This window comes from Lithobates pipiens, unplaced genomic scaffold, assembly GCF_037356315.1.
Source record: "Lithobates pipiens isolate NorthernLeopardFrog02 unplaced genomic scaffold, aLitPip1_a1.2 Scaffold_10, whole genome shotgun sequence".
Lineage (NCBI taxonomy): Eukaryota > Metazoa > Chordata > Amphibia > Anura > Ranidae > Lithobates > Lithobates pipiens.
In genome coordinates, this window is record NW_027507686.1 from 54,736,763 (window position 1) to 54,842,519 (window position 105,757).

Sequence of the window (105,757 nt, forward strand, 5' to 3'; positions counted from 1 at the left end):
CTGTGGATTATAACTGCTATATTATAATGATTTTTATGATTGAGGACAATACTATTGTATATTGTATATTCTATTCATGTTTTTAACATGTAAATGTTTTTGGATACATGATTGGTTACACTATGTGCCATTATTGCATGTATTGTCTGCCATGTACCTACTCAATCATGGTAAACAAATAAATACTTGTTTATGCTTTACTTTGACTCCTTCGACTAGCTACAATATAGACACCTAATTTAAAGTCCCGACCCCTTTTTTTCTATGTACTTGAACAGGGATGGAGATGCATATTACTGTGCATCTCATTTAAAGACCCAAAAACCCCCTCTATAGTCACTGGTAGTGATGGACGAACTTCCAACGGGACGTTTCGCGAACGCGGCTAAAAGTTTGCGAACCACAAAGTTCGCAGCGGACCCCATTGACTTTAATGGCAGGCGAACCTTAAAAACCTACAGGTCATATTTTCAGCCACAAAATACTTACTAGCTATGCACACATAGTCCCACCACATGGACACTGACATAACAAAAGTATTAAGTGAATCTGGGATCGACAACAACAAGCATTCTTTTTTTATCTGTGAAATTTTGGCAATTCAGGAGTGCATGAAGGCCATGGAGGAGAGGCAAGGTCAGGGCAGGCTATGAAGGGGATGCAGGAGATGATCAGTGCCACAGTAAGGGCAGCGCAGTCCTGTGCCAGTGTCCCAGTGTGCCAACCTGTGCTTGAGCCCCTCCCTCTGCCCGGCCCTTACCCCCACCTATGCAGGCAGGGCTCCACTGCAGTGGTCCGGAGGTGCCAGTCCAGTGCTGATCCTCAGCCATGGTGCTGGCACTGCCTGCTGATTGGCTTCTCCGCTGCTATCTCCCTCACTGTCTGAAACCAGCACCGCGATAGAGACTGAGCACTGACACCAGAACCGTGATAGAGAGCACTGACACCGGCACCGAGATAGAGAGCACTGACACCAGCACCAAGATAGAGAGCACTGACACCAGCACCGAGATAGAGAGTACTGACACCAGCACCGAGATAGAGAGCACTGACACCAGCACTGTGATAGAGAGCACTGACACCAGAACCGAGATAGAGAGCACTGACACCACACCAGCACCGTGATAGAGAGCACTGACACCACACCAGCACCGAGATAGAGAGCACTGACACCACACCAGCACCGTGATAGAGAGCACTGACACCAGCACCGTGATAGAGAGCACTGACACCAACACCAAGATAGAGAGCACTGACACCACACCAACACCGTGATAGAGAGCACTGACACCAGCACCGTTATAGAGAGCACGGACACCAGCACCAAGATAGAGAGCACTGACACCAGCACCGAGATAGAGAGCACTGACACCACACCAGCACCGTGATAGAGAGCACTGACACCAGCACCGTTATAGAGAGCACGGACACCAGCACCGAGATAGAGAGCACTGACACCAGCACCGTGATAGAGAGCACTGACACCAGCACCGTTATAGAGAGCACTGACACCACCACCGAGATAGAGAGCACTGACATCACACCAGCACCGTGATAGAGAGCACTGACACCAGCACCGTGATAGAGAGCACTGACACCAGCACCAAGATAGAGAGCACTGACACCACACCAGCATCGTGATAGAGAATACTGACACCAGCACCGTGATAGAGAGCACTGACACCAGCACCGAGATAGAGAGCACTGACACCAGCACCAAGATAGAGAGCACTGACACCACACCAGAAAAGAAAGTATATTATACGTGTAGAACCCTATATACTGTACACCTATACCAGTCCTTAAAAGCACCTTTGTGGACCTAGTAGCTAGTGATTTGCAGACTGTCCCTCAGTCCCTACACTGATAAAAGACAGCTGCAGAATCAGTCAGCAGTCAAGTATAATGAGCTTTCTATATTTGAAAGAAAGTATATTATACGTGTACAACCCTATATACTGTACACCTATACCAGTCCTTAAAAGGACCTTTGTGGACCTAATAGTAATAGCTAGTGATTAAACTGACTGTCCTTGCTCCACACAGCGTCCTGTCCCTACAAGGTCAGCAGTGCACTCAGAGATCAGCAGCACAGCAGTCAGCAGCAGTGCACCAGAACCCTATATACTATACACCTATACCAGTCCTTAAAAGGACTTTTGTGGTCCTAATAGCTAGTGATTTGTGTCACTACAGTCTGTCCCTGCTCCACACAGCAACCTCTCCCTACACTGACCAAAGACAGAATGTTAAATGGCCACCAGATCAGGTCTATTTATAAGGTAGGGATAATGTCCAATTGTCCATGTGCTGAAATGTCTCAATTGGCTGTCCTGTACCCCATGATGGATGTGTCATCATGGGTCAAAGTTCTTTCACAATGTAAACACATACGTCCGCCGCGCGAACAGCGCCAGTAGTCCACCGGTTTGGCGGATTTCGAACGCGCAAAATTTGCCGCAAACCAACCACCGGGTGAACCGCAAGGCCATCCCTAGTCACTGGTACCCAGCACTAGAGGGATATGACATGTGAAGAATGACAGGGAATTGCACCCTATTGCACCTTATGACTGTAGTCTACATCGCTACACTAGAACAATGACACTACCAGGAGTCAAGAAGTGCGACAGCAAAGTGGAACGAATCCCCATTCAAGAAGAAAAGATGTGGTGGTCAACTGTTCTGTTGTGCATGGATGTTTCAATGATAAAGAGATCAAGTGCTTCTTCATTACTGGCTTGCAGGTCACTACCCTGCCAGAACCGTTTTTCCAACAATACTTTCCTAGAAGAAGGTGAGCGAAGACATGCCATTGCTTTTTTTTTTTTTTGATTGTTTATTGTATGATTTGCACTACATCTAAAGTGTGTGGTTATATTTACGCCATGGGTCTTATTGACAGCTGCCAGTGAGCTCCTCATGGAATTGGTCAGGATTACGTGGATGAAAGTGCTACGTGGATGAAAGTGCTATGGGGACAGGACTTCAACTAAAAGGGCATAGTGATTACACAGGCCTCCAGGAGCATGATAATTATCTGGGGACTGAAATGCTAATGGGCCACCCTGCACACATAAGCCTCATCCCCACCCAAAAAAATTGTGCAATTGCTTCATGCTCTGGAAGCACTAGAGGGTCCTGATGTATGCTCTGCAAACATCTGGTTACCTTTAACTTTCTTTGTTAAATCTATGTCCAAATGAATAGATATAATGCGTTGTATGATATATATTATGATACCTATTCAATTGTGCATGGCTGCACTTGGTTGTTTGGTGAGACCCCAATCATTTCCATATATCTAATAAATGATATAACTTTTTTTGGATGTTATTCGGCAATAGCTGTGACAGTACCATTTTCCGCTATTTTGCCTTTGGGTCCCCGTACGGATGCCCGACGGTGTTCATGGGGTTGTCCTACATTTATTGCGGGTTTCCTGTATGCGCTCGCTGTGTGTGGGTGGCTCCTGCGACGCAGCCTTCCAGTTTCTGTTGTCTCTGTAGGTCGGGACATTGCCCCTGTTATGCATAGAGGAGTGGGTTGTGGTCTCCGCCCTGCAGGCTTGTGTATCGTGATGCCCTCTGTGAGGGGGCGTGTGCCCGGGCGTGTTAGATGGTGCTAGTTGTCCGAGAGCTTCGGCGTCGCATGGCCACTTCCCCTTTTTGCGTCCATGGTGCATAATCGCAACGCCTCGCGCCATGCTCTGACACAACAGGGAGTTGTATATAAGGACCCATGTAGTGGCGCCATTTTGTTGGGATCACTGGGATCCTCATAGCTTACCGCACAGGATAACAGGTATTTGCATACTTTGAAACACTGATGCCATTTTTTCTCCTTTTGAATGGATAAACATCAGTAACAGACAATTTTTATTTTTGAATCTTTTAATTGGATATAGGCATCATGTGGCGATTCTTTTTTTGGGGGCCTTTTCCGTCTCCTTATGTCCCGCTACTTGAAAACACACGTCCTATTCTATGGAAAGATTCTATCAACCCACAGTTGAGGCAAGTATCTCAATTCATTCTCTCAGGAAAACTCATCAGGCTATTAATATTACCTGCTAAGGTCTTTTCATTCTTTTTTACAACTTTAGAACTTGAAATTACTTTTGAAATTACTTTTTCTCTTGTGACACTATTCCTGTTGCTTGTTGGTATTTGAGGCTCCTAGTTTATAATTCATCTATTCAAGACATACTTGATTTCAAGTGAGTAAAGTATAGGTTTACATTCCTGCCATGAATTTTCATATATATATCTATCTATAGATCTATTGAATTTAGAATAAATTTATCTTGACTGCAAGGTTACCTATTAACCATATGACACTATATAATCTTTTCACCCCTCCCTATGGGTGACCTGGCAATACTTGGTGATTTATGGTTACATGAATGCAGTACGTTGCCGGATTCAATTCATCATTTATTTTTAGGTCTGTCCAGGCTCCCACACTCAAATCATGAGGTAGGGTCTTGTTTTTTTCTATTAGGTTTTTTGCCTTTCATATGAAGTGTAGCCATAAATATATAATAAGATATGATGTGTTTATATTTTGGATGCTTTAATCTGTATTTTTCGCTGTCTTTACTGCACAACTAAAGTTGTCGCTTTATAGGTTCTCATACTTAAGCGAACCACCACATTCTTTCCTGAAGAAGCCATACAGCGAAACATGTAGAAAAATATGACCGTGACCACAGTAAATCATTGTCATTAATAGGATGTTTTGCACACATCTTTGGCTATGATTATATTGTATGTATTGTTTTATGACATTGTTCATTTAATAAAAAATGTATATATTCTTTTATATATTGTTGATTCAATATTTTGTCGTTATGCACCCTTAATGTCCCACATCTCCTAAATATTTCCACTGATCTGGTGAAAAGCTGACATATTCCCTTTGAGACAGAATTTGTGGTACCACATAACAAAGAGCTCATACTCTCTGTGAATGTTTGCTATATGTGACCTTGCAAGCTACAGCTCCTTCAAGCTGGATCTGTTGGCCTTCGTGTGGACAGTTACTGAACATTTTGCTGTGTACTTGGCAAGAGCCAAGTTCGAGGTCTGGATAGATAACAACTCATTGGTGCATCTCCAAACAGCTTAATTTGGCATTCTGGAGAAACCTTGGGCAGCCTGTCTGAGGAAGATGAATTTTCCTTGCATTATCATCCTATAAAAAACAAGGTGATAGATGCCAAAGTAGCCAGGCCCCTCTGAGATATGGAAGAAGAAGCTGAAGTAATACAGGAGGAAGGCTATATGGTCGAAATCATTTAGTGGAGGGGGGATTATAGTGTGGGGTTGTTTTTCAGGGGTTGAGCTTTGGCCCCTTAGTTCCAGTAAAGGGAGCTCTTAAGGTGTCATCATACCAAGACATTTTTCGACAATTTCGTGCTCCCAACTTTGTGGGAACAGTTTTGGGATGGCTCCTTCCTGTTCCAACATGACTGCGCATTAGTGCACAAAGTAAGGTCCATAAATACATGGATGAGCAAGTTTGGGGTGGAGGAACTTGACTGGCCCACACAGAGTCCTGATCTCAACCCGACATAACACCATTGGGATAAATTCGAGCTGAGACTGCAAGTAAGGCCTTTTAGTCCAACATCAGTGCCTGACCTCTCAAATGGGCTTCTGGAAGAATGGTCAAACATTACCATAGACACTCTCCTAAACCTTGTGGACAGCCTTCCCATAAGAGTTGAATCTGTTATACCGGAAAAGGGTGGGCAAACATTGAACCTTATGGACTAACACTGGGATACCATTAAAGTTCATGTGCGTGAGCACTTTTTACATCCCAGCAACAGAAACTACACTTTCCTGACGCCTCCATGGCAGCACACACTGGGTTGTGACTCCGCCCCCACAACCTGACAGGATTGGATTAGCTATAAATTTGAAGGGGACACCCCCCACTGCATTCTCTTTTTTATCCTCACCTGACAGGTTGGACGGACACGGTTTCTCCTGTTACAAATGAATAAGCCTCTTGCCGCCTTTCGCCCCAGCAGGTTCAAGCCTCTCCTGTTTGGAAGTCTCTCCTGTACAGTCTCTAAAGGAGCTTCTATGGAAGGAGCCTCCGCTCTGGTGGTCTCAAGGGGCATCTAGTCTTTGGCATATAAACAAGCTTTAAAGAAGCTTTTCGTTTGCAGTGGACCTCCTTTTTTTCTTTTTCCCTTCTTTTACCTCTGTATATGCAGTTAAAAAATTATTTTTACAAGCAGCACCTTTTTTCCCCTTCTTGTCACCAGGGATGGCTGGTACCTGTTATCTCTCATGGCCGCAGTTCGTTTTGCCGCTCTGAGCATGTGCAGAGCTGGGATTTTTCTCTTCTGTGTTTCTATGCAGTGTTTCCTCTTCCAAGATGGCGCCAGAACACTCAAGACGCTTCCGCGCATGCGCGGAGAGTCGTTCGGCCGTCGATATGGCGCCATTTTTTAAACACACAGTTTCTCTGTGTAATACTATGACTGCACAGCTGGAAGTGTCTGCTCTGGGACTTACCTTATTTGACGGCAAGGTAAGTCCCTGTGGGACTCTCTTTTATATATATATTTTGCTGCTAATGATATTTTCTTTTAGTTATGTAATAATAATAATAAGAATAATTATAAATGTTTAATAAATATTTAATAATTTAATTTAAAAAATAATAATAATTAAAAAAAAAAAAATATATATATATATATATATATATATATATATATATATATATATATATATATATATATGTGTGTGTGTGTGTATATTATATATAAGTGATAATTAAACTATAGATTTCATGCAAATTAGGAGTAGGAGGTAATAGCAATCGTCTCCTACTTATTTATCTTTCTTACATTTCCTAGACTGTCCTGTATTTTTTCCATTATGGAGTCCACTGCCCACGCAGACCACCATCAGCAAGATAGGTAAGAGGCTATACCGGACATAGGTAGGTATTGAAGGGGAGATGGAAAAAAGAGTGCCAGATGCTTAGTGCTGCCTTTCTCTTTTGGCAGCCCAGCTAAATCAAGAACCGCAAGTTCCAGGCATGGGAGAAGCTCTAGCCATACCTCAAGTAGAAGATCTCGCAGAAGCTGCTCAAGATCTCCTTCACGTCACCGAAGGCATAGCCATTCACGGCATAGCCACTCACGCCATAGCCGGTCCTTCCTCGCACCGTCAAAGCCGCCATACCTGCCCTGCAGCAATATGCGGTGCTCCAGCTTTGCCAGATAAGCTTGTATGTCATTCCTGTTTCAATGAGGCTACCAGAGAGAAGGAAGCAGATGCAAGTATAGCTACAGACCTCATCAGTACGAGAGTCATTACTGGAGACAGCAACACCAGCTTTGGATAGAGCAGTTCCCAGCACATCTTCAGCGGACCCCCATCTCACTCAGGCATCAGAGTCTTCCCCTGAGAGTGAGGGTGAGGAAATGTTCGACTTTTCTCTAGTGGAACCCTTTGCAAAATCCATCAAAGAGGCAATTGGCTGGCAAGAAGACGCAACAAATCCCCCAAAAGGGCGAAAATATTTTCCAAATTTGAAAAGAAATACGGAGTCATTTACTTTCATTGAGGAACTCGAGGATCTCATTAAGGACGAGTGGGAGAGATCGGATAAAAGATCTAGTCTTACCAATAGATTGGCAAAAATGTACCCCATTAAAGGAATCAAAAGTGAGATCCTTAATTAATGCTCCCATCGTTGACTCTTCTTTAATGCGTCTCGCCCGTCACGTTAGATTACCGATCGAGGATGCGGTCTCTTTTCGGGATGTACTTGATCGGAAGATGGATTTGGAATTGAAGAAAGCATATTCTATGGCTGGGGGAGCTTGTAGGCCAGCAATTACCACAGCGGCAGTGGCCAGAGCCATCTCGGGATGGACATCAAGAATAGAGAAAGACCTTCAGGATGGCGTCAAGATGAGGAAAATAATATCTTCTCTGCAGGAAATCAGACTAGCGGGAGATTTCATGGCAGAGGCCTCCGTAGATATTATAAGGTCTTCAGCCAGGTCAATGCTGGCTTCAGTAACGGTGAGAAGGGCTCTATGGCTAAAACCATGGATGGCAAATGCAGCTTCCAAAACGAATTGGTGCAGGATTCCGTATGATGGTTCGAACCTGTTTGGTGCCAAATTAGATTCGGCCATCTCCAAGGTAACAGCAGGGAAATCAGGTCTGAATCCTTCCGATAGAAGACCCAGAACACAAAAAGGACCCGCTTTCAAACGTAATCTTACGGATAAATACAGGGAATCCAGATCCTACCGTCGGGGTAGGGAGTTTAGAAGGGACTAGAAGAACATAAAACCTTCCTTTCTCAGGATACAGAAGTCCAAGGCTACCCCGGCTGGGGAACAGCAGAAATCATTTGGAAAATTCACCCGCCCACCCGGCTAAGGTGGACGTTATCCACAATCAAATTCGATCACAGATGGAAATTCAGAAACAGATTCCCACCAAATCACTTCTGGACAACCAGACTTGAATCCTCACGATCCAAAAGAAATCTGTTAGTGAAGTACATAGCAGAGTTGAAACAGAAGGGAGCAATTCTGGGGATCCCATCATACCAAAAAGGGAGGGGGTTCTATTCCCCCCTGTTTTTGGTGAAAAAGTGGACAGGCGACTTGCGACCTGAGTTAGACCTCAAAAGGCTCAACAGAGGCATCAAAGTGCAATCTTTCAAAATGGAAAGTCTACAGTCCATTCTTCTGGCGATAAATCTAGACGACTGGATGCTTTCTATAGATTTATCGGACGCTTATCTTCATGTGCCAGTTCATCCGGCTTTTCAAGAGTTTCTGCGATTCGCCATAAAACAGCATCATTTCCAATTCCGCTGTCTCCCATTCGGCATCTCCTCGGCCCCCAGGACATTCACCAAATTTCTGTTACCACTAGTGGCTTTTCTCAGGGAAAAGGCATTATGAATCCACCATTTCCTAGACGACATCCTGCTTTTAGCAGAAGATCAGGAAACTCTGATCCATCACCGGGAGATTCTCTTTACAACGCTTCAGAAGTTCGGGTGGATAATCAACTGGAGAAAGAGCAGTTTACAACCTACACAGAAAATGTTTTTTCTGAGGGCAGATCTAGACACCAGGTTGAACAGGATACAGCTTCTGCAGGAGAAGGTCAGGCCTCTAATACGGAAGATGCAGAGACTGTTGTCAACAAATCAATTGCCAGCCAGAGCCTGTCTGAGTGTACTGGGGTCCATGTCCGCAACCATGCCCATGGTGCAATGGTCGCAGTGGCACGTGAGAACTCTACAGAACTCATTTCTCAGGCAGTGGGATGGAGTATCAATGCGTCAGACCATCTTTATCTCCAGATCGGTGAAGCAAGCGATATGGTGCGGTGGTGGACACACCCAAGCAATCTCGAGAGATACAGACCAATAGTCCCTCCGGACCCAGAAGTAGTCACTTTGGATGCCTGCCAGACAGGTTGGGGAGCCCATTTTCAGGATCAACTCTGATGCAAGCCAGGAAGGTTACGATAAATATCATTTATTCTAAAATTTGGGAAAGATTCTGCTCCATGGCTCAACAGAAGGGATGGAATAGCATTTCACAGAACCTGCTCATTTTCTGGAATTCCTCCAATCAGGGGTTAACAAGGGTTTGAGTCTAAGTACCCTCAAAGTTCAAGTATCTGCCCTGTCAGCCAAAACAGATACGAAGTGGGCATTCCATCCTTTAGTAATCCAATTCCTGAGGGCCTATCTAAAGATCAAACCTCCCAGGAAGCCAGTCTTTCCATCATGAGATTTATCAATAATTCTCCATGCTCTATCTACTCCTCCGTTTATTCCGTTTGAAACAATCTCTCTATGGGACTTGACTTTGAAACTAACTTTCCTCATTGCAATTACCTCAGCAAGAAGGGTGTCAGAAATCCAAGCATTGATGATCTCGAAACCTCATTTGGTTCTCTTTCCCGACAGAGTGATTCTAAGACCCTCGGAACGATTTATACCCAAAGTAGCTACTTCCTTCCAATACAACCAGGACATCATTCTTCCATCCTTCTCTAACGATCAGGGAGATCCGCACCCACTAGATGTGAGGACGACTATCATTAACTACTTAACTGCTACCACCTTGGTCAACTGCTACTCTCTTGATCATCCCTCATGGATCCAAACGCGGGCAAGCGGCTTCCTCACGTACCATTGCATCCTGGCTGGTCAGAACCATTAAGAAGGCATTATCCTCCCAGCGCCTGGCAATTCCTGAAGGCATCAGGGCTCATTCAACAAGGGCAGTGGCTACCTTCTGGACAGCACATTGCCGGGTCTCTCCAGAGACAATATCCAGGCATACCTTTATTTCCCACTACAAGGACTCGGCTTGGCAAATTCTTCCGCATTATAAGGAATAAAAGTTTATTTTTACTTGCACCCACCCGACTGGCAAGTTATTTCCCAGTGTGTGCTGCCATGAAGGTGTCAGGAAAATGGAAAACTGTATACTCACCTTCTGTAATTTTCCTTTCCTGATGCATCTTCATGGCAGCACACAGTTCCCACCCTATTTCTTTGTGATGAAATATATATAATCCAATCCTGTCAGATTGTGGGGGCGGAGTCACAACCCAGTGTGTGCTGCCATGAAGATGCGTCAGGAAAGGAAAATTACGGAAGGTGAATATACAATTTTCCGTTTTCTATTCTGCCACAATCCAAGCAAGTATTTCGGTTCAACCAGTTTGCATGCAAAAATTGCTTACGACATCAACAGTTTTTGAAAAATTTTAATGAATCAGGTTCAGCTGAAAAAAAATTAACATGTAAAAACAGACCAAATGAAGATAAGCAAACACATTAAATCTTTTAGTGGATTATATTACGATCTCACATTTCTGTGAATGTACCTTTTCAAATGATATTTCTTAGGCTTCATTCACATTGTCATAAAAAAGCATATACAAGTGTTTTTTTTAATAATGGCTCTGAACACAGCTGCATTGTTTTCAATAGAGCCATTCACACAGGTATGTAAACTTTACCCTTGCATGCCTAAGCCTATTTCTGACATTCAAGCCAAGGCCACATATGTGCGTACGGTCGGCACTAAGAGGATAAGCTCCTTTCAGTACCCTTATACAGAATCCAAAAATCTGCATCTAAGAACATGTGATTTACACGCTCAAGCATATAAATGATGTATATGCATTTGTGCACGCGTAAATTAAGTATAAACAAAGGGGGAAAAATACATTATAAAAACAAAGTATTTACTCAGTATTTTAATATTTATGCAGGAACTTTTCTCCTAAAAAACACGTGTTATAACATCATTAAAATTTTTATGGATGTGAAAAAAGCCTTAAAGGGGTTATAAACCTTCGTGTTTTTTCACCTTAATGTAGCCCTCAAAAATTCCACTCACCTGCTCGCATTTTGCAAGTGGATTTTGAGGGCTGGTGAGCTATGCCTGTGTGATAAGCGAGCATCGCTGGCATGCGGGGTTGTTGGGATTCCTTCTCCCAGCACTCGTGGAGGGAAAGAGAGGAGAGCAGGTGGCCGGAGCTTTTGACAGAACACCTGATCATCAGAGAGCAGCTAACATCACTAGCGGCTTTCATTTCAATTGCTGTGTGTTCCCTGCACTCGCTGTCACACACAGCCCCATCCCATGGTCCCGGGACTTTGATAGACAGATCACCCGTCCAATTACGAGTGACGTGTATCAAAGTTTCCCCCGCCAGGGAGCAGGGCTGTATGTGACGCTGAGTGCCGGTGTCCTATCACATTGTGTCCCCAATCGGATAGTGTCCGCTGTGTACTGCGCATGCGCAGTACACAGGACACACAGATTCCGAAAATAGCCGAAGATGAAGGGTGCCTGCACCCAGAGTCCAGGTTCTAGCCCCACCATCCAAGTGGACATAGAGTTGGAATAAAAAGAGGAGAGTGCAGCGAGGCCGTGCCTGAAGCGTGGCGAGCGACGCAAGCCCGCGAGGGGCCCTCTAATATTTGCAGCCCTATGCCCACTTGGATGGTGGGGCTAGCATGGCCACTCACAGGGCAGGCGCCCTTCATCTTCGGAGATTTGCCGAATCTCCCTCTGCTCCGTACTGCGCAAGCGCTGCGCCTGCGCAGTACGGGACGGACACTATCCGATGGACGGACGCTATATGCCAGAACACCGGAAACACACGGCAATTGAAATGAAAGCTGTGAAGTTCATCGGCGCTCTCATCATCCACCCAGTAATCCACTTCCTCTCTGTTTCCCTGCATGACGGGCACAGATAGGCAGCATGAAGGGCACAGATAGACAGCATGATGGGCCTGGATAGGCAGCATGATGGGCACAGAAAGGGATGGATAGGCAGCATGATGGACACAGGCAGCATGATGGGTACGGATTGGCAGCATGATGGGCACAGATAGGCAGCATGATGGGCACGGATAGGCAGCATGATGGGCACAGGCACGGATAGGCAGCATGATGGGCACAGATAGGAACAGATAGCCAGCATGATGGACACAGACAGGCAGCATGATGGACATGGGCAGGCTGCATTGGTGGACACGGGTAGGCTGCATTGGTGGACACGGGTAGGCTGAATTGGTGGACACGGGTAGGCTGAATTGGTGGACACAGACAGGCTGCATTGGTGGACACAGGTGAGGTTGCATTGATGGGAACAGGTAGGCTGCACTGAACTGATGGGCACAGATAAAGTTGTTAATATTTATTTTTAGAAACATTTCATGAGATAATTTATGAGGGCATGTTTAGGGGCGGGGCATGGTAGGGTTTGGGTGGGGCAACTGGTTGCGAGCTCCGTGAGTCGGGTCGCCTGTCCCGCGGACTCGATCGCCGTGGGGATACCAGTGATCGCCGAACAGGGAGATGATAATGTAAACAAGCATCTCCCCGTTCTGCCTAGTGACAGTGTCAATGATTTCTGCTCTGTATGATCGGAGCAGAGATCAGTGACGTGTCATACACAGCCACGCCCCCCCACAGTTAGAAATACGCCCCTAGGACACACTTAACCCCTACACTGCCACCTACTGGTTACCCCTGCACTGCCAGTGTCATTTACACCGCAATCAGTGCATTTGTATAGCACTGTTTGCTGTGTAAATGACAATGGTCCCAAAAATGTGTCAAAAATGTCCGATGTGTGCGCCATAATGTCGCACTCATGATAAAAATCGATCACCGCCATTTAAAAAAAAAAAATATTAAAAAGATGTCATAAAACTATCCCCTATTTTGTAAACGCTATAACTTTTGCGAAAACCAATCAATAATCGCTTATTGCGATTTTTTTTAACTAAAAATATGTAGAAGAATACGTATCGGCCTAAACTGAGGAAAAAGATTGTTTTTTTATATATTTTTGGGGGATATTTATTATAGCAAAAAGTTAAAAATAATGCATTTTTTCAAAATTGACGCTCTTTTTTGTTTATAGCGCAAAAAATAAAAACCGCAGAGGTGATCAAATACCACCAAAAGAAAGCTCTATTTGTGGGAAAAAAAGGATGTCAATTTTGTTTGGGTGCAAAGTCGCACGGCCACGCAATTGTCAGTTAAAGTGACGCAGTGTCAAATCACAAACAGTGCTTTGGTCAGGAAGGAGGTAAATTCTTCCGGGGCTGAAGTGGTTAAAGCACTGTTACATTTTCCTATTTTAATGTCAGACTGAGAAGGCCACAATGTCTGTAGTTCGCCACTAGAGGTCCCAGTAATACTATGTGTCACAAGGCAGCTTGATTTTGTCCTCTCATGACCCAGCAAGCTCTTACTTCCCATGTTAAGGAATTCAAGTGTCAATATAAAAATGTCCTTGCCTGGCCTTGCTTTTACACAGCCTAGTGAAAATGCCATAGCGGCTTTTTCATGGTCTGAAGATTTTATGAATTTAAGAAATCGCAAAGTTTTTTCAGTTATAATTTAAATGTAATTTAAGTCAGCTTGATGTAAAAATTTTATCAGTAGGTTTCACAAATAAGTGTTCACAAATCTCTGTTTCTGTGATTAGTTCAAAAAATATATTTTACAGGCTCTGTTTCTTGCTTTGCAGCAACTACACAACAGTTGTACTTTACTACTCTTTATTACAATACAAGCCTTTGTGGGGCAATTCGTTGAAAACAATGCACTCCCCATGTAGCTGATATCAGGAGTTGTTTTAGTTGCAGTTACACTTATGTAGTGCTAGCCCCACAGGAGCCGCTTGGTAATTTGGGTTCTCTGTTGTGCGCCTTGACTCTAAGAACACCCTCAGCCCCTCTAACACCCCTGGTGGATTGAAAGCTACTGCAAACACTGATAAGTACACGAATGTAGATACCTTTAACTCGGCTGTGAATTAGCACCAGGAAATAGACACAAGACTGTTTAGTGAATTAACTCAAAGTATTAGTATGGGTTAGAATAAATGGTTGTTTTAACATAAATGAGCACACAGATGGCAAGCTCAGACACGGTCTGAGACAGTCAGACACAGTCACACAGACAGTATAATCATTATGCCTGGGATTAACTCACGAATCAGCAAAATTTGCAATAAACAGTGCATATAAGCATTAACTGCAATGTGAATAATAAGACTATAACTAATCTATAGTGCACCTTAGCAGAATTTCTCTTCGTTCCTCTCAAGACCTCCTGCTCTCTAGCTCCCTCATCACCTCCTCCCATACTCTCCACCAGGACTTTTCCAAAGCCTCTCCAATCCTATGGAATGCCCTACCCCAATCTGTCCGCTTATCTCCTACTTTATTAGCTTTTAGACGATCCCTGAAAACACTTCTCTTCAGAGAAGCCTACCCCACCCACACCTAACTGTATTTTCATTTTCTCCATCAGCTCATCCCCCACAGTTATTACCTTTTGTTTCTATTTGACCCTCCCTTCTAGATTGTAAGCGCTAACGAGCAGGGCCCTCTGATCCCTCCTGTATTGATTTGTATTTTAAGTGTACTGTCTGCCCTCATATTGTAAAGCGCTGCGCAAACTGTTGGCGCTATATAAATCCTGAAGAATAATAATAATAATACTTAAGATATACTGCAATGTCCCCTGAGAGTACCTCTTAGGATAAGAAATAGATGAAGATCTCTGTGTAACAGCTGGAAAGGGACAGTCTGCTTTAGTCCTAATTCTTCAGCCGGCTAGCGCTGGGAACCAGTTTTAATTTTGGTGCACATGAGAAAGTAATAAGGCTACTAGATGGCTGTATGGTCAGTTCATAAATAGCCCATTCTCTCTAGCAGCAGATAAAAAAAATTCCCACAGCAGCAGTTCCCCAGTCCCAGCGACATTGCAGCACACTATCCGGACACACATAGCGATTTGTCCACTCTCTGCACCCATGTGACTCTGGCTGTCGGCACACCTGGACTGAGCTCTCTGGATCGCCTTCAAGATGCCGTTATGCAGCAGTGGTGGTGCAAACTGGACAGCAATGTGCACTCTCCAGGTTCCCTCATGGCAAGAGGGAACAACCTGTCCTGTACAACCTGAGAAAATGCTCTTGCCCTACTCCTGGTAATCTCTCTCTCTCTGGGAAATGTAGTTCAAAAGCTCTTGATTAAAGTATAGTCTCTCTCCTCTAGACTTCAGTTCCCAAAGTGCAGTTCTGCACTGATTCAGGCTATTGAACTCTTCCTGATCAGCAACTCCCTCCTTTTGCTGATATAGCTGGAAACCAGTTTGAAACTGAAGGGCAGCAACTACAGAAAGCAGATGCAGCCAGTGTTTCTATCACTTTCCATTCTAACCAAGCACCTGGCTACATTTGTGTAGTGCCACCCCAGTGAGGGCTGCTGGAATATTACCCCAAACATTGCCCTGACCTTGCAAGCCTCCCAACACCTTTGACACCCTGGGTCTGGACATATTTTGGAATTGGAAATGCAATTACACAAACACAGGACTGCAACAAAGTAACCAAGTATCTTTAGTTTAAAGTTCTTAAAGCAGACAAAACAATAGTGGCTTAGACAAATATTTTTTCAGTATTAAATTCTTACTATTACCACATATAAAACAAGCATGCAACGCATAACGAATTACAGTACATCAAATGAAAATAACCAGTAGAATCTAAAAGAGCCTATGACTGCGGGAATAAAAAGGAAGGAGAATGACCTTATATCAGACTGCTTCCTTTAACCCCTGACGTTACGGACCCAATAAACTCTGTGACATAAGCATGGAACCACAAATTACCAGAAAAGTAACACTAGATCTTTGAGAAGAGTTCCCCTTTCTGTGTGTAGATATTGTGCACAAAGTCCTTTAAGTGGGGGGGGGGGGATGTAGATGCTCAGGGTCTTCCACTAGCTTAACAAGGGCCCAGGGGGATTCTTGTACAATGGCATCCAGTACCGCAAATAGCAAGTGCAATATGTCTCCTTATTGAATGCTTTAATGAAAGAAATAGAATAAAGTGTCTGCATACAGTGTCTCTTGGGGTGTAAAGAAGGTGGTCTTCTGCTCGCTCTCCAATCCAGACAATACCAGGCTCAAGGGAATAAGGGGGATCCCAGAACAGGCTCCTGAAGAATCTGTGACCAGAGAAGGGTGCCTGACCGCACACCTTGCAGCACTGGGATTCAGCGGGATCTGTGCTGATGATGAAAGTGACCTCCAACTATCACTGGACCAACAGGAAGCTGGTGATGATGAATGCATCCCAACACACCTGCTGCAGATTCTTCACACGGCCCAGGCTGCAGCGCTGGCTTGTATCCCTCCGATCATCCGGGTCTCTGCTCGCAGCTAAAGGTCGTCCCAAGAGGCAGACTCCTCCTCAGACCAGGCTATATATCTCCTCACCCAGCATTCTGCTCTTCCTCCGAGCTGGCTGGTGTTCTGCCGAGAAAGGTCCCCCCATCGGATAGTGTCCTCCCCGTACTGTGCAGGCGCAGTGCTTGCACGGTACGGAGGACAAGGAGATCCCGAAAGTTTCCGAGGTTGAACAGCTGACCATGAGCTGTACACAGCGCCTGCAAACTTAATAGTCACCGCTTTGTAACAGGGCCCATGCGCTCGGCATATTTTTATTCTATCTCTATGTCCACCTGGATGGTGGGGCTTGAACCTGGACTCAGTGCGCAGGCACCGTGTAGAGCTGACGATCAGCTGTTCACCTTCGGAGACTTTCGGCGTCTCCTTTGTCCTCCATACTGCGCAAGCATAGTATAGGGTGGACACTATCTGATGGGGGACAGTATTCAACAAGACACCGGAACTTGTAGTCTGCAACTGTCTGGCTCCAATGCAAATCCTGACTCCTCAGACCACATGTCCCAAGATCCTTCGCTCTGCTTTCAGGAGATAATGACATGATATCCGGGCTAAGCACTAGAGGGAAACAGATTCACTGAAGCCGATGGTATAAAATTGCCCACAATGACACAGGCAACTTAGCCAGCACCTAGCTACATTTGCATTGTAGCTTTCTCTGCCCTCAGCCCACCCTGTGCCACTCTCATACTCACCTGTTACAAATCCAGCAAAATATTGCCAACAAATGGTTATTCTTTGCCTTCAGAGGTGTCACCATGCACAGTAAACTTTCTGCTCAACCCTAAGTATATGCAAAGCGCCATCTAGTGGTTCATCTGTAAATCTCTATATTAAAAAAATCTTCAATAACAAACATAGAAGTGCAAGCATGTCAAAATGTGAAAATAAAATGACTGATTACTTAACACTGAAAAAAATATAAGAAGTTGGGCTTTATGTGTTGGTGCTGAAGGGACATGTTAAGAGTTATAGCAGACACTGCAGTCAAATGCAAGGTCCACTTATTAGACCCAGGCCCCCTACCCCGTACATATCTCTGCATAAAAGATGGAAAGTATACAATAATGCAATAAATATAGCATTAAACATTTGATCATATATTTATGTAACTCTGGTCTCCTGCATTACCGGGTATGATCTCACTATCCATCCAATGAAATTCCTGGAAAATAATTAGTACTCTTGCAAGAAGACATGTAAAGTGTTACTAAACCCAAGACCCTGCAATCACTATATTTGGTCTCCCACAGTACACAAAACATGGAAATGAAATTATTTTAGTAAATATAAACTTCTAAATACCTTTTCTCATCAGCAGTACATAGCAGTCTTGTGACTTCTATCAGTGTCTGGTCAAGCACTGGTTAAAGCTTGTAGGAGGAGTTTTCGTTCTCCTCTGACTGGCCTATGAGGCTTCATGACCTCTCACCCTCTGTCTGGACAGTGTTGATTGGCCCTATGCTGATCATATGCACCCTCCCAGAAAGAAATTCTCTAGCAATACACACCAAACTGAGCATGTGCAGAGTGCCTCCTAGGGCTCTGTTCTATTACAAGATGGATTGGGGACAGGGGAAGATCATAGAAGACAGGATCAAACCCCCTTTTTACACAGTGCAGAGGATTGACCACTTAGGTTCAGCAATGAGTATAAACAAGCAAGCTTTACTGCATGTACAGACCGACTTTACGGTTGTAAGTTTAGTAACACTTTAATTCCAGTACGAGAATGTCTTCTTTCTTGCAAGATTTAGGATCCCCATCATTCCTATGATCTCACTAGAAGGAACACAAAGCAACCTAAATGTTGTCCCCTGCACTTCTTGATAGCGGGCACTATCCGATAGAACAACGGCAATACAAGTGTGGGCACCTGGCTGTGACTGGTTGCAGCTTCACAGCCAGGTGCACACTGCGCATGAACGAGTCATGCTGCGACATGTGATGTGTCCCAGAAAATTGTAGGGAGGGAGGAGGAGAGGAGAACTTCTGCTTGAGTTGCCCAGGCAGCCTGAGCGGAAATGGGAGCTGTTACCTGCCAAAAGTAGGTACCCGCTCTCCCCCCAAAAAAACGACATTCCAAATATGGCATAGGAGGGGGGGAGGAATGCTTAAAGCGGATGCCTTTTGGGTGGAGCTGCGCTTTAATGGCATCCCAGTGTTTGTCCGTAAGGTTCAATATTGAGTTGGCCCACCATTTACAGCCACAACAGCTTCAACTCTTCTGGGAAGGCTGTCCACAAGGTTTAGGAGTGTGTCTATGAGAATGTTTGACCATTCTTCCAAAAGCTCATTTGTGAGGTCAAGCACTGATTTTGGACGAGAAGGTCTGGCTTGCAGTCTACGTGCTAATTCCTCCCAAAGGTGTTCTATAGGGTTGAAGTCAGGACTCTGTGTAGGCCAGTCCAGTCCTATAGACCTTGCTTTGTGCACTGATGTGCAGTCAAGTTGGAACAGGAAGGGGCCATCCCCAAACTGTTCCCACAAAGTTGGGAGCATGAAATTATCCAAAATGTCTTGGTTTACACCTTAAAGTGGTTGTAAACCTTTACACACCACTTTTACCTAGAGGTAAGCCTATAATAAGGCCATTTAGGAAATATTTACTACGGCCTGGCCCAATGTATCCACTCTGGACCTTGCTTTGTGCACTGGTTAAAATCATTTGGTGGAGAGGAGATTATGGCGTAGGGTTGTTTTTCAGGGGTTGGGCTTGGCCCCTTAGTTCCAGTGAAGGGAACTCTTAAAGTGGTTGTAAACCCACAAAAAAAAAACTGCAAGACAAAGGCATAATGAGCTAGTATGCATGGCATACTAGCGCTTTATAAAAATACTTACTTTATGTAGCAATACCCCCAAAGAAGCTACTTAAGTCTGTTCAGTCCATTACTCTGCCTCTCAACCTGAAAGAACTGTCTTAGCGCCTCTGACAAATCTAGCAAACAGTGTACTTGCAAACACAGTAAAACAGACACAGATGTAGTGAACATGAAATTTGTTTATTGGGAGACTTTCCACAATCAAACAGTAATCTGGTAACTCAATAGTCAAGAATGGCAATAAGGTCTTTAATAGCGTTAATCAAACCCAAAATGCAGACTTCAAAATAACACATTCAAACAACTTAAAGCGGAGTTCCACCCTAAAGTGGAACTTCCGCTCATCAGAACCCTCCCCCCCTCCGGTGTAACATTTGGCACCTTTCAGGGGGTTAGGGGGGTGCAGATACCTTTCTAAGACTCCCACGGGAGTCTATGACTCTTCCTGTCCCGGCGCGCTGTCTGCTGGAACACACATGGGTCCCAGAGACAGCACGGACCATTCCCATTGCTCTGCGCAACTCGCGCATGCGCAGTAGGGAACCGGGAAGTGAAGCCGCAATGCTTCACTTCCTGATTCCCTCGCCGAGAATGGCGGCGGCAGCAGCCGAGAGTCAATCGATCAATTGGCCTCGGCTGCCGACATCGCTGGACCCCAGGAAAAGTAAGTGTCCATTTATTAAAAGTCAGCAGCTGTAGTATTTATAGCTGCTGACTTTTAATAATTTTTTTCAGGTGGACTCCCTCTTTAAATAGGTCTAGATTGACCTATGCACTCAGGCATGAAGGAAAACTGATCTGACTTAACAAGGTCAGTCTGTTTCCCTCAAATGCTGAAATCGCAGACCCAGGCAATTAAATGTGAGGCAATAGGCCACAAATGCAATTTATCACTTTAACATTTAACTGACTTTATCTTGACTGTTCAGCAGGGTGCAAGTTTTCCTACAAATGTGGGCACTGGTGAGGCAATGTTGCCTGATTACCACGTCTATAAAGATGTTGCTTACCCCTCCTGCGACCCCCCGAAAGGCCCAACTGGCCACCTTCTAACCAGATCGGGCCCACATCCTCGGAAACACCTGGAGATATAGCCGGGATCCCTCTCAGGCTGGATTTCCGTTGCCGTCCGTCTGAAACCATGGCAGGATCAGCACACTGACTTCTGGAGCTGTGACAGGATCAACACACCAACCTCTGGAACTGTGGCTGGATGGATCCCCTTCGTGGGTAACAGCAGCCCCTCTGATCACATCTGTGTCTCTCTCACTCCCTCGTTGATGAACTTTTACCTCAGGACACAAAATTAAGTATTTTTCTTTCCTGTCAGTAAAGCCTGCTGGGATTTGTATTTCTCCCTGTATACCAGTCTATGGGGCCATTTTGTGGGAACTGCATGTCCCAGAATCCATTGCAGCTCTCCCTGCAGTTCGGTACAGTCTCTCCTGTTGTAACTGTGCCATTAATTGTTTTTCTTCTTCCGGCCAATAGGGGCACAAGAGAAGCTGCTGAATGCACAGCTCTGTGTGTGTCAGCTTACATTTCAGTGAAAACAGGAAGAAGGAGGGGGTAAAAAAGCCCATGCAGACATGACAGCCAGCTCTCTCCCCTCTGCACAAAGCTGGAAAGCCTGTGTACATGCAGTCATCTGTGTTAATGTACATGCAGCCCATCTGTGTTAATATAAGTCTTTGGCTGCAATACCGGCTTCACACTCCCCCCACCAAAGAACCTTTGGTCCTTCAAAGGAGGTAAAGAGTCTGTGACTTGTTACATGCTTTGTATATACATGCGGAGGGAAAAGCAAGTTAGTATACACAGGAAAACAAGCAGTTTGTATTTGCATAACAACCTGGCAGAGGAACCTCCCACCAATGAGCATAGGAAGGAAGTTTGTCCTGCCTACAGGCCAACTGAATTGGAGTGGCCAAGCTAGATGTGCCAAGGGGTGAGTTGGGGTTGTCCTCCACTAAATGTGTGGTGGAAAAACCAGACGCCTCAAGAGTCCTTTTTGAAGGGAAAACAGCTTCCTCAGAGATTTCACCCAGAGTATCATAGGTCAGTCTCTTAGGTGGCTGAATAGCTCTTCACTCCGTCTGTTCTTTAGGCTGTGGAGTTACAGCCACACTGGTCTCTGCTTCATCCACAGCTTTTTCTTCCTCCTGCATATCAGCCTCAGCTTCTTCTTCATCAAAGGAAGGAGAACCATCGGAGGCTGCTGCTGGCAGGGAAAATTGAGAGTCTTCCAGATCTTCCAGAGGCTTATTCTGAGGCACAAATTCAGGAGCCTCTGGCCTGAGAATCCCAATGTCTGAGAATCACAATGTTCTTCTCCTTGGAAGGAGAAGAAGGGGTGGTAGACTCTGGCATTTGAGATGGCCACAACCAGTCTATTCCTACCGCTTCATCTTCGCTATCCTCATGGTCTACAGCAAGGGGTACAGACTGAAATCTAGTCACTGGTCGGGATCTCAGGGATGCCATGGGTGTGGACTGTGAATCTGACTATGGTGGCAAACGAATTTCATTCTGACAGAGGCAAAAGATGGTTGTGGTGCCAATTCTTTAGCAGGCCTATGCTCCCCTCTGGCTGGATTTGATACACTGGGAGTCCAGGCAGCTGCTTGCAAATGAAAAAGGGCTGCGACTTCCAGTGGTCAGCCAACTTGTGCTTTCCAGAAACACCAAGATTCCTCAGCAGTACTCTGTCACCTGGTTGTAAGTCCTGCACCCGTACACTGAGGTCAAAGTTTCTTTTGTTCCTCTGTCCTCGGGCATCTGAGGCAGCTTGGGCCTTGTCATAGGCGGTCTTCAGACTTTTCCGTAAGTGGTCCAGAGACTTTTCCGTAAGTGGTCCAGATAGACTCTGTGGGAGGTTAATGAGGTATGGTCTAAGGACGTGCCAAAGACCATGTCTACTGGCACCCCGGGCCCCCCATCCAAACATCAGACGATAGGGAGAGTATCCTGTGGCATAGTTTGTGGTGCTTTTATAAGCATGCACAATAGTGGCTATATGCTTTCTCCAGTGCTCCAGTGCTCCAAGCATATTTAGGAGGGTTCAGTTGAACCTCTCTGGCTGAGAATCCCCTTGAGGATGGTGCGGGGTGGTTCTGGACTTCTTAATGCCTAACAGGTCTATAAGTGTCTTGATGAGGCTTCTCTCGAAGTCTCTCACTTGATCTAAGTGGATACCTTGGGCAGACCATAGTAAATATTTACTAAACGGTGCAAGTTTAGGAGATAGTGACAGTACCTATAGGTAAGCCTTATTATAGGCTTACCTGTAGGTAAAAGTGGTGTGTAAGGGTTTACAACCACTTTAAAGTGTCAACCAAGACATTTTGGATAATTTCATGCTCCCAACTTTGTGGGAACAGTTTGGTTATGGCCCCTTCCTGTTCCAACATGACTGCACATCAGTGCACAAAGCAAGGTCCATAAAGACATGGATGAGAGAGTTTGGGGTGGAGGAACACAGTCCTGACCTCAACCCGATAGAACACCTTTGGGCAGATTATAGCGACTGCGAGCCAGGCCTTCTCATCCAACATCAGTTCCTGACCTCACAAATGCTCTTCTGGAAGAATGGTAAAACATTCCCATAGACACACTCCTAAACCTTGTGGAAAGCCTTCCCAGAAGAGTTGAAGCTGTTATAACTGCAAAGGGTGGGCCAACTCAATATTGAACCCAAGGACTAGGACTGGGATGCCATTAAAGTTCATGTGTGTGTAAAGGCAGGCGTTCCATTACTTTTGGTAATATAGTGTATGTCTGCTGACACCCGCCGACATCCAATCCGATAAAATCCGCTAAAAATAGAAGGATGGGGATACGTTCCTCATCTGTCCGGTGGATTGTAGGACAGTCAGATGGAAACGGACAGATAGTCTGACCCCCCCCCCATAGAGAAGAATGGGTTGTGTCCGTGTCCACTCTGCTCAGCGGACAGATCCCTTGCTAAGAAGGCAGATCTGCTCCGTCTATAAAGGGCCAATCTAAAGCAGTGATGCATCACAAAAATTGCCCTGGTCAAGAAGGGGAACGGGGGTAAAACTATCCAGAGGTTAAATGGACGTCATTCCTCTTCATCATAGACAGGACACATTATATGGATGATCTCTGACAATTAAGGTTGCCACCTGTCTGGGATTCACCTGGATAGACCGGGTTTGGAATCCTGCGTCCGGGTTTCAGGCAGACTGAAACCCAAACATATTATTCAGACCGGGCTGTGGCTCCCCAGTAACCAAGATAGTCACACATAAATCTGTTGCCGCCCAGAAGCTATGGGCGGCTGTCTGGGTTCAGGTTCAGTATCACTGGGAGGCAGGGCGATTATGTCAGCAAGAGCAATTTGGCCACACCCACTGTTCGCTGCCACACCCTATGCGCACCACATTACTACTCTCCTTGGGGGCACCCAAAGGTGTGCCAGGCCGCTAAAGTGTATGGATTTGGCTTGAAGAAAAGGTGGCAACCAGTGGCGGTGTGTCCATAAGGGCGCATGGGTACCGCCCCCTCTCTCCAGCCACCCCTCTCTCACCAATAGATAGATTAATGAATCTATCTATGGCCACCGCTGCCACCCCCTATTGAGGCGCTGGGCCCTTTTTGGGCGCCGGGCACCTGAATTATAGTGGCAGTTTTTTTTTTGAAGCACATGATTAGAGCCATAGGCAGTGGCGTAACTAGAACCTTCAGGGCCCCGATGCAAGAAACCATGAAGGGCCCCCCTGAACCCCAGCCAGGGCCCTTCCCTCCGAGTCCGGCGGTGGAACTCCAGGGCGTGGTCACAGGTATGACCTTTGTGAGCCCTGTAGTTCCACCACTGGCATCAGTAGTTTTTTTTCTTACTTTTATTTTTTATTTTTAGGTGCCCCATTGGGTGACTGTCCCTAGGCAGGATGGGGTCCCCGTCCCCAGAAGAGATGAGGTCCTTTTCTCCAGGGCAGATGAAGTTACTGCACCCAGGTGAGAAGGGGTCCCTGTCCCCAGGGGAGGTGGGGGTCCATGTCCCCACGTGAGAAGGGGTCCCTGTCCCCAGGGGGAGATGGAGGGGGTATGTAATGGTGTGTGGGGGATGGGGTCCTCTCACTCACCATGACCAAGCTGCAGGCCGCGCACTCATCCATGTTGGCCTGGGCTCCATCCAGTGTGCTGGACGGGCAATCAGCATATCTCCCAGAAAGACCTTTCATCATCTGTGTATGACGGGGGAGGAGGGGGGCTGGCAGACAAGCCTGCAGTGTCCTCCGGGGAGCTCTCATAGGACTGCACTGCATCTGTGTGCTTAAAGTTTGTTTACCCGGGAGAAGTATGCAGTGCAGTGTGGGTCGGACTCGGGGGGGGGGGGGCGGGACTCTGGCTGGGGAGAACAGACATCGGACTGAGCGGCAATGCATGGAGCAGGAGGGGTACTCTGAGGAGCCGGCCGAGGACACAGGTAATGCGGGGAATGCACAACTAAAGAGCAGCCAGTGCGATAGTCGAGCATGGAGCTCTGCTAGTCACCCTCCACCTCCAGCCACCCATGTGCATGGTGCACTGGTACCCCTAGCTGCCTATGCTGCTGCCGGCCATATGTAGAGGGGGCTGCATGGGCCCCCTGCAGCACAGGGCCCAGTTGCGATCGCGACTGCTGCACCCCCTATAGTTACGCCCCTGGCCATAGGCTCTAAAAGGCGTCAAAAAAAGGTGACCTGTGAGCGCCATGCTGGGAGCTCGCAGGTCACTCAGCTGTGTCAGAAAAGCAAATTAATATTTGCTTTCCTAACACTAAAGCACTTCTTCTCCAATCAGGTGCACGGATCTGTTGCCAGTCACCTGATTGGCTGAAACGACAGGCGCTGGATTGGATGCCTATCAGGCATATAATTATAGCAGAGGACAGGAGAAGAAATCGAGGAGCTGTCCCACCGCCACTGAGACAGGGTAAGTATAGACAGCGGCACACTGGCATCATTTGATATGGCACAGTGGCTGCAATGATGGGGCACAGTGGGAGCATTTGATTAGGCACAGTGAGGCTGCATTTGATGGCACAGTGGCAGCATTTGATATGGCACAGTGGGAGCATTTGATATGGCATAGTGGCTGCGTTTGATGGCACAGTGGTGGCAATTTATGGGCACAGTGGCTATGTTTGATGGGCACAGTGGCTGCGTTGGATGGTACAGTGGCGGCAATTAATGGCACAGTAGCTGCGTTTGATGGGCACAGTGGCTGTGTTTGATGGTACAGTAGCGGCAATTGATGGGCACAGTAGCTGCATTTGATGGGACAGTAGCTGCGCTTGATGGCACAGTGGCGGCAATTGATGGGCACGGTGGCTGCGTTTGAAGGGCACAGTGGCTACGTTTGATGGTACAGTGGTTGCAATTGAGGGGCCCAGTGGCTATGTTTGATGGCACAGTGGCTGCATTTGATGGGCACAGTGGCTGTGTTTGATGGGCACAGTGGCTGCATTTGATGGGCACAGTGGCAGAAATTGATGGGCACAGTGGCTGCATTTGATGGGCACAGTAGCTGTGCTTGATGGCACAATGGCTGCGTTTGATGGCACAGTGGCAGCAATTGATGGGCACAGTGGCTGCATTTGATGGGCACAGTGGCTGCGTTTGATGGCACAGTGGTTGCAATTGATGGGCACAGTGGCTGCGTTTGATGGGCACAGTGGCTGTGTTTGATGGCACAGTGGCTGCATTTGATTGGCACAGTGGCTGCGTTTGATGGGCACAGTGGCTGCAATTGATGGGCACAGTGGCTGCAATTGATGGGCACAGTGGCTGTGTTTAATGGGCACAGTGGCTGTGTTTGATGGCACAGTGGTTACATTTGATGGGCACAGTGGCTGTGTTTGATGGGCACAGTGGCTGCATTTGATGGCATAGTGGCTGCGTTTGATGGCACAGTGGCTGCATTTGATGGGCACAGTGGCTGTGTTTGATGGGCACAGTGGCTGCGTTTGATGGCACAGTGGCTGTGATTGATGGCACAGTGGCTGTGTTTGATGGGCACAGTGGCTGTGTTTGATGGTACAGTGGCAGTGTTTGATGGGCACAGTTGCTGTGTTTGATGGCACAGTGGTTACAATTGATGGGCACAGTGGCTGTGTTTGATGGGCACATTGGCTGCGTTTGCTGGGCACAGTGGCTGCGTATGATGGCACAGTGGCTGTGTTTGATGGGCACAGTGGCTGTGTTTGATGGGCACAGTGGCAGCGTTTGATGGGCACAGTTACTGCGTTTGATGGCACAGTGGTTACAATTGATGGGCACAGTGGCTGTGTTTAATGGCACATTGGTGTCAATTGATGGGCACAGTGGCTGCGTTTGATGGGCACAGTGGCTGCGTTTGATGGGGACAGTGGCTGTGTTTGATGGGCACAGTGGCTGCGTTTGATGGCACAGTGGCTGTGTTTGATGGCACAGTGGCTGTGTTTGATGGGCACAGGGGCTGTGTTTGATGGTACAGTGGCAGTGTTTGATGGGCACAGTTGCTGCGTTTGATGGCACAGTGGTTACAATTGATGGGCACAGTGGCTGCGTTTGCTGGGCACAGTGGCTGCGTATGATGGCACAGTGGCTGTGTTTGATGGGCACAGTGGCTGTGTTTGATGGTACAGTGGCAGCGTTTGATGGGCACAGTTGCTGCGTTTGATGGCACAGTGGTTACAATTGATGGGCACAGTGGCTGTGTTTGATGGGCACAGTGGTTGTATTTAATGGCACATTGGTGTCAATTGATGGGCACAGTGGCTGTGTTTGATGGGCACAGGGCTGTCTTTAAGGCAGGGCAAAAGGGGCAGCTGCCCTGGGCCCTGTCATTGTTGTGGGGCCCAAAGCAGCTGCCTCATACTTACCAACTAACACAGTTTAAATTTCCTTGTCCCTTGAAGTTTTAGTCCTGTGCTGTGTTCCGACATCTCAGTGTGAAGTGCTGATACTAATGCTGCCCAGCTCTGCCCTATTGTTGTGTAAACCCTGTGTTTACATGTAAATAACCATCATTCATATGTAAATAGTGGCGGCATTACTAAGCAAATAGCTGTGGCCAGTGGCATTGATATGTAAATAAAGACGGCATTCATATGTATATCATGCTTCCATGCAGTGTGGAGATGATGTGCGGTAACCTCTAGCAACCAATTAACAAGCAGGAATCATTTGCTGTAACCTCTAGCAACTAATAAGTGAGCCGTAATGCGTGCTGGAACTTCTAACAACCAGTCAGTAAGCAGTAATGGTATGCTGTAACCGCTGGCAACCAATCACAATTGCTGCCTGATCTGCGACTGTAAACTGATTTTAAGTCTAGCTGCTATTTACTGTATGTCTCAGAGCAGGTGGAGAGTGAAATTGCAAGGGGGAGGGGGGCAAGAAAACTTTTGCACAGGGTCCAATCAATATTAAAGACGACCCTGGATGGGCACAGTGGCTGCGTTTGATGGCACAGTGGTTGCGATTGATGGGCACAGTGGCTGTTTGATGGCACAGTGTCTGCGTTTGATGGCACAGTGGCTATTTGATGGGCACAGCAGTTGCGATTGATGGGCACAGTGGCTGCGTTTGATGGCACAGTGATGGCAAGTGATGGGCGCAGTGGCTGCGTTTGATGGCACAGTGATGGCAAGTGATGGGCACAGTGGCTGTGTTTGATTGGCACAGCGGTTGCGATTGATGGGCACTGTGGCTGTGTTTGATGGTAGAGTGATGGCAAGTGATGGGCACAGTGGCTGCGTTTGATGGCACAGTGATGGCACGTGATGGGCACAGTGGCTGTGTTTGATTGGCACAGTGGTTGCGAATGATGGGCACAGTGGCTGTGTTTGATGGTACAGTGAAGCTGCAATTGATGGATTTTTTTTTCAGAATTCTTCACTTTGTTTACGCCCCCGCAAAAATTCAATGTGATGAAGATGCATGTCAGCCAGCTAACAATGAATCCATTTATGAATCACATTCTAGGACAATAAATAAAGTGACACACCGCGGCGGACCGCTCATTCCTGGAATCTTTGAATATCCATGACACATGAACTATACAGCAACACGTGACCGCGGGCACAGCCAGCCCGGAGCGGAGCCCTGCGAATGGTCCACGGCGCGTGACGTCACAAAGCCGGGCTGGAAGAGGGAGTGGGCGGGGTGACAGAATGATGGCGAGGGACGTGATTGGAGGGGAGGAGCCCGGAGCGGAGCAGGAAAGGGGTGGGGCTAGAGAGCGGCGACCACCGGGCGGGAGAGACACCCAAGCGTGAGGTGACCCGGGGCGGGTGACAGGAAGAGTGAGAGGTGACCCGGCTGGTGGTGAGAAGATGCCGCGGGTGGTGCCCGACCAGAGGAGCAAGTTTGAGAATGAGGAATTCTTCCGGAAACTGAGCCGGGAGTGTGAGGTGAGGGGGAGGGGTGCAGGGTATTGGGGGGCTCGGTGTTCTGGGGGGCCCATGTCCACACCTGGCAACTTTTCACCAGCACTAATTCTGCAATGGGGGGGGGGGGGTACTAGTGTCCCAATCATGTCACCTGTATGTCATCTCTGACACCACTATTACCCCCAATCACGAAACCACTGACCTGCGATAAGTTCCCAGGTGTGGCCCCTCCCCTCCATTCACATCATACGTGTTGTCCATCCTATAGAGAATAAGGCTGGCCCTCTGTCCTAGGCGCTCCGCTCACACCAACACAAAGTAGGACGCGCTCTGCGTTGACAAAACGCCAAGTGACACTCTGCGATTCACCGCATCACACTAACATGCAAGGAAATGAGTGAGATGTCATTTTGTCACATTTAAATAAAGTTTCAAAGTAAACATTGAGATGCTTTGCAACAACTCCCCCACCTATTAATGCCCTAAGCATGGCTTGGCCCCGCCCCCTCCCCACTGACCGCAGCAGGAACCAATGAGAGAGCTAATGCTCTTGTGCACATCACTGGATCAAGAGCAGGCTCAGGTAAGTATTGGGGGGGGGAGGGGGGGGTGAACTCTGAAGGTTTTTTTTGGTTGAGCCTGGGTTCACAATGGTGCGATGCAGGAACCAGCGTGATTAAGGCGCCGCTTCCTGCATCGCATCTCCCCCGCAGGCAGTTCACACTGCCCTCTGCGAACCGCTGTGGGTGTCAATACATTGTTAATGACGGCTCCAGATCAGATCGCAGTGCCAACTGTGAACTCGCACAGGAATCGGATGGCATAGGTGAGAACAGCCACGTGATCCGATTTTGGGGGGGGGGGAGTCCCTGCAGCTTTTTCTGTGTGAATTCAATGTGAGTTCAGCCATGCAACTGTACAGCTGAACTCGCGCTGCACAGACATCGAATGTGATCCGCACCACTGTGCGGGTGCGAATCGCATACAATGTCTGTGTTTGCACTAGTGTGAACCTGGGCTTAAAGTGGCTGTAAAGTCAGAAAGTTTTTTTTACCTAACTGTAAAATGCAGCTCCCCCTAAATGCATGCCTGAGCCACATCTCGGTCTAGCGATGAGCAGCAGTTCTCCCGCCTCTCTCCCTCCTCATCGGTTTAGAAACAGCAGTGGGAACCATTAGCTCCTGCTGCTGTTAATCACGGTGATGAGGGAGCAGGGAGTGGAGTCTTATGGAGACACAGAGCGGGGCTCGGGAACAATCGTGCACAAGTGCCCCATAGCAAGCGGCTTGCTATTGGGATGCTTGTCAGAGGGAGGGGGGGAGCCAGGGGTGCCGTCTGGGGACCCAAGAAGAAATCCATTACACAGAGCAGGAAAGTATAACATGTTTGTTATTTTAATTAAAATAAAAACAAGTCTTTTCAATCACTTTAACCCCTTCCTGCCCATGCTATAGCTCGGTTCGCCAGTTGTTGGTCCCAGAACTGTGCCTCCTGCGTGCTCTGTGACTGCTTTGTTCTTCAGACACAGCTGATAACAGATTGCAGTACGATAAAGGGCCAATCACAGTAGCCCTTTACCATGTGATCAGCTGTGTCTAGTCACAGATGATCACATGTACGTAAACAGACTTGCTGTCGCGCTTTCTCTGTGTGAACAATAGAGAGATGATAACCGGCAAGGCTGACAGGGCACAGTGCCTACTTTGTTTACACTGATAATCGGGGCACTAATCATCAGTGCACATCAGTAGAGAAGAAAAATGACTGACTTATTTTCAAAATTTTATATCAAACTAAGAAAAATAACAAAAATACTATTCTGCTGCCAAAATTTCTACTGCTTGAAACAACCAGTGATCCAGCTGCTGCAACCACTCTAAATGTGTGTGTCATATCTACTGCAAATAACAGTATGATCATTAAAGTGTTACTGAACCCAGGACCCGGCATCACTATAGCTGCTCTCTCATAGTACACAGAACATGGAAATGCAATGATTTTAGTAAATATAAACTGCTAAATACCTTTTCTCATCAGCAGTATATAGCAGGCTTGTGACTTCTGTCAGTGTCTGGTTAAAACTTTTAGGAGGAGTTTTCATTCTACGCTGACTGTCCTATGAGGCTGCAGGACTTCTGGCCCTCTGTCTGGACAGTGCTGATTAAGTCCTGCACTGATCACATGTACTTTCCCAAAAAAAAAAAAACTCTCGCAATACACACCAAACTGAGCATGTGCAGAGTGCACCCAAGGCTCTGTCCTGTCAGCAGATAGATTGAGGACAGTGGAAGAAGGGGGGGGGGGGGGGTTTAGAGAAGACAGGATCAAATGGCCTTTTTACAAGAGGTGAAGGATTAACACCTTAGGTTGCACAGTGAGTATAACGAGCATGCTTTATTGCATATACAGACTGATTTTTACTGTTGTGGGATTAATAACAACACTTTAAGGATGGTGCCAGTTCAACACACACTAAGTCCATGCTGCTCACAGGTGAGCTGGCTCCAACGGCATGATCTCCTTACTACAGGGTGCTCGCCCAGTCACAGCTGAAACCGTAATAAAAGGAAAGTCCGGATGGCTGCACACCAAACTGATATCCAGATACCTTTATTCGCATAAAACCATGAAGAGCACTATAAGTACAAGCAAGGGAGGAATTACATGTTTACATGTTACAGCTGACATGTTTCGCATATGAATTGTGCTTTATCAAGATCTCATTTTGGTGTACAGCCATCCAGACTTTCCTTTCATTACTTTATCTGCTTGCCTCCCGCCCACCGTCAAATGACGGAGGGACAGTGCAGCTCTCGTTCTGGGAGGACATCATATGACGGCAATTATCATTCAAAGCACGACAGCGCTGAAAGCTAGAAGATGGCCTGGGCAGGGGGTGAAAGTGCCCAGTAGTGAGGTGGTTAATGATAATGTTGCTCTGCTGTTGTAAAATGCTAAAGAATGATGATCCGAAAATAAGATATTAATGTGCAATGATTAAATTCAATAATGGCAATAAATACATACGACAATGTGTATCTAATAAAGTGAACTCAACGCAAATGGTGAGAAAATAACGATAACCTTGCAGTCTGAAGTCTTACTGGGATGTGGTGCCACACTCCCAGTGCTGAAAGAAATGTGATCCTTAGTATCTCCCGTCACCAAAAATGATGTGACAAATCCTGTTGGTAAGTGAACACAAAGTCCCAGTGCTGTAAATCAAATTCTCCCGCTATGTGGTGGTGGTGATGGTGTAACAGCAGAGCAACATTATTATTCTATTGATACAAAAAACATTTTTTGGTCTTTTTTCATGTGTTTAGCAAAACATAAAAATCCCACTGGTGATTTACCTCCCTAGCGGTGATCTCGAGTCTGGCTCGGGTTGGGATTTTAGTTCCACGAGTGGTAACCCCGAGCCAGATTTGGGATCGCATCGCTGGATACAGGGAGGACACAGGGAGAGTTGCTTACCTTGTCCCCTGGATCCAGCGATGTCCTCCGCGCTGTGTGATTGAGCTTTCCTCCGCTCGATTCACAGTGCCCGAATGCCGCCGAGCTCCGTTCCCTGTGACGTTACGGCGCACGGGAGTGGAGATCGGCGCCAAATTAAAAAAGTAAAAAGACACAAAACACACACAGTACTGTAATCTTACAGATTACGGTACCGTATAAAAAAAATTACACACCCCCTTTGTCCCTAGTGGTCTGTGCAGTGCCCTGCATGCACTTTTATATTATAAATGCTGTTTTTTTCTGCCTGAAATTTGAAGATTGTCCAGCAACCAGAAAGTGTCCCTTTTTCAGTGTTTTAGGATTTGATTACATTATTGAATAATTTTTATTATTCTTTATTATATTATAAACTTTATCATACCCGGGATGTCTGCTAGACTCTGGTTTGGAACAGATTTAAGAGAGTTAATCCTAAAGCCGCGTACACACGGGCGGACTGTCTGTCCAACTTAGTCCGCCGAAACACATTTCAGCGGACAGTCTGCTCGTGTGTGGGCTTCAGCGGACTTTTTCAGCGTGCAGTCTGGCGGACTAAGTATTTCGGAATTTCCGTAATATTGTCCGTCCAACTTTAGTTTTAGCGGACAGTCCGCTCGTGTGTAGGCAAGTTCGACGGACTAAGTATGGCGCATGCTCAGAAAGGATTTACACGGCGAAAGGTTGCATTGCTGTGTATTGGACGTCCTATTTCTAGTCCCATCGTACGTGCTGTACACGTCATCGCGCAAGCTTTCGACGGACTGTTTGTTCATCGTGTGTGGTCAAGTACGTTCATTCGAAAGTAGGACGGACTGTCCGTCGGATTGTCTGACGGACTTAGTTGGCCAGACAGTCCGCCCGTGTGTACGCGGCTTAAGAATTACAGGACTACAATATAAAATGCCAAATTTCCATGCAAAATAATTGTACCGCTTTCAGCACCTAAAACCAGACTGAATCATAACGCCAGGGAGGTTAAATACCACCAAAATAAAGCTCTATCTGTCTCAAAAAACAATCAAAATTTCGTATGGGTAGAGTATTGCATGGCTACACACCTGCCATTCAAAGAGTGACAGCGCTGAAGTCTGAAAATTGGCCTGGGCAGGAAGGGGGTGAAATTGGTAAAGTGGAACTAAACCCTCCTATCCTTTTCAGTCAAGAAAGCTGCCATCTTGTTTGATCTTCGACTGCTATGATGCTGCATATGTGATCAGCTATTACACTAGCAATTTGATAGTTTAACAGTTCCATTGAGAGCACAACCAATGTGACAGTTAGCATTGTGGGAATGTAACTGTTTTTGAAAATTAAATTGATGGGTTTATTTCCACTTTAATGCACAGAATGCATTAGGCCTCATGTACACTGCTGCTGGTAAACTGACGTTTAGGTGCAGTTGGGCTCCTGAACTCCCCTCTGTTATCTTATCTGTCCATGTACACAGGGTCATTTATAGTTGTTTCTAGGCAGATACATTTAGAGGCTTTTTTTGGAACCCAAAAAATGCATTCAGAAGCTGTGTTTAGAGGCATTTCAAACGCTCAATGCAGTAACTTGGGTTTAGCCCCGTTTTGTTTACAGGCGTTTTTAATTTTTGGCTATTTAAAAAAAAAAAAAAAACGATTTTTTTTTTTTAAACGCTTATTTCGCTTTTATATCTTGGGTCACTTTAATGAAGAGGCCATACGTGTCTCAAACACTTTGGGTTGCTAACTGTATTCATGTTCAGATAAAAAATATTTTGGATGTCACTTTGGAGTGCTGGCCTCTCTATGGTCTGTGTAACTCCAGATCACGGTGTTCAAAAGGATTAATGACCTACTGGCTCTACCTGAGGGTTTGTCTGTCCATCTCAGGTACAGCATGCTTGGTGGTATTACAAAAATACATTAATACCGTTTTTCATTGGATTACTATATTTTGTTTATTTTTAGATCAAATACACAGGATTTCGAGACCGACCTCACGAGGAACGACAGGCACGTTTTCAGAATGCTTGCAGGGATGGCCGTTCCGAAATAGTAAGTATTTAAAGAAAAACATTTAGTTGTTCAGTATATCCATACAGAGCTTCAAATCTTATTCATTAATAATGCTGCATAAGGAAAGGGTAACAGTTCTGCTTGTACACTAGAGCTAGACTTGTCTTTGTAGAAGGTGATCACTTTGTATTTATGCATAAAATTGACTTGATGTCTATTGATTTTCTATTATAGGCATTTGTGGCAACAGGAACCAATCTTTCTCTGCAGTTCTTTCCAGCTAGTTGGCAAGGTGAGCCACGCCAGGCACCCACACGAGATTATGTGGACTTCGAGAGGGAGTCTGGCAAGGTAAGTTGCAGGCCAGATGTTTGCTCATTTCTGAAATCACTTTTATTTAGATGCTGTTCTGCTCACCTTTTCTCCTGGGAACTCCTATCTGTGAGGTTTCCGCACCAGATATCCCAGCACTGCCCACTTCTCATAGACATTACAACTTGCTTGTCCTGTTCTAGTGTGTATTTATATGATACATTGAACCTCTGCAGAGAGACCACTGCTTCTACACAAAAAAAATCAACGGTCCATCTCTGCAGCATGTTGGCAGAGACCCGTTTTTTTTCTACCTAGGATGTAGCTGATTTTTTTATTTTTTTTTTAATTGTAAGACTTTGCACACCTATTTTTGTTTTGATGCACCTAGAATGTATTTAGCTGATATATACTGAACATTCAGTTGGGCTTTACATCTAAAACAAAACATTTTTTAATAGCCATTTGTGGAGAGCATAAACATGTTTTTTTTCAACACCTCTCAAAGCCAATTTGTGAAGAATGCTAGTTTTCTTGGTCAGGATTGGTGTGTAATCATGTCTGCGGTTTGAATATCTTAATAATTTCATAATCTTAGCAAAATCCTAATTACAACATACAAGGTATTTCTTTAATCCCTTTTACTTAAATTTTTTTTAGCGATGAATGATGAAAACTGTGTGCCCCTTTTTTTGGAACAAGAATAAACTAGTTGTTGGTAGAGAAAGAGATGTCCAATTTATATCACCAAGTTATTGGCAGGTTGAATATTTCATGTCTCATAGAGAACAGCATAATCCCTTCTCATAGAGCACAGCATAGTGGTATAGTCACTTCTCCTAGAGCACAATGCAAGCAGTGAGGATAATACTAGCAGTACATGGGAAAATTACTTAGGAGCTTAGTAAAAAAAAAAAAGGTTCTTCATGGCAAATTATTTAGCGTACCCATAGACACGAGATGATTTACTTTTGTGGCCATATCCTCTTCTAGCTGGCAGCCTATAGTCAGAAGAGATGGTTGGTTGAATCGGTACAGGCGATGTCACACTGATGAATCCCCAAGGTGCAGCTAATACCTTTTTGTAATGGCCATTGCAATCCTTGTTGGCCAAAACACTGATTAGTACTCAAGACTATGTGAACAAACCCTATTTTGCACGTTTCACAGTTACTCTGAAATGCAGTGAGCTTCTTACCGCCAGTACATGGTAAAGGTACTGAAGGCTACAATGGACATACTACTTCCCTATATGGGATTGTTAGGAACACAGTGATACTGAACATTATACAATTAGAAGCACATTGCACTTAATACTGCCAGTACATGGTGAATTTACTTGAGACCACAGTGAGCATAGCATTGCCAGTGCATTGTATTTAAAGGACTAGATCACCTTTTCAGTAAAAAATAAAAGGTGATCCAACAGCATACACCCCCCCACCTCCCTGCTGTACCTGACATTCATGAGTGATGTCAGTGTCCAGGTAGCTGGTGTGGCAGTCCAGAGATTTGAAATCCCAGCTCTTCTTCTTTCTGCACTTCTTCGGGGATGGGTCAGTGTAATTCTGATTGGTCAGTGATGGCATAGAGCAGGGATATGCAATTAGCGGACCTCCAGCTGTTGCAGAACTACAATTCCCATGAGGCATAGCAAGACTGACAGCCACAAGCATGACACCCAGAGGCAGAGGCATGATGGGACTTGTAGTTTGGCAACAGCTGGAGGTCCACTAATTGCATATCCCTGGCATAGAGCATCTCTATGATCTTACCTGGAAGTGCTGCAGGAAGAAGAGCTGGGATTTCAAATGATAGGCATTTGTGGCAACCCGAACCGCTTCACTGGCTGTGTGGGTACTGACAGCTCATCATCAGTGGAGGTAAACATATTGGGGATGAAGTGTGGGTGGGGAGGGTGTACAGTGTTCACCTTTTTTGCATTTTTTTTTATCAACGGGTGAATATACACTTTAAAGTACATATGTAAGGAGATAAATATGAAGTCTTCAATGTTCATCAAAAATATTCAGCAGATTGACTATGGTAGTCTCAATCTTTCTCTGATGGCAGGTGTGCTTTAAAAACATAGTAACTAGTGATCTAACTACCCCAGATCACTGCGAACATGTGCCCCACACAACCTTTTGGGGTCAAAACTGCTTGCAAATTGCCTCGTGCAGTTACTGATATCACTGTAGTCTTATTCTGGAATTCAGGTGCCAAATCACATGTCAGATGAGTTCTTTACGTGCATTACGTCCCAACAGTGCCTTGAAAAAGTATTCATACCCCTTGACGTTTTCCACACCCTGGCATTTTACAACCAAAAATGTAAATTTATATTTGATTGGGGTTTTATGTGATAGAACAACACAAAGTAGCACAGAATTGTAAAGTGAAAGGAAAATGATAAATAGTATTCAAAATTTTTTTTTCAAACCAATATCTGAAAAGTGTGGGGTGCATTTGTATTCAGCCCCCCTGAGTCAATACTTTGTAGAACCAACTTTCCCTGCAATTACAGCTGCAAGTCTTTTTGGGGATGTCTCTACCAGCTTTTCACATCTAGAAAGTGACATTTTTGCCCATTCTTCTTGTCACAGATTCTCAATTGGATTTAGGTCTGGACTTTGACTGGGCTATTCTAACACATGAATATGCTTTGATCTAAACCATTAGGGATAGTCTGGCGCTGTACACAAAACAATTGCTACGTGTCATTCAGAATCCAGTGCATTATTGCAGTCCTTGCATGATAATGTCCAAATGGCCTTTTTTTGTTTAAAAAGGCAAAAAACAAATCCACTGGTTCAGGGCTGGCCTTGTGGGGGGTCGGGGGAGTAGAAGCAACCTTCCAGACATGAAAACAAAAAGACAGGATATCCCAATATGAAGTGCTTGTATTCCTCTTCCTCATGTGAATTTTATTCTTTACAATTGGAATAAACGTATTAACTGTACATTCAGAGGCGCCTGTCTTTCTCTTTTTAAGTCTTTTGCAGACTAACGGGTTTTCTTCTAAGATTGTCCTGTATTTGGCTCCATCCATCTTCCCATCATCTCTGCCCAACTTCCCTGTCCCTGCTAAAGAAAAGCATCCCTGCAACATGCTGCCACCACCATGTTTCACTGTGGGGATGGTGTGTTCAGGGTGATGTGCAGTGTTGGTTTTCCACCACACTTATGCCCTGTACACACGGTCAGACATTCCGACTACAAAATCCGTCTGATTTTTTTTTTCTGACGGATTTTGGCCCAAACTTGTCTAGCATACACAAGGTCGCACGAAGTTGTCGGAAAATCCGATCGTTCTGAACACGGTAACGTAGAACACATACGTCAGGACTATAAAGAGGGCAGTAGCCAATGGCTTTCGTCTCGTAATTTTATTCTGAGCATGCGGAATTTAAACGATAGGATTTTGTTGTCAGAAAATGTTACATCCTGCTCTCAAACTTTTGTGTGTCGGAAATTCCAACAGAAAAAGTCAGTTGGAAAGTCCGACCGTGTGTACAGGGCATAAGCGTTTTGCTTTTATGCCAAAAAGTTCAGTTTTGGTCTCATCTGACCAGAGCACCTTTTTCCACGTGTTTGCTGTGCCCCCCACATGGCTTCTCGCAAACTGCAAATGGGACTTTTTATGGCTTTCTTTTTGCCACTCTTCCAAAGGCCAGATTGGTAGAATGTAGGGATGCAACTGACGGTTATTTTCATAATCGATTAGTTGGCCGATTTATTGTTTCGATTAATTGGTTAATAACCTTTAAAAAAAAAAAAGTGGGTGAAATTGATGTTCATTTTCAACCACAGTGATGGGAACATTTGGAAATAATAGAAAACTTCTTGGTCAAAGGAATTTTCAGACAGTTTGTGGTTTTTGTTCAGAAATGAAGTGACAATTTCAAACAACATTCTTTTCATCTGAATATTCTCACCTGAAAATTGATCCGTGTGACCAGCATAAGGCTTGGTACACACCTATACAGTTTTTGCTTTTTATTTGTTTCTGTGGTGCTTTTTGCTTTGCGTTTTGATTTTTGTGCATGTGATTTTACTGCAATTTGCATTTATTTTTTTGGGCAGAATAAAAAACACAAATTGCTGCAAAAATGCATTACATTCTTTTCTGCAGCTTCTCCATTGAAGTATATTGAACAAAAAAAGCACCGCTTCGCGTTTAAAAGTCCCTGACCCTTTCCAAATGTGCAGTGACTGAAAAAAGCACAGATGTGAACGTGTCCCATAGGAAACCATGTAAATGAACTGTAGTGCGTTTCTGCTAAAAGCACCAATAAACATATAGATGTGAACCAGGCCTAAGACGTTAAGTAACATAATGGGGTTAAAAAGACTGGGGTTGGCCCTTTATAGTACAAAAAAGCAGATAATCACTACTGGAAGGGGTTCAAATTTTTACTGTAGAACAGTGAAAGTAATATTTACAGTGGTGGTTATATTTTTGTACTATAAAGGGATCATTTTAGTATTTTTATTTTTACCCCATTATGTTACTGCCCGATTAATCGATTATGAAAATGGTAATCGATTAGTTGTTTCAGCCCTAGTAGAATGCATGACTGATTGTTGTCCTGTGGACAAATTCTCACACCTGAGCTGTGGATCTCTTCAGCTCCTCCAGAGGACAAAGCAGCAGCTCCAGTTAAAGCCCCACTCTGGGTTACATTGAGTTGCTGCAGTCTTTTAGATGCACATTCATATTGATGGCACCACTTGCCTCTCATTTACCTTGAATCTGCAGCTTCCTCATCAGGTCATCTGTCAAAGTCCTCCTTCAGAGGATTTACGTTTTATAATTCCCTTCCACTTGACTGGACACTTGTGGTTGCACAAGTCTTGGATGACCAGTCCCCTTACAGCAGTATGTAAGGGAACAGTGAGCGGGGCTTTGATAATTGAGTGGACACTTTATGCCTGCCTTTCCAGAGCTCTGCCCACTGGTGATACGGCCAGTCCCCTTGCCATCTAAGCCCGGGGGAGATCAGTAAGAACAGCAGCTAGTGATGACCACACGGGTATTTCTATATTAGATTTTTGCCTTTTATTTACATGTTTAGTGCAAAAACTGTTCATTGTTAGAATGAAGGGAGCACTAGGAAAGGTTGGGTGGTGTGTTGATTGTGACCTGGAGAACCACTTTAAAGATGTGGACCAAGTACAATTTTTTTTATTTATTTTTTTCCTAGGTTTACTCGGTCTGCACTGTATCGAAAAAAGTTTTTCCTGCAGTACAAATGCATAAGAGCAAAAATTGTATCTGTTCTGTACACAGGTTAATGCTAATCGTCTACCTCCCTCCTTCCTGATCTCTCAGAGGGAAACCCCCCCCCTTTATTTTGTGGTTGGTAAGACTTCCTTCACACAGCAGGAAAACCAAAGATGTTTTCCTGGGGGGGTGGGGAGGAACCAATCAGAGGGTCTTGCCATATGGACTTCTTTATTTACTTATCTTGGACTGTCATCTTTTAAGGATGTGGTGGAATGACTGTCTTATCGTTAGTAACTTATTTTTCATTTACAGAACACAAACAAATGTTTTGTGAAATTCATACAATTTCTGTGACATTTTTCTTTCTATAATTATTACAATAATTTTGATTAATGTGGCACCGTGAAATTTCATGCTGTTGTAAGTCACATAGATTTTCACAATGCATTGTATGTTTTCAGTGGGTTTTTCCGTGTTTTGAAAGTTCTTAGACATGGGTTGTTGGGTACATCTCTACATGCATGTTCTAAAAGGGAAAATCCCTCCACCCTGTAAATGGGTTTTGACTGGCTGGGGTCACACTGCTTGTTTTTCTATCGGCGGTATTTAGAATTCTTTCCAAGAATAATAAAATGTTTAGCTAATTGGCCTTTTCTGCTGCAGCGTTGCACCAGCCTTGGAAATGTATTGAAATCAGTAGCCAAGGCCAGGGCTTTGTTTCACTTAAAAATTAACTGGATAAGCTGGTCCAAGTGCTTTGTTTCTACACTTACAATCTGTGTGACCCCTGATGGTTTTATTTGCCTACAAAGCAGAGGGGGTTTCCACCTCTAATCTGAAGACCACATTCCCCAAAAGCAGATCTAAAGTCTGAAATCGGGGGTATAGTTTTAAAGCCCCGTACACACGAGAGGACTTATGTCCGACAGACTTCCGAATGAGTTCCGTCTGAGTTCTGACGGACTTTTTGGCGGAGCGGACTTGGCCACACACAATCACACTAAACTCCGACGGATTCGAACGTGATGACGTACGACTGGATTCGAATAAGGAAGTTCATAGCCAGTAGCCAATAGCTGCCCTAGCGTCGGTTTTAGTCCGTCGGAATAGCATACACACGAGCAAATTTTTCGAAGGGACCGGGTCCGGCGGAGTTCCTTCGGAAAAATTTGAAGCATGTTCCATATTCTAAAGTCCTTCGGACTTTGGCGAGTCAAAAGTCCGTTGCAGCCCACACACGATCGAATAGTCTGACGGACTCAGTCCGTCCGACTTTGGATGTTGAAAAGTCCGCTCGTGTGTACGGGGCTTAACTCCCACCCATTGGCTGAACAAATAATTTTCATTGCTGTGTGTTGCATCTTTTCAAAGACAATAGTGCCTGTCTGTTATGTTTTTTTGTTTCTCAGCAAGCCGCTGAGAGCCTGAATCAGTTGGTCCCGCCCCCTCCATGGCCCAGCACTCCAGTGAGCACTGGAGGCACAGAGCAGAGAATTGATGACAGGCATGGCTCTCTGTTCAGGGAATAACTGAGTGAGGACAATATTGCACAGTGATCCCTTACCTCTCCTTTGGTGCTCATTCTGGCCCTTATTAAGCCTTGTGCTATGGGGGCACTGGTGAAGGTGCATTCCCGAACCAAGCTATGTGCATCCATGGATACACACAGTGTTGGTAAGCCTCCGCTTCCTCCTCACAGGAGAATGACTAACAGTAGCGGCCTATGGTTCTGCTGCCCTCAGTGTCTTCTGTGAGACTAGAAAGAGAGCAGGGCAGTGCTGCTGCAACAGGACAGCACTGGGTTAGTGGGAAGGGACAGGTAAGTGTACAGAAATGGGGGGGGGATAGTGGGAAGTTTTTTACCTTTTTAAAGGACATGCATTAAGGTAATATCAGACTTTAGAATCACTTTATGCAGGAGCAGGGAGATCTCTACACTGCAACTTTCTCTCCAGCAATTAGAGCAATGATATACACAGCAGTGACATCACTAAGTCTCACTCCAGATCTCGTGAGCATAACAGTCAGGTACAGTGTCTTAGGGCTCTTTCACATGGAAAGACCAGGACTTTGACAAAGCGCAGGCGCGAAAAACATGTCAGTCACGGTAACTTGCTGAGCTTCACTGACCGCCCTTTCCTTCAGAACGGGAGCTCCATTTTCCGAACGGTAGTGGTTGTCCTTTTTCGGTTGTTCCCAGCGACTCAGGCTACTCCCCTCTTCACCACATGGCGGCCGTCATGGGACGCCAGCCTGATGTCTCCCGGACATACACTATAGGACACCACTCATCGTGAATAGAGGTACTCTGGTGTAGGGCTGCAACTAACAATTATTTTCATAATCGATTAATCGGCTGATTATTTGTTCGATTAATCAGATAAAACCATATAAAAAAAACGTAAAATGCCATTTTTCCATTTATTTGAAAGTAATAATGAAAAAACTGAGTGTAAGGGTCCTGTCTGGGCACAGTGAGGCGTATTTATTGGCAGATCAATGTACTGTACATGTAGTTAGTGCTATGCACGGGGCCTCGTCCCCATCTCCAAGCTCCGCTCTATCTCTCCCTCCCAGCAAGTCTCCGCCCGCTTGAGTCCATAATTTTTCTCCGCCGCTAAACAAATATCCTCCGCATGCGCTGTTAATAGCATTGAAGTGGCGCATGCGCGGTAAAGGGCCGCTGTCAGCTGTTTCAGCGACGGAGCCGCACCGGAAGTGACGGGGTTACAATTTACAACACCGCCGCCAGGTGTGCCAAGATGGCCACCAGCTCCGGAGCTAGGGACCGCATGGTGCGGACCAACTAATTGATAATGAAAATTGTTGACACAGCGATTTTTCATTATCGATTATTATATGTCAATTAATCGTTTCATCCCTACTCTGGTGACTGACTTGGCGCAGCGCTGTCTGATCCATGGTCATCTCAACTTGAGATTAGAATAGCGCACATGTTTTTTCAAGTGGACAGCAGCCTGTGATAAGTGAATTGCCAAGTTACTGCAACATGGAGCTATGAGTCCTCTATGCTTTGGCTACCTGTTAATAGATCTATAGCTGAGAGTTAACCCCTTGTTTCCTGAGGGTAGGCGGCACAGTGTACTATTACTTTTGGATTTTTACTTGACTGCAATAAGTACATCCCTCACTGTTGTGCTGGATATTAATGACTTTACCTCTGTGCTTCTCTTTTGATTAAATGTGATATTTTTAATTTATTGTATGTATGTTGAGTTCCACTGAGCGCTGATTTTAAATTGCAGATATACACTAAAGCCACAGGAATCTATAATCTAGAGCCAAGAAGCGTACTACTAACCTTTAGAAGGAATGCAAGGCAAAATGTATCTTTCAGGACACAATGAACATTTCTACATGTTCCCTAGAACCTATTTGTTTTAATTTTTTTATTATTTTTTTAAATTCAAGTCTACTTTTGAAATCCTTTTTATTCTGGCATGTTATTATACAGTGTGTATAGCTGGGACCACTATGTTTACGCGTTCGCACTCATGCCTCAGAAAGCATGGTGTGAACGAGCTCAAGGACTAGTAAGCTGCAATAATAATAAATTGTTCTTCTTGGGTTTGAATTTCCATTAGCTACTATTCTATACAACTATTGTAATATGTTTGCCACAAGCTATTAATTTTAAAATGTGTAGTTGCCCATTTTAATCCTAGTAGACAGATGGAGAATACACTTTGCATAAACTGTGACCAGCGCTTGAAGGGAACAGTTAGGCAGGGGAACGTTTTACATTTGAAAAGGTGATGATGTTTTTAAAATAATAAAAACGGTGTAGCGCTTCAAAAATAATAAATGTGATAAACATAAATTATAAAGGTAATAATAAAAATCGCAAAGATATAAATGCCTAGAGATAAAAGTCCAACATTAGGCGCTCATTCCACTATGTTGCTGGCATAGAAGTAACCAAGCCGTCACGAAGAAGGAAAATGGTGCACTAGGCGAAATGTATCCATGTGGGTCTACTCGATTGAAAACATCAGAGAAAAGTAGATAAATACTTCTTACCGGAACAGTTGGACCCACACAGTCATATGACGGTTGGATCTAAAAGGCTTGAGGTCACAGTCTGGGACCAAGGAGTATGAGGAGAGAGGTCTGTTGAGCTGATAGAAGAGCTCCAGGTGGTTGAAGGCTCAATGCTGGATCCTTTCAGGTGGAACGTCAAAGTAATCAAGCTCAAACGCAGCCCGTTGTACCAATACTCCAACCTCCCCCGGATGGGGAGAGGGGTGTTGTGAAGTATTAAACCAAAAAAATGGAGAAAAAGAAAGAAAAGCTCCACATGGTGCGGGTCAAACGATATAAAAAAATATTGGTTTATTGAAGTCAAAAGGTAATTAATGACTTAGTGATCACATAAAAAACAAAATAAAATTAAAAGCAATGTGGGGTGCCAACAGCTCGCCCGACGCGTTTCGACATATGTGTCTTCAACTGGGGCATGTGTCTTCAACATGCCCCAGTTGAAGACACATATGTCGAAACGCGTCGGGCGAGCTGTTGGCACCCCACATTGCTTTTAATTTTATTTTGTTTTTTATGTGATCACTAAGTCATTAATTACCTTTTGACTTCAATAAACCAATATTTTTTTATATCGTTTGACCCGCACCATGTGGAGCTTTTCTTTCTTTTTCTCCATTTTTTTGGTTTAATACTTCACAACACCCCTCTCCCCATCCGGGGGAGGTTGGAGTATTGGTACAACGGGTTGCGTTTGAGCTTGATTACTTTGACGTTCCACCTGAAAGGATCCAGCATTGAGCCTTCAACCACCTGGAGCTCTTCTATCAGCTCAACAGACCTCTCTCCTCATACTCCTTGGTCCCAGACTGTGACCTCAAGCCTTTTAGATCCAACCGTCATATGACTGTGTGGGTCCAACTGTTCCGGTAAGAAGTATTTATCTACTTTTCTCTGATGTTTTCAATCGAGTAGACCCACATGGATACATTTCGCCTAGTGCACCATTTTCCTTCTTCGTGACGGCTTGGTTACTTCTATGCCAGCAACATAGTGGAATGAGCGCCTAATGTTGGACTTTTATCTCTAGGCATTTATATCTTTGCGATTTTTATTATTACCTTTATAATTTATGTTTATCACATTTATTATTTTTGAAGCGCTACACCGTTTTTATTATTTTACCTGTTGAACTTTGTTTGTTTTTGGTGTTGGCTGCTGTTGTGGCCGTTGTGGCCATTTCTTCACAAACTATAGCGCAGTGTTTTTCCCCCTTTTTGTATTTCTTTCTGATGATGTTTTTAAGCTAATGATGTAAGGTCAGACATTAAAGATTTAGTGACGTCATGCTGTGTTCCTTTTATAGAAGTGTGTCATTAACAAATTTGTAGCACAGGCTGCCCTAGGTAAGGCCGATGAAAGCCTTAGCTGCAGGCGGTTAGTCTTCATTTCTTTTGAAGTGGGAATTTGCAATCGTAGTTACCAGTGCAGCTCCAAAATAAAGATCTACCACTATAAAGATTCATTGACTGTTTCTGCTTTTTGCTTCTCCTGCCTTAATATCAGTAAGTACCCAATTAAAGAGGAGCTCCATTCCCCCTCCCCAAAATGTAAAAGTCAGCAGCTACAAATACTGCAGCTGTTGACTTGTAATATAAGGACACTTAGGCTTTTTGTACACAAAGCCTACTTTGAAGAAGACGCAAAACTAAATATTTTTACCATGATTTTGCCGGCCGGAGGTCAAAACGTTCCTATCCTGAACATGATTCTTCTGCGTTCAGGAGAGGGAGGTTGAAGCTCCCATAACTGCAGCAGCTCCTAAACTCTGGTAAAAGCCTGTGTGTACATGGACACATTGGGGGGGTTCTTTACTAAAGCCAAATCCACTGTGCAGTACAAGTGCACTTGGTAGTGAGGGGGGCCTGCAAGGAAAATTCAAAAACAGCATTTTTGCATGAACATGATTGGATGATAAAATCAGCAGAGCTTCCCCTCATTTTAGAGCTTTCCCTCAGAAGTTGAGCGATCTACAGTGATTGCACTTGCAGTGCACAGTAGTTTTGCCTTGAGTGATCAACCCCATAGACTTTTATAGAGCTGAGTTTAGGAGCTTTTGGGGGGGGGGTGCCAAAAGCTGCCAATTCTACAAAAATACATATGTTGTTACTTACAAGCTGCCTCCTTCATCTTTAATTCTTATATTTGTATGCTAATAGTTTGAGGCCATCCTCTTTAATTTGCAGTTCCTGCATTGAACAGTTTCATCTTTGGGCTAGGATGTCCAGGCATTAACACAGTCTTACAGAAATATCAGGCTGACTGATCAGCAGCAGTACAAAGTGAGGCTGCCAACTGGATAACTTGATTTTCTGTACTAGTAAGACAGTTTAAAGCGGAGGTCCACCCTAAAGTGGACCTTCCGCTCATTGGAATCCCCCCCCCCCCCTCCGGCGTCACAATTGGCACCTTTCAGGGGGGAGGGGGGTGCAGGTACGCCCCTGGATTACGCCCCTTTCTGAAAGTCCCCCGCTGCCTGCTGGGAAACGCACAGATCCCAGAGGCAGCGGGACCACCCTTATTGCGCAGCGCGACTCGCGCATGCGCAGTAGGGAACCGGGAAATGAAGCCGAAAGGCTCCACTTCCTGATTCCCATACCCAAGATGGCGGCGGCAGCACCCGAGAGACGATCGAGAGATCGGCTTCGGGTGCCGACATCGCGGGCGCGCTGGGCGGGTAAGTGTCCTTATTTTAAAAGTCACCAGCTGCAGTATTTGTAGCTGCTGGCTTTTTAAAAAAAAAAAAAAAACGGCGGAACTCCCGGCGGACTGCCGCTTTAAGTATATCTAAATTCCAATTTGTTCATTTTAGATAGAGTAGAGGAGGCTTAAAGTGATTGTAAAATGCAATTAAAAAAAATAAAATAAACAGGTTTATATTTACATGCTCTGTGCAATGGAATGGCGCAGTATGGCCCAAACCACCTCTTCTTGGGTCCCCCACCGGCGCTTCTGGCTCCTCCACTGTAGCCGGTAGGAATAGGATAGGAAGCCACTTGCTATGGGGGTACTCATGTGGGCTCACTACTGAGCCTTGTGGTCTGCATCTATAGGCACAGACATCGGGGCTTGGCTCTGCCCCCCACTCCCTCATCGCTGTCTGCCTGTGAGACCAAGAAGTGAAGGGAGAGAGCCACTACAGACTTGCACAAGGCTGGATTGAATAAGGACCCAGGCAAGTGTAGGGAGGATGAGGGGGGAATACTGCTACCTAAACATTATTTTCTTCATGCAAGAAATGCATTAGGGTAAAAAAAAAGTCTTTATAACCACTTTAAAGTGACACTAAAGGTATTTTTTTTATTTTATTTTTTTATTTTTATTTTTTTTAACCACTTCAGCCCGAAAAGAATTTACCACCTTCCTTACCAGAGCACTTTATGCCATTCGGCACTGCGTCGCTTTAACTGCCAATTGCACGGTCATGCAATGTTGTACCCAGACAATTTTTTTCCCACAAATAGAGCTTTCTTTTAGTGGTATTTGATTGCCTCTGCAGTTTTTTTTTTTTTGCGCTATAAATAAAAACAGCGTAAATTTTGAAAAAAAAAAACACATTATTTTTTACTTTTTGCTATAATAAATATCCCCCAAAAATATATAAAAAAAACAATTTTTTTTTCCTCAGTTTAGGCCGATATGTATTCTACATATTTTTGGTAAAAAAAATTGCCATAAGCGTATATATTGATTGGTTTGCGCAAAAGTTATAGCGTCTACAAAATAGGGGACAGATTTATAACTTTTTTTTTTTTTTTTTCTAGTAATCGCAGCGATCTGCGAAATATTTATTTTTATTGTGACTGCGACATTATGGTGGACACATCAGACCATTTTGACACATTTTTGGGTTCATTGGCATTAATGCAGCAATCAATGCTAAAATTGCATTGATTACCCACTTAAGCCCCGGACTAATTTTCAGCCTAAGGACCAGAGGTCTTTTTACAATTTCACACTGCACTGCTTTAACTGGTAATTGTGCGGTCATGCAATGTTGTACCCAAACGTAATTTGCGTCCCTTTCTTCCCACAAATAGAGCTTTCTTTTGATGGTATTTGATTGCCTCTGCAATTTAAATTTTTTTATTTTTAGCAATATAAATGGAAAAAGACCGAAAATTTCGAGGGGGGGGGGGAATATATTTTCTACTTTTTGTTATAAGAAAAATCGAATAAACTCAATTTTAGTCATACATTTAGGGCAAAATTTATTCAGCCACATGTCTTTAGTAAAAAAAAATGTCAATAAGCGTATATTTATTGGTTTGCGCAAAAGTTATAGCGTTTACAAACTAGAGTACGTTTTCTGGAATTTACACAGCTTTTAATTTATGACTGCTTATCTCATTTCTTGAGGTGTTAAAATGGCAGGGCAGTACAACCCCCCCCCCCCCCCCCCCCCAAATGACCCCATTTTGGAAAGTAGACCCCCCAAGGAAATTGTTGAGGGGCATGTTGAGCCCATTGAATATTTATTTATTTTTGTCCCAAGGGATTGAATAATGACAAAAAATCTTTTTTACAAAAAGTTGTCACTATATGATATATTGCTCACACATGCCATGGTTATATGTGGAATTGCACCCCAAAATATATTCTGCTACTTCTCCTGAGTACGGGGATACCACATATGTGGGACTTTTTGGGAGCCTAGCCGCGTACGGCACCCTGAAAACCAATCACCACCTTTAGGGTTTCTAAGGGTGAACATTTTTGATTTCACTCTTCACTACCTATCGCAGTTTTGAAGGCCATAAAATGCCAAAATAGCACAAACCCCATTTTGGAAAGTAGACACCCCAAGCTATTTGCTGAAAGGCATGTTGAGTCCATGAAATATTTTATATTTTGCCACAAGTTGCGGGAATATTACAAACTTTTCTTTTTTTTGCTCAAAGTTGTCACTAAATGATATATTGCTCACACATGCTATGGGCACATGTGAAATTATACCCCAAAATACATTCTGCTGCTTCTCCTGAGTACGGGGATACCACATATGTGGGACTTTTTGGGAGCCTAGCCGCGTGCGGGACCCCGAAATACAAGCACCGCCTTCAGGATTTTTAAGGGCATTCATTTTTTATTTCACTCCTCACTACCTATCACAGTTTTGAAGGCCATAAAATGCCAAGATGGCGCAACCCCCTCCCAAATGACCCCATTTTGTAAAGTAGACACCCCAAGCTATTTGCTGAGGGGCATGTTGAGCCCATTGAATATTTATTTTTTTATTTTATTTTTTTGTCCCAAGGGATTGAATAATGACGAAAAAAAAATGTCAGTGGCGGTGAAGGGGTTAACACTAGGGGGCGCCAGACGGGTTTACGGTGTTCCCTTGGAGGTGATTCTACCTGAAGGGGGAGGAGACCAAATGGAGGAAGTGACGGATCGTGGGTTCCTAGCTAATAGGAACACACTATCTGTCACTCCTGTCAGAACAGAACAGGGAAGTATGTGTTTGCACACACTCGTCCCTGTTCTGTCTCTCCTGCTCATGATCACTCTTGGCCGGCGGTCATCGCAACCATCCACCAAGATCAGCGACACCCCCGCTGTGCGCTATCCCGACCCCGTGAGCCGCCGTATAGCTATCCTGTCCTGTAGAATCAACACGAAGCTAGAGGATATCTTTTCATCCTCTCGAAAGCTGGCCATAGATGACTTGAATTTTAGCTGATCCCTGCTGAATGGGCTGAAATTCAAGCGATGGATGGCCCTTCAAACACCACCTGTTTCTACAAAAGTCTATTTAAAATCAACTGAGCCGAGTGGAAAATGATTGGCCAAATGACTGCATCCTATCAAATGCAAGCATTGTTTAGAAGTGCCACTGTAAACAGACACTTGCAAACAAAATGTGTTTTTCAGTTTTTTTTTATATTTTTCTTTTTTCAAGTAACAAACATAAGAAAATACAGAAAATGCCTGTTGATCCTGCCAGAAATGTGGTTTCCTCATATCGTTTGAAGACTGTCTTCCTTCCTGCCTTCTGTAAACTACCATGTACTGTATTAAAGATGAAGCGATAAAGACCCATCTGCAGTCCATATTAGGAGAACTACCTAAGGCTCCCTCCATAGATACAGTGGAGGAGTAACGTAGCCACCCAGGATAGAAAGTAATATTTGCAGGATTGCCATGTGAAAATTAAAGCAGTTGTAAAGGTGTTTTTTGTTTGTGTGTGTGTGTGTGTGTGTGTGTGTGTGTGTTTGTTGTTGTTGTTCTTTTTTTTTTTTTTTTTTTTTTTTTTTTAAGTAATTAAACAGGATTTACTTGCCTGCTCTGTTCAATAGAGTTGCGCAGAGCAGCTCCAAACCTCTTCTTCTCGAGTCCCCCACTGGTGCTCCTGGCTTCTCCTCTTCTGCAAGTACTCCCATAGCAAGCAGCTTGCTAGTGCATTTTCGTTCCTAAAACCTTGCTCCTGCTGCATCCATACACACAGACAGCGTGGCCTGGCACCGCCCCGGGCTCCTTCGCCACAGGGTCTGACTGACGGCAGTGGTAGCCGATGGTTCCTGCTGCTTCGGCGAAGCCTGTGAGACCAGAAAGTGAGAGGAGAGAGCCGCTACAGATGGGCACAGTGCTGGATTAAGTGCAGTAAATATGAGGGGTTCAGGGAGGCAGTACTACTACCTAAACATTTTTTACCTTTAAAGAGGAAGTAAACCCTGATGGGTTTACTTCTTCTTTGATTCCCTGCAAAGGTAAAGCATAATGGACTACTATGCATCGCATAGTAGTCCATTATGTGTCACTTACCTGACACAGGAGCCAGCGAAGCCACCGCTGTCCCCTGTAGTTCCGAGCGTCCATCTTCTTGGTGGGTCTCGCTGCCCCGGCGCTGTGATTCGCCGGAGCAGCGATGACGTCACTTATGCGCATGGGAGCCGACACTCGCGGCATATCGCCGCGATCTGTGGCTTGCCCAGTGCGCCTGCGTGCCGCTGTCTTCAGGTAAATATCTTCTAAACCGTGCAGGTTTAGGAGATATTTCTTGGACCTACAGGTAAGCCTTAATCTAGGTCAAAGTGGTTTGTAAGGGTTTACAACCACTTTAATGCAGGGAATACATTAAGGAAAAAAAAGGTTTAGGCTTTAGAACTACTTTAAAGCGGAGGTCCACCCTAAAATGGACCTCCGCTCATCGGAATCCCCCCCCCCTCCGGCGCCACAATCGGCACCTTTCAGGGGGGAGGGGGGTGCAGTTACCTGGATAATCCAGGTAACTGCACCCACTTCCGGGCTAGCTCTCTGCGGAACGGGGCGTACGTTACGCCCCCGTTCCGCAAGCGCCCGCCCCCTTCAGCAAGTGCCCCGCTGCCTGCTGGGAAACACACAGCTCCCAGAGGCAGCGGGGACCGTCCGGATTGCGCCGCGCGGCTTGCGCATGCGCAGTAGGGAACCGGGAAATGAAGCCGAAAGGCTCCATTTCCTGATTCCCATACCCAAGATGGCGGCGGGACCCGGCAGCCGAGCGAGCGAACGGCTTCGGGTGCCGACATCGCGGGCGCGCTGGACAGGTAAGTGTCACTATTTAAAAGTCAGCAGCTGCAGTATTTGTAGCTGCTGGCTTTTAAAAAAAAAAAAAAAAAAACGCGGAGTCCCCGTGGACTCCCGCTTTAAGTGAAGCAACTGTCAGGAAAAAGAAAACAAATGCAGTCAATACCCCAAGCCGCTAGTAAGCTGCAATATATAATAATTTTTGGTTTTGTGTTTCGATACACCTTAAGACACAACAAGGTTAGTCCAAAAACCCTTGTTTTTATGCTTTTCTAGGTCATCTAGCTAATTATGCTGAAGCAGGAGTGTTAGCCACATAACTAACCTTTTTAGGAGGCCGTCAATGGCAGCCCCCATACTGCTCTCATGAGTCACTTTAAAATACAGTGACTACAAGTAGTATTCAACCCCCCTGCAGATTTAGCAGGTTTGATAAGATGCAAATAAGTTAGAGCCTTCAAACTTTAAACAAGAGCAGGATTTATTAACAGATGCATAAATCTTACAAACCAAAAAGTTATGTTGCTCAGTTAAATTTTAATAAATTTTAAACATAAAAGTGTGGGTCAATTATTATTCAACCCCTAGGTTTAATATTTTGTGGAATAACCCTTGTTTGCAATTACAGCTAATAATCGTCTTTTATAAGACCTGATCAGGCCGGCACAGGTCTCTGGAGTTATCTTGGCCCACTCCTCCATGCAGATCTTCTCCAAGTTATCTAGGTTCTTTGGGTGTCTCATGTGGACTTTAATCTTGAGCTCCTTCCACAAGTTTTCAATTGGGTTAAGGTCAGGAGACTGACTAGGCCACTGCAACACCTTGATTTTTTCCCTCTTGAACCAGGCCTTGGTTTTCTTGGCTGTGTGCTTTGGGTCGTTGTCTTGTTGGAAGATGAAATGACGACCCATCTTAAGGTCCTTGATGGAGGAGCGGAGGTTCTTGGCCAAAATCTCCAGGTAGGCCGTACTATCCATCTTCCCATGGATGCGGACCAGATGGCCAGGCCCCTTGGCTGAGAAGCAGCCCCACAGCATGATGCTGCCACCACCATGCTTGACTGTAGGGATGGTATTTTTTGGGTCGTATGCAGTGCCATCCAGTCTCCAAACGTCACGTGTGTGGTTGGCACCAAAGATCTCGATCTTGGTCTCATCAGACCAGAGAACCTTGAACCAGTCTGTCTCAGAGTCCTCCAAGTGATCATGAGCAAACTGTAGACGAGCCTTGACATGACGCTTTGAAAGTAAAGGTACCTTACGGGCTCGTCTGGAACGGAGACCATTGCAGTGGAGTACGTTACTTATGGTATTGACTGAAACCAATGTCCCCACTGCCATGAGATCTTCCCGGAGCTCCTTCCTTGTTGTCCTTGGGTTAGCCTTGACTCTTAGGACAAGCCTGGCCTCGGCACGGGAGGAAACTTTCAAAGGCTGTCCAGCCCGTGGAAGGCTAACAGTAGTTCCATAAGCCTTCCACTTCCGGATGATGCTCCCAACAGTGGAGACAGGTAGGCCCAACTCCTTGGAAAGGGTTTTGTACCCCTTGCCAGCCTTCTGACCCTCCACGATCTTGTCTCTGATGGCCTTGGAATGCTCCTTTTATCTTTCCCATGTTGACCATGTATGAGTGCTGTTCACAAGTTTGGGGAGGGTCTTAAATAGTCAGAAAAGGCTGGAAAAACAGATAATTAATCCAAACATGTGAAGCTCATTGTTCTTTGTGCCTGAACTACTTCTTAATACTTTAGGGGAACCAAACAGAATTCTGTTGAATTGAGGGGTTGAATAATAATTGACCCTCTGAATAAACTTTTCACTATTTAAAAAAAAATGAAACAAAGAAATAACATTCTTTTTTGCTGCAGTGCATTTCACACTTCCAGGCTGATCTACAGTCCAAATGTCACAATGCCAAGTTAATTCCGAATGTGTAAACCTGCTAAATCTGCAGGGGGTTGAATACTACTTGTAGGCACTGTATGTTAACGTTGACCATGAATGTCTCTGATTTGCTCTTTTTTTTTCTTTTGGTATGTTAATTATATATTTGAAAATGTTTTGTTTTATCTGTTTAATAAGTGCCCAGAGTATCCACTTAATTTCAATTTTATGTTATAACCTCTCTAAGGTGTTCTTGTTTTGGGGGGGAAAAAAAAAAAAGTAGGAGGCAATCCCCCAAAGTTATTAAATCCCTGAATGTCACCAGAACTAGTGTCCCCATTGGAAGGTTCCTCCTCCAACTGTTCTGGTATCAACCCAAAATTAGTGATTTTCCTTTACTTTCAATTTCGATGATAATGGGACAGACATGATGAATACCCCTAAAAGGGGCGCAGATAGCGAAACATTTGACAGGGATTCTAATCCCTCTCCACTCTATAGAGCACTGAGGAAAAGTCTTGCCTTTAGTTATGAAATGGCAGTCTCTTAAAGTGGTTCTAAAGCCTTAAGGTTTTTCACCTTCTATGCTGATGCTCCTCCCACCTTTTTCTGTCCTGAGCCCATCCGATCCAGCAATGTGCATGGGCGCAGCAGCTCCAGCCACTGTCTGTCTCCTTATTGGACAGATTGATGGCAGCGGAAGTGATTGGCTTCTGCTGCTGTCAATCAAATCCCGTGACACGAGTGGGGGGTGGGGCTGAGTCCCACTGTCTGTCAGTAGACGCAGCAGCGGGGCTTGGGAGCGAGCACGTACAGGGCACCCGATGAAGAGGAGTGGACTGGAATGATGGCGGGGGACCCCAGAAGAAGAGGATTGAGGCTGCTCAGTGCAAAACCATTTTACAGTTCAGGTAAGTATAGGTAAGTATAGGTATGTTTTATTTTTTATTTTGTTTATTTTTTTAAACTAAGCTTTATAACCACTCTCTAATTTTCCTCACTTTCCGCCTTCCTTTCAGTACATGTACTAATGCAGGGCTCGACAAACCCCAGGCGCCAGGTCGCCAATGTGACCAGAAATCGCGACCTGGCACCTAAGCTGCCACCAGCCGACTCACTATCGATGCCCCAGACATGCAGCAGCATTAACACTGACTGCCGTCCTCCTCCCTCCTCCACACTCTGCAGCACCGCGCTGTGTGTGAAACTGACACGCAATGGAGAGAGGAGGATCTGTCAGCCTGATGTCGGGGTGGGCGGGACCCGGCCGGGGTGGGGGCGGGACCCAGCAAGCTATCAAACACCAGCCAGTGGGATCTGGGCGGGCCGCTACTGTATGTGGCCCGCCCCTTTTATTAAGCAGCCCAATCGTTGGCTGGTGTTTGATAGCTGCTGAGTCCCGCCCACCCCGACATCAGGCTGAAATCTGACATATCCACCTCTCTGTTACTTGTCATTTTCACACCCCGGCAGGGTCCCGCCAGCTCCTCTGTTACATTTCAGTAACAGAGTGCTCCGTGTGAAACCTGCCAGTGCCAATCAGTGCCACCTCCAATCAATACCACCTGCAACCAACCAGTGCCACCTGCCACCGCCAATCAGTGCCACCGCCAACCAGTGGCACCTGCCAGTGCCACCACCAATCAGTGCCACCTGCCACCACAAATCAGTGCCACCTGCTAGTGCCAACCAGTGCCACCGCCAATCAATACCACCTGCAACCACTACCCAGTGCCACCTGCCACCACCCAGTGCCAACTACCAGTGCCACCTGCCAGTGCCGAGTGCCACCGCCAGTCAGTGCCACCTGCCACCGCCAACCAGTGCCACCTGCCACCACCTACCAATGCCACCACCAACCAGTGCCACCTGCCAACACCAACCAGTGCCACCGCCAATCAGTGCCATCTGCCAGTGACAACTAGTGCCATCGCCAACCAGGGCCACCTGCCATCACCAACCAGGGCCACCTGCCATCGCCAATGGTGCCACCTGCCAGTTCCAAACCAGTGTCACCTGCCAGTTCCAAACCAGTGTCACCTGCCAGTTCCAAACCAGTGTCACCTGTCGGTGCCATCTGGCAGTTCCACGTGCCTTCCAGTGGCAACCCATTGCCACCTGCCAGTGCCAGCCAGTTCCATCTGTTGCCAGCCTTACTCTTTCTGGTCAGCCCATACCCCTGATGTAACAGCGTTTCAATTGAGTTATTGACTGGGTGCTCCATTGTGAGTTAGGGATAGGGGGTGAAAATGAGTGGCCTTACCTTGGGAGCTGAAAAAAACTGGCTCCTAAATTCAAAGCAAAATTGTCAACCCCTGTACTAATGGACCTCCCATTTAAGTAAAACACATAATTACCAAGTCATTACACCTGACATTGTATAAGTTTACTTGAGACTTTATCCCTGACTAGTGCTTTTCTTTAAAGCCGTGTCATTGTCAGATTTTAGATATTCTGAGCACAAATGTCAGTTCAATCACCAGAGCGCTCTCCTGGAACCTATTAATCACTGTCATCCAGAACAGGATCATTGCTGACTCTTGTTGTTTTTAGGAAGAATATAATCATTAGGCTGGAAAGATAATAAATCATGTTTGTGAGAGATCCTTGTGAGTCCACATTATTATCGGTAACAAACAATAATCTGACCAAGATAAAATTGCTGTTCTTGATGGCAAGTTCTGAACCTCGTTTACGAAGGTTTTGCATTTTCTTGATTTTTTTATTTATTTTTTTAATATGCTTTATTTTTATTGCTTAATTTCTTTTCATTGGCCACAATTTTTAATATATTCTGACCATTGAAACACGCAAGTGCTAAACGCACTTAGGTGTGTTTAGCCACATTTTGGCTTTTTTTTTTTTTATGCCCGAAAGTGCCTATACTGAACGCGATTGTTCTGCGTTCAGGAGAGGAGTTTTTGACTGCCTCTGCTTATAAACTTCTCTAAAAGCTCATGCATGCATTGAGGCATAGGCTTTTATTGGGGTGCATTCAGGGGCTTAGGCAAAAACTCTGTTTAGGAGCAGCATTGGGTATTCGGCTTAAATAGAAAAATTCCATGTCCAGAACCCTATACCCACCGTTCATGAAGAGGAAAGCAAAAACCCTCCTATAAATCATGGTCCAGTTTTCAGCAACAGGGGGAAAGAATTCCTTCCTGATCCCCCAAAAAGCGATCCGATACTCCATGGATTAACATTCTGTGGTGTTATCACTTATCAAGTTTTATATTCTGTGCATGTAGGAATGCATGTAGCATTTTATTTTATTATTTTTTTAATAGAGTGATAAAGAACTAGAGCATCTTCTTGCTGTATGTGTTCCTGCTAGATGGTTTTACCCTCTTTGTCCTGTTGACCATTATTAAGACAGAAGGAAATTTTGTCTCAAGTTGACTAATAACCCCAAAAAATAAACTGAGAGACCACTCTTGCTACTGTCCAATAGTAAAAAAAATAAAAAGTTTATAGTAATTATTTACTTGCTTATCACATCTAACAGTTCTCGTGCATAGAAGCTGTTGTGTGCCTTTTATTGCTCCCAATCTGGGGCTAACTGGATCTGTGACTCCAGAGTGGGGAAAATAAAGAGCTTAAAACGGCTCCTATTCACTGGTGATTTTAGATACAAAAGCACGATGAGCGGATCTCTTTAAGGCTGGGTTCACACTGCTGCGGGGGGAGATCCGGATGTGATTCGCACTGCAGTGCAAATCACATCCGATCTCCGTAGCGATGCGAGTTCAGCCATACAGATAGTATGGCTGAATTCGCATCGCTCCCGCCGCAAACTCGCACGGGACCCTTTTTTTGGTCCGCAGCAGCATCGGATCGCATGGGTGTTCACACCATGCGATCCGATTCCTGTGCGAGTGTGCAGATCGCACTGCGATATGCGGACGGATCTGGGGGTGTCATTAACATATCATTGACACTCCCAGCCGTCCGCATAGGGCAGTGTGAACTGCCGGCGGGAGGTATGCGATGCGGGAAAACGCCGCAGATTTGCGGTGTTCCCGCATCGCTATAGTGTGAACCTAGCCTTAATTGGGTGTATTTTCTGATTTGAATAGTTGCAGTGTTTTATGATTAACATTAGCAGCGTACTAATAGAATTAAAGTGGAACTAAACCCTCCTATCCTTTACAGCCAAGGAAGCTGCAATTTTATCTCGTGTCTGATCTGCAGTTGCCATGGTACTGCACATGTGATCAGTTATGACATAAGCCCTTTGATGGCTTGACAGTTTGGTTCAGAGCACAAGCCACTATGACTGTTGTCATTCACAGCATGCTTTGAATGTAGCTGTTTTGGGGAAACTGTGAGCAGTCACTTTATTGCAGAAGAGATGCGCAATGTCTCTTCTGCAATAAAAGAAACCTACCTACCTGCTAGTAATCTACTTTTAGAATATGTACTGAGCTGTGCAAGCACAACACCTGTATGCCATGATGACAGAACAGGAATGACGTCGTCCAGCGCCAGTCAATGAGAATGGCTACAACCTGGCATCATGAAAATGCCTGAGTGGCGTCAAACCATTAAAAGAATAGCAGAATTTAGTTCCACTTTAAAGTGGGAGTAAACCTATACATACACTATATATATATATATATATATATATATATATATATAATAATTTATTATTTCCCTGCAAGGGAAAGGCATAATGAGCTAGTATGCACTGCATACTAGCTCATTATGAAATACTTGCCTTAGACCGGGGCCCCGACATCTCATGACATGTTTCTTCCGGGTATCGCGGCTCCAGCGATGTGAGTGGCCGGAGCCATGATATCGTCACTCCCGCGCATGTGTGCGGGTGATTTCTTTCCGCCAGGGTCCGGCGTCTGCTGGGCTTTCAGCTGAGAATCCCCTGTGCAGCAGTCAGTGGCTCATCGCGAGGGGAATATCTCCTAAACCATACAGGTTTAGAAGATTTCTTTTATTATTATTATTATTATTTTTTTTTTTACCTACAGATAAGCATTATTATAGGCTTACCTGTAGTTAAAAGTAAAAAAATAAAGACTATACAACCACTTTAAGTTGTGCTCAGTTGTACCTTTTTGACTACTAGCTAGTTTAATTGCTTATATTTTGATTTCCCCCTTCATAAACACGCTAATGAAATATTTTAAATAAAACCATTTTCATGACATACCTTAGTTTAGATCCTGTTGTGGCATCATTGGATCAGTGTCTATGCAATGCAGGCTGATCATGGCTGGTGGGAGAGGCCAGCAAGGTGCTGCACATGGCTTTCTAAAAAAAAAAAAAAATGGTAACTCCCTCCCTTAGACCCCTTTCACACTGGGGCGGTGTGGGGGCCGGCGGTAAAACGGCACTATTTTTAGCACCCTTTTAGCGGTGGTATTTAAAATCACCACAAAGTGCTCCTGCAGCGGCAGGGCAGGATACACACCGCTCCTTCACCACTCCAAAGATGCAGATTTTGGGACTTTTTTTTACCGTTCTGCCAGCACCACGCTCCAGTGTGAAAGCCCTTGGGACTTTATGACGCCCTGCCAGTTCACCGCTCCAGTGTGCAAGCCCTCGGGCTTGCATGCTGGAGTGAAAGGAGCTGCTTTTTTTCAGGGCCCTATATGGGCACTATTTTTAGCACTGTAGCGCTTGAAAAAGAACGCTGGCAGTGTGAAAGGGGTCTTACTCTGATACCCCTAACTAAAATCTAGTGGAATCAATTGCCTTCAAAAGTCACCTTATTAGTAAAAAGAATCCACCTGTGTGTAATTTAATCTCAGTATAAATACAACTGTTCTGTGAAGCCCTCAGAGGTTTAAGAGAACCTTGCTGAACAAACCACATCATGAGAGCCAAGGATTACACCAGTTACGAAGAAGTTTAAGGAAGGGTTAGGTTATAAAAACCTGTGTGTGTGTGTGTGTGTGTGTGTGTGTGTGTGTGTGTGTGTGTGTGTGTGTGTGTGTATAATATATAATTTCTCTCCCATGCTTTGAACATCTCTGAGCACTGTTCAATACATCATCTGAAAATAGAGTATAACACAACTGCAAACCTACCAAGACATGGCTGTGCACCTAAAATACAGGCTTGGCAAGGAGAGCATTAATCAGAGAAGCAGCCGAGACCTCCATGGTAACTCTGGAGGAGCTGCAGAGATCCACAGCTCAGGTGTGAGAATCTGTCCACAGGACAACCATCAGGCTGGGTTCACACTAGTGCAAATTTGGATGCAGGTTCCCCACATCCAATTTTCAATAGCAGGAGATTGTGACCGGTTCTCTATGGAGTGGGTTCACATATCTCCAGTGCGAATTTGCACTGGGTCCTGTGTGTCTTTTGGTCCATTTTCAGGTCTGCGCTCAGCCAAGAAATCGGACCTGAAACAGTAAACTGGGACACATTGGACCCCTGCTGTGAGCTGCATGCATACATGCCACAAGCTTGGCCTTTATGGAAGACTGGCAAGAAGAAAGCCATAAGAAGCCCAGTTTGCAGTTTGCGAGAAGCCATGTTGGGGACACAGTAAACATGTGGAAAAAGGTGCTCTGGTCAGATGAGACCAAAATTGAACTTTTTAGCCTAAAAGCAAAATGCTATATGTGGCAGAAAACTAACACTGCACATCACCCTGAACACACCATCCCCACTGTGAAAGATGGTGGTGACAACATCATGTCGTGGGGACAGGAAAGCTGGACAGAGTTGATGGGAAGATGAATGGAGCCAAATACAGGGCAATCTTAGAAGAAAACCTGTTTAAAGTTTGGAGACTGGAGTGGAGGTTCTACTTTCAGCAGGACAATGACCCTAAACTTACAGCCAGAGCTACAAGTGAATGGTAACTAAATCCAATTGAGAATCTGTGTTAAGACTTGAAAATTGCTGCTTAGATGCTCTTCATCTAATCAGAGAGCTTAAGCTATTTTGCAAAGACGAATGGGCAAAAATGTCACTCTCTAGATGTGCAAAGCTGGTAGAGACATCCCCAAAAAGACTTGCAGCTGTAATTGCAGTGAAAGGTGGTTCTACAAAGTATTGACTCGGAGGGGGGCTGAATACAAATGCACGCCACACTTTTCACATATTTATTTGTGACCATTTTGAAAACGATTTATCATTGTCCTTCCACTTCACAATTATGTGCCACTTTGTTGGTCTATCACACTAAATCCCAATAAAATACATTTATGTTTTTGGTTGTAACACGACAAAATGGGGTATGAATACTTTTTCAAGACACTGTAGCAGTTTGTGGCCATGTGCCAAGTGAATTTTGTATGGAAGTAATTTTGTAATTATGAGCAGCTGCTACACATGCAGGGCGCTAATGAAGGAAGTTGCAGGGTCTGCATCCCTTTTTTAGACGTGATTTCCCTTTTGAGAGTATCTCACAACAAAATGAAATTTTTGTTGCAGGGGATGCTCAAAATCTGAATTGTATCTTGCTGCAGACTACTTCTTGGAAGATCAGTAAGCCAATCACACAAGCTGCAAATTACATTTCTGGACGTGAAAGGATCATTTTTAATAATATTCAATTACAATATGACTTGTGCTGCAATTGTTACCCTTTTAAGTACAGGAAAGGCACGTGTACAACTAGGACTGGAGTCTAGCTTTAAACGAGTTTAGGTATGTGCATCTTTGGCATCGTAGAAATAAAGCTTTTAACCTATGGTCATGTTGCTTTCCCTCATAGTCCTGATCTTCCTCTTCAAGGATTTGTAGTCTGATGTATTCTCCTCTCTAATGTTATAGCTGTTCCTTAATTAGGACTTGCTGTAACGAGCAGGCAGTGAAGCATGACCATAGAATGCAGACACAGCAGAGACAAGCTTTTCACATCATCTAAAATCCCCAATAATCTTTCAATGTGCTGAGCACAGGTGTAATGGCCTTTGGGCAGATGATTTGGCTCCTACAATATACAGTCCCAGCGCCAAAGTGCAGTAACCTAGTGCAGTTTATTTTTCTGAAGTCAGAGCAGACTTCTACTGTTTATTCTTGCGCTAACTTGCTAAATAAGCATGTGTGGCTTGTTTCAAGTTTTGTAGGATGGTGAATGGGGTGAGTGCAGAGCGGCAGATAGCTGGTTAATTTGTGAATCCTCTCTCTTTGGATGTTATCCAGCTCTAGCTCACATTTCCCTCTTGCTGTGCACCCGCTGAATTCCTCTCTGATCCCCCACTGGTTGGCACACTGCCCACATTAAATGGTTGTTTTTCTTCTGGAGTGTGCCAACTATATCTGCGAAGCTGTGTGTCTAAAGAGTCCTATTAGAGCCTGCCATTCTGGGAGCTCTTATGTTTCCTGCTTAACACGTTACCAAACCCAGGACCAAGCATTCACTATATCTGGTCTCCCACAGTACACAGAACATAGAAATGTAATTCTTTTAGTAAAAATAAACTGCTAAACACCTTTTCTCAAATCGCCTTTCAGGACAACTTTGGAGAGAGCTCATCTCCGCCCATTTTCCAGGAAACGCATGCTGTCTTTTAATCCCTCCTCTTCCACCGTGGCCTCAGTTATTGTGTTTCCTCCGCCATAGTGGAAGCGCATCCTGGAACCAAGGAGCTGCGCTCTCTCCAAGGTGGAGGGAGAAAGCTTACCTTTCAAAGTGTGTCTGCCTTGAGTGCAGTGACCATCCCAGCACACCCGTAAGGGCGGGGGTATTCCGGAGTCCCCAGCCTCTCCAACTCAGGGGATGCAGTGGCCCGCATGAAGTGTCATGTCTGAGTGCCCTGGGTCCACAGGTATGGCTCAGGTGGGCGGGTGGTATGCCCTGCATGGCGGTTACGGGTCCTGGCTGGTGGGTGACGTGGCTTCCTGTGGGGGCATGGCGGCAAGTTGTTCCCATCCCCTGGTATGCAGAGGCGACCGGCTGGTCTGTCAACCGGAGGTTCCGGCCCTGGTTGATGACGCCAGTGACCTGGTAATTTAAACCAGATGAGTTTTTTTTTTCTCAGCCCCCGCTGTGCTTTCTGTTAAGGATGGACGAGAGACCGACGGCACCGATCAGGCCCAGGTAAGAGGTGTACATTGGTACCTTAAGTCTTCTCCGCATTGGCGATTTGTGTGATCCTCCCTGCAGGGAGCCTGTGGCTGCATGGTCAGAGGTAACCTCGCTCGGACCCTGCGGTCTGGACTTGGTGGTTGCTGGTGCTTGCTCTGCTCGGGGCACTGTTCCCTTCTGTTTGGTGGTGGTCTATGTGTGCTCTAAGGGCAGGAAAGTTTGTTCGGGGACGCTTAGGTGAGTTTCATTCATTCTCATTTCAGGAAAAAGTGTTAGGAAAGACCAAGCATTCAAACCCACCAAGTCAGAGGAAATGCCCTTCCTGCAAGAAGCCCCTCAGAGATTCGTGGCAGAATGCAATGTGCAGTACCTGTATTAAGGAGTTGGTTGAAGAGGAAACGTCCCAACAATACAATAACTTGTTCTCTTCAGTACGAGAGCTTACAAACTCATTGAGTTTGTTCAAATCTATGCTGGCTCAGAGCCCGGTAGGCCAGGTTGAGCCCCAGCATCCACGGTCCAGCCCTAGGGCACTCCCCTCTAGAACAGCAGAGGTTGTTGACTCGGGATGAGGGAACAAATACTTTTCCCTCCTTCAGGGATTCAGACGAGGAAGTAGAGGAAGATGATAGCAAAGCCTCTAGGTACAAACTATCACTGGAGGAAGTGGATGATCTTTTGAGAGCAATCTACACTACCTTCAATATCCTGGAGAAAAAGGTGCAACTATCGGTTTGTGATAAAATGTACCAAGGACTAGATTACACTAAACCTAGTGTTTCCAGTCCATAGAATCTTCACAGACACAGTAAAAAAAAAAAAATGGCAGGACCCTGAAAGAGGCCCCTTCTTTTCCAAAACCCTTAAGAGAAGGTTTTCCTTCGAAGATAGGAAACAGAGGCGTGAAATATGAAACCCTGTGTAAATGCCACATTCTCGCAGGTTTCCTGGCGCACAAACCTTGCATTCGAGGACATATGGTTGTTGAAGGATGCAATGGATAAGAGAGCGGACTCCCTGTTGAAAAAATTGTGGGATTCCACATCGGCCAGCCTCAAGCCCACTATGGCTTCCACAGTTGTCGCAAGCAACCTAGAATGCTGAGTAGAGAAGCTGAAGTTCCACGTAGGGGCGGGTACGTCTCGGTAGGAACCTCTGGCATCCTTTCCATTGATACTGAAAGCAATAAAATACATGGTTGATGCAGCAGCTGAATCAGTAAAGATGCCAGCAAGGTTGTCAGAGCTGGTATATTCAGCCAGATGGGCTGTCTTGTTAAAAAACTTGGTCTGGTGACACAGCATCCAAGATTAAATTATTTGGCCTACCGTTTTCAGGTGATCTTTTTGGTGCAGGCCTTAAGACGGTCTTGGACAGGGCAGCTGACAAGAAAAAGGCTTTCCCTTCCAAAGAAACAAACAATAAAGAATTTTCGTGTTGTTCAACAGCTCCACAAAAATAGGTATCAAGACAAGAACCGCTGGGTCAAACATGGGACAGACATTTCCGGATGGACACGATCTATTAAATAACAAAATTGCTGACTCCCGATAGCTCAGGCTTCCCCACGCTTTCTCCGTCTGTCCCTCAACCTGGGGACTTCAGTTTGGCATCTCCAATTCAGAGCTCTGCCATTCAGACTCATCCTCCCCCAGGCTCTTTACAAAGATAATGGCGGCAGCCCTGTAGCCTCTGAAGTTGAGGAGGGATTTCAGTCATCCCGTATCTGGACGACCTGTTGCTTTTCACATATTCCAAAGAACAGGTCTCGACAAATCTTCAGGTGTCTCAGGCTCACCTCAAAGAGGGTAGCTCCTGAATCTAGAAAAATCTAATTGAGAACCAAACGCAGGATTTTTCCCCTAGACAAGCATCTAACAGACACGAGTTCTTGGGGTTGGGGAGCCCACCTGGACGGTTAAACCTCTCAGGGGGCCTGGTCCAAAGCGGAAGCCTGAAAGTCCTCAAATTGGCAGGAACTAAAGGCCATTTTTATAGGTCTCCTAGCCTTTCAACAAGCAGTAAGGGGACAACATGTACAGGTTCTCTCAGACAATACAACTGCAGTAGCTTATGTATTGAAACAAGGAGGAACTAGGAGCATAGTACCCCTACAGCTGGCCATTCAGCTTACCTGGGCAGAACAAAATGTGGCCTCATTGTCAGCAGTCCATCTAAAGGGATCCCAGAATCTGCTAGCAGACCTACTAAGCAGAAGGAGAGCGGTGGAAGCAGAGTGGAGTCTGAATCAAGAAGTCTTCTTGAAGATCTCCGAAGCTTTGGGGCAACCTCAAATAGACCTGTTCGCCAGCCAACAGAACTCAAAAGGTACAGAAGGTATTTCTCACTCCACCGACAAGACCGGACCCTAGGCATAAATGCTTTCGCCCATCCGTGGCATTACCGGCTGTCCTACGCTGGTTCTAAGGCAATTCAGGGAGGAAAATACCAAACTGATCCTGGTCACTCCTTTCTGGCCAAAGTCCCTGGTTCGCGACATTACTAAATCTAGCCTCAAAACCTCCATGGAAGTGGCCGCCCAGAAAGGACCTGCCAACACAGGGGTCCCTGAATTATCTGGATGCAGACCAGTTACAATTAACTTCTTGGTTTCTAAAGAAGACCTCCTAAAAGCCAAGGGACTATCCGATAAATTAGTGAAGGTAACTTGAGCCACATAACCAAAAGTTTTGGAAAAAGTTCAATTCCTGGTGCACATCTAAAGGCTTCCAGGTCAAAAGTTTTTTTTTTTTTTAGTGTCAGTCTTAGACTTTCTCCATGATAGAATGGAGAAGGGGCTGGCAGCCAGAACCCTAAAAACCCAGGTGGCGGCTCTATCAGTTTTTTTTTTTTTTGTTTTTTTTTTTTCTCGAGAAGACTCTATTTATTTTAGGGTACTTGCACAGAATAGGCTGGTAGCACTTAGTTTTTCCCAGTTGGGATTTGTCTGTTGTCTTACAGCAGGGGTTGACAAATTTGCTTGGAATCTAGGAGCCAGCTAAAAAAGTTAGGAGCCAGGTCCGTGACGGCGATCTGGACCTGTCCCTGGCCTGACATGGAGACGAGTGAGGGGAAGATAGCCCCCAGCCCCCCACATATGAGATCACCTCTCATTGGACACACCGCTCGAGTGCTAAATGGCCGCTGTGATTGGTCATTTAGCATGATCTGTGATTGGCTGTATCCAAGGGACACGGCCAACACAGAACTTCCCCGATGCTCGCCCATGGCGGCGTGCAGAGGGGAAGTAAACAGGAGGATGTCTAGGGACGCCCTCCCGGCAATTGGTGTCCGCGCTGTAGACATCTTTCGTCTATAGCGCGGGCACGAAGTGGTTAACAAAAGAATGTGACTATTATTTCCGACATATTCCCGCTCATTTACTGCCATTTCCCTGCTAAGGGTTCGATCAGGTCCGCCTGAAAAACTGACAGGTGAACCTGATCAGACAGCCCTTGTGAAAGGGGTCAAGCAGGGAGGATTACAAATAATATTTTTTTTTTCCTTAATTAAAATAATTTTTTTTTTTACTTTTTACAAAAAAAAAAAAAAAATTACAAAAAAAAATTACAAAAAAAATTATATATATATATATATATATATATTAATAAATAAATTAATAAATTTAATCATATATATATAATATAATGAGAAGCCATTTACCAGCCACCACACTCACCGTTGGGCAAAAAACAGGCAGGGGAGCTTCACTCCATTAGGAATTAGCATTATTGGAATAGGGTGTAATTTCTACATCCACCACAAGATGGCGCCAGACTACCGAAAGATTTTAGAAGGCCGCAAAGCCGCGGCCTCAATTACTGGCCGGCGCGGCCCGATGGAATTGCGCGGCGGAGTTCGGGGTCCAAATGGAGACAGGATACCCCAGCAGCGTTGCCCCAGTCGCCAGGACACGAAATCTAGGCGCAAATGCGACCTGGCGACCGGGGTTTGTCGAGCCCTGTCTTACAGGATCTCACGGGAGCTCCATTTTAACCCTAACAGGAAGCATCCTTTCAAAAGCTTAGTTCTTAAAACAATTTTTCTGGTAGCCTTCACGTCGGCAAGAAGAGTCAGCGAGCTTCAGGCCCTGGCGGCCACAGAACCCTTTCTAAAGGTTTTTTTCAGACCGGGTAATCCTTCAGATCCATTATTTCTACCTAAAGGTTTCTTCAACTTTTCACCGTTCACAGGAAATAGTCTTGCCCACTTTCTCCCCAGCTCCTGCCAATCCAGGAAAAAAGGCTTTCCACACACTGAATGTGAAGAGATGCCTGCTACGCTTTCCAACAGTTGCCAAAGAATTTAGAAAATCAAATGCTCTCTTCGTGATATTCTCAGGTTCACATAAAGGGGAGAAAGCTTCCAAAAGCACTCTGGGCAGATGGCTTAGATGGGCAATCATGGAGGCCTACAAAGCTAAGGAAGAAATACCCCCCCCCCTCAGGTATTGCTGTTCATTCTACGAGATCAACGGAAGTTTCCTGGGCCTGAAAGGGTTGGTGCTACGCCTGAACAAATATACAAGACTGCAACTTGGTCCAACTTCTTGACGTTTTTCCAACATTATAGATTGGACCTACTTTCCGCCGCAGATCAAGCAGGAAGGTACTGCAGGCAGTGGTCCCACCCTAGGGAAAGTTTTTCTATCATGGTTGTTTGGTGGCTTTCTGTGCTTTGTTTTCCAGTATGTTGGGGACCACACAATAACTGAGGCCATGGTGGAAGATGATGGATTTAAAGATGGCATGTGTTTCCTGGACAATGGGCGGAGCTGTGCTCTCTCTAAGGTTTTCCTGAAAGGGTCTTAGAAATACTGTCACCGGTAAGTCTAAGCCTTTCTCATCATTAGTATATAGCAGTCTTGTGACTTCCATCAGTGACCAGCTGAGCACCGGTTAAAGCTTGTAGAAGGAGTTTTCATTCTCCTCTGACTGTTCTATGAGGCTGCATTACTCCAGTCTGTCTGGAAAGTGCTGATTAGCCCACAAAACTGAGCGTGTCTCCTAGGGCTCTGTACTATCCGGAGATGGCTTGGGGACTGTAGAAGAAGGGGGGGGGGGGGGAATCAGAGAAGATGGGATCAAAGAACCTTTTTACACAATGCAGATGATTAACCCCTTAGGTTCTGATTTTACAGTTGTGGGTTTAGTAACACCTTAACACTGTTTTATTTTTTTGTTATTTTTCCTTTTGTAGGGAGATCAAAACTCTACAGCGGTAACTTTTGTTCTTTAAATTTGGGGATAGAGGAATAAGCTGTATACTTGCCTTAGTCCTCTTTCAGTGCTCTTCTCAGCTTTAGGTTGTGGATGGGCCCTCACCTTCCCTATGTTCAGTGCAGGACTATTGATGCTAAGTTGTAAGTGATGATGCCAGAGTGTGACTGCTGTCCAGAGTGCTGAAGGTGCCCCACCTATACAAGTGACGTGTATACAGGCAGCTATGGGGCATATGCAGATGAAATAAGAAAACGGGGCGTTTTTTATTTTTTATTTTTTTTTTATTTTTTTACATGATTGGATAATTAACGTGTATATTTAAGCAGATTATTAGATGAATAATCCTTTAGTAAATCGGCCTCTTTTCTTAGGTTTATGTATCTGGAGGTAATAAACTGTCATAAAATAATCATTTTATTACATTGGAATTGAAAAGTTGGGGTTAAACCTTTCTCTCCTTGTTCCTAGTAGGGCTGTAAGACGGCCTATTTCTGTGTGCTTGGCTTATACTGCAAAGTGTATGTGATCACAGACAGGAAGCCCTTTTCCCGCTCACTGCCACAAGTAAACAGTTAGAGCTGAAACCACGGCCTGTGCAGCACAGCGTCCTTTTCCTGTGTATCGAGCAACCCACAGCCACGTGTTCCATACTTCCATGCATACATCTTTACAGTCACTGCACAGGACACACATTCCTGCTCCACAATGGAAGATGACGGTCAGGGAATGTGGCTCTCTGGGACAATCCCCAATAAGAAAGCTATCCAATACCACACAGCTTGTGCATTGAATGGGGTGACATAATTTAAAGAGGAACTTCACTCTTGCTATCAAAAAAAAGAAATGTATAGCCCTTTATAGAAGAAAACATACCTTTTTTTTTTTGAAGCCGATCTGATCCAGTTGCCATCGGCGGAAGCTCTGCAGAGGACATAGCCAACACGGGCTGTAAAATGAATGGGAAGTGACGCCACCCAAAAACTTACTATGGGCTTTCATTGTTGGATGTGTCCCCTGTACCCGCCTACACAGAGAAGCCGCAGATGACAGCTCAGCATGGGATGGCCTTCAAAGAAGATATGCATACTGATTTCTTCTTTACAGGGTTAGATAGGTTATTGTTAGTTTGTGGGTGTCTGTAGATGTGGAGATTTTAGTGTTGGGGTGCACTTTTCATTTAACCCCTTCCTGACCGTCCCCTGTAGTTGTACTGTGGCAGGTTGGCTCCCCTTGGCGAACCGGCGTAGCTGTACGTCGGTTTGCCTTTTGACCACTAGGCAGCGTCCGATGCCAGTTGCTGATCCACGCACCTGCGATTTGCTCCACACAGAGACAGAACGGTGATCTGTCAATGTAAACAGACAGATCTCTGTGCTGTCAGGGTTCAGGGGAGCTGTCTTTTGTTCATACTAAGTATGAACAACGATTGGTCTCCTCACTCAGTGAGTGCCCCCCCACAGTTAGAATCACACACTAGGGAACACAGTTAACTCCTTTATCACCCCCTAGTGTTAACCCCTTCCCTGCCAGTGACATTTACACAGTAATCCTTGCATTTTTATAGCACTGATCGCTGTATAAATGTCAATGGTCCCAAAATGTGTCAAAGGTGTCCGGCAGTCCCGATTAAAAATCGCTGATCACTGCCATTACTAGTAAAAAAAAATAATAATAATAAATACGCCATAAATCTTTTCCCTATTTTTTGTAGATGCTATAACTTTTGCACAAACCAAACAATATACACTTATTGCATTTTTTGTTTTTTTTGTTTAAATTGTCGCTGTTTTTTTGTTTATAGCACAAAAAAAACGCAGAGGTGATCAAATGCCACCAAAAGAAAGCTCTATTTGTGGGGGAAAAGGACATCAAAATGTTTTTTCTTTCGCTTTGAATAGAGTAGGGAAGGATTAGAACCCTTGCCAGGGTTTATTGCTATCTGGGCCTCCATTAGGGTGATTCCCTCTATCTTTTTGTCCTGTTTGCCATTATCACTAAAAGTAAAAGAAAATGCCAAATTTTAGGTTGTCCTTAAAACAGGAATAGAGAGTAAATCTTCCAGTGGGGCCATTGGTTCCAGTGACTCCGGTGACAACCTGGGATTCCCCATTTTTAAGTGTTTTTCCTTTCACTTCCTGTTTTGTGCTATGGGACAGAAAGTGAAAGAAAATCTCCACAATGGTTCACATATGGCGAAAAAATTGATGCACTATATCCTACCCTTACAGTCAGAGCAGAATGGAAACTCCTCCTACAAGCTTTAGGCCCCTTTCACACTATCGCAACTTCAAAGTCACGCAATTTTTTTTCCCTGCGATTTCAAGTCGCTTCAAAGTCGGAACTAAAGTAGTGCAGGGACTACTTTGAAGTCGGCATGACTTGAAGTCGTACTAATATGAATGAAGTAGCTATTGCTTTGCTGTCCCAAGTCGTAGGACAAGTCGTACAAGTGTGAAAGAGGCCTTAACCAGACAGTCATAGAAGTCCCAAGACTGCTATATACGGCTGATGGGGGGGGGGGGGAGAGATATTTAGCAGTTTACATTTACTAAAACGATTGCATTTCCATGTTCTGTGTACTGTGGGAGACTAGATATAGTGAATGCAGGGTCCTGGGTTTAGTATCACTATAAGCTGGTCATGCACTTATCTAAATTCACCAGATCTGAATGCCTTAGAAAAATTTTGGGATGTGGTGGAACAGGAGATTTATAGCATGACAGCATGAACTGACATATTCGCAGAAATCGTGTGATGCACCTATGTTCGCTTGGACCAGATTCTCATAGGAATCCTTGGAATCCATGCCAGAAAGAATTGAGGTTGTTTTTAGAAGGCGGCCCTACACAATATTAGTATAGTCTTCATGATAAATGGCTTACTGAGTGGTGTGCTCTGCAAAAGTTCAGATGCTCACCCACCTAGTGGATCCTATTGTTGTCCCACTGAGATCATTTTGTCTTCTGCTACCACTTGGTTCTGTGCCGCTATGTTGCTTTTGATGTCATTGAGAGGCCCACTGGCTCTTCTGGGTTTGTAAATGAAGGCCTATGCCTCCTGAGAAGTGTGATTCACATATCCCAAGAGGCGCAGCGAGGCCTGTTCACATCATTCACCTAGGACTATTTGTGTATAGTAAGGGAGGGGGGTGAAGAGGAAGGAATTTTATTCAGAGGGTGAATAGATTAACAATTATTCCCAAGCTCCGTTGTAACCAACCAACTGAAAGCACTATTAAAACACATATTCAGAATGTTAGTGATTGTAAAGAAAATTGTATTTATTTAAAAAAACAAAAAACTGTCATACTCGCCTGCTCTGTGTAGTGATTTTGCACAGAGCAGCCCTGATCCTCCTCTTCTCAGGTCCCTTGTCGGTGCTCTGAGCCCCTCCCCCTTGCCAAGTGCCCCCATAGCAAGCCACTTGCTGTGGAGGCACATGTGTGTGCTTGCTCCCGAGCCGACTCTCTGCGTCCATAACACAGAGCGCGGCTCAGTCCCGCTCCCGTCTCACTGGCTGTGCTTGACAGCATGCTGCTGCTGTTGCATCTCAGCCAATCAGGAGGGAGAGACTCAGGAGAGCCTCGGGTCTGGTGCACATTGATGAATTGAGATTGAGCTTACGTAAGTATGAGGGGGGAGGTGCACACTAAAGAGTAGAATTCACGAAAGTAAAAGACCTTCAGCCTTTACAACCACTTTAAGCCTTAAAGAGGAAGTAAACCCTGATGAGTTTACTTCCTCTTTCATTCCCTGCAAAGGCAAAGCATAATGGACTACTATGCATCGCATAGTAGTCCATTATGTGTCACTTACTTGACACAGGAGCCAGCGAAGTCACCGCTGTCCCCTGTGGTCCGCTGCATTCATCTTCTTGGTGGGGTCTCTCAGCTCCGCCACTGTCATTCGGCGAAGCCGCGATGACGCCACTCCCGCGGATGCGCACGGGAGCCGACGCGCACGGGAGCTCCGTCATTGAGAATTCCACGCTCAGTGCGCCTGCGCGCCGCTGTCTACGGTGCATGCGCCGTAGACAATGGTGCCTTTTTTCAGGCAAATATCTCCTGAACCATATAGGTTTAGGAGATATTTCTTGGACCTACAGGTAAGCCTTAATCTAGGCTTACCTGTAGGTTAAAGTGGTTTGTAAGGGTTTACAACCACTTTAAATTGTATTTCTGTGCAGCCTACTGTATTTGTGATGTAGTCACCACGGCCAGAAAGAAGTCAGTCTCTGGGCCCGTATTGTGGCATCAACATAGTTTGGTCAAGATCAATCCCCCATCATGCTTATTTCACACGGACGTGTACGGGCTCTGCTTTACTCAGCAGGGGATCACTCCATCGATCCCCGCTGAGCAGGCAGATGACAGGTCTGTCTCTGCACACTTTGTGCAGGGACAGACCTGTCAAAGCGCCGCTCTCCTCCTACGGGGGATCGAATGAAGACATGTCACTGCTGACATCCGTCTCTCCATAGAGGTCTATGGAGCGTCCGTTCAGGTCCGCTGAAAAAACTGACAGGAGGACCTGAACAATCCATCCATTTGAAAGAGGCCTAAAGGAGCGGCAGCACTGTGATGAGTCATTATTCTATTCTCTAATACTGTCAGCACATATGCTCCGCCAAGCCTGATTGGCTCCAGTGTGCTGCCATAGGGGGATAACAAGACAAGTTCTGGTTCTTAGACTAGTTGCAACAAAATGTAGTATTTCTTTGTATAATGGATACATTAAAGCATCAATAGTTCTAAATATCTTCCTGGACTTCTTGGTGAAACAATTAAACACAATCCCTTCCTCTATTTTAGGTATACTTAAAGGCTCCAATGATCCTGAATGGTGTCTGTGTCATGTGGAAGGGATGGATTGATCTTCAGAGGTTGGATGGCATGGGATGCCTAGAATTTGATGAGGAACGAGCACAGGTTAGTAAAGATTTGTCTCTGGTCACTGCAGGTCAGACCTTTTTATATATCTCTTCATCAGTTCTGTGATTGATGGATGGTATTTTAAATGTTACTGCGCTATATTCTGAACTTGTCAGATATGAAATGGTCCTGTGCGGCCCCTAAATATGATGTGATCACTTCAATAAACGTTTGTATGCCACTTCCAAGATCCTTGGTGTACCAGTGATCTATATCTTAACTGTATATCTGCAGTACTAATGCCGCGTACACACGATCAGAATTTTGGCCAGCAAAAGACCGATGGGAGCTTTTCATCTGAAAATGCGACCGTGTGTACGCTCCATCGGAATTTAGCTCCATCGGAATTCCCACCAGCAAAAAATTGATAGCATGTTCTCAATTCTTCAGACGGAAAACCTTTCTATCGGAAATTACGATCATGTGTATGCAATTCTGATGCGCAAAAACTCACGCATGCTCAGATTCAACTACGAGATGGAAGCTATTGGCTAATGGGTATTGAACTTCCTTTTTCTAGTCCCATCGTGCAGGTTGTACATCACCGCGTTCTTGATGGTCAGAATTTGGTGTGACCGTGTGTATGCAAGACAGCTTGAGAGAAATTCCAGCGGGAAAACCATCAGATCTTTTTCTGACCAAAATTCCGATCGTGTGTACGCGGCATTGCAATCACTCTATCTTACACAGGGAGCGATAGATACAGATGATACGATTTGGAATCGGAAGCAAGCAGCCAATTCGTTGCTTTGGGGTTACCTGTGTTTTTTTTATGTCCACACTTGGGTTTATTTAAAGAGTAGTCACCAGGAGCAATCTGATTCCTTCATTTTAAGAGATTATATCTCATTGTATTTAGGATTGTTTGTTTTCTTTGTGTGTGGGTCTTTGCAGAACAGCATCAGTTTTACATATACCAGCATAATGGATTATGTTTAGCCACAAAGTGCACTGTCAGCATGCTGGGCCTGGAAGGCAACCAGCATTACTTAATATTATGTTTGGATAGAGGTCCTTTATAGAAACGCAGTTCCGATCTCTAAGTTTGGAAACCTGGCAGACTTGATTGTACTTGTCTTGCAGCAGGAAGATGCTCTGGCCCAGCAGGCGTTTGAGGAAGCTCGCAGGAGAACCCGAGAATTTGAGGACAGAGATCGCTCTCACCGGGAGGAAATGGAGGTGAGAGTTTTACGACCACGCTGCCCTTAAATGGTCAGTACCCCTGAGTAATAAGTATTACTTGTGTGCATGAGTTCCCAGTCTAGCAGGGAAGACCCTGTACATTAAAGACATAAATGTGGACAAAGAAAAATGTTATCGTGATAGTGAATCGTCACAACACCATCTATTGAACATTTTCAATTAGCCTTGCCAAACCCCTGCTCAATGCATACGTAGTTACATAGTTAGTCAGGTTGAAAAAAGTCCATCTAGTTCAACCAAAAAAAAAAATACAATATACACATTTCTTCACACACTATTGATCCAGAGGAAGGTGAAAACCTCAGCAAAGCATGCGCCAATTTGCTACAGCAGGGGAAAAAATTCCTTCCTGATCCCCCGAGAGGCAATCAAATTTTCCCTGGGTCAACTTTACCCATAAATGTTTATTGATGCAAAAATACAAGACAAAATATCAATGATGAATAAGAAATGTGTGATGGCCATGTGTATCACCAATATAATACTCCCCTGATGGGGAAGATCACAGTGAAATAGTTGGTCACAGACTGAGCCGCTTCATCAGGAAAACATCTGCAATTTAATTGGCACATGATCAAAAACAAAACATTTGATCATGTACAGGAGAGAACAATGTTTCAAGCAATATATGAATTTGAACAATACACAGCTGTAATATGGGGACAGATAGAGGACCCGAATTCCAGCATACACAAGGCATAGGGTGTCGCCAGTAGGGGGTCTGCTGCGTCGACTGGGGGGGGGAGATGAAATTCTAAAGGTTGGAATCTGTATGACCTAAGATGCATGGAATGGGTAAAGACAAAACAGAACATTGCATAGCTCAACTCGCCAACCAGTCTGCTGACCAACCAAATTGACTTGTCCAACAGTCTCTTAAAAACAGGGGTTTAGTTAGCATGCATTTGCAAACGCATACGACAGCTGCAAGGCCTATTCATGGAACCCTCTGTTACTTGCAGTCCTAACACTACTGAATTTATAAGTGTCTCCACAGTGGAAGCACATGCATTTAAATGGATGAGGGGCAGGTGGGCATGCGGGCAGCCCCCCCCCCCCCCCCAACCCCCCCCCAAGGAACAGGCCATGGGCTGGAGCATGTGAAGGAGGGAAAAAGGGTGGGGGTGTTGAAAAAATCCAGGGGGGTGGTGACAGTTGAACCAAGGTTGAATGAATAGATGAGGAGTGCCAATTAAATTTCAGATGTTTTCCTGATGAAGCGGCTCAGTCCATGAAACTAGTAGAAACACTGTCCATGACCAACTATCCCACTGTGATCTTCCCCATCAGGGGAGTATTATCTTGGTGATGCACATGGACCATCACCGATTTTCTTATTCATCATTGATATTTTGTCATGTATTGTGTATCGATGAGCTTTTGTATATCTTTTTACATGATTTGTTTCTATACCTGCGCTTACCTTTAGTGTATTGTACCGAGATAGTCCAATCGCCCCCTAGTTTTTTTTTTTTGTTGAGTACCTGGCTGGGGATCAGGCTCCCAACCTCTTTCTTTAAATATTTCTGGATGATGGTACAACTTTTTAATTTAATTTATTTATGAATACTGTTTGTAGAGGCCATTCAAAATCTTCTTTACCCGTAAATGTTAGCACCCGGTTATATTATGTACATTTAGAAAAAAAGAAGTATATGCCACATTTTCACAGCTCTTACTTTGAATACAAAATTGAGGTATTTATGCAATAAATGTTTACCCTTTCTGAGATCAAGTATAAGAAAAAATGTTTGCTTATAACATGCATGTAATTAAAAAAAAAAAAAAATTCCAAGGCATTAAACCTGATCAAAAAATGCCCACAAATGGTATGATTAGAGCGTTGTATTAGAATGATGAGTTTGTAATGTATGGATGTCATAACTGTTAACGAGGTTCCCTTTCCCACTGATGCAGCTCAGCAGTATCATTGGGTATCACTCAGGACTGGTAGGAGTATAGTCCTGGTCACATGAGCCCTTAACCAGGTGTAAGGAACTTCTGCTGTAGTCACTTGCATCACCAAAGGGTCCCATGTAATATTCAGTAAATATAACGCTACAGAAAATTGGCAGATACTGGAGACCTGCTACAGGAGACTGACTGAGGCTGCGCGCATGCTACAGGAGACTGACCGACTGAGGCTGCGCGCATGCTACAGGAGACTGACCGACTGAGGCTGCGCGCATGCTACAGGAGACTGTCGGAGTGCAGACATGCTACAGAAGATGGGCGGGGGGGGTGTGCAGGCAAGCTACAGGAGACGGTGTCACGAATGTCATGTCTACCTCAATGCAGGTGGTCAGACAATATAGCTGACTACTGTGGGCTTCACCTATAGCAGCCCCCTTTCCCTTAAGACAGGCATACCTACCTAAACTTGGTTGCACCCAGGACATATATACAATGCTATAGTGCCTGACCACCACATCGGGGCAGATGCAAACAGACTACTTGCAGTTTAGCAGACAGATAGCATGGTTCTAAGATGGTCCAGGTAATAAAGCAGGCTGAGTTCAGGGAATAGTCCAATATCCGATCCGGGTCATACACAGGGGAATCCAACAGCAAAGCAACGCAGACAAACGGGAGGCTTGATCAGGAACAATGCAGGTAACTGTCTCTATCACAAGCAAGGGATAAAGTGTTTGGTTTGCTTATATCAGGTGACTGATCAGATCAATCACCGTACAGGTGAACACAGACAGGGGAAAAGCAACAGCCGGGTGCTGAAATGAGGAACAGGGGCACTAAGTGATCATGACGGGATGGGCGGGGGGTGCAGGCAAGCTACAGGAGACAGTCAGGTGGTGCAGCCAAGCTACAGGAGATGGTCGGGGGGGGGGGGGGTGCAAGCTACAGGGGTTGCAGACATACTGCATATTTGTTTGGGGAAAGGTTGCACTAACATTGCAAAGCACTTACAATTCAGTACTCCCTGCAACTAATTGCTAAAGTGTGAAGGTTTCCCAACCAGAAGTACCAATCGGCCTCATGTGGCCCATTGGTGATGTCAGGGGTCACCACTGGAGTGCCCTATACCTTGTAAGCTCACCACCACTGCAATGGAGGACACAGTGGCAAGTAATGTTTTACAACTGCTGCAATGTCACTTGTCACTTTTAAAACAATTGGCTAAACCATCTTACCTGGCTCTTGATAGCCAAGTAGTGCGAAAAGCATGCTCAGCCTCATGGTTTTTCTTTCTTCACACAGATTGGTTCATATTTTTATTTATTTTTTCTGAGTCGTGTGCTCTCATTCAAGCCTTTTCTGACGCGTCAATCCTCTTCCACTCACAGCTTTTGCACCGTCAGCCACCCCTTTATGAATCTACCACAGGCCTGCATGCTGAGCTCCATTTCCTCACCACAATAACTTGTGATTTCAATTTGTAGGAAGGTGGATGGGAGCGCCCTCTGCTGTTCAAATGTTAACAGTTCATTTTGCTATTTCTTTCTTTAAGCAAGTCTTTTGCATCCTCCGCAGGTTAGGGTTTTATTTTATTTATTTTTTTAATATAGTTTTTGATCCAAATTTGATGTAGCTTTAACAGTCTTGTTTTTTGTAATCAAAAAGCAATGTACAATTGCAATAACTGACAGTTGCCACATAAAACAGATCCCCATAAGCCCAGTAATTGGCATGTTGATGAGCCTAAAAAATGTCCAGTGCCTCTCCATGCACTGAATTTTTCTACATATTTATTTATTAAAGTTTTACTAAACTCACAACAGTAAAATCAGTCTGTATATGTAGTAAAGTATGCTTGTTATACTCACTGTGGGGTTAAAGAGGAAGTAAACCCTGGTGGGTTTACTTCCTCTTTCATTCCCTGCAAAGGTAAAGCATAATGGACTACTATGCATCGCATAGTAGTCCATTATGTGTCACTTACCTGACACAGGAGCCAGCGAAGTCACCGCTGTCCCCTGTAGTCCGGAGCATCCATCTTCTCGGTGGGTCACGCTGCTCCGCCGCTGTCATTGGACGAAGCCGCGATGACGTCACTCCCACGCATGCGCACGGGAGCCGCCACTTGCGGCATATCGCCGCTGACAGCGGCACGCTCAGAGCGCCTGCGTGCTGCTGTCTACCGCGCATGCGCCGTAGACAGCGGTGCCTGTGTTTTGGCAAATATCTCCTAAACCGTGAAGGTTTAGGAGATATTTCTTGGACCTACAGGTGAACCTTAACCTAGGCTTACATGTAGGTCAAAGTGGTTTGTAAGGGTTTACAACCAATTTAAACCTGCATTGTGCAAAAAGGCTGTTTGATCCTACCTTCTCTGATCCTCCCCTTCTTTTACTTTCCCCAATCCATCGGCTGATACGACAGAGCTTTTGGAGTCGCTCTGCACATGCTTAGTTTGGTGTGTGTTGCTAGAGAGTTTTTTTTTTTTTCTTGGGAGGGTGCATGTGATCGACACGATCAAGACAGAGGGTCAGGGGTCCTGTAGCCTCATAGAACAGTCAGAGAAGAATAAACCAAACGCTAATAGAAGTTACAAGATTGCTATATACTGCTAATGAGAAAAGCTATTTAGCAGTTTAGATTTACTTAAATAATTGCAGTTCCATGTTCTGTGTACTGTGGGAGACCAGCTATAATGAATGAAGTCTCCTGGGTTTAGTAGTACTTTAACCTCTTCCTGCCCGCTATATAGACAAATGATGGTGGGCAGGATTTCCCCTCATTCTGGGGCAACGTCCAGTCTCATCTCGTGGTGAACGCAGGTGCACCATGTCCCCGGGACATGTCTCAACCCCAATCTCGGTAAGGAGCTGAAGACAGAGTGTGAGTTGAGGAAAGCTGATTGACGGCATCTCCTCACAGGGGAGACCTATACAGATAATCAGACAACTGATCATCAGTGCCCTGATCATCTGTGCAGCCACAATAGTGCCCAGCAATGCTGCCCATCAGTGCTGCATATTACTGCCACCTCATCGGTGCCATCTCTTCAGTACCCATAAGTGACATTTCTGAGAGAAACTAAGGAAAAACTGTTAAAAACCCAGCAGTGATTAAATACCACCAAAAGAAAGCTCTATTTGTGGGGAAAAAAACTATATATAGGTACAGTGTTGCATGACCGACTTGCAATTGTCATTCAAAGTGTGACAGCGATGAAAGCTGAAAATTGGCCTGATTAGGAAGGGGGGAAAAGTGATTGTAAAGGTTTGTTTGTTTTTTTTTTTTGTTTGTTTTTTTAACCACTTGCCTACTGGGCACTTAAACACCCCTCCTGCCCAGACCAATTTTCAGCTTTCGGTGCTCTCACACTTTGAATGACAATTACCCAGTCATGCAACACTGTACCCAAATACATTTTTTGTCCTTTTTTCCCACAAATAGAGCTTTCTTTTGGTGATATTTGATCACCTCCTGGGTTTTTTATTTTTTGCGCTATAAATGAAAAAATGACGAAAGTTTGGAAAAAAAAACAAGTTTTTCTTTGTTTCTGTGATAAAAATGTTGCAAAATATTAATTTTTCTTCATAAATTTTGGCCACAATTTATACTGCTACATATCTTTGGTAAAAATAACCCAATTTAGTGGATATTATTTGGTCTTTGTGAAAGTTAGAGAGTCTACAAGCTGTGGTGCGAATCATAAAAAATTGATCACATCTGATGTACTGGTGGCCGATCTCATTTGTTGTGACCAGAACAAGCCAGGAAAGTACAAATGCCCCCCAAATGACCCCTTTTTGAAAGTGGACATTCCAAGTTATTTAGTAAGAGGAATGGTGAGCTTTTTGATGTCATTTTTTCCCACAATTCTTTGCAAAATGAAGATTTTTTTTATTTTAATTTTTTCCACAAAATTGTCATTGTAATAGGTTATTTCTCTCACGTGGCATGTGTATACCACAAATAATGCCCCAAAATTAATTCTGCTACTCCTGAGTATTACGATACCACATATGTGGGACTTTTCCACAGCCTGGCCACATAGAGAGGCCCAACATGCAGGGAGCGCCATCATGTGTTCTAGGAGCATAAATTACACATCTAACTTCTTGACTACCTATTACACTTTTGAAGGCCCTGGAGCACCAGGACAATGACATGTGACACCGACATGGCACTGATACGTGGCACTGATGACAGATGCCACTAATACGTGGCACTGATGATACGTGACACTGATAACAGATGGCACGTGACACTGACAGGTGGCACTGATGACAGATGGCACTAATATGTGGCACTGATGACATGTGACACTGATATGGCACTGATGACAGATAGCACTATGTGGCACTGATGGCACTTATACGTGGCACTGGGGACAGATGGCACTGATGACAGGTGGCAGTGGGGGCAGATGGCACTGACAGATGGCAGTGGGGACAGATGGGCACTTTATTTTCTTTTTTTTTTTTTTTTTTTTTTTTTTTTTACACTAACCGCTGCATCTCTGCAGCGGTTCATCTCTCCCTCCTCACACGCTGTCTGTATGAGGAGGGAAAGCCTGCGATGAGAGATGATCTCATATGTTTACATATGAGATCATCGCTCATTGGGCACACTGATCACGCTGTAAACGGCCACTGTGATTGGCGATCTGTGACTGACTGTGTCCGGGGGACACGGCCAGCACAGAACTTCTCCGATGCGCGCCCGCGGCGGCATGCAGAGGGGTAGTTAAAGGGAGGACGTCCAGGGACGGCCTCCCGGCAGATCACGTCCGCGCTGCAGCCGTCTTTTGGCTATAGCGTGGGCGCAAAGTGGTTAAACAAACATGTTGTTATGCTTACCTGCTCTGTGCAACGGCATTTCGGGCTCCCCCTTTTTTCGGGTGCCCCCACAGAGAGCTGCTTTCCCTGGGGACACTCGTGCGGGCGCGCTCATGAGTCCCGCTCTTGCATCCATTGACACAGACAGCAGGACTCGGCCCAGCACTCGTGTCGCTGGATTTGATTGACGGCAACGGGAGCCAATGGTTCCTGCTGCTATCAATATCTATCCAATGAGGACAGAGACATTGGCTGGAGTCGCTAGGCTCGTGCACATCACTGTAAGTGGCCTCAGGTAAGAAAAAGGGGGACTCTCGGGCAGCTGCAGCACAGGTTTTTCACCTTAATGCATAGAACCTGGAGACTATACAACCCCTTTTAAGCATGAAATAAAAGTATTTGTAAAATCTGGGCTCATCAGCTGATAACACTGTTATGTATATATTGTCACAATCTCCAATACAGTCATTAATGTATTAGTGCACAAATTGCATAACTACCTTAATGTGTATGGTCACCTTTATCAAGCTGCACACCATTTTTTACTAAAGGGGTTTTTCACTTTAACGGAAAATTGATGTTCTGCCCATAGACAGTGTCATTATTCATGCATACACAAGCTAACTACTATGTGGGATCTGCAGAGTGCAGCAGAATACTTTATAGACATGAAACAATTAAGGGGCAGGAAGGAGGAGATGAGCTCCCGCTTATTGGAGTAAGTGCTGTGGTTAGCACTGTGGGCTTGCAGATCTGGGATTCTGGGTTTAGTATGTATGGTATTAGAATGTTCTTCCACAGCTTTAATTATGAAAGTGGCAGGGCAATTACTCTGCTGCTGTTATAAAGGGTGGGCACACATGACCCTCATACTAAATATTCTAGGGTTGTTAAAAATGTGCAGTGCCCACCTTCCCAAGGGTTAACTACCTATTAAGTTTAGGAATGAATAAATATTCATTGCTTTGGTGCTCTTTTTCTCCAACACTTTTACAAAGAATTTACAAAGATTTCCGTTTACAACAGAAGAAATAACATGCGCCCCCCCCTTAAAAGGTTCCAGAAAATTATAGACACAGTATGCATAGTGTAGTAATTGGTCCACCATGCTGCATTTGGTACATACAACATTCAAGAGGCTTTGAAACTCTCAGCACTACCAGTTATGCTCTGAAGGGGTACAGCACAGTTACCCAATGCAGCTTCTCAGATTAATACAGTGGGGTTTTGTTTACTAAAGCTGGACAGTGCAAAATATGGTACATTTCTGTATAGAAAACCAATAAGCGTCCAGATTTTATTGCCAAAGCCTAATTGAACAAGCTGAGGCTAGAATATAAACAGAAAAAAAACAAGGATGAATATGGACTGTAGCCACCAGTAGACCCAAATGAAAACGAGCACTCAATATAGTAAAAATAGAATTTTATTATATAATCATGTTAAAATCATTATAGAAAAACAAACAGAAAAAGTGTTCCAATGTATATACATAGTATTGTCCCGAATGATTGTGTCCTAGTCAAACACGAATGAACCTGAAGATATGCCCATAGATATGATGGACTCTGTAGTAGGTCTATGAAGGAGGTCCTACATATCGGGGCCCCACAGGGATGGCAACATGCAAAGGTGAGGGATCAAGAACCAGAGGGGGTTGTCTATCATGACATCAGAATACTGAGAAGTGTAGGCATATGCTGTCCATGATATCCAGGTACCATGAGGGTTGGAGAAGTTTACCTCCAAAGGTCAGGGATACACACCCGGGCAGCATTTAATACGTGAACTCTCTGTGACTTTTTGTAACGGCATAGAGGTACCTGGTTGAGCTGTAAGAGGTAAATTAATGGGGCTTTGAAAGATCAGTCTGTAAACTAGATAGCCTTTTGGATCAAACAGATGCTGGCCTTTTTTTTTTTTTTCTTGAACCAAATTTTTTGTATTGGGCACACAAATTTCAGAGCAAAATAGAACCAGAGGTACATCAAACATTAGTAAGTATACTGTCATGCACTGCACATTACTATACAGACAACAGTTTTTATCTTCGTCTCCTGTACAATACACATTTCTTTGTGGAATCATCCTAGGGGCACAGCCTAATTTCCACCACCAAGTCATCGTAATAACCCTTGTTATTTGTATAACTGTATTTGTGAATGATATCCTAGCGTAAAGTTTTTGAGCTATTTGAGGATAATTGATTTCAGTACGGAATTCCCTTTAGTGACTTATCTACATATGTATGTTAATATTTGATGCAATAAGAAAAATATGGAAAACCAATAATGTGAAATTCCGATTAATAACTAGGGGAACACTTCAGTAATAACTCAAAATATGTACCCACTGAAAATTCAATGTACTTTTCCTATCCATTACTAAGAATTCTTTCCCCCATTTCTGTACTGTTTATATTCTGCAAATCTCAGCTTTCACACCTACAATGCTATGTTAACTTTAAACAGAATTTCTCTTTGGTGTAGGCTCGGCGACAGCAGGACCCCAATGCGGGGCTTGGAAGCGGGGATGATCTGAAACTCCGCTAAATTCAAAGTCCTCAGCTTCCAGTCTCGGCCATCTTCAGAACCAGAAGAAAAGCCTGTGACAATCTCTTGACATCCGACTAGTCGGCCACCTGTCTGTACGCATGCTACCCACACCCTCTACAAACGGTTAATGTCAGCCCCCTCTATGCAAGCTCTAAGCCACATGTGAACTGCACACAGATGGCTGTTGGGTCTTATTAACGGTTTGATGATAGGTCATGATTTTTCTACAGATTCGTTTTTGGTAAAGATGCTTCCTGCATTGGATGATGTTGGATATGTAAAGTTGGCAAACTTTGGTTATTTTCTGGTAAATCCACATGCCAAAATGAGTAATGCATTCAGAGATGCAGATCTGTAAAAATTTGGCTTGACTCCAGTCCTTTCCATCTCCTTAAACTGTCTATTGGTTAACTATAATGGAGAGGCTGGAGCCGAGCGTGACTTTTATACAAAGTCAATATTTGTGTATACCTTCAGATGCCCGTATCTATAGATCTACACATCATTTTGAAATGTAGTGTTTCTAGATGGCAATCTTGGCTTATACAGGCTTTTGTCATATGCTCATTTTGAATCGTCCAGTTTGACTTGTTTACTGTAAGGTGTCCACCTTTTTTTTTTTTCCTAGCTTTTGCCACATTTAAGGCAGGTTGGAACAATATTTGTTTTTGAACTAAGCAGGCATTACATCATATTTACATTTTGGTATTTTGTTAGCCATTTCATTATTTATGAGGTCCACATAAGCATCATATCTGAATTGTAGCAAATTTGAATACCTTTCTTTGGGTACGGAATGTTCAAAACTGGGCACGCATAGAATAAAATATGATGAATACCTTTTGCAAAACTTCAGGCAAACCACTAAATACACAGTTGAAATTCATATGCATATATGACCCAAGCAGGTTCTTCGTAAGCAAGTAATCATCCTGTTTCAGCAGTTCAGCTCAGTATGGTACCTATCCTCCAGTCGCCTCATTAGACAGTGAATTCATACATCACTGTCCAGTAAGCAGGAGAAAGTAATACTGAACTAGGAAGAGGAAGAGTGATCTCACTGCCTAGTGCATATCACAAGAATGGCATTAAATAATAAGTTCACCTTTTGGGAACATGCTACATATTCCACCCATTTTTGGGGTGGAACATGTAACATGGTTCTGCTCCTGAAGCCTCTCCCTGATTCCCCTTCTAATTGTGACAGTGGGGATTCTGTGAATGAAAAAGTACCAACAACCTTTGCAGCTGACGGCTTGTAGTTCTCAATGAACTACCATGGACCGTGTGAGTGCTCTAGTAGTTCATTTTTCCTGTCATTCAGTAACTGCCTGCCTGTTTGAGGTATGGGCAGACAGCTACAAAGGCTACAACTGATGCACATTTCTTTTTTACCTGGAAAAAATTATTTTTTTATTTTTATTTTTTATTTATTTTTATTTTTTTTAGAAAAGTGAAATTATCTTTTTAAAGAAATGTGGGATTCTTAAATATTCATACTTGTACGTCACGCCAATGCTGCATCTGTCCCCTGTCGCCTCTACACAGAGAAGTGAGCAATCAAAGACCACTGATCGATTAGTTCTCGGCCCTAAGTGAGCAGAGATCTGGTGACTGTCAGTCACTGGCTCTCCGTTTTTGCCTCTCCAGCACTCACTGGAGCGATGGGCTGTGGAGGGAGTGGGAGCAGCACTGGAGCGATGGGCTGTGGAGGGAGTGGGAGCAGCACTGGAGCGATGGGCTGTGGAGGGAGTGGGAGCAGCACTGGAGCGATGGGCTGTGGAGGGAGTGGGAGCAGTTGGCTAAGTGATGTGATGTAGGGTACCTCACAGATCCCTCCTCAATGTGACTAAGGAAAATAGAGTACTGCTGATGACATTATGGCACGTAAATGTGATGATTTTTCATCTCTGCATTGACTAGTTTACAAACTTTGGGGGCATTGTAGCTGTTAATAGGGTAGGAAACCTTGTATTATAATGAGTCTTATACTGGAATTCAGCCTTAACATATTACAGATCCTTTTACCTTGGTGGGTAAATGTAAGCATATGTTTTTTTTAACTTTGTATTTAAACTTTTTGCCTGGAAAATTACTTTCTCTACCTTGTCCGTATCAAATTAGAGAGGTGGTTTAAGTGTTAAAGGCTTACACCATGCAAAACTGATATTCTTGTTTAGGGGATATGCTGGCAGCTTGAATAGCTTTCAGCTTTCTCACGTTTCTAAAGATCTCTTGGATTCTTAGCCCCACACACCTGTCATAGCAATTGTAAGCGTCTCTCATTCTCTGTGTAGAGATATTCTATTTATTTTATTACAGAGAAAGCATCAGGAATTCCGAACTTCTCCTGATGTGATGGGACAGAGGCAGGAACTCTGGTGTTGAGATCTTCCTGCTTGAAGTCGCCAATTCAGCCCAGCAACATCCACCTATGGCGGAATCATCAGTTTTGGATAAATAAATATTTTAATATGCCCGATGAAAAACCATGGTACTGCTGGTGTTAGGTCAATAATAATAATTTAAGAAGCACTGCAGTAGTCATAATGTGGCAAATTAATATCATGTAAACTGGTCCTGTACAGTCTTATCTTTACTTTTTGTATCTTTCATTGGTGTAATTAATGTTTTTTATGGTACTTATTAAGCATCTCATATTGGAGGAATGACCCAGTAATTAAAAAGGGTACAGGGAATGTATAATATACAGCCGTCTCGACCCTAGAGTTAGATGGTGGAAAGGCTTTTATTTTGTATGTCTTTATTTCAGTTCTTTTAAAGCTTTAATATGTGTACCAAAAATCCCATACACAAAGTTAGCAGATTAAACTTGCTGTCCTCGATACCTTGGATGTACAAATGAAAGGCTCTTCACAGAATAATTCTCCCTATCAAAAGACCTTATCTACCAGTGTTGCCAAAAGTCTGTCTTGGACACTGTGATATCAAAAGAAGACAGGTGTCAGGATTAAAGTTTTAATACCCATCAAACTTTTCTACTTGCTAGTTCAGCAAAATAAGGAATCTAGCAATCCTGGTTTAGCTCACAGAGCCAGTGCCACTGGCATGCATGATTAGAACCTAGATCTGTTTCATTTTATTACACTTTGGGCAAACCAGTGTTGCAAATCGCCAGCCTACAGTTTTGATTAATAATTTCTATAACTAATAATTTCTTAATACGTTTTTTGGGGGCTGCGCTGCTCTGAAGACTTAATTGAACTATGGCTCAGCTATTTATCATCTCTGCTAATCGTTGACTTAAAGTGGTTGTAAATGCCTCCTCTTCTTTGGTACTCAAGGCTCCTACTCTCTGGCGAGTGCCCCCATAGGAAGCGAGCCTCACTATCTGTAGCTATTGCCACAGACAGCTGGACTTTGCTTTGACCCGCGCTCCATTGCCGCTGGCTTTGATTACAGCAATAAGAGCCAATAGCTCCCGCTGCCTTTGCAAAGCCTGTAAGACCGGGAAGTGAGTAGAGGGAAGATCTGCAGACGTGCACAGCACTGGATTAAATGAGAGCTTGGGTAAGAGTAAAGGGGGGTTAAGAGAGGATACTAATACCTTAAAAAATAAAAAAAATAAAATTTTGACCTTAAGGCTGGGTTCAAACCTAATGCGAAATGGATGTGGATTTCCCTGCATCCAATTCGTATGACAGGAGATTGTGACCGGCTCTCTATGGAGCCGGTTCACATATGTCCGTCGGGGAGCTCTGCTTGAGGGTCGAATTCAGGCAAAAATTCGGACCTGATTCATCCCTAAAATGAAGAACAGGAACGCACCGGACCCCTGCTGTGAGCCGCATCCATCGAAGGTGTGACCCTGGCCTCAAGGCTAAATTCACCATGTTTCATGTTCCTCAAATTTGTAGGGTAGAACCGGTAACGTTCCCTATACTGCATTGCTACAACTTATCCTTTAAAGGAAAGAATTCATTAAGGTAAACAAATGTTCAGGCTTTATAACCACTTTAAGGCAAGCTTTGTAATAAGTGAAAGCTAACCTCTGTTCCCACATGTTTCACAGGGGCCAACAGTCATGCTGAATAATTGGGACATTGCACTGCTATTTTATAACTGTTGCATTTAAAGCTGAGCTCCATTAGGAAGGTTAATTACACAGATTAAAAGTGTATTTTTACCTGCCGAGGGCTTTGCATTTCTCTGCATTTACTCCTGAGATCTACACAACCTCCCTACACATCCAGCCCGGGTACGTGATTTTTTTTTTTTTCTACTGCAATTAATTACTTGGTCTTGTCCATGGCACAAGCCTGTGACTGGACAGTGAATGAGAAGCAGCAGACTGGACCCCACCTCACTTCTCCTCTCTTGTCTGCTTATTCATTCTTTGGCACGAGAGCACCGCAGCATAACTGATCTGCTCCTTGTAATGCTTCTTTCTCCCAGTCTGAGCTTGGCTGTACAGTGATTGGGAGAGCCAAAACAAATTCAGGTCATTTTTCTTGCTGCTATTGAAAATGCACTTAATTACTTTTTTTGAAAATATTCATGCATACATTTTGTCTTCTTTGGGGTCCAGCTTTAACTGAGACTGTTGTAGTAAATAATATTAATCCCTTGTCACAAAGCCTAGACATGGGCGAGTGGCAACTGTGAGATTTGCAGCAACACAATCCAGAAGCAGTATATAAAAAGCCCTCAAAGAAAATGTCTACACAACATTAAAAATTGAAGGCTATTTGGGGTGGGTTCGTTCCTTCACTGATCCCTAAACAGCAGCTTTCCAGTCTGACAGTGTAGAGTAGTGGCTGTGACTAGAGCATAGAGGCAAAACCTGGAGCCCATTTGTCTGCAAATACATCCAAGATAAGTGACAGCAAAATATACCAAACCAGATCACATACAAGTTTTCTTGCTTTTGGTCTGAATTGTGCATTATATTTAAAACTGAAATCTGGGAATTTTGGGGGGGTATCCGGGATTGGTCAAAAAAAATGTTTGCACTTGGTATGATGATTTGCAAATATATTCATTTTTCTGCTACCTGTGAGTGGAAAGTCATCAATTAATATGCTGCTGTTTCTAACATACCTCCTTGTTATCTAGGGATGTGAGTAGGGCACTTTAAAATATAATTGATGAAAAAAAAAGTTTTGCCTTTTAGTTCTACTTAAATTTGTGATAATCAGGCCTTTCTTTTCATGTCTTACTCCATTTTAACATGCTTATTGGTAAAAGATGTAATCCCATTATTGAAAAAGTGTTTTCCTCCAAAGTTCTGGTTGATCAAGCTGCAGTATTACTCAACGCAAATATGTGCTTTGCCAATGCACTGTACAGCAATAGACTCGCTTAACTGCTGCACTCTACAGCTCACCTTCTCTTAAAGTGGATGTAAACTCTCACATATACCCAGTGAAGTGAATAACCTCAGATGATACACAGAGATGAAACATCCCCCTACACAACTTTTACTTATCTTCAGTACATCTGCTTCTCTACATCTTTTAAAATGTGCAGAATTGTAATATAAAATCCTTCTACATTTGTCAGTGTCATAGAGGAGGGAGTGGAGGGCTGCAGTTAGTTTGTGAGCTGATTGGAGGAAAGGGGCGCACCACCCCCTTCTGAGATGGCACAGGAATGAAGGAAAGCTACAGAGCTGTCCTCAATGGACACGCTGTGTGCTGTGCTCTCTCACCCCCATCACAAATTAATCTTGTGTGTCAGGAAAACTTCTCAGAAGTGACCCATGCTGATAACAGAGGAACGAAGCACCAGAGAGAAACAACTCTTTGAGTATTATTTTATATATATATATACTGTGATTCTGTACTTGCCAAATATGCTGCAGAAATCTCCTTCTACCAAGTCTGGCTGAAGCCATTTTAACTTTGGGGAGCTGAAGCTGCTGCCTTTTTGCTTCCTGGATTTACACACAAGCACGCCTCCAGCTCTGCATTCATTGGCTCTCTTATGAGTCATCCCCCCTCCCTTCATGGCAAACTCATGAGAGAGAGAGAGCTTTGCATGATGTCATAAGCCTAGGCTAATGACCAGACAAACAGGAAGTTGGCTGTATAAGGTATTTACTGGCAGAACAAAAAAATGTTTTACTATCCAAATTTAAAACAAGGGCAGAATATTTAATAGATGGAAAATTGACAAAAATTACTGAAGGTCCGCTTTAAGAGAAGGTGAGTAGCTGCAGCTGGGGAGTTATATACCCCTTTTTTATATTATTACCTACAGGTAAGGCTATAATAAAGCTTACCTGTAGCTAAAATTCATATCTCCTGAACCTGTAAGGTTTAGGAGATATTCAGTTTGCATGCAGCTGCTGACGTCAGCGGCGCATACGCTGTGAAGGTCCAGCAGACGCTGAAAAGAAGTCTCCCGCCTGTGCGGGAATGACGACGTTGCGGCTCTGGCCACTCACAGCGCTGGTGTCGCGAAGCCTGAAGACACGCCGAGGTGAAATGTCAGCTTCCTCGATGTTGACCGGGGATCAGCTGCCGATGCCTCGTTCTAAGGTAAGCATTTTTTTCATTGTGAGCTAGTATGCTAGTAACCTTAAAGGGAAGTCAAACTCCCTTGTAATGGCTGGTATCTATGGGTGAGCCTGGAAGGTTGGCTTGCCTCTGGAAACACCTAGGCATGTAGTTGGATGATGAATCTTAAAAAGACTCTGGTTAGGGATTGGACCATTTAATGAATACTGATCAGAGCCCTTCGGTTTCTTTCAAAGGGTTGGAAGATGCTTGGGAGTGAGCGAAAGTTGTCTACCATTGGAATATTAATAGGAATGACTGAAATATTTAGTTATCCATTGAAAGGCGGACTTTAACATGCGGATGTTTTAAATAAATTGTGAGTTCTGCTTTGCACAATTTCACTCAAAAATTAAAGCAGAAAATCTTTGATGGAACTGTGACTCTTTTGCAGTGAAATGTCTTGCTGGTCGTTAACAGATGATGATATCATGTCCTTTCCCTTGCAGCAGATATCTACTCTTGGGTGAGGCTGGCAAGGCAAAGATTAATTTGGATATATTTAAAAAGCTTTACGCAATTGCTATCCTTTTTGCTGAAAGAGTTATATGTCCACATTCTCTCCTCCTTGCTCCGCTCATATAAGCACGTATGATCAAGCAAGACAAGTTTACTTGTTTATAAGACTGCCTGCTTTCTGATGGCTTTCTTGGAACATCTAAAGACGTTGGCATGTCTATAGTCGGTTTTGGAATTGCAGTGCCTCCAAGGACTGAATGGGTGGGAAAGAGGTTGCCATATTAACACTGATCTCACTAAATAAAATCTAATTGTGTGCTGCTCTACCAATCTCAAAATTATAAATTTGAAATAACATACAAAACCTCCAAATACTGAACTAATAATAATAGTGTCCCTCCTAAACACTCAGTGTTACACTATATGGGTTCTTTAACCACTTGGCGCCCATACTACGTCTATTGATGTCATGGGCTTTCGGTGGTTATATCTGAATGATGCCTGAGGCCACAGACATTCAGATATCGGCGTTTTCAGCCAGCGATTCCCTGCACCATAAGAACAATCATAGCGGCTGTTCCGCCGCTTGATCGTTCTTGCGGGAGGGGATGCCCCCTCCCGCCGCCCTCCGGTGCTTGTACCGACTCACCGCTTCCATCGGTGAGTCGGTCACAGGACCCGCCGGCCCCGGAAATTACCATAGAGATTTCCGGCGGACCAGATCGTCTCAGGAGTCTCTATGATCGTTCGGAGGCCGGGCGCGATGTTATGACGTCACGCCCGGCCTCTGCATTCAAATTAACGGCGCCGATTTGGCTAGGAAGCCAGGATGGTGTTTTTTATTTTTTTATTTTAGGCTTCCCAGCCTAGAGGTTATTGACCCCATATCTCACTGTAAATATGTCCGATCATGCCATATTCCTATTACAAGGGATGTTTACATTCCTTGTAATAGGAATAAAAGTAATCATTTTTTTTTTAAAGTGTCTAAAAAAATAAAATTAACAATAAAAAATAAAAATGTAAAGCGCTCCTGTCCCCGTGAGCTCGTACGCAGAAGCGAACGCATACGTAAGTCCCGCCCACATATGAAACTGTGTTCAAACCACACATGTGAGGTTTGGCCGCGAATGTTAGAGCGAGAACAATAATTCTAGCTCTAGACCTCCTCTAACCCAAAACATGTAACCAGTAAAAAAATTTAAAGCGTCGCCTATGGGAATTTTTAAATACCAAAGTTTGGCGCCATTCCACGAGCGCGTGCAATTTTGAAGCGTGACATGTTGGGTATCTATTTACTCGGCGTATCTTGCTCTTTCACATTATGCAAAAAAATTGGGCTAACTTTACTGTTTTTTTTTTTTTTTTTTTTTTTTTTTTTTAAGCATTTCTGAAAAAAAGTGTTCGAAAAATTGCTGCGCAAATACCGTGCAACGACCGCCATTGTATTCTCTAGGGTCTTTGCTAAAAAAACATATATAATGTTTGGGGATTCTATGTAACTTTCTAGCAAACAAATTAGGAATTTTACATGTAGGAGAGAAATGTCAGAATTGGCCTGGATGCGAAGTGGTTAAAAAGTGACAGTTCCTCAAAACTGAGTACTGTAAGATTCAAATCCAAATATCTTCATTCGCGTCCAAAGCGCCTCTTCCTGATCGCTACTGTGCTCCCAAAGCCCTCACCTTATTGGTGTGATTTACAATGCATGTAAAAATATATCCAGCTTGGTTCTCTCCAGTTAGTATCATGTACCAGGGTCCTCCGTGAACCTGTAGTGTGCCCTCCCACTCACTAGGGTGCTCATATCCTGTCAGGTGTTCCACCAGGGTAGTAGGATGCTTGCCAGCAGGCGTCCAGAGGCATCATTCTTGTGGTTCACATTTCTATACAAGACACCAAAGTACATCCTCTGAAGAAGATAGAAGTGCCTCCTTCGGGAATGTTCCTCTACAATTTCTTAAAAATTGAAGTCCCGTGGTACGTGCTATAACACGTAGGGTGGAGCCTGAGGGATCGCAGACTGCAAGTTCAGAGGACCCTGGTACATGATACTAACTGGAGAAACCCAAGCTGGTGGTGATTTTACATGCGTTGTAAATCACACCAATAAGGTGAGGCCACTTAAAGCACAGTGATGATCAGGAAGAGGTGTTTGAGACACAAATTAAGATTTATGAAATCAAAACCAGTGTATTTCATGCAGGGTGGCGGTCAACATATGGCTGGTCAATCACATCCCAATGAAACCATTCTAGAAAAGTGGCCTAGTGCAAAAAGCACAGCCGGTACCCCTGGGGTGCCACCCCTTCAGTGCCACCAACACTTTTTAAATATATATGTATTTAAGATGTACTATGAATAAATTACTGTGTTATATTTGATCTACGGAATGGTCTATCTTATTCAAACATCCCCAGGGATACCGGCTGTGCTTTTTGCACTAGGCCATTTTTCTAGAACTGGATTTGTATGAAGGACACTATTATTATTTCTACGTTGGTATTTAGCGGTTTCTAAATGTGAAATATCATACAAGATTGGTAGCACAGCACACTAGGAAAGCGCCAAACTTTCGGTCGCTGAAAATTATCGTCTGAAGATAGGGTTTTCAGGGTTGTGCTGAATGAAAAAAAGGGGCTGATAATGGCTGCCAAAAATGCCCGTGATTTTACTGTGCTTATGGTGTGTTTTTCATGAGACTCAAATGCATCAAAAGCACAACACGGGTGCATTTTTGATGCTTTCTTGCTGTGTTTCAATGGGGAGGTGCATTTTTGCAAGAAGTATTTTTAACACTGCTTTAAAAGATTCAGTTAATGGCCGACAAATTCATATTCATTTAAATTCATGATATTAATTAAAAAGTCTAATATAACACAAATATTTAAAAAAATATATATATTTTTTTAAAACCCATCAATTTTGGTTTGGATTTCGGTCAAGTGCATCATGAATTTTAGGTTTCAGCACCAGAATTTTTATTTCGATGCACCACTAAAGCACACATTAATTATATTTTATTTATGAATTGCGTGATTTTGTGCATGCAGCAACCCACAGAGCATTATTTGGTTGTTTTATAATTTGAGAGTTCTTGGTAGCACAGGAGTTATCCATTAGCGCATACATACTGATCTCACTAAAGCTGGACATAGATGGGTATAATGTCGAATGAAAATTCTTGGGAAGAAAAGGTTTTGAGAAAGTTTGTTCATTTTTCTAATCATTAGCAGGTTAAAGAGACATTCTTTTTCGACTGCAGTGAGAAAATTTGAGGGAGCAGGATGTTCTTGATTGAACAGTGTATGTGTTTTTTGTTCTGTTTATTCATTCCAGAATTAAATGTTAAAAGCAAACCAAATCTTTCGAATGACAAATGAATGTTCTGAAAATATTCATACAAATGTTTTTTTTTCCTAAGAATTTTCTTTTTGAAATTCTATTCATCTATGGCCAGCTTTAGGCTTTTGGCCAGTCATTATTCTTAGCAGTTTTAAGCTCCATTTACACTTGTGTGACCTTGGACATTAAAGTCGCATGACAAGTTGCAGCCCATTCTTTTCAATGGCACCGTGCGCTCAAATCAATGTAACTTAAAGTAGCAGTGACTTTTGATGCCTCTGTGATCCAGAGTTTAAAGTCGCATCAAAGTTGCGCTCCGAAGTCGCACCTGAAATTGTACAACTTCGAAGTCGCACTAGTGTGTACGGAGCCTTCCTGGCAGCCAAGTTTCTTTAGAGCCAGCTCCCTCTTGTTATCCAGCTTCACCTGGCACCTCTGATCCCAGTACTGTTGAATTGGAGATGGTGATGAGAACAATGGGGGATGAATAGGATCTTTACTGTGCCAATTGAATTTTTAAGAGCTCAGCACTGCACAGTTCACAGGCTTAGTAGTCCGGCAGCATATCGAGGACTCTGTCCATGATCAGGGGCTGGAGGGGGAAAATACATCAGGAGTCTACCAAGATTTTGATATCTCCATTAAGAGTACAAGTGGACTTGTGCTAGTAATTAGCAAGATAACCTTTTAAGTGCATTTCCATTTCTTTGTGATTGCACTACACTTTTAACTGGTTGCCGCCCGCCCACCATCAAGTGACGGCGGGGTGGTGCGGCTCTTGTTCTGGGATGACATCATATGACTGTGACCCAGAACGGCTGCTGTTGCATGCCCACAGCAAGGCAATGGCAGCCGCGCCGTGTTGCTAGGACATGGCGCGACCCCGATCTCTGTCAAGAGCCTTAACCATGTGATCGGCTGTGTCCAATCACAGCCGGTCACATATAAACAAGAAAGTGCCTATAATCGCGCTCCTCGCCTCACACTGACAGTGTGTGGCGAGGAGAGCTGATCAGCGGCATGGCCACGCAGGGGGACATGTAGGAATGTAATCAGGGCACTGATTATCAGTGCCCTGATTACAGTATAGTAAAACAGTGCCCACCAATGTCCTTCACTGCTGTCGATCAATGCCCATCAGTAACTCCTATCTGTGCTCACCTCGTGCTGCCTATTAGTGCCCATCAGTGCGGCATATTAGTGCCACCTCAACAATGCCCACCAGTTCAGCCTATCAGAGCCGCCTCATCAGCGCACATCAGTGAAGGCGAAAAATGACTTGGTTACAAAATTTACTGACAAGAAAAAGTAAAAAAAAAATTTCTGAAAGCTGAAAAATGGCCTGGGCAGGAAGGGGGTGTAAGTGCCTGGCAGGCAAGTGGTTAAACAATCTACAAAAATATCTGGAGAAATCGCTGAATAATTCCAATGCTTCTAGTAAATCTAAGCCCTTGATTCCCTACTACGACAACAGAATTGTCACAATGATCAGCTTTGATGTAGAACTGGTTCCTAGTACAATAAAGTACCAATTGTACTTGTGTGGTTCAGGTCGAGTTAAAAATTAGTATTTTTGCAAATCATCTTCTTTTCAACTGGAGTGTTTCATTTAAAGAAAACATGCGTGGGAATGTCCTTAATTTTTGTACCTGCTCATTTTAAAGGCAGCTCTTTTTAATTTTATTTTTTAAACACATTCGTTTTGTACCTTTTTACATGTGCCACATTTTTTTTATGTGCTTTATCGGTGTAACATTTCTTTGCATTAAATAATTAAAACAACTCCTTATTCTCAGAAACTGGGTGCCTGATACAATCGTCTTAAAAATACTGTTGATAATCCTAATAATTATTTTAAATAAAAGGCTTCATTGTCTTTTTGCTATCCTCTCTAGGTCACCCAGCACCTGAACGGTTAATTGCTTTAAGTCACGTGTACTTGTATGTTGTCATGGTGAATATTGTATAACTTGGAAATGTATCTTACTGGATTGGTTTTAATAAACATCCAATGTTATCAACAGTTATTGGGCTTGTGTGAGTATGAGTATTTGTCTCACCACTTCACATTTATTTGAAGTAAATCTGTATGTAACTGACTGTATTAATATGCTGATCGTATGCACAACAAATCTAGCCCTGTCAGCAGCAGATTGAAAACAAAAGTTGATTCTTCCATCGACTGTTTTTTTTATTTTATTTTTTATTTTATTTTTTTGAAGGAGCCAGGTGGAAAATTGATGGCCAAAAAACACCTGCATGCAAGCAGATGCAAGCACTGATTGGGTAGTCTTGCAACTGGCAACACACTGTTGGTATGGAAGTGCAAAACTGTAAGATCCTTTTTGCTAAGCTTACAGACTGAAAGAAATGTATACCTGTATGGCCAACCTGAGTTTGGCCATAGATGGAATTTCTTTTTTTTTTTTCTTTTTTTTTTAATCTGTGCACTTTAAAAACTTTTTTTATTATTTATTTTATTTTTCATGTTTTCTCTTTAAACATCTCCTGTGATAGTAATGGGCAGTGACAGACCCTCTTTACTGAGATGTCTGGGGTCTATTAGATCAGTGGTCATTAACCCTGTCCTCAGGGCCCACTAACAGTCCAGGTTTTATGTATTACCTTGGGGAGATGCAGACTAGAATACTGCAATCACTGAGCAGCAAATGATATTACCTGTGATGTATTTCAGTTCTTTTGCAAACCTGGCCTGTTAGTGGGTCCTGAGGGCAGGGTTGATGACCACTGTATTAAATCACAGATCTCTTACTGCCTTTTTAAAAGCTTTGGATCATATCAAAATCATCACTTCTTAGACCTTGGACTTTTAGACCAGTTTTCAACCCTGTCCTCAAGTACACTCAACAGGCCATGTTTTGGGAATTTACATAGTAAGGTTGAATAAAGACACCAGTCCATCGTTTTTGTAGATTGTAGACACTCAACCTGAGTGAGTGTCTACAATTGTCCCTATACCTGTACATTGCACACTCACATCGGGCCCTATCCTCAAGGAGCCCACAATCCAAGGTCCCATTCATATACTAGGGCCAATTTTTTGGACAGAAGCCAATTAACCTACCTGCATGCCTTTAGAGTGTGGGAGGAAACCGGAGTACCTGGAGGAAACCCACGCAGGCACAGGGAGAACATGCAAACTCCAGGCAGGTAGTGTCGTGGTTGGGATTCGAACCAGCGACACTTTTTACTACACCACTGTGCCGCCCAGTTTCTCTTGGATAAAATAGCTGCCCAAAAATCCAAGCCATTGACTGAGTTAAAGCACCTGTGCAAGATAAAGGAAAACCTGCAAACATGGCCTGTTGGGGGTACTTGAGGACAGGATTGAGAACCAGACCATGCAGATGATCGGGGCCATTCCGGTCCCTAATCCGCTGTAGTCAGCTGGCAGAATTTCAGTTCCAGGTTCCCTTGTGGGATGGGAGAGCCGCTGCTTGTAAAAGCAATCCGGTGGCTATTTAGCCATTTTTAATATTTTTTTGTTTTTAGAAATCATCTGTTTAAAATTGAAAGTAGAGTACACAAATGGAAGATGCTTCAGTGATGTAGCCCACACAGCACTAGCATTGCTTTTAAATTAAAGCGCTCTGTTGGATTGAACAACATTGGGATGATGCCTGCAGCCTTCCAGATCTGCCATATGGGTCCTGCCCTGCATCATCTTATCAGGGTGTACAGACTACCACCTATGGACTGTCTTTGGGTATCTCTCAGAGTCCTGTCTGCTGCCTAGATACGGTCCGTGCTGACCAACTCTACAGGCAACTATTAATAACCCTTCTCCTGGCACCCATGCTAATTTCTGCCTTGCACACCCTGTAACCATGTTCAGAGGTGGTCAGAGCCACTAGGAAAGCCATCTCGGCACGTAAGCTTCGGACCAGGTACGTGACAGGTGCCAAATACATGTTACTTAAATAAAATATCAGAGCACAGAAGCCAATATCCTATACAATCCCCAGCAACTAGCAGCACAATGCCCCCGGGCAGGTTAAACCTATAATCTAAAAGAAAGCCGCTATGCAAACAAATGTCCTAGTATTCAGAATTCTCTCACTTTTAGTAGCTGGATAGACACTTTGTGGAACTGATTCCAATAAAGCTTGTAATATCAAATGTGGCAATGGAGCTTATGTATTAAAGGTAAATATACTGTGCAGTTGCTCTAGATCTGAGGGGAAGCTCTGCTGATTACTACCATCAAATCATGTGCAAGCAAATATGCTGACCGAAGGAGAGGAGCGTGCGCCGCCGACATACACAAAGCCGAGTGTACTTCGGCTATACTCGGCTCCTCTCGCAGTCCCGCCCTTCTCCACTGATTGCGAGAGGAGAGGAGTGATCGCCGCTGACATACACAAAGCCCAGTGTACTTCGGCTAGACTCTGCTCTGCTCACAGTCAGGGGTGGGACTGCGAGAGGAGCAGAGTCTTGCCGAAGTACACTCGGTTTTGTGTATCCTGGCTCCGCTCGCTCCTTTCCTCTCGCAATCAGTGGAGATGGTTGGGACTGCAAGAGGAGCCGAATCTAGCTGAAGTACACTTGGCTTTGTTTATCTCGGCTCCGCTCGCTCCTCTCATCACAATCAGCTGAGATTGGCGTATAACACGCACCCACAATTCTCCCCTGATTTTAAGGGGGAAAAAGGTGCGTGTTATACGCTGATGAATACGGTAATTGCTGTATATTTTATAGTATTTTCTGTTTTATAGATAGTTCCTGCTGAAGAAGCGGTTTTAATCCACTAAACTAGTAGAGGATCCATTTGTCTATACCCCACATCAACAGTTCTTTCGGGTGACCCCATTAGTAGTTGTCTGTGGTTGAATTTTATCTTTTCTCCTTTTGTATATGTTCTTTTATATGTATTAAAATTATATTTTTATTATAAAAAATTTGTTTGTGTATCAGTACCGAGATAGTCCAGTACAACCTACTTGATGGGTATATATCCATGGTCAGGCACAGCAACTGTCCCGATAGACCCTTCTTGTCCTGAGTTTTTTTATTTTATTTTTTTAAGTGGATGGAGTTGGAAATAGTTGGACAGATTGGGTAAGGGAATTCCAAGGAATGGGAGAGGCTCAGGAGAAGTGCTGAAGGCGAGTATGGGAGGTGGTGAAGACGGAGCTAGAGGGCAGGAGGTTTTGGGAGGAATGAAGATAATGATTTGGTTGGTATTTTAAGACTAAGTGATGTAACTGGGGGCAGAGTTCTGGATGGCTTTGTAAGGTATTGTTAGTATTTTGAATTTAATTTGTTGGCTGAGTGGAAGCCAGTGGAGGGATTGGCAGAGAGCGGTAGTAGACGCTGAGCGATTTGTAAGGTGGATGAGTCTGGCAGCAGCATTCGTGATGGACTGAAGGGGGGATAGTCTATTCAAAGGCAAGCCAATGAGATTGGAGTTACAGTAGTTGGGGCAAGAGATAACCAGGGAGTGAACTGGGAGCTTTGAGCTTTCATTGGTTAGGAAGGTATGTATTTTAGAGATGTTGTGGAAGTTGAGATGGCAAGCTTTGGAAGTTGATTGGATGTGGGGCTGAAAGGAGTTTGGAGTCCAGGATAACACCTAGCACCCTGGCATGTGGGAATGGGTGGATGATTGTGCCATTGCTCTTGACTGAGAAGTCAGGGGAAGAGGCACGTGGGGGAGGAAATTATGAGCTCAGTTTTGGACAAGTTTAATTTGAGGAAGTGGTGTGACATCCAGACAGATATGTCTGTTAGTAAATTAGTGCTGCGTGTGAGGAGACTGATGGAGTGAGCTGAGGGGTGGAGAGATAGAATTTCTATGCTGACGACACCCAAATCATCTGACCCAAGGAGGAGGTATAGATTGAAAATAGAAGAGGTCCAAGAACAGAACCTTGGGGGACCCCGACGGAAAGCAAGAGGACTGGAGGAAGTACAATTGCAAGTGACACTGAAGGTGGGGTGGGATAGGTAGGATGAGAGCCAGCGAAGAGCACAGTCACGGAGACCAAAGGAGTAAAGATTCTTGGGGACGGGGGGTCAACTGTATCAAAAGCAGCCGAAAGGTCCAGAAGTAGGAGTACAGAATAGGGGGACTGGCGGGGTGCATTGTTTGCTGCGCCCCCAAACAAAATACCAGCCACCACTGATTGCAGCTTTATATATTGGGGTGTTCTGAGCTCCTCCTCCTGCCAGCCAGACACATGTGATCTTGTCAGAAATCATGAATCAGGCTGAGACAGAAGTACAATTAAATCACACTTGTTTATTAATAAGAATAAAAAGGTAAATGGAAAAAGCGTAGTCCAGCATAGCCAGAGTCCAGTAACCAGATTGGGTAGTCAGCCAGGCCAGAAGTCAGGGATCCAAGTAGAGCACAGCAAACAGGATAAGGAGCCAGAAGGGATGTCAGCAAGCCAGTCTTTAAACAAATCGCAGGAGATGGTTTCAGTGATGTGACCAAGGCGAAGGCAGAGGTGAAGTGAGCTGGAAGGCTTTAAGTAGGCAGGTCAGACAAGCATCATCAGGAACAGCTGGTAACTACGGAGAGAGAAGAGAGCTGGCAATTACCTGACAGCTGAGCGGCCAGCCCAGAGAAGGAAGGGCTAAGCCAGCCCTGACAGATCTCGCCTACACTGCAAGTGGGATTGATACACCATGCTTTCACCTCCAGCCTCATACTAAGTGCTCCTCCACCATAGACATTGCTGGAGATTGTAGTCCCGTAGTCCCGCCCAGACTCCGCCTCTATCACTCACACACAGCCCTCTACTCACTATGTATGTACTTCTTCCAGGGCTCCCAAGTCCCGCTACCTCTGCCCGCAGGTCCTGTTCTCTTTATCAACAACATTTGATGTGATGTGTCGGGCAGAGAAGACTCTGCCTGACACAAGACTTTGACAGAGACGAGGCTGCAGGGAACAATTACAGGAACCATACCCTGTATCTGTGTCTGACCAGCAGGGAACGGGGAGTCAACCGTGGGTGGCAGGGCTTCAAGCTGCTGGATGGACACAGATTCAGGGTATGGTTCCTGTAATTGTTCCCCCCCCCCCACCTGTTCAGTGCAGGCAGCGCTGTCAGCAGTATCCTGACTCCAGCGGCTGGCTGGGGCATCAGACCTAGGGACAGCGTGGGTCCACCAGCTGCCCACGCTACGCCAGTAGATATTCAGTAGATAAATTAGGCGGTTGCGAGGCCCCTGTGAGAGCAAGGCCTTAGGCGACTGTCTAATTAAAAAGCCGTCTCTGTGAGAGGGAATATGATTCCAATTTATAAATACCGTACTGGTGATATACAATGTAATACTGACATATAATCACACACATAGGCTGGACTTGATGGACTTGTGTCTTTTCAACCTCACCTACTATGTAACTAATGCATCAGTGACCAGTAGCAGCACATCAACCCCTTCATGCTGCAGCATAAAGGGGTTAATTAACAATGCCACCGGTGCCACTAATGCAGTATGTGGCACTATTGACCCCTTTATGCTTCAGCATATAGGGGTTATTAAACACTGTCACTGGCCACTCATGCAGCATAAAGGGGTAATTAACACTGACACATGCCATTGTTAACTCCTTAAAATATTATACTGAATACTAAGTAGCAAGCAAAGGAGTAAACGGGGACACCGGAAGTAATGACAGCAACACAATACATAAGATAGCCAGCATGTGGAGCAACAGGAAGTATAATAAAATATATTAAAATAAATAAGTAAATGATGTGTAATGTAATCAAAAAGAAAAAGTGTCAGGATAAGTGAATAGGGCTGAGGAAATACTAACTCAGCTAAATAACATCCATATTACAACCAACAAATGGTGTAGAGAGGACTGTATAGTAACAGAGAGGATGTTGTCACTAGACAATAGACAACTAAGTGGTGCAAGCAGAAATAAAATAAAAAGGGGGTGCCAAGGTAAAACAGTTAAGATCAATCTAAATACCTGTTCTTTAAAGGTAAAGGAAAAGGGGTAATGGAGTTTCCAATCAAAAGAAAACAGAGGAAAATGAGAACGATAGTAAGTCAGATAAAGAAGATTAGAGATAAAATTGAGCCCCTCAATGAAACCACAGAATATGTGAAACACATGGGTGAACTCCACAAAAGCATGCAAAAGAAAGATACAGAAAATAAGAACAATAAAAGGAAAAAATATCTTTGCGATTTGGGGGATTATGAAAGCAAACAGATATTTAGATTGAAAGCCAATGTAGGTTGAACGAATAATATGGCCCCCAAATCTCCCAATAGAGAGGGTAACAGTGCACAAAACAGCACAATGGGGGAACAAACTCCCCATGCCTCTCGGCAGTACAATCAATTACAGCCAAGCGCAAGACCAGAAAATAGGGACCCGTCAGCAGCTCAGTATGTGAAGCAGAATGCAAGAAATTACCAAGGAACACCATATAATTATAAGAAACTCTACTATAATTACAACGAGAACGGGATCTTATTGCAACGGAGGTAGACCACCTTACCATGGGTCTCTACAAAACAGAGGCAATTGCAATAGGGGATATCAAGGAAATAATCATCTTCCTAGAGGGAATTACCAAGGGAATGCTCCATACTATAGAAGTCCCCCACCAGGGGGACACTATCCACAAAAGCTACCAGGTTGGAACACCCCATAGAGGAGGACCACCACAATATAGGGGTCCACCACAAGGGGAGTACCATCAACAAGAAGGACCACCTCCCCACAGAGGACCCCCTCAGGGGGGAGGACAATGCTACTCACCAAAATCTCAAAGACCAAGATTTAAGAGACCACCATCCGATTACTATGAAGTACCCACTTATAATAGATACCAACCCCTGTATGATGCAACAAATCAGGGGAATCAACAAAGGAACTCTTTTTTTAATTATTTTTTATTTTTTTAGAGAAAGGACAGGGGAATCCCGACAAGGAAAGAAGAAATATAGAACAAGAGGAATACGATCAGGACGAAGGTTACAACAAAAAAAGAAGGGAAGATCAGGGGACAGGATCTATAACCTCAGTGGTACCGCTTTAACTAGGGAAGAGATTGTAACATTGGACAAGGGAATTAAGTATGCACCAAAGAAAGGATTTAAAAAATTTCAAACATATATTGGAGTTCAAAAATTACATTTCTTCAACACATTATTTTTTCATATATATTTTTTAGAGTTTTTATAATAATTTTTATATTAACTTTTCAAATAAAATATTTTAAATTCTAAATTATATCCATGAACGTAATATTAGACATTCAATTTCAATAACATGATTGTTAGTTTATATATATATATATATATATATATATATATATATATATATATATATAAACTATCTTTTATATATATATAGTAATTGGAGTATAATCGCTTAGAATTTATTGATATGGGATCCAGATAACACATATAGCCTGTAGACATGAATTTAATTGTGCATATGTTAACTATATTGCAAAACTGAGGCATAAGTTGTTGATTGCTGACAGTTATGCTATTTTCCAGACATGCAACAAATGATGATAGTATACAATAAGGTGTATGTGGGCTGTAGGTAGTGTGATCTTTTATATGCACCGTCTTGAGTTAGAAGTATAAAAGGAGGAAATCTTCCAGTGGAGTTTATTGTATTGTAATGAGGCTGAGAATATAACTAGACTAAATATCAGGTTGAAAACTGAGGCAATACAGTGATATTGAAAGTATAATTAGATACCACAGACAATAGAATGTCCACGGTCTACAAGAAAATGGCCGCCCTAACACTATATAGTGACTGACAGAGCAACCGTCCAATCAAATTCCCCCTGAGGAAGATACGTCATAATCCCGATATCGACACGCGTTGAGGAGGGGACAGGGTGGTGCAGGAGGCAGTGTTGCTGCGACTCAGAAAAAGGTTCCTGTACTACTTTGGGGGCGACTTGAGGCGACTTGCATTGACTTCTATAGAGAAGTGATTTTGCAAGTCGCCACAGCTGTCGTGTCCAGGTCGTCTGAGGCAGTCGCGCTGCAAGTCGTGCTGCCTCAGTGTGAACCGACACTAGGGTGAGCGCACATACTGAAGGGGGGAGCACCTGAGTGGACACAAGGACACATTTGCTATCACCAGCTGCTTTGGATTTTGAATTGTGAATGGACTTTATATATAATGCATGTCATTTTGTGAATCAGGCAACATAGCACTTTGCACTTAGCACTTTGTAGTGCACAGGAACAGGTTTGTGAATATAATTTAAGCACATATATATTGGATTTCTAATTTTATGACAGATGATGATATTTTAGTATACTGTACAAATTGCATTTTATTGTTGTACAGTCACCTTATTTGACAATAAGTTGTGTCACTATAAGCACTTTATGTATGTGATCTTCTACAGGCAAATTTTAGAGTGTGTATACATGGAAAGGCAGAGGGAAAAATGAATTACCGGTAATAGTTCACATGCTGCACTAGATTGGAGCACAGAGTTACATCTTTTAATTTGTGGTGTATTTTATTTTTAGTATTTTATTTATGTGGTTTGCTACAGATATAGTCTAGAGTGTGTATATATGTTTAGAAACACACTGGTAATTATTTATTGCTAGACAAATTTTGGGAAAATGTGGAAAGAAAATTAAAACCCCTTTTTCTACGCATTTCTTTACACATTTTTACAACACTGATGGGCACTTACGAGGATCCACTGATAGGGTGGCACTAATGAGCACTTACTGATGGGCACTGTATTGGCAGTTTAGTGGCACAGATGTGGCACCGATGTAGCATTGTAAGGCACTGATGTGGCACTGTAGAGCACAGATGTGGTACTGCAGAGCACAGATGGGCACTGTATAGAGCACAGATGTGCACTGATGGGGCACTGTATAGAGCACAGATGTGCACCGATGGGGCACTGTATAGAGCACAGATGTGCACCGATGGGGCACTGTATAGAGCACAGTTGTACACCGATGGGGCACTGTATACAGCACAGATGTACACTGATGGGGCACTGTATACAGCACAGATGTACACTGATGGGGCAGTCTATACAGAACAGATGTGCACTGATGGGGCACTGTATAGAGCACAGATGTGCACTGATGGGGCACTGTATACAGAACAGATGTGCACTGATGGGGCACTGTATAGAGCACAGATGTGCACTGATGGGGCACAGATGTGCAGTACTGGGCACTGATGGGGCCCAGATGGGTGCTTTGGAGATATAAAAAAAAACTCAAGCAGCCTCACGCTGCAGCTTCTCCCTCCTCTCCTCATATGATTGGTGTGAGGAGAGAACCGGACGTGACATTGGTTTGTTGACAGTGATCACTCCATCATTGGGTGGAGCGATCACGAGGTGAAAGACTGCTGGGATTGGCCCTTTACCCTGATCTGTGGTGCGCCGGGTGAGCACAGACACTCCCGCGTGCGTGCCTGATTCTGGTAGGACGTAATTATACATCCTCCCAGAATTATCCGATCGCGTTGTAGCCATCATTCAGCTATGGCCTGGTCGGCAAGTGGTTAAACTCAAAACCAAAAATGTCATATATTACAGTTTACCAATCATTAGGTGTGGTGGCTGCATTGGTCTTCTTACTTAGGCTATTTTTCTTCTGTTTTCACCTGGTCATTAACACATCTCTTCTATTAGCGTGCCTCCACTCTGGATGAAGGAGCACAGGGGGCATCTTTGGACAGCAACATTGTTAATCTGGGGGAAGGGGAGTGTTGGATGTCCTAGCAGATGTAAATAAACTAAAATAGCAGAAAAACTCCAGCTAATACAGTACTTTATAGGCATTTACAGCAGTGTTGTTTTTCCTTTTGGGATAAAGGTTTCACATAAATAAATAAAAGCTGATCATTGTAAGTGTCCCTGTTGGTGTTAAGTGGTGTGTCCCATCCCTATAACTGATACATCTACAAAAGAGCTTGTTTTTTGTTTTTTTTTGCAAAACAACAGAGAGAGTGAAGGGGTGAGAGAGAAGAGAAAGAGAGAAGTGTTGAGAGAGACAGAGAGAAGGGAAGGGAGAGGGAGAAGGGTTGAGAGACAGAGAGAAGAGAAGAGAAAGTGAGAGAAGGGAAAAGAAAGAAAGAGAAGGGTTAAGAGAGAAGAGAAAGAGAGAAGGGTCGAGAGAGACAGAAGGGAAGAGAGAGAGAGAAGGTTTGAGAGAGACAGAGAGGGGTTGAGAGAGACAGATAGAATGGAAGAGAAAGTGAGAGAGAATAGAAAAGAAAGAAAGAAGGGTTAAGAGAGAAGATAAGAGAGAAGGGTTGAGAGGGACAA

At 44.2% G+C, this 105,757-nt stretch overlaps 1 protein-coding gene across 4 annotated transcripts; it reads left to right on the forward strand.

The window, feature by feature from the left end:
- Positions 1-28,844: 28,844 nt before the first annotated feature.
- Positions 28,845-95,500, forward strand: CBFB (core-binding factor subunit beta). 4 transcript variants are annotated; one of them, XM_077455129.1, is made up of 6 exons: positions 28,845-29,033; positions 34,448-34,534; positions 34,730-34,846; positions 72,525-72,641; positions 73,728-73,856; positions 83,065-95,500. In XM_077455129.1, exons 1-5 carry the CDS (start codon positions 28,956-28,958, stop codon positions 73,851-73,853), a joined length of 525 nt encoding a protein of 174 aa, XP_077311255.1. In that variant the 5' UTR covers positions 28,845-28,955; the 3' UTR covers positions 73,854-73,856; positions 83,065-95,500. The 4 variants fall into 4 exon arrangements, with proteins under 4 accessions (XP_077311255.1, XP_077311248.1, XP_077311259.1 ...); XM_077455122.1 differs by having other exon boundaries at positions 83,083-95,500; XM_077455133.1 differs by having other exon boundaries at positions 73,728-73,823.
- The last annotated feature ends 10,257 nt before the right edge of the window (positions 95,501-105,757 follow it).

Coding starts and splice junctions, on each gene's coding strand:
- CBFB (XM_077455114.1), top strand. CDS start 28,956: ATGCCGCGGGTGGTGCCCGACCAGAGGAGCAAGTTTGAGAATGAGGAA. Junction 29,034..34,447: donor AACTGAGCCGGGAGTGTGAG/GTGAGGGGGAGG, acceptor GTTTATTTTTAG/ATCAAATACACAGGATTTCG. Junction 34,847..72,524: donor TCGAGAGGGAGTCTGGCAAG/GTAAGTTGCAGG, acceptor CCTCTATTTTAG/GTATACTTAAAGGCTCCAAT.